General features: G+C 29.8%; 1 protein-coding gene across 3 annotated transcripts; it reads right to left on the bottom strand.

Moving 5' to 3' along the window:
- Positions 1-480: 480 nt before the first annotated feature.
- On the bottom strand, positions 481-66220 carry twz (BTB/POZ domain-containing protein twz). 3 transcript variants are annotated; one of them, XM_065512088.1, is made up of 5 exons: positions 66200-66220; positions 60504-60566; positions 1803-1910; positions 1234-1736; positions 481-1169 (listed from the first exon to the last, which is right to left on the bottom strand). In XM_065512088.1, the coding sequence occupies exons 1-5, from the start codon at positions 66208-66210 to the stop codon at positions 727-729; spliced, it is 1128 nt and encodes a 375-aa protein (XP_065368160.1). In that variant the 5' UTR covers positions 66211-66220; the 3' UTR covers positions 481-726. The 3 variants fall into 3 exon arrangements, with proteins under 3 accessions (XP_065368160.1, XP_065368159.1, XP_065368161.1); XM_065512087.1 differs by having other exon boundaries at positions 1234-1751; XM_065512089.1 differs by lacking the exon at positions 66200-66220 and adding an exon at positions 65495-65621 and having other exon boundaries at positions 1234-1751.
- Positions 66221-144179: the final 77959 nt, after the last annotated feature.

Genomic DNA, 144179 nt, shown 5'->3' on the forward strand with positions numbered 1-144179 from the left:
GGTTATTTGTTTGTTTATGAGTGTATTAAAATTGTTTAATTTTTGTTATGAAAATGGGTGTAATTTTAAAATTAATTTATAAATTATTAATACAAATTGAATTTTAGCAACTTAAACTTAGAACTAAATAAATACATATTCGTAAATACATTTTCTGGGGGAATATTTTACAAAAGGAAGAGAAAATAAACTAAAAATTATTTAATTTTTTAAGTAACAATTTAACTAAGAAATCAGTTCTTTTTTTGAAATAGAAAAATAAACTAAAATTTAAAAATACTAAGGAAGTTTGCAAGTAAAGATTTATAAAACATTTAAGGGTTTTTATTTCAGTTTAACAAATCCCATTATATTTTCACTTTTTTTTATTAAATTATTTTAAAAAACTTGTTTTAGTTTATATTATTCTAAAATGACTTCTTTTGCAGAGTCTATGTACTAACACAATAACTCTTTTCTAAACTTAATTAAATCTTTTGTTTTTTTGTTTCAATTGTATCATTTTAAACTTGTCTATTGTTGTAGTTAGTAGAGTATAGTATAATAATATTTGATTATTGCTTTTAGCATTTTATTTAGCAAACCATACAATTAGTTTAAAGTTATCCTTAAAAAACGTTGCTGTTCTTAAACACATTTAAATATTAATTAGTTTTATTTTATTTTAACATAAATTACAATACATTAAACTGCTTCAACTGCCTCACTATCATCTATTCCAGTTTATCACATTGGTATACGTCTTACAAGTAAATACTCCGAAAACTGTTGACCCTCTACGCCACCGCCAGTGCTGGCCTCGATGGTGAAGCCGGCATTTAAGAGCCGCGTTAGCACCTGTACAGAATTGAGTTTACAATAACCATTGAGCGGGAAACGTATGATTTGACGCCAATCGCCTTGATTCCAGGACACCCCACTGCGACTGGTTTGTGTGGCTTGGTTGACTTCGGGAAATACTTCGTCTAAAAGCGAACGTTCGGCAGACAGCATAATGCGTTCACCCAAGTCGGGTGATATATGTAAAGCCACCACTTCATAGTTGTATTCTGTGCTGGTGGCAGCACGGGGACTGGTTTTAATGCGTGCTGGTGGTGTAGGTGGCGCCACCAAATAATTGCCATTGCGCACACGATCCTTGCGCATGCTCTCCAATTGTTTGATCATAGCTAAAATAATTCCAAATATATAAATAAAAAATTAAAATTTTAAAACCCAAACTAAACAACTCACGTTCTACTTCAAAGTAGCGCGCCTCCTCCAACAACAATTCCAAATCGGGAAAATCATCCGCTATTAACAGTCTCGAATTTCTCATAAAATTCAAAATATGCCTAAACATGCCACCATCACGGTCTATAAAATAATGTTGCTTCAGCGAGTCCAAAACAATGGGTATGGAACCATTAAATAATTTGGCCAATTTTGAGTCGGGATATTTGGTCAATGTTTCCAAAGAACTGGTGTATATAGTGCCACCCACATCGATGTGCACGGGAGCGGTGTAACGTGAGGCGGCTGCCACACAGGGTATACCCGTTATTGGCTTATGATTCGCATGTAAATAAGAAGCCGCACTGCCGGCCGAACCCGCTGTACTGGCCGAACCCGAAGTGCCACTAACCGAACCCACCGTGCCTGGTGGCAAACCCAAAGGTGTTACCGCTGAACTGGCTGGGGGTGTGGGTGTGGGAGAGCTGGAGTTGGAAATCGTGGGTGAGACTGTGGGAGAGGCGCTGTAAGAGAAATGACTAATGTTTATTGGTATACACATAAACAATTGTTTGAATGTATATATTTACCTTATTTTTATGTCATTCCGGGCATATATTCTACCGGTGGCAGACAAATCCCTAGGTTCCAATGATTTGTTTTCTCTTTCTCGCTCTCGATCCATATCGCATTTTTTTCTGTAAAGAAAAATTTAAATTATTGTCATAATTACACATATTGAAACGGATTAAACAAATAATGTGTTAAATATTTCATGTTATTTAAAGATTTTATTTCTGATAATTTCTATAGAATACATTCCTTCTTCGAGGGCAAATATTCTTTAGAAAAGATGCCTTCTTCGAGGGCAAATATTCTATAGAAAAGATGCCTTCTTCGAGGGCAAATACTCTATAGAAAAGATGCCTTCTTCGAGGGCAAATATTCTATAGAAAAGATGCCTTCTTCGAGGGCAAATTTTCTATAGAAAAGATGCCAACTTCGAGGGCAAATTTTCTATAGAAAAGATGCCAACTTCGAGGGCAAATTTTCTATAGAAAAGATGCCAACTTCGAGGGCAAATTTTCTATAGAAAAGATGCCAACTTCGAGGGCAAATTTTCTATAGAAAAGATGCCAACTTCGAGGGCAAATTTTCTATAGAAAAGATGCCAACTTCGAGGGCAAATTTTCTATAGAAAAGATGCCAACTTCGAGGGCAAATTTTCTATAGAAAAGATGCCAACTTCGAGGGCAAATTTTCTATAGAAAAGATGCCAACTTCGAGGGCAAATTTTCTATAGAATAGATGCCAACTTCGAGGGCAAATTTTCTATAGAAAAGATGCCAACTTCGAGGGCAAATTTTCTATAGAAAAGATGCCAACTTCAAGGGCAAATTTTCTATAGAAAAGATGCCAACTTCGAGGGCAAATTTTCTATAGAAAAGATGCCATCTTCGATTGCAAATTTTCTATAGAAAAGATGCCATCTTCGATTGCAAATTTTCTATAGAAAAGATGGCATCTTCGAGTGCAAATTTTCTATAGAAAAGATGGCATCTTCGAGTGCAAATTTTCTATAGAAAAGATGGCATCTTCGAGTGCAAATTTTCTATAGAAAAGATGGCATCTTCGAGTGCAAATTTTCTATAGAAAAGATGGCATCTTCGAGTGCAAATTTTCTATAGAAAAGATGGCATCTTCGAGTGCAAATTTTCTATAGAAAAGATGGCATCTTCGAGTGCAAATTTTCTATAGAAAAGATGGCATCTTCGAGTGCAAATTTTCTATAGAAAAGATGGCATCTTCGAGTGCAAATTTTCTATAGAAAAGATGGCATCTTCGAGTGCAAATTTTCTATAGAAAAGATGGCATCTTCGAGTGCAAATTTTCTATAGAAAAGATGGCATCTTCGAGTGCAAATTTTCTATAGAAAAGATGGCATCTTCGAGTGCAAATTTTCTATAGAAAAGATGGCATCTTCGAGTGCAAATTTTCTATAGAAAAGATGGCATCTTCGAGTGCAAATTTTCTATAGAAAAGATGGCATCTTCGAGTGCAAATTTTCTATAGAAAAGATGGCATCTTCGAGTGCAAATTTTCTATAGAAAAGATGCCATCTTCGAGTGCAAATTTTCTATAGAAAAGATGCCATCTTCGAGTGCAAATTTTCTATAGAAAAGATGCCATCTTCGAGTGCAAATTTTCTATAGAAAAGATGCCATCTTCGAGTGCAAATTTTCTATAGAAAAGATGGCATCTTCGAGTGCAAATTTTCTATAGAAAAGATGCCATCTTCGAGTGCAAATTTTCTATAGAAAACATGCCATCTTCGAGTGCAAATTTTCTATAGAAAACATGCCATCTTCGAGTGCAAATTTTCTATAGAAAACATGCCATCTTCGAGTGCAAATTTTCTATAGAAAACATGCCATCTTCGAGTGCAAATTTTCTATAGAAAACATGCCATCTTCGAGTGCAAATTTTCTATAGAAAACATGCCATCTTCGAGTGCAAATTTTCTATAGAAAACATGCCATCTTCGAGTGCAAATTTTCTATAGAAAACATGCCATCTTCGAGTGCAAATTTTCTATAGAAAACATGCCATCTTCGAGTGCAAATTTTCTATAGAAAATATGCTAGAAAAAGGGCCACAAAATAAGAGAAATTATCATATTAACGACAGTAATGTATTTTTCTTATTTTTAATTTCTATAATAGGACTTTTTAACCCAAATAACCGATTACACATGTATTCATTTATTTTACAATTTCTAAAATAATTTTTTTAAAAAATCGCCCAAATAGCTTTTACACACACACAAACAAACTTTTCTTTATATTTACGCAAAGATGAGCTTTGTGGCCTCAAAACTTGAGAAACTTATTGGTCTGACATTCACATGCGATTTATTTTTGGTTATTGTATGCATTGTGACCACCTTAAGGCATATTTTCAGTTTAAATTAAACCTTTTTTTTTCCATTCCTTCATAAGGTTGTATGACGAAAACTAAAGTAATATAAAACAGCATGAAAAAATATTGTAATGGTAGGGCAATTGATTGGTGTGAGATGACGAAGGAGAGGAGTGGGAGGAAAAGAGTGTGTATACATGTTAAGAAGAATTTTATAAAATTTACAAAAGATAAATATTTATTTTAACTCTCATTAATGATTTAATACATAAAGTAAAAGTTTACAAACATACAACTTGGAATCATGGCATGTGGTTATGTGAAAATATTTTATTTTAGTGTGTGAGGCATGTAAGTATGTGAGTGTAAGTGGATGTTTCAAAAACTAATTTTTATTACTGCAACACACACACACCAACTCACTTGCTATACATATACAAATTTATGCTGTGATCCTTTATCAAACAAAAATTTTTCCAAAATACAAATTAGAAGAGTTTTATTCGAAAAACATTAGAAACCAAAAATAAAAAATAAAATAATAATAAGTATAAAGTCCCTTAGGTAATCAGGATGTAGATAATATAACATAGAATGGAATAGTAAAATAAAATAAAAACGTATCGAGCTGTGTAGTAAGTAGTACGAGTTGTAGTGGAGAAGCAGAAAAAAAAACATGACATTTTAAGCTTTAAAGCCTTGAAGGCTGTAAAAACAAAACGAGGGAAAATGTTGTTGCTGCTGCTGTTATGTTTCTATGTCGCAGTAACGAGATTGAGTTTCAAACAAAAGGCAGGCAAGCAAACAAAACTAAGTAAGAAGAGGCAAATACAGTGAACTAAAACAAAAGCTTTAGAAAAGCGTAACATATTAGCGCAGTATTAAACAAATATTTAGCACAAAGTTCAGCATAGACAAAAACCTTACGGTTGAAAGCCTTAGGGAAAGAAATACACAAAAAAATAAAGGAAAACAACAACGACAACATAGACTATGTATTTATCAAAAGGAAGAAAAACAAAAAACTAAATATACATACAACCCAAAACGCCTACTGGCAAAGAAAACACCCTCTGCTCTCATACTCATTTACTATGATGTTGTACATGCAACCAACATACACACTCTTACTCTGGCAACATTTGTGTGGGTATAAAGTTACTGCTGCTGCTGATATTGCAACAACGAAGATGATGATGATGAGTATGATGATTATGTTAAAAAAGTCTTCTACTATTGATGCTAAGCAGGATGATGATTATGATGAGATACGAGTAGACGAAGAAATATTGCTGTTGGCATTTAGTTGGAATAACTAAGAGTTACAACAACTACAGTAACAATAATACAACTAATACTATTGCAACTAAAACAACAAACAGCATCAGCAGCAACATTTTCCAAACTAACTCTATTCTATTTAGCCCAAGTCAAGTCAACCAAGTCAATGTGAATCGAAGCTAAAAAAAATCATATTTGTTTCTTTTACTTTTTTCTTCACATTCACACATTTATTTCGTAGCAATACGTAGGTTAATTTATAATTTATTGGAATGGAAAACAAGCCTTCTAATAAGGCAAATTTTCTATAGAAAACAAGCGTTTGAACAAGGGAAATTTTCTATAGAAAACAAGCCTTCCACCAAGACAAATTTACTATAGAAAACATGACTTCCCAGAAGGCAAATTTTCTATAGAAAACATTACCTCCCAGAAGGCAAATTTTCTATAGAAAACATTACCTCCCAGAAGGCAAATTTTCTATAGAAAACATTACCTCCCAGAAGGCAAATTTTCTATTGAAAACATTACCTCCCAGAAGGCAAATTTTCTATAGAAAACATTACCTCCCAGAAGGCAAATTTTCTATAGAAAACATTCCTTCCCAGAAGGCAAATTTTCTATAGAAAACATTCCTTCCCAGAACGCAAATTTTCTATAGAAAACATTCCTTCCCAGAACGCAAATTTTCTATAGAAAACATTCCTTCCCAGAACGCAAATTTTCTATAGAAAACATGACTTCCCAGAACGCAAATTTTCTATAGAAATCATGACTTCCCAGAAAGCTAATTTTCTATAGAAAACTTGCCTTATACAAGACACATTTATGTAGAATATGTGGAATTGTGTCTAATTATCAATTCTACTACTTTAAAGTTTTTAAATCGTATATTATCATAAACACATAAACCTTCTAATCTATTGGGTGGTTGAGTCTTTGATATTGTTTCCTATTTTCCTCAATTTTTTTTTCATTTTGCAATTGTTTTTTCTTTTTTGGTTTGTTACTCCATAGGCAAAACCACTACATACTTCTACAACAGTTCATTTTGTTATCTTGCTTATACATATACTCTTATATATTTTTCTTTTAAAACACAACAACTACAAACCCCCACCAGAGGAAAAAAGCATAACAAACCCTTAAGCAATTAACTACGACTAAATATCTATAGCCATATAACAAACCATGCAGCCAAACCAGCTTGCCTGGCAGTTAGTCAGTCAGTCTCAGTCTCAGCTATTGAGAGGCCAACAAAACCAAGACCAGAGCAACCAAACAGAAATCGTTCGTTTCATTACGTTTCGATTTACAATGCATGTTTGGGGAATACAAATTGAAATACATATATACACCTACAACAGACCTCCTTTAAACACAAATACATACAAGGATATTATTGCATGCTTCCATAAATACAAACTCATAGGAAAATGGGAAAAGTTTCCTTTGGTTTCTTAGGGATAGTAAGTTTTGTAGATTGTATTTGTTGGCTGTTATCATATGTTGTTGGAAGCGTACCATCCTACAGACATTCGTTTACATGTAAGCATACATGTATTTTGCTACTCCGTTTATTCATTCAAGTGTATTTGTTTCTCAATACATACAACTGCAGGTTTTGAAAAACTTTACTGTTTGCGTATGTGTTGGTAGTAACAACCCAGCAGTTCTAGGAGACTGTCCCGATTCTAGTGATTTTACCTATAATTTGGGGTGACAACTAGTTGCTAACTACCTACATGACTAGTTATTCTAATATGTACGTGCATGTCCTAAGAAGGGAGTCAATTGACCCTTTCGGATTACAATTAGACTGTCTGATAACTAAAGTAGTCAACGCATTGGATTCTGACACCAATTACATAGAGTCAGTTACCTAACTAGCTGCCCTACTGGTTACTAGCTAAATTGTGAGTTTAAAACACATCTCATAGACAAACCAATAACCGATTACTTGTAAACAAAACTTCGTCCGACAACTCTACCAAACATTAATTCTGGTGGGTAAAATAAATATCGACTATTTAAAGAGCAGTGCAAAATAAACGTTTAAAGTGACTACACTCCAGATTACTTAGAGAAAGACACTAAAGAGACAATTGACTTCACGCTATGTTACATGGTAATGATATCCCATGTAACATAGCGTGAAGTCAATTGTTAAGCAAAACTAAAATAAACTGTATGAGAATTATATCAACAGAATTTGTATAAGACCAGTTTGTACAAATTACACACTAAAAAGTGACTACACTTTAGATTACTTAGAGACACTTAAGTGACAATTGTCTTCACTTTAGATTACATGGGTTGTATAAGGTAACCTATTGACTTCTCTCTGTACTACAAAGAGCACAAATTACCTAAAATATATAAATTGGTGTCAGCCAAGTGGTCAGACATTAGTGACATTTACTATCTATAAAGGATACATTGACTACTTCCGTAACTGCTGGGAAATATTAAACACACATTCACATGTACATTCGTTTGAACACTAGAAAAATGTGAAAAAGTTTTGCAGGCAAAAGACCTTATCTCAATTTTAAAGTGCCTTAAGAAATTTTTGTTTCTGCAAAACGAAAGCAAAATTATTACACATACACTAGCACACACACATCGAGATGATAACCCTCAACCTTAGAGTAACCTCATGTTGTGTGTATGTTCGTTTGTTTTGTCTTCTTACTTTACCAAAGTACCATTTTTTATTCCCCGAAATTCCATTTGGGTTATAAGGATGCACATTAGGATGGCCCGTCTTTGCATGGAGCCGGAAAATCTACTGGATGATCCCAACCAAAGTTTGCTTTATTTTAAAATTACATTTCTCAAAATTCTTGTCCTAGCACCAGTTGTGGACAAGCTGGTTCACAGGATAAAAACATCCTTTTTGTAGATTTTTCTTATATTTTTCAGAGGAATCATAAAAAATGTTCTTATCATATGGAAGGTCCTTGAAAGTCGCATCGAATTAAATGAAAATAATTTCAGTCGAATTTTTATAGGATTCATTGTTTGTTCCACCCTAGTGCAAATATTTGTACAGTATGAGAACAAAAACTCAAAAAACAAACCAACGATAAGATAATTTATTAAAATATTTAAGCATGTATCTTTTGTTTTTTTTTTATTATTGACTCTTACACATATACTCTTATATACATATGAAATCTCTATATATTTGTTTTAAATAAAATAAAAAATGGGAATTAATGAAAAAGTTTTATAGAAAACTAATCAAATCAAATATGAAAATCTCAGAAAAAATTTGCATGTTTGTCAATGGTGTAGTTTTAAGGCAATTTCTGGAATTATTAATTTAAAACTATTGTTCATCATGTTTATAAACATTTCCATCAGTAGAAATTTCTAACTTCATTGAAGCTGCTAAAAGCTCTAGAAGTTGAACATTTGTCCGTTAAGATAATTCATGAATCTACTGGAAGATGGCGCTGTATATAAATATAGGCAGCGCTAGCAGTCTGTTAAGTTGATCATAGGAGCTGTTAGAATTATAATCAACTGCATTGCCAGTGTATTCTTGAACATAAACTGTGTAATAAAATTGTGTGTATTAATACATAGTGTCTATTTGAACTGTTGTTGTATAGAGTTGTTAAAATTTTAAAAAAGAATTAGGTCAATTTAAAGTAAAAACGTAACACTATTACCAAAACTCTCACACACTGCTTCAATGCTGATATTGGAATGGATGTTTAAGGTCAGCAATTAATCCAATCAAAATTGTTCAATTCCTCTCTTCTCAGTTAAATCAATATGCCGACCCTACTCTGTAAGAAAATTTTGAACTGTGGCAGTAGAACTTTTATTATTTTTGGAATATTGTTCATCTCGTATATGGAGAATTACACCATTTTACTAACACTAAACTATCAGATGTCACAAATATTTTCCTTGGATGTAGACTGGGAATTTTATGAACAAGTGTTTGGGAATAGCTCATTGAACATGGTTAGCTTGAAGTGGAATCCTCTAACGAATTTTTGGTCCACATGCCATAGCAGATTAAACAATGATAATCAATAACTAATCGTAATAATCAACTAACGATCCTCATGAACATCATCGTACTCAAAGAAGAGGTATTACTAACAAAATTCTTTATCGCTGAAATAAAGGACAACACCGCTTCTGTCAACAGGCATCTGTTAGTTGACTCCTGTCAAAATTTTAATAAGCTGCATCATGTAGTCTGTGTTTGACAAAAGTGAATTTCGTATATTCATTAAGCATTATTTTTTGAGCAAAAAAACATCCATCGATCGCATGAAGGCTAATCTTGATAAATACTATGCTAACTCTGCACCATCAATTTCAATGGTAAAAAAGAGGTTTACTAAATTTCGTTGTGGCCGTACAAGCACGGAAGACGCGTAACGCTCTGGATGCTCAGTTGAGATGCCCAGAAACAATTGAAACAAATCACGATATGGTGTTGGTCGATCGCACATTGAAAGTGGAAATCATAGGCATCTCACATGGTCCTATGGTTTTAATTTTGAATGATCACATTGGTATGAGAAAGCATTCCGCAAGTTGGCTGCCGCGTTTGCTCACAATCAGGTGTACAAATATGCAGTTGCCATGGCCAAAATCCATGAATTAGGCTACGAAATGCTCCATCTTCTGCACTATTCTCCGAATTTAGCACCGACTATTTCTAGATTTCAAACCTTATAAAATGTCTGGGCAGAAAGAAATTTGACTCATCTCACTTTTATTTTCTCTTATATTTTGGAAGTGATACAAAAAATTGGAGAAACGTTGGCAAAAGGGCATAGATCGATAGAATGTGTCATTGTGAACTTTAATCAAAACTTATTGCTTTTGGTGTTGGTACTAACTTTTCTCGATTTATATCGACATTAGATGGGATCTCATCAGACGAGTTCAAGATAAATTCAGGGGTACCGCAAGGCTCCGTTCTTTCTCCTACTCTATTCCTTTTTTTTAACAAACTTCTAGGTCAAACTTCCAATCCTATCTATTCTTTTGCAGATGACGGCAACATTTGGCATTCATATTCATTGAATTACAGACCAAGTCTGTCGGAGATTGGGGCAATGGGGCAAAACATGAATGATTCCCTTAATCGGGACTTTCTAACAATCTCTGAATGGGATCCAATAGGGAAGCTTTCAACACTCGCAAGATTTTAGTGTTTCATGTTAACACAAAAACGAACGACAGAACATGTAGCTTCATTTGTATTTATGGGTGGTGTAAATATTGTTGAATCAGTCGCTCTTGATGTTCTGGGCATGAGAATAAAATGCGATGTCCGCTGGTCTAAACACACTTTTCAAGTGTCGCAGCAGTGTCTCGGGTTTCTGAAACGGTGTAAGAATTATTTCACTCCATCTGATCTCCTCACTATTTACACCAACTATATTCGACCGAAAATGGAATACAACTTCCATGTATGGACCGGTGCTTCAAAGTCTATGTTGGAGCTTTTCGACCGCGTATAGGATAGGGGGAAGTTATTATTGGTGACAGTAGGGTATCCAACTCCAATGGAATGTGTTCTAATGAAATTATTGAACTTGTTCCTGATTCCCTCAGATTTTTCGTCCTTTAGCCGTACTGTACATATGTGGAACAAACTTCCCGCTGAAGTGTTTTCTGTCATTTTCAAGGTAGGAAAGTTCAAATCGAATGTCCACAAACACTACTGCCTATTTCCTCCCTCCCATAACCTATTTTCCTAGTTGCAACACAATGCTTTGCATGAGTAGGGGTCATTCCATGAGTGCTGGTCCAAGAAGAAAAAAAAATATGCCTTACGTTCGTGATCGTTACGTTTCATATTCATGTGTTTGAGTTACCACATTCGTAATGGAAATCATGTCACTGATTTTTTTTAAATATAATGATATTGCTGATCTCTATAATACTGAATATGTGGCTATTTAGAACTTTAGATTAGAAAATGAATTTCTTCTCCACAAAGTAAAATGTAATATATTGTTTTTAGCTGGGTCCAGATACCGAAACTTCTACCTAATAGTATTCATTGAGAGTTGAGTTTGCAGTTTAGTTTCTGGTTGCAATCATACAATATTCATTCAAAACTATCAATGTATGCTGCATTTTCCTCTTTTTAGTGGAAGAAGGAACAAAACCTGAACGAGTACAACTGATATTACCCACATTTGTACATATTGCTGGCACAAGGACTCGTTTGAAAACTCATACAAAGACATGAACAGACAAAGGCTGCAATACTTGTTGTTTCCCAACTTCTTCAAAATCGTCATCTTGTGTTAATACTGCTCATATCCTAACCACCGAGAACACACATATTCAACAGGAGATAAAACAAGAGAAACCAAAAAAAAAAAAAAGAACAACGTAACACAACATGAAAATACAACAACAACTTTGTATGTAATGTAGAATGTGAAGAAAGACAAAACAAACAAAATTGTAAAGTAAAAGAAATGAACTAAACACAAATCACAAAATGTCCTTAGGAAAAGTTAAGAAGAATTTATAGCTGGCGGCAAATTGGATGGGTTCTCATTTCATTTTGTTTGGTTTAGTTCAACAACGTCATCATCATCATCATCATTGCCATCCTCCAAATCATTGTTATGCTCTACATCAGGGTTTCGATATTCAGCTCTAGCAACATATTTCTTACATTTGACTATGCAATAAATATGAAATTATCTCATTTCATCACAATCAGCTAATATAAATATTCATACTGTTCGTTCGTATTACTATTAAAATTGCAATGCTAGTCTGCAATTTTTAGTAGCAAACACAATCCATTGCATATCCACCAAAATATATGTTCGTGCTTTAGTACCACACACAGTTTTTCTGTCGTGCTAATATTGCACTCCATTCGTTTTATTTTGTTGTGCTGGCAAACTTTTCTAGCAAAAATACACACTTCTGTAGTTGTGCTATAGCACAATTGACATTTCTGCAATTGATGCTATCAGTTGCTGTTCTTGATAAGTGCATAACAACATATCAGTAAACACACCCAATGTACAGTTGGGCAGAATCAAAATTTTTTTGAAATATATCTGGCATTTCTAAACGGCTGATCTGATCAGGATAAAATTTGACGCGGGCATAGCCAAGGAGTATTCGAGTTTAAATTATTGAAATGGGACCTACAAATGCCTCAGGGGCGGCGCTATGGGGGCTCAGAATAGGGTACCTTCGTCATGCAAAATTTTTAAACACGTGCCATTTTTTTGTTTCCCATTCGATTTCAAAGAGTTTTATATGTTTAGAAAGCGCTCGCCTATGTCTTGAAAAAATATGCTTGTGTGTGCTATTTATCTCTTATACTTTTCGAGTTATAGGCATTTCAAAATTGAAATTTTAAAATTTTGCCATACCTTGGTCCGCTTTTTTAAAAATATAGGTTGTACTTTTGTACCGAACGGGCTCGATTTTTTTTTGTTAGTTAGACAACTAAATTATCAGTAATATACAAAATATTTCAGAGTAATATCGATTATAGATCCAAAAATAAACGATTTTCAATTTAAGAATTCAAAAAATAGTAGATTTTTGCTGTTTTTTGGATGAAAAGGTGACTTAAATCTTTTTTATTAAAAAAAAACTTTCTTTAAGAACATATAACAATTTTATGTTTTTCTGTAAGGTAGCTTTACAGAGAACATTTTGATATAAAAAACATGTCCTATTTTTTGAACATGTTGCCCTTTCGTCCTTCGGAATTTGACCTATTTTTTGATAAAAATTTCAACTTTGGGCCACATGTTCTAAAATCCCAAAGTTGGGATCAAAAAACGGAAAGCAGCTTTAGAAACCTTGATTTGTTCCCTATTTATCCCCAAAGTATTTTCCCAGCCCCGAAGGAAATGTAGACCATATGGTTAAAATTGTAAAAAATACCATTTTCGGGATTTTCGCTTAAATTTTTAGGAATTGTGGGATTCCTTTTAACCTTTTGAAAAGTTTTTTTACACTTTGTAATTTGGAATGACAAATTTAAAGAACGTTGAAAATTTCATTGAGTTTTGCTAATAAATAAAGATTTTATTACAGATTACATATTTATTGAGTTTCTAAAACTAAAATTTTTATCAAAATTTTAATAGGATTGCAAATACATATTAGGAACAATTTGATCCACATTTATTCCGAACATTTTTTTTTCTTGTTTAGATATTTTAATTTTTGGTCTTACAAAAAAATGCAAGTCAATATCTCAGTTAGATTCAAAAATATTTACACTAATGAATAATCGTTATTTCGTATTACATACTTGACAATAAAATAACTAGCAGCATCCAAATAGCCAAAAAACAAGAAATATCAATGCAACCATAGCAAAGCAACCAAAGAAATGTAAATTGCTGCCAGAGAAAATTGATAGCACAACAAAACAAAAACGAATGCTGACGCGCAATATTAGTTCGGCAAAAAAGTGTGTATGCTGCTATAGCACGAACATATATTTTGGTTGTTGTGCTACAATAACGAGTTGACAACTGGTTGTATCTGCTACTAGAAATTGCAAACTAACTTTGCAATTTGTATAGTAATATATGAATAGTAACAGCAATTTATATTAGCAGAGTTATACAAAATTATAATAGTAACTATATTTTTAGTATGCAGATTGATAAAAATGTATATTTACTGCAATTGACGGCTAATATAGTAGCAATTGTAAACCCTGCTCTACATCATCATCTTCATCGTCATCATTGTCAGTGTCGTTGTTGTTATTGTTGCCTTAGTTCTGGTCGTTCTTGCTGCAGAGTATTGTTTTGTTTTTATAACAGCCTTTTAGCTCTTTAATCTCCTCCTCCCACGAACACATTCACTCCATGGTTTGTCTTGCCAGCACCCAAAGGAAAAGTAACCAATGTGTCGTCTCATACTCGTACGAATTAAATCATTTTGTTGATGAGACAGACGATATAGCTGGCAAATGAAGAACAATAAATATGTACAACTCTTTCTTTCTTTTTTTGTTTGTTTCGTTTTAAAGAAAACCAATTTTTTTTTGTTGCTTGTAATATTGGTTTTAGGCTGAAAGGTGAATTAAGGTATTGTATTTACTTGTACTTTGTGAAATAATATAAAGGACTAATATTCATGAAATGTGTATTTTTTGGATTCTATAGCTGTAGGATGACATGCATAAGATTTCGTTAAGTTTAATTTATAGAGTCTTATTCATGAATTGTTTTTTTTATTTTTTTTTTGAATTTTTCAAAGGAATTTAAAATTTTTGTTAGCTGACTAAAGAATTATTTCCCATGTAGAAATAATTTGCAAGCGTTTTTGTATCCAAAAATTCAGGGAAATAATTATAGTTTACAGGGTTTGAAAACTCCCAGCTGTAACCAAAGGAAATAAATGGATGAGAAATAATTAGTGTTCTTCAATATGGTCTGCTTGAAGATTAATGCAATTATTACAATTCAGTAAAAAACGTTAAAAATACTCTAAAATTTCCAATGAAGAATTTTGAAACATTCCAAAATATACTTAAGGAACACAATGAATTTTATTCAATTGTAAACTACCAAATCACATGCTACTCATTTTTTTTCGGTGCCAGAATCTCCATGACTTATAAAGACAGATCTGTGAGCGTAGAAATATAACTTGTTAAGGAGTAGAATAGCATTGAGCAACATAGATCTAAATGGGTTCAACAGAGTGAATGACCGCTAGGAAAATACTTAAATCGTTCGATAATGGAAAACTGGAGATCGAGAACATTTAGACATGAAGGGATTTTGACCTTGCCCTTTCCGAACCCAATATGAACTTCTATAGGATATGCAAGGTGTGGACGCTCTTCAAGTGGTTTAACGATATAGGTTGTAAACACAATTGTTGTCATAAACATTATTTGCAAGGCTGTCACAACATGGATAAAAATAAGTCCTGCTTTGTGAATCACAATTATATTACTTCAAACGTTCTTCGCTACGCTTTGAAGTTGTATTTATATTTAAAAAGAAATCCATCTGAGACATATTCAGTAGATTGTATTAGATTAAACCTTCCTCTAAACAATCCATTCAAGAAGCCAACTACCTTCCCTCACCCTGGAAAAGAGGATAACAACATAGCAAAGGTCAGGCAGCCATTCCATGAGAAAAAATGTAGGCAATGTTCCCCACCACTACACAAAATAGGCAACGAAAGATTTCATCCCACCTGCAGACCAATAATTTACTTAGCTAGAACATCAACAGATTAACGAAACTGATACAAGGCTAAAATAACAATAGACCGGATCTTATGAATCCTCTACTTAGCTGGAACAGCTAACGTTTAATAAAACTAGTACAAAATAACAATAGACTGGATCTAATGATATGCATGATACTCGAATAACAAGGACAGTACAAACATACGTGGGAAATACGGGAAATCAACTGCAACAACTCGTATTAGATGGAGTCAAATGCTCCCAAGAAAAAAATTAAATTAAAGAGAGCAGCACGACCCTGAGGATATTTTGAGAAAGTTTGAGTTCAAGCTCAATGTTTTCTCAAGTGACAGATTGAAAATATGCAGATACCAGCATTACCCAGACCATAATGATTGTATCTAGGACCACAATAGTAAGTATCCTACAGTCGACTTATCGAGCGATAGTAGTTGCTGGAATTCAATACAAGACAGTAAAATAAATTGTGTTGATAGTCTGAGCCCAAACTTCGACTCAACCCAGGATCGATATTTTCTCTACAATATATGTGGTTCCAACATTCTTGGTTGGGATAATTGTCCGCCCATTTTCCTCGCACCATTTGAAGGTTATATTAAGAGCCTGCTGTATCCTTTCCGATATCGTTATGTGTTCAAATGCGGACATCATCGGCATTACCATTTCAATTTCAGTTATTCCATATAGAACAAATTTAATGACGGTGGATTTCAGCATTCCCAGCATCCTAAAAGTAGCTGGAACATAGTTCAATAATAATTTCATTAACAAAAGCTCTCCGTATGTCAGTAAAAGCATATAGGGCTATTTGATTCGAGCCTTTTCAAGTACAGTCGTAACTTGATGAATAACAGTAACCGTGGATGTTTTAGACTGGTATGCAAATTGAAAGTGGGATGATAAGATAAGTTTATCGAATGTAACTGTCCAATAGTTCTTTCATTGTCTTCAAGAACCACGATTCACTGATCGTGTGGTAAGATTTTGACAATTACTCAGAATTTCCTTCGGCTTTTGGTATAAAACACTTTGACCAAGTATTTGGCTCATATGCTTTCACAAGACTTGATTGGAAGGAACAGATCGGACAGTTGGGATATGAAAGTATCTCCTCTCTGTTTCAGAAGACATTGATAAATGCCAACTGATCCTGAATATTTATAGGCGATACATTTGTATTGGATCCATAAAACTATTCAGAGGGCAAATTCTCGCACTCGTAATCGACATAAATTTCGAACGCTTAGTAAAAAATCGTTCGTTACCGAGCACAATCATTATAATTTTCCATATATTTTATTCGATATCGAATAAGAGAATCCCAAAAATAAAAAAAAATCCCATGTTCGAATAAGTATTCGATCGTGTTCGACTCCCCCCTGTAAAAAGGGTGGAAACGTGTTTACTGGCAGTGATACGAGGAAATGATTAACCAAGAGAAGTTTACAAGTCTCTCATGGCGACTCAGTGCAACTTTCATGCAGATTTTCTAACTTATGGAGAGCATTAGTATGATCTTGTTAAAAAGCTTTCAGCAGCATTATCATCTTCGATATATTGTCAATATTGTATATTGTTCACTACCTAAGTATTGAAAATTCCACATCTTTTTCTCTTCTTTGGAAGGTCGGATTGCTACGGAATATTTCTATTAAATCTACAAAAAAAATTAATGTATAGGTATAACTCGTAATAGTCCCCCAACTTCTACGTTTACATACACACAGTGACATTAACTTTTCTTTCAATTAAACATTGTTTAACCTTTCATTTTACCTCAGGTATATTAAAAATATTTCTACATTCTTGTGTTTAAAAAAAACCACACAAAACAAAAAAAATTAAATGTAATAAATGAAATTCAGGCTTTTTTTTTATATATAAAATGAATGCAAACATATACATACGTACATGTGTTTGTAGATGAATATATATAAATATATATAGCTCTCCTTTGATTCACTTCCTTGCCTTAGGCTTTAGTTACCATCAGCACTAGCAGCTTCAGCAACATTACCACCCAATACCCATATTTACCAATAGCAGCACCCCTAAACCCAAAAAAAGTATAAAATATATGGCCAACTAAATACGATCGTATGTGAATGTATGTACGAGTATAAGCCATATTGTACCCACACCTGACCCCCAAAGGCAGCAGGAGCAGCAAAACAAAAAAAAAAAAAAAACACTCGCATAAAAAAAGCACATCAAATGCATTTTTATAATATGTATAAGTATATATTCCATATACATATGTATATAACAATTGTGTGTATGTATGTAAACAATGTATGAGAACATATATTAAATTAAACAGTGATTGCTCTAGGGATTTTATATTGTTTTATGTCCTTAAAAACAATGTTTAGTAGAGAAAATGTTTTTTAAATAGGTGCCATAGAAAAATATTGTGGTGCCACAAATTAGAAGAATCGCTAGCCTCTACAATATCATATAAGGTCCAACTTACCCCTAGAGGCAATTAAAGTAAGATACTCGATATCTCAAGAAAATTTTAGAATTCAGAAACTTTAATTTGGATTTATGCCTGTGATCGCTTCTCATGGCCACCAGGGGCATGTACCGGTACACAATACGAATTTCAGCAAAGTTCATAGAAATGATCGAATAAGATACAAAAATCACAATCAGATTAAAACAGACAAAGAAAGAACATAACATGTTATTATAATTTATAGTTCATGATCTCTCGGTGTCGATCAATTATGTAAGCCAACAATACCTTGAACATTAAACGATCTTCTTAGAAAATAGATTTGGAAATGAGCTCGCATTGTGTTCGTTAGTTTTTTTACTTGGATCCGCATTGACCTTAGAATCACAAAATTATGCTTACATTGTTGTGATATTTATGATCTTAAATTTATTTTTTTTGTTTATTTTATTTTTTTAATAAAACTAAGTTTCTTTTGCAAAATCTTTGCAATCTCTTGGTATTTTATTTATACACTTTTTTGGGGGATTCACTTCTTTTTAGTTCTTTTTTTTTGTCCTTAACCAATTGAATTTTGGTTATGCACTGATTTTAGGGCATTCAACAAAATTACTTCTTTTTAGCCCAAAACCATAAATAAGAAAAGATGGCAAAGCATCAACTCATGCTCAAAGGAATCAAATGCATACATACTCCTGCATATAAACAATATACCCAGCAGTTCTACAACTAGTCAATGTATCCCTTATGGACAGTAACTTTGCATTAATGTCTGATCTCTGCTATTTATACTTTTTTGGGACATTTCATTTGCTACTTTTTACATTCCAGGTAATCTACATTTACTTTAGTACAGTCTAATTTTGTAATTTCGCTGCAATTTTAAAACGTTGACTAGCTGCAGGATTCATCCAAAAACAGGGAAATAGGATACCATACGAATTGACGCTGCGAGACCTTGATTTTGCATGTCCGAAATTATGCTTGAACGCTATAAAAAAAACATTTTTGAACCGAATTATTACTTGCGATTAAAGGGATCCATTACAATAATCGGAAGCGTAAGGGATCGTATGTGAAGCCAACCTGCCGAATCGTCACCAAAGTCAAATATTCATGGCGCTAATTCTCTGTATTTGGTTTGAGTAAAAGGATCCTATCTATTATAAGCTGCTGATTCTTTTGAAGGGGGCATTGCCCGAATATGCGGACATACATGAAACCGTAATATTCCGTCATGACAATGTTCGGCCATATGTTGCAATACCTATTAAAAAGTATTTAAAATTAAGTGGTTGGGAAGTTTTGCCTTAACAGCTTTAAAGTCCAGAACGTGTTTCGTCCCACTACTATTTGTTTCGATCCATGCAGAACTCTTTCTATGGGATAGGCTTCAATTTGGAACAGAGTATTCGATATTGGATTGATTCGTTCTTGGCCTCAAGATATGAGAGCAGTTCTTTTGGCTAGGAATCCATATGTTGCCAGAAAGATGGGAAAATGTCATAGCTAACAATGGCCAATTCTTTGTAAAAATTTATATGGTACAAATGTTTCAAAATAATCCAATAGGTAAAATCAATAGTTCCGGCAGTCACCCAGAAATACAGGGTAACTACATATAAACAACTATGGAGAGTTAAACAGAGAGAGAGGAAACTGTTTGTAACATTGTACACAGTGGAGCCGCAGTAAAATAAATATAAAACATCGAACTGTTTGAAACTTTGCTTAATAAAAAACCTATCATCGTTATACCACATTTACACCTGCACTCGAAATCTTGTTAGAATTGGATTTCGAGTAAAACAAAATCTAAACGAAAAAAAAAATCGAGCAAAATAAAAAATAAATAAAACTAAATATCTCTTGAACTAAAAGAGATAACTTACATATGTATGCATAGATCTTCTCAAGAGCTATTTATATTTGAAATTTCAGCTCATTCGGAATATAAATAGATTTTTGGTGATTTTTTAAAAAAATGGGAAACTCAAGGTGACCCCCACTGAAATTTTCCGGCATAAATATTTTAATCCTTATATGTCCTTTTTGAAAGGACTTTTTTGATTTTCTCAAAAAAGGGACCCCTAAAGAGAGGAGCTAGAGAGTTAAGATCTTCCACAAAAATGATCAGCATAAAATTCCACAATATAACTCTGACAATAAGAATTCTCTCAGACATTAACTTCCAAAATTTTTTTCATTTAGTATAATGCTCCCTTCGTTCAAAAAAAATAAAACTTTGACCCATTGTAAAAAAAACTCAGACCAGCAGGACTATTATAGGTTTATTCTACAAAAAGATCTACTCAACCTGCCCTTTCAGAATTATAGGGTCGCTATTCTGTTCCAAAAATGCTGTTGGCCAAATAACACTTGTGTTTCTAACATTTTAATTAAAAACTTAACTTTTGTTTTAATATAAAAAAGGCTGTCAAATTAAAATCTGATATACAGAATATTAAATATTTTTGGAATTATTAATTACACGGAATCTGAAGACCCTAAAAGGAAATCGATTGGAATACAAACAAAATGTGTGACAGGCCTGAATTTAGTGTTTTTAAATCCCATAACTTTTAAGTAGATTTTGGCAACTATTTTTTTTTCTAAATTTTTCATTTGCGACTCCATTAAGTTAAGTTTATATATTCTGGATCACTATAGATAGATGAGTAGATCTGTCTGTTTGTATGTATGTTTAAATCAACTTTCCAAAGGCCACAAATAACTTACAACTTCAAAGACCTTTCCAGCGATGTATATAACGAAATAAAATTGGTCAAAATCGGGAAAAATATTTTTTAACTCGAGTTTTTTTTTCACCCATATTTTGTATCAGGAAAAAAAATTTTCACGGAAAAATTGAAGTTGTAGATTTTGTTTTGTATGGGAAATCTTATTAAAATCTAGTAAAATAAACTAGATTTCGGTTGAAATTACATTTAAACTAGATTTCGGGTAGATGCAAAAAGGGCTATCAGCAATTTTGGAGACAAAATATTAAATTTTTATAAACAATGCATTCCAATTTGACTTTTATGAAGTTATTTGAGAAGTGATATGTTAAGACTTTGGAGTTTAGTAGATCTTTGTATATATTACTTCTTCTAATTATTTAGCTTGGCGTACCACTGTGCCATATGACAAATACAAGACAAATAAGTTTCTGATTCATTCATTCGTTCATCCATTTTAACTTGACTTACAACTCTTGCCTAGGATATCTCTACCTCTGCCTCTACCTAAATATAAAGCGTTTTTATGCTGTTGTTGTTGTTGCTGCTCTTGTTACTGTTGTTGTAAAGTTTAGTTTATGTTCACATCAGATCACCCTAGGGACCTTATTGGAAGTTTTCTTTTATTTATTTTTTTTCTATGAGTGTAAGTAGACATGTGTGAGATTGTCTGCGAGTGTATGTGTATGTGTGTCTGTATGTTTGTAGTGCTGGTAGTATGAATACCAACTGCCTAAAGTTATAAAATTCTACAATATATGAAAGAAGAACTTTAAGAATTTTTAGTCAAAGTTTGCACAATATTAGTTGTGTTGGAGAAGGTTTTGTTTTGATATCGACAATTTTATTACATACGAGTACATTGATTTTTTAATTTGAGAATTGAACAAAAAAATGAAGAAAATATTGTAATTGTTATAAAAAATGTAAATTTTAAAAATATACATAAAAATATATCGTATAATTTGCAGTTTGTTTTTATAGAAACAGTAGAAATTAAATACAATATGATGTGCTTGTCTAAGTATATGTATGAATAAGGGTTACGGTTCCATTATCAAATAATAGCTTTACTAATGACCATTCCCAAAACATTACCTTATAGAAACTTTAATTGGCTGTTATGAAATTTTCTTTCTTTTGTTATCAAATATTCAATTATAGTAGGTGAATGTATGTACTAACTCATATACATAACTAAATTCAAAAATGTCTGTATAAATCAGTTGATTAACTATGTGTATTGAAATTTAGAGAATTTCTGATGTACCAAAAACTGTTATAAATTCGGCTTAAAATTGCAATTGAAGGAGTAAAGCAAATATCTAAACAATAGCATTATGTTACTGGAATAGAGCATTTACATGTTTTGTGTGTAATATACGTACATCTAAAATTGCGTACTTCATAAAAACAATACATTAATTGGTTGCTCAACGAAAAGAGCATTTTCATTGTAATGACTAAATGTAGGATATACACAGCAACTTTTGAAAATAGTTAGACTTTAACGAATAGTTTCCCATCAATATACTTGCAACGCTTCTGACTGGCGACTTTGAAAAGGACGTGTTATTGAAAGGGGATCAGATCAATTTGACTCTACCTCAAATTCATGCTCTCATACTTTAAATGTTGTATAAAAACGCCCCAATGACGAAGATTATACTGGTAAGCTCGACGTAAAGACCTGTCCAAGTACTCGTAGAGAAAAAATATGGTTGTACATGTTTACCATAACCATTTAAACATTTTTAAAATTTTTTTTTAACCATATTATGGTCACTGTAATTATATATATGATTGCGGTAACAATAATATTTTTACCACAATCATATATATGATTTTACCACAATCATATATATGATTGTGGTAAAAATATTATTGTTACCGCAATCATATATATGATTGTAGCAATCATATATATGATTGTAGCAATCATAATATGATTGTAGCAATCATAATATGGTTGTAGCAATCATAATATGATTGTGGGAAATAAGTATATGTTGGTGGCGACCATTTTTAAGTTGTTATTCTCGGATTATGGTTAACATACTCTGAGAACAACATATTATAATGATATAAGATTCATCATGAACATGAGTGCCCTAAACATATATTTATTTACTAAAATCATACCATTTAGGTTACCATAAACATAGACATATAATTACGACAATCATATAAATAACTAAAAGTGACCATAATATTGTTAAAAAACTTGTAAAAAGATTGAAATAGTTATGGTTGACATTTGCAACTATATTTTTTCTCTGGATGCGGTGATATAAGTACGAGTAGTTAGAGCAAAATTCAAGAGGTTCTTATTTATTTAGTTTATTAGCGAACTGTGAATTTGCAGTTCTATTTAAATTTTGGAGAAAATGTTTCCGAAATTTCGAATGTGATCGATCGATACAAAACTTAGTTTCTGGACAAAAAAGTTTACAAATGAACTATATTTTTATTATTTTCTTAAATATATTATTGTGAAGATTATTTCAATATAAAACATATAAGAAAGTATAATCGGTCAAACCCGACCATAAAATACTGTACACTGAGTATTAGAGTGACAATCAGTTGTATGGAAAAAATTTTTTGTTAAAATTTTGAAGAGTGCCGGGTGGAATATTGTGACACTAGGCCTAAATGTTAAGTGCTGAAAATTTGAGCCAAATCGGGCAACGATTTCTGGACGCGCATCGAGGTCAAAGTTCAGATATATGCAAAATTGTACTGTTAATATGGAATAAATAGGTGAAACTCGTTAGCTTTCTGCATTGTTTTCTAGAAATATGTAGATTTATTTATATTAATGAATATTACATTAAAAAAAAAGTTTTGGAAATTAACCCTGTATCTCCTTTGGTTCAAAATGACCCAAAAACTGTATTATCGCCAAAATTAGAGAAAAATGCAAATTTTTCAGTTTTTGAAAAAAATTTGCTACTAAATAAATACTTTTGCAATTGAATGCAAAAGAATCGAAATATGTACGTAATTATCGTTGTAATGAGATATAAATGACAAAATTTGATTAAAAAATGTTAAAGTTATTACAAATTCGCCAGACCATTATCGTGTTTCAGACCACTTGAACAAAAAATTTAGAATCAAAATTTAGATATTTCGAGAAAAATTAAAATAAAAGCTCATTTTTACTTAAAATATGTCCATATTTACTTGTATATGAGTTTTTGTCTTCGTAGGATACCGTTAACCTATTCGCAGGTATGGCCAAAAAAAATAATTTTTTTAACGGCTGTTTCAAAACTCCATTTTCAAATTTTTAAAAATTTTGTTAAACAAATTTCAGTTTTTTTCGATCATCACATTGGGGTTTATTGAGATCAAAATAGGGAATAAAAATATGAAAAAATTATGTCAATACCTCTTACAGTTTTTCCGTACCTGTGATTGAAATTTTGCGTTTTTCAAGAAAAACTAATTTTTTGTCCATATTTAGGCGAATGAGTCCAATTTCCTTACTGTTATAAATTTTAAGTAAAACTTATTCACAGTATTAAAATCCTGGTAATTTTAAATATGGTCTGAAAGTTTTACTAAAATCGGAAAACGTTAACCTTAAAATCGTGAAGGTCAAAAGTCAAATTTTTCAATATTTGGAATTTCTAATGAAAAGATAGCGAAATGTTATATATTTTTGGGCCGATTTTAATGCAACTTAAGGAAAATATAACATAAAGTCCAGAATTTAAAATAACAGCACTAAAATGGAAATTAACCCTTAGCAGCACTTGGGGTCCAAATTATTCTCAACTTTTAAAATCAAGAAAAACACAACCGTTTTGACCCCAAGTCCTCTTAAAGGTTAAAATTCATTTTTGCACTGTTGTTGTAAATGCTAGACCCCAATATATATTTTCCTCAAGTTTCATGAAAATCGGCCCAAAAATATGTAACATTTCGCTATCTTTTCATTTGAAATTCCAAATATTGAAAAATTTGGCATTTGACCTTCACGATTCAAAGGTTATCGTTTTCCGATTTTAGTAAAACTTTCAGAACATATTTAAAATTACAAGGACTATAATATTATGAATAGGTTTTACTTAAAATTTATAACAGTAAGGAAATTGGACTCATTCGCCTAAATATGGACAAAAAATTAGTTTTTCTTGAAAAACGCAAAATTTCAATCGCAGGTACGGAAAAACTGTAAGAGGTATTGACATAATTTTTTCATATTTTTATTCCCTATTTTGATCTCAATAAACCCCAATGTGATGATCGAAAAAAACTGAAATTTGTTTAACAAAATTTTTAAAAATTTGAAAATGGAGTTTTGAAACAGCCGTTAAAAAAATTATTTTTTTTGGCCATACCTGCGAATAGGTTAACGGTATCCTACGAAGACAAAAACTCATATACAAGTAAATATGGACATATTTTAAGTAAAAATGAGCTTTTATTTTAATTTTTCTCGAAATATCTAAATTTTTTTTCTAAATTTTTTGTTCAAGTGGTCTGAAACACGGTAATGGTCTGGCGAATTTGTAATAACTTTAACATTTTTTAATCAAATTTTGTCATTTATATCTCATTACAACGATAATTACGTACATATTTCGATTCTTTTGCATTCAATTGCAAAAGTATTTATTTAGTAGCAAATTTTTTTCAAAAACTGAAAAATTTGCATTTTTCTCTAATTTTAGCGATAATACAGTTTTTGGGTCATTTTGAACCAAAGGAGATACAGGGTTAATTTCCAAAACTTTTTTTTTAATGTAATATTCATTAATATAAATAAATCTACATATTTCTAGAAAATAATGCAGAAAGCTAACGAGTTTCACCTATTTATTCCATATTAACAGTACAATTTTGCATATATCTGAACTTTGACCTCGATGCGCGTCCAGAAATCGTTGCCCGATTTGGCTCAAATTTTCAGCACTTAACATTTAGGCCTAGTGTCACAATATTCCACCCGGCACTCTTTGAAATCTAAAAAAAAAAAATCGGCTGTCACTCTACTGAGTATATATAAATTATTTTCGAGGTTTGGACTTGTTAATAAAAAGATGGAAAACACATGAATATTTGTAGACATTTTAAATTTAATATATGTATGTTATGCATAAATATTTACAGTAAGTGTGTATTGACAAATATACAAACATATAAAATAGGGTGGCCCTTATTTTGGTCTTTATCGATTTAAGATTTAAAGTCTAAAATTGTTTTCCGTAATATAAAAACTACATGGTAAAAATTTTAACCAAGTAGAATTTTCATATTTTATTTGAAGTTTCTGGTATTGGGTCAAACTAGCAATATTTTCCAAAAAAAAATTTTAAAAATTAAATAAAAAAAAATCCAGAAAATAGTTTTTGTGCGAAATTTAAGCCAAAGAATTTTTTAAATGCTAAATGAGGATTAAATCGTTACATATTAACAATTGTACCTAGTACCTTAGGGGATGGATTTAAAATTGGCATATTTTGAAAATTTATGTGTTTGGTTACTAATTAGTTAATATTATTTCTTAAAAAACATATTGTTACTTTTTTACCTTTTAAAAACGGTGATTTATTTCCTTTAAACCAACTGGATACTTTTGATTGCAAATAAAAGCAGTTTGGTACTTTAAAAATTGTAGCAACTCTTTATTTATTAAAATTTACATAACAACAGTATAAAGTCACTATGTGTTTTTAATAAACACACACACACACTTTATAATGTACAAGAATACAGTTGATGTTAACTCTAACTCAATAACTATTGCTACCGCAGCGACTATTTATACACAGTGCCATCTTCCTTCGAGTTGTATCGTGATAGTTCTTAACGGACCAAACTTGAATATTCTAGAGCTTATAGAGCTAATGTTAGCAGCTTAAACATTTAGTGTTGCCATTACAAACTATGCCAACAACTGCGTACTATAAACATTGTTGATAAGTAGAAGCTTCTACTGATGAACATGTTTATAAACATAATGAATGCTGCAGGCCGTCGTTACAATCAAATCGCTAATGAAAATTCGTAACAATATAGTAATCTGTTTTTTAATACTTAATTTCAACCTATATCATTGGATAGCTTATTTTCGATTTTGTATTGTAATTTAAAATTTCGAGGACGTTGTTAACTATTTCATATCTGGGATCAAAATTGTACCAGGTATCAAAGTTAGATCTCCCAGATATAAAAAATAAAAGTCGTAAATTAGCAACCCAAATTTATAATCTGAAATTAAGCATTAGAATCTAAGCTGCGAAGTACATTTTTAAGAATTAATTTTATAAAATTTATGACCAAAATTTAAATTTCATCGAATTACTTAATTTTAAAATCTGTACCCACTAGGGTGGTTTTTTTGAAAGGGCAAAATTGTTTTCTTAAAATGTTTAAGTGCTCACATCTAGAATTGTTGCTTTTAGTGTACAAATTCGATTGTAAAAGTTTTAGCTCAATCGGACTTTGCCTTCCCGTGCCGAAAGAGTCCTGAAGTTTTCAAAAAGGCTATCGCTAACAGCTTCTACCTGTTCTATTCTTTAAAGCGGAAATTCCCAGAAGTTGTTCATCATCTCCTTTGCTTACCAATATTGCAACAACAAACTTTAAATTAGTATTTCTCTGTACCTTTACAAGAGACAAGTCAAAACCAAAATTGGGATTCCCAGATTTTTACTTTCTGCTGTAATACATGATTAGTAATGAAAAATTAACTAGTAGATGTCAGATGTTGCAAAATGGCGTAAAGTTCAAGAGATGCCAGAATAGTTGAGAAAATAAGTGAGGTCAAAATGAGAAAAGGTAATAGCAAAATCCGATTGAGCTAAAACAACTTCTAGACGTGAGCATCTATTAAAATCGAAATCGATTTTATAAAACCACCCTAGTACCCAAGCTAACCCTTAATAGTTACAAACGTTAAGATTTCCGTTGTTAATCCTCATTTTACGTTTGATAAGCTTGAAGATTTATGATTTGCTTTGGTATCAAATCATCCCTCATCTCAAAAAGACTTACGTTGTTTATCCTCGTGTGTTGTTTTCCACACATAAGGTATGTCTATGTATGTCACCAAATATTCAACAAGTTTTAAACAAACATTTAGGTTACGGAACACTTACATAATACCCATTTTTTGCAGAAACAGCTCATTTGACGACCATAAATGCAGTTTTTGAGCAAAATATATAGATATTCCACATGTGTGAAAAACCACACAAGAGGGTAAGCAAAGTAACTTTTTAAATAGCTCGACATCAAAAAATATTTTTGATTAAATTAAAGCATTTTCTGTACTAAAAATGAGGCGAAGCAAATGTTAAAAAAATTGTTTTTAAAATGTATAAAACAAATTCATGTTGTGTGTCTCTCCACACAAACCTGAGATGAGTGTAAAAAATTTGTATTGAATTTGTTTTTCAACAAAACTCGAATTTTCAAACAAAATGTGCAACCTCTAAACGTTATCTTATTTTTCTCTGTGTTTGGTTTTTAGAAGACGGGAAAACAATTTTACACTTTAGGAGCATTGAAAATTGAAATTGAAGTTCAAAATAAGGACCATCCTAATATAAAATTTACATATTTACATGCATGTAAATGAGTTTACATATTCATTGTATAATGTGGTGTGTTTGTAAATGTCCATTTAATATTTCTATAGAGTTTAATTTGTCATATCAGGCAATTTTAAAATACATATAACACACATACACTCACTTACTCACTCACATTAACACACAGACTTATGCTCTCACACAAATAAAACTGAAAATACTCTAGCACGCAGCCAGACATTAAATAAAGTTAAATTGTTCATTTGTATATTCAAATCCTGCACCAGGATGTATGTATGCAAATCTATTTGTATGTGTGTGTGTGAATATTTGTATGTGTCTGGATATACTCATACATACATATATGTTTGCATTTCTGTTTGTATGTAGTTGTAGGTAAGTGTGTGTGTGTGTGCTTAATTTTATATGTTTGTATGCATTTAAGCTTAAATATGTGTATTTAAGTTTACATTTGTATAAGTTTGTTTGTGTGTGTGCATTTATGCATGTGGTATCTGTGTATGTGTTTATATCATAAAGTGTTTGGCTTGTTTAACTGACTTCAACACCTTACGTGCGAAAATGGTTGGAAAATGTGTTAATTATCTTTTAATTACTTTAATGAATCTTTGGTTTTTTTCTCTGCACAAACACACAAACATATACACACACACACTCGCCCATATGTAAATGTATGCATGTGAATTTAACACATCCATTGAAAAAATAAATTTACTTATAATCGTGATGACATTTAAAATACTGTTGTTTTTCCTCAACCAAATTAAATGCTTAAAATTAAATAAACTGCAAAATCAAATTTTTCTTTTTATTGTCTGGGAATTAATAAATTATAAAGAGTTAAAATATATATGTTGAATGGAAGCTTTTAAATTACACACTTCTACTACTTATTCTAGTAGTATTTGTCAACAATTTAGGTAATTAAATTGTTAGTAATCGTTTTAGTTTAAATTCCTTTTTCAAAGTTATTACCTTGTTGTTGTATGAGGCTTTTGGGGCCGTCGAACAAAAGAGTTTACTAGTGCTTTGTTATATTTTGTTTGAAAAACTTCAATTGAACTAAAAACCTTTAGTAATTGGCCTGGAGAAACTAACAGCCATAAATATTGGTGCAATTTGTAAATTTTTAAATGTAACATAATAGTTGGATTTAAATAATATAAAAATTAGTTTAATACGAACAACGTTTAATATTAAATTGTTTAAAATGTAAAATAACCTGACATTTATTTTATCGAATTTTTGCATGAAAATTTTTCATGAATAAGGCAGAATTTCGAGGATGCAGCTTTTTATATCCAGCTTCAAATTAAGGTTGATTGTGGGCTTGTTGGTATAGACTTCAAATAATGCCATAAAAGGAAATCAAATGCTGTTTAATTGTACGATCACCGATCGAAAGAGTACATGCACAGAAAATATTTGTTACAGTAATTGAATAACTTCACCGCAGTATGACATTTTACTAACCAAATCATGCTGCAAAATATCCACTTACGTTAGAGCATTCTTGTGTTTAAAATCATTTCGGAAAATCTTTTAAACTATATTTTGAGTACCAAGACAATAACACATCGACATTATGTATATCAAATGAAAACAATTTTCATAACTTTGAGATCTTAGCTATTATTCACATTAATAACAATCTTATTACCTTTATCAGTTAAAATTTTATGATGCATTTTCTCAATTAACCTCCAAATTAATATTAAGCATACGCCACATATCTATTTAAATAGAATATGAACAAATACATACTAGATTTCTTTTAAAAAATTGTAGAATTTTGCGCAGAAAACCATTTAGTAATAAAATATTATTTAATATCAAGTTCAATATCAAATAAACTAAAATTGCAAAATTACTGAAAATTATAAATTTTCAAAATTTTGAATTTTTATGAAAATTATAAAACAATTAGCATTGAACCAAATGTAAACTAAGTTCCCACATCAAAAGAGGATTAGCTTTTGTCTGCGTTACTAGTTTCATTCATTCAAAAGTTATGATCAATTTGCTCAAGTAACCTCTAAATTAATATTAATCATACGTCATTGAGTATCACAATAAAATCTATTCAAATCTCAGAAAAATATTAAGGGTACTCATTTAAACGCTTAAGTTTCCCATTTGTGCAAATGGGCAAATTTGCGCGACATGTTTCATGAACCCACCTTTTCAATTTTGTGCAAGTTTATACAGAAAATTTATATTTGTCAAATAAAAATACATAAATTCAACAAAAGCTTTAATAATTTTTTTTCAAATTGTATAAATTTTAATTTTAAAATGTTGAATGAAAGTTAAATCTTTGGAACAAACGGTGGTATACATAGTTTGGAGGACTTTGTTTATGTTCTAGCTGTTGGTTAATATTCATACACAATGTCATTTAATACAATCATTCTGTTCCAAAGTTACACAATTTTCACATGCACAAAATTTTTATATTTTATTTGATTTATATTTCTTATAAATAAAAGTAAACAAAAGCAGCTGATTCATCAAATGCACAATAAATTCAAGTTTGCGAGTCTAAATTGTCGCGCAAACTTATCGGAGTTGTGCAAACGAATTTCCATACATTTTTTGACATTTCATTTGCGAGAGTGTAAAAATGCACAGATTGCACAGTTTGCGAGGCTTTTAAGCGTTTACATGAGGACCTATTTGTTATTATTGTTCAATATCAAATGTATTAAAAATACTAAATTATTAAAAAATATTATCGGCAGAATATGATGCAGAAAATGCCTAAATATATATAGGCTTCCAAATTATGATCGAGTTTTTCAAGAAAACTCTACATTAATATTAATCATACGCTTCACTGCTCAAAACTGAAACCAAATTTTTTTAAACAAAATTGCTGAATTTAATGTAGTAAACCAGAACTTAGTATAATAGTTAAGTTCAATATAAAATAAACTAAAATTGTTAAATTATTTAAAAATATACATCCTAACTATGAAAGAAATTTTGAAGTTAATTTTTGTTAATGTCGACTTTATTTTAAAACAGAACTTTTGTTTTCATTTGAAAAAAGCTTCAAAACTTTTTTTAATATATACATTCAAATAATTGAAAATATTTTTCAATGAATGTAAATAAAAAAAAGAAATTTAAAAAATTTAAAAAAACAAAATGTACATAAAAGTTCAAAACAAAAAGTTTTTTTTGAAATAATAAAACAATATTTTAAATTATATTTGAAATTTGTTTTATTGTACGACATTTAAAATAATAGTCAACTTTATGGACTTAAAATGGACTTTAAGGCTTTTGTAGTTAGGCTGATAAATTTAAAAAATTTTAATTTTGTGAATACTTAAAAAACTTCCATATGAACTTAGAATACAAAACTAATAAAACTAAAATGCCTTAGCCATAGAGAATAGACATAGATCGGAAACTCTCCTGTCAAAGACCTAACTCAGTTGTCAGAAACCTAAGTGATGAGAATGGATTAGTAGAAAAAACTATGTGAAAACAAAAACAATGTGATTATTTTGAGTAACCTTTTTATTTATTTTTTCTAGTTTCTGCTCTATTTTTCTCTATGGCCTTAGCTTTTATTTTTATTAAGAAGCACCTTACTACACTATTTTTCATACACTATACACTATAATTTCATACGAAATTGAGAATTAAAAATTTAAATTGAGAAAATTCCAAATGAATTTTAAATTCCAATTAAGAATTTCGATATTATATTGAGAAAATTTCAAATAGAATTAAGAATTTCAATTCGAATTTTCCTAATTTCGAATTGAAATTCTTAATTTTTTTTATATTTTTCTCAATTTCATGTTGAAATTCTCAAAATTAATTGGAAAAACATTTTAAAAATAATTTTTTTTTAATTTGTTATAAATTTTTGTTTCATTTTTTTTTTGTTTTTCTGGAATTTTTTTTTATTATTAATAATTGAAAAAAAAAAAATTATTCAAAACAAATTTTTTTTGGAGGAAAAAAAAATATTTTAAATTTATATTTTAAATTTTCGGCGCAGCCGAATATAGCTCTTTTACTTGTTTCATATACAATTGTTACACATTTTCTTGAAAATGATATATGTACGACCGAAATCTAAATATCGAAAATAAACATGATTTAATAAAAATTTTATTAAAAACCTCAACAAGAATTATTTTATTTTATTAAAATCAGAGTGAAATTTTGATAAACTTACACTGTCCAACAAATTAAGACTTTTTGATTGGAACAGAATAGCGATCTTATAATTCTGAAGGGCATGTTGAGTAGATCATTTTTGTAAAATAAACTTATAGTCCAGCTGGTCTGAGTTTTGTTTTACAGTGGGTCAAAGTTTTAAATTTTTGATCAAAGGGAGCATTATACTAAATGAAAAAAATGTTGTAAGTTAAGTTCTGGGAGAATTCTTATTGACAGAGTTATGTTGTTGAATTTTATGGGGATCATTTTTGTGAAAGATCTTAAGCCTCTTACTCTTCTCTTTAGAGGTCAATTTGACGCTTTTTCGTGAAAATCAAAAAAGTCCTTTCAAAAACGTCATTTAACGTGACAAAGATTAACGGTAGTTTTAAACATAGAAACAGATATCACTGATAAATATTGATATTATTTATATACAGACAAGATCCTGTTTTATATCTGATTTTATTTTGCTAGATATTCAGGCTAACAATGTGAGCAAGTATTTTTAGAAAATTATTTTTTTTCTGCGCAGTGTCACCTATAGGTATATAGGACCACGCTATAAAATCGCAACTAGCTATGTTTTTTTTTATTTTAAACTTATTTATAGTGTAAACTATAAATAAGTACTATTGCCGGGAATTGCCGGGTTAAGGATTCAAATATTTTACGAAAGTTTTTGCCTTGGGTCTCACATTTTTTTTAAAAAAATCTACTAAAATCCATTTATGATTCAAATGAACAAAATTTAAAATATAATTAGTCCTTGAGAAGGTCTACAAAAAATATACATATGTATGTAAGTTATCTCTTTTAGTTCCTGAGATATTTAACCTTTATTATTAGATATTTAACCTTTATTATTAGATAACATGCATATTTTTTGCCAGCATATAAATTTATGACCGTATGGTCTTTTAAATTCCTAATTATAAATCATCTTCAACATGCCTCCATTATATTGATCATTGAAATAGAGTTTTGGCAAACATGTCATTCAATCATTGAATTTCTTCAATGTTGACCATGTTGCTGATGCTACCATCCAAAGGAACCTAAACTCTTTATTAAAGAATATTAAGGCTTTTGTTGTGCAAATGAAAGGAAAACGTCAATAATAATGGTCATATGTACCGGGTAAACGTACACCCAACAGTAGTCATTTGAACTCACAGAAAAAAAAGCAAACAAACAAATCCCTGGCAAAAAAAAAGAACTTGAAACTAAAGAAACTGACACTAAGTTTTCAATACCAAAAAAAACAAACAAAAGAAAAACAGATCAGGCTGGTTGCAACAAAAAAAAACACAACAATAACAGACAATTGTTTTAATTTTTTTGCATTTCTTCCTATTGTTTTGAGATCCATCTACAAAATGCAGTAGCTAAGTGAAAGAGAAACAAAAAATAATATCTTAACATAGACAACTCAACTTCAACCAGAAGAATGAAAGATAAAAAAATCCCAACAACTCCATCATCATCATTCATGTCTCTTGGTGCAGCAGAAACGAAAAGAAAGACTTCATCAGCCAGCATAGGCCCACCACATCACAATGGTTTTTTCTTCTTTTTGTTTTTTCATAACACACTAAACTGTATGAGTTGCATGAATGCTTACTGACATGTATGTTTATATGCAACATACGAGAGTATCTTCATTAAAATTAGTTTTTTTTCTTTCATCCATCCATCCATCTATTCTAATTCTACTACTGTTTTTTTCCACTTCTATTCTGCTCACTTTTTTCTTGGCATGTTTAATTTTGTGGCTAAAAAACAACAACAACAATACCAAGAATAAGAACAACATGTGGAAAAATTGTTCTTCAATCTTGTATGTGCCACATGCATTCATACACATACGCCAGCCAGCTCTATGCAATCTCTGGTAGGAATACAATCATTATATACAGGGTGCTGTTTCAGCAAATATTTTATTAAGGTATATTATCTTTGATTGAATAGTTTGGTAAGTATCTATTTACTGTGACATCTTGTATATCAGTATCTGGTCTACACATTTTGGTAGTCCATGAACATTTCTTCCAAAGTACAGTGAAGTAAGTGTCTGCTAATAGTTTTCTGAAACACCCTGTCCAAATCAGCCATATGTGAAAATTTCAAATTGTTTATAAGAATGTGTAATTTGTATGGTTGACTAGTCTTTACTGCCTTTCAAAACCCACACAATTCCATACACCTACCAACTTATATGGGCAAAACCACTTATTTTTAATTCTATGAAACCTGCATTTATTGTTCAGAATTTCAGAATTCAAAGTCTATAACTTTATTAGTTATACATTAGTTTCCTAAATTTGAAAAACAGTGTTAAGTTTTTACCTTTTAAAAACGGTGGTTTATATTAAATAAACTGTATTCTTTTAAGTGCATATAAGTAGTTTAAAATTTGTAACGACCTTTTATTTATTTAAATTTTCATATCAATTTAAATAGTCTCTCTTACATATATTACTCACTTTAAAAACACAATGGTAATACAGTTGATATTAAGTCTAACAGCGCTTACAATAGACTACACTCTGCAACTAGATGTTCTTCATCTTCTAAGTAGTAGTTTCATGAAGTATCTAACGGACAACACTAGAATGTTCTACTGCAAACAGCCGCAACAGATCGTTAAATTCAAATTGATAATATAATTTCGTAACATTTTGAAATTAAGAGTTGTATGAATGAAGTGCTCAGCGGATATGGAGGAGCTCAATAACCATTGGGTAAACATCAAGTAAGGGAGCTATATTCACCAAATTATACATAAAAATATTTTTTTTTTAATATTTTTATTTCAACCAAATTAATTTTTTTAAAAAAATTTTTTTTTTTTAAAAATTAAAAAAAAAATTGGAAAAATAATTTATGACAAAAACAATTTTTTGATGAAAAAAAAATTCGGGTTAAAAAATATTTTGCAAATGAAAAATGTAGAAATTACAAACGGAATGACAAACTTATATATACCCTTGCCACTCATGGCGAAGGGTGCTAGATTTTGAAGAAAACATTTTGGTGATTTTAATTTTTGACTTTAGTTTTTTGACAAGTGTAGAGGGCCCCCTAGAAAAATAAGACGCAAAGCCAACTGTTAGCAACAGTATTTATTATGCTTGATTTAATACATATGGGCAATTTCACGAGAATGACAACCACGACTGTAAAAACAAAAACCCTTGAAACTTTTCAAGATGATTTGAATAAAATGTTACTATGTGAAAGTATTTAGAGGTTATTACAACATTTTAAGGGCAAAAATTGGGTTAGGCTAAGATTGCGGCGAAAGCTAAGCTCCCAATTAGCATGTATTATGAAATGAATTTCACTCTGATTGTTTTTTTGCTATTATCAACTTGTTTATTGAAACCGAATATGTATATATTTTCTATTTATATATTACGGTATGTCACGTACGATATAAAATTTTATTTGTTATAAAATCATCCCGAGATAATTTTTTTTTAAAATATTTGATTTAGTGTAAGAAATTAAAAGATTCGCAAATTTTCGCATATTTCTACATGTATCTTAAAATTACTCCCGTTTTATGTCACGTTCGATATTTTGGAACGTAAAGACCAAATTATTTTTCAGATACTCTCATTTTTGCAAAATCTATTCCACTCTATAGGCGTACAAATGCCACGTACGATGACATGGAATTGCCCATATGCAACTGATATGTCCTAATTAACAACGGAGTTTGATCGCTTTAAAAACTGAAAGAATTATTATGATTTTTTCTTGAGTCACTTTCACATGAAGATAAAGAATAAAATAGTATGGACAGAGAGGCCCATGGTAATATTGAAAAGCCAATCGAAATTTTCAGATTTAATGGACAAACAAAAATCGGTAAACAAGTAAAGTATTATATTCGGCTGCTCCGAACCTTTGTATTGTTACGTTTTAACCTTTTTAAAACGTTTGTTGTGTTTTCTATACACGTTTCTAAATTCGCAGAAATAAAGACACGCTTTATAATGTACACGAATTCAATTGAAAAACACAACACACTTTAAGGCACTCAGTTGATGTTTATTCGAAAAGCGTCTCTGATAAACTGACTCACGACTGCAACCTCTGCCACTATTTATAACACTGCCATCTGCACTCTAGATTGCTCTTTAACTGTCAAAATTCGAATATTCTAGATCTTACTAATACATACGCCATCTGTGGTGTACTTTCTACAATGTTCTTTAACTCAATATTCGAATACAGCGTTGCCAACTTACGATCAAATCAACTGAAAGCTTTTATTTAATAATGCCCACAGATATGTTACAGTTTGCTATTACAGCACTGTTATTTGAAAGCATTATGCTACTTTTAAATCAGCCCTTAAAATCGTTATATTTGAATTCAAGTACAATTTCGTAACAGTATATTATAATATTTGTCTGATATTGATGATAAAGGGGGGGTAGGATCAATTAGTTGGTAGAAAGGTTTAGGTTCATATAGAAATCTTGTTTATGTCCAATTTAATCACGCTATTTTATTATAAGACAATTGTTGCTTGATTTTCGCAAACTTTAGAGTATAATTTCAGAGAACTTGGAACAAATTTGTGAAAAATTTTATATGGATTGCCGCATAATCAACATATTTATGACTGCTCAAACCGTATTCCGGGGGGACATTTATGTATATGAGGGCTATGTGAAATCTTGAACCGATATTGTCCATTTTCAATAATAAACAAACCTTAGGAACGGAGAGTATTTGTTCAAAATGTTAGTCAGCTAGTTCACTTCGTTTGAGCCCTATCGTGTTTTCATGTCAAGTAAATTCATATCAAGGGGGATTTCATGTCAAGTGAACCAACTCCGATTGGGATGAAATTCGAACCAAGATTAGTTCTATTGGATAGTAATTCAGACACAACAGGATCGACCGAGAACTCTCTGAGTTAGAGGGGGTAATAATTTTACATTTTGGCCAAACAGGTATTTTTTCTCATCCGTGTAATTTATTACCTATTGTTCTTAGCAAAATGTGTCCAAAATAGTTTAGATAGCTAATTCTAATTTTTATTCCAAAATCAAAAAATTGTTTGACTTTTTTGGATATCTATCAAAATAAATGTTTAGCAAATCAAAACATAAAATGTTTTACTTTTTTTTGCAAAATTAAAAACTTTGTTGACTTTTTTTCAAAATGGACCCTTTTTTAATATTTTTTTGGGCGCCTTTTCCAAATTAATTCCCAATTTTTTCCAAATTTTAAAAAAAAAATTTTGTTTTTGGCCATATGCTTAAATATATATATTTCCATACACATGCATATTATTACTACTATTATGTTCTCCCTGGGCATTTATAGTCATTTGTAAGGTTTGTCAGTTGTATTAAAGTGTGAGTGTATGTATGTATGTATGTGTTAGTTATTTTTTTTCTTTATTTCTGTCTATTCTGGTTGTTTTTTTGACCGCGGGCGGTATCTTTTCTATGCCAGTTAAAAGTTGTTCGCATTGCCCGCAGTTAAACTTTTGGAGATGAATTTTTTGAAGATGATTCTTTTTTTGGGGGGGTTTATTTGTCTTTCTGTCGTCTATTTTTGTTGTTGTTGCATATGGCAATACAAGCAGTAGTAACAGTGGTTTTATAAAACGCCAGAAATCTCACGGTATTAGATATTTGGAATAATTTGGCAGAAAATCTTTTTAGATATCAATTATTTCTATTCATTAAAAGAAAAACATGTTAATGCAAAATTTCTTGTATAAGAATTATTTTGCAGCAACATTTTTCGTATCAACATGTGCTCAACATTCTTGTTGTCAACATGTAGCTGCAACATTTTTTTCTGTAAACATATTGATGTGAAATTTTTTTTCTATAAACATATTGTTGCAACAATAAAACCTAGCGGAAATATTTTTTCCAATCACCATGTTGGGGACAACATTTTTTCTATAAACATGTTGCTGCAGCATTTTGTAATTCTATAAACATGTTGAAAAAATGGGAAAATGTTGCCTTAACATGTTTATAGACATATTTTGAAGAAAAACAATTTTCAAAATGTTTATTGGGAAAAAATGTTTCTGCAACATGTTTATAGAAAAAATGTTGCAAACAATTTGATCTCAATAAACATTTTTTTAAATTTTTTCTATAAACATGTTAAGGCAAAATTTTTCCATTTTGTTCTATAAACATTTTGTGACTGCATTTATTTCAATAAATATGTTTTGGCAATATTATTTAAAAAATGGGTAATTTTTATTTATTTCTTTATTATCAAAATTGTCTTTCGTACCACTGTTTGGGTTACTAAATATTAGAATTCATACGGCATGTTTTGCTGTCTTATTTCTACAGACGATATGTGGGCGCTTTAAACAAAAAACTTTCTATATTTTCCACCTTAACTCACAGTCATGACAAATGACTTAATTAAATTGAAGGAAATAAACTGAACACTTTTTCCCACAATCATAAGTAAAAAATAAATGTTTCTTATTCTTAACTCTCAACCCCTTGAGTTTCTTTAATGGCCAAGTAAATCATCATCATCATCAAATGAATCTTGTGATTGCTATAGAAACCTGTAATTGAATGTGATTAAAAAAGATGGTGATTATTATGAGCAGACTATTAAGGGCCTCCTGTCGTTCTGCTCAACTGTTTTTTTTTCATGTTGCCTTTATTACATTAATATTAAAATAATTACAGTACAATGTTTCAACTTGCATACATACAAGCATCATGCATGCATGTTCTTGCACACACATGCATAGACAGACAAACAAAGAAAATTAAACAAAAAGTTTATTTTATATAGAAAAAGAATTTATTAATACCTTAGGAGTAAAATCTCAATGAAAGATGATTGTACACAACAAAGTATGTAGAATTTTTAGAATTTAAAAAAAAAAAATCCTAATTTTCCAAAATGTTGTTATTTACTTTTTATAAAACAACATTCAGAGCAATTTACACACGCATACCTAGTTAAATTTCGGATTTCTTATATTAAACCCCTTTTTAAAGGAAACGTAACATGTGTGAGTGTAAGTACAGACATAACCCAGCAGTTAAGCAAGTAGTCAATGTATCCCTTTTAGACAGTAATTGTCACTAATGTCTGATCACTTGGCTGACTCAATTTTATATATTTTGGTTCATTTGACACATATGTGCCCTTTGTAGAGCAGAGAAAAGTCAATTGGTTATTTTATATATCCCATGGAATCTAGTGTGAAGACAATTGTCACTTAAGTGTCTCTATGTAATCTAGAGTGTAGCCACTTTAAAAGTTTATTTTATACAGCAGTTTTTTCTGAGTAATTCGTACAAACTGATTTTATACAAGTTGTCAGCTTGACATCCCATGTAACAGCGTGAAGTCAATTGTCACTTTAGTGTCTCTAAGTAGTCTAGAGTGTAGCCACTTTAAACATTTATTTTTTACACTTTAGAAAGTAGTTATTTTAGCCATCAGGAGAGTTTTAGCAAGGTTTGTTTACAAGCAATTGGTCAATGGACTGTCTATTAGATGTCTTTTTACCTGACTATTTTATGGTAAATTAGTACCAGTAAATGATCAAGTAACCAGTTACTAGTAAGGTAACTGACGCTATTTAACTGGTATGGAAATGCAAAACGTTGCCTTGGACCAGCTATCGGACAGTCTCATTGTAATCTTGCTTAGGACATGCACGAGTTAAAATAACTAGTAACGTAGCTAAATGATAAGTAAAATCACTAGTGCAGGACAGTCTCCTAGAACTGCTGGGATATGTGTGCACATGTAAGTTTGTATCTGTAATATACGAGTAATATATAAAATTCCATGAGAAATAACTTGAGGCGATTTTTACATTTAACATATTTGTATTTGTATGTAAGAGTGAGTATATTGTTTGTATGTCTGTATAATTATTTGTGTTTTAAATGTTTGTTCCTAAAATTTCATTCATTCATTCATCTATCCATCCATCTCTGCCTGCTTAGTTTAGTTTTGTTTTCTTGTTGTATTTTATAAATACATTTGCACACATTTCTTATTTACACTTCCCAGAAAATGTTAGTATGAATTTTGAAAGAAACATTATATTAATTAAGTATGTTTTTGAACTTTTAAAAAAATGTTGCCCAACAATAATTGAAACGAATTTGTCTGAGAAATACATTTGCACATAATTATACAGGATTTTGAAGGTCTTTGTGGTTTTTTGTGCACCCAAACAATTTATTGCTACATTTGGTTTAAATAACTATTCTGAAGGCTTAGGCGAGTCGTGGTAACATTTTCTCAAATTGGAAATATTTCTTATTAATTACTTTCTACTAACCAAATTTCTGCCGGTGTTATTTGAATTATAAATAACATTCTACATATATAAATACATATAATAATATTGCTTAAATTCTTTTTGTTATTTTTGTTTGTTTTATTGTTGTTATAACTCTTTCCACTCTCTTATGCACACAATCACACACATGCAAACATTTAGACTTAAATACTAGGGAGGCCCTTAATTTACAATTTTTGAATTTTCGATGTGCTTAAGGTTTAAAATTATTCCCCGTCATCTAAAACGCAAATGCTGAAAAGCAAAATCGGATAACTTTTAGAGGTTTCATATGGGCATTTCTGTGGTGACGAACGTGACATTTGCACACCTTTGAAGTGCAGAAATAATTTGAAATGTTTTTTTCTTATTTACATTTTTCGATGGCTTATTGGTAGCACTCACTATGTTTGGTGCAAAGGATTTTAGCAATAAGCATCGTAAAATAGCGAACGTGACAACAAAATAGAACTGCTTTTCTACTGCCTCTAGTAAAATTATCGAATTGGAACATTATTTATTAAAGAATTTTGAGTTGTCTTGTTGAAATGTTTGCATTGGTTTTTTTGTCAACTAAATTGAACTAAAATGTTCATAAATTGCAAAAAACTTTGTTTTTATTATATTATTTTATATAAACGAGTAAGTACATATATTTTGCACAAATCTAAAAAAAGTTACACCTATGATCGCGAACGAGACACAGGTTGAATATCAAAATAAAATATTTACTGTGATTATATGATGCAGTAACTTGGTTTTTAATTAAAGCCACTAAATTTTGATATGAATTAAAATTGCCAGCCACTTTAGTAGAACGATCGCGGACTACTGATAACAAATGATGAGGTACCGGAACGCGACATTTTATTGAGTGTATGACTTTAAAATGCGGGACTTACAATATATGGCGTATGTTTTAAATACGGTTTTTGTTTTTAATAACTTCAAATTTACTGCGCATGGTTACTGTAACCATTTAAATAGTGTTACAAGATTTTTAACTATATTATAGTCACAGTAACTATTTACATGATTGTGGTAACCATAATATGGTTAATTTATGATTCACATGATTGTATCAACCATATATATGGTTACAGTAAACAAATATATGTTTGTGGCAACCATATTTATGATGAATAATTTTATCATAATATGTTGTTCTCAGATTATGATAAGCTTTAAGCCGAGAGCAACATAATATGATAAGTCCTTCATCATATGAATGGTTGTCACAAACATATATTTGTTTACTGTAACCATATATATGGTTGACACAATCATTTGAATCGTAAATTAACCATATTATGGTTACCACAATCATGTAAATGGTTACTCTGACTATAATATAGTTAAAAAACTTGTAACAATATTGAAATGGTTAAAGTAACCATGCCCAACTATATTTTTTCTCTGCGTGCGACCAAAAATTGTATGCCTTGACTAACAAAACATTTATTTTGATAGATATCGCACTCAGCGACAAAAAAACTATTAAAGGAAAAGACCTAAGATTTCGCAAAAAAAGTATTGCGAAATTACAAAACAAGTATTTTGATATATATTCCACTCGTATCCCGCTAAGCGACCAAAAAGCACTTTTTTCTTTTAAGAAAATAGGGCTATTTAAAAAAAAATAGTCAAAAAAATTTTTAAAAAAGTCATAAAAGTTTTTGATTTTGCAAAACAAAAAAATCTAAAATTTTATGTCTTGAGTTACAAAAAATTTTATTTTGATAGATATCCGACTGAGCGACAAAAAAGCTGTTCTTTCTTTTGAAAAAAATGGCCAATTTTGAAAAAAAAATCGAAAAAGTTTTTTATTTTGGAAAAAAATGTCTAAAATTTTTTTTTATTTTTTGAAAGATTGATTCGATAGCTATTTAAACTAATTGGTAAACATTTTGTTAAGATCCTGTTTGTCCACAATGTCAAATTTTTACCCCATCTAACTCAGAGAGTTCTTTACCAATCTTGTTGAAAAATTGTTTCTTAATTACCATCCAATAGGACCACCTTTTGGTTCATCCAGATCGGAAGAAATCGATTTCAAAATTTGGTTCACTTGGCATGAAATCCGCCAAATATGTTCTGTCATCATAAATCCATTATAATTTGATACAAAAAGAAATCATCCATTCTTATTTTTTTTTTTTTAAGAAAGTCTTAAAAAATTAAACAGAAATTGTTTTCGATTCTAATAAATGCCAAGTGTTTATTTTCATTATATGAAAAAACGTACAAACTTGTCAAATGGGGCAAGGTTTGTGGAACTTCTGAGGAGTAAATAAATGCTTTTAATATAAGTACTTGATATTGTTGAAAACATTATGACTTGAGGATTGATATTCTATGAAAATTAAATAATTTTATAACATTTTGGGACTTCATTTACCTTAAAAACTAAAAAAAAAATTCATATGGTTATTTTCCACGAATAAAAATATAAAATTTTAACAGTTAAAGGTATCATAACAGAATTTGGAACCAATATAGAGTCAAATGTCCTTAAATAAATGGCATTAGAATTTTTGAATTTTTTTATTTTCAAATACTGAAATTCCTAAAACGGGGAAAATGTGTTCCAAAAACTGAGTTCTTTTAGAAAAGTGCCTACTGTGACGTTATTTATCATGTGATAGTAAAAATACTTAGTACATATTTAAAAACCATATGGGGTTATACAAATATAAAGCTTTTTCGTGGATCGGTGCTTTGCCTTTTTAGAATTTTTTACTCAAACCGTTTTTTTTTTATATGTCCGTTTAAGTGAGCCAAGTTTTTCTGTACACGCTTTTGCATTAAGTTATCTTTCCGGATCATATAAAAATTATATAGAGTCCCGAAGAATTTTTTTTCTACAAAAGAAAAAATATATGGGCTTTTTTGGGGAAAAACGTAAAAAATGCGGTCCTTTTTACAAGTTCCAACTTTGGATGCGTATAACTTTTTATAGGGAAGAGATAACTGTTAGCAAGTTGTTTTTATTTTATTTAGAATTTTATCGCCAAAATTAATTTCGACCCTCCGTAGGCCCGCTATATCTAAAGAACCATAAAAAGATCGAGCAAAATTAAAAAAAATAAATCAATAAACCTCAATATCTCTTCAAGTAATAGAATAACCTACAATTGTAAACGTTTTTTTTGTAGATCTTCTCAAGGACTATTTATATTCAAAATTTCCGCTCATTCAGATCATAAATGGATTTTTGGCGATTTTTTAAAAAAAATTGAGACCCGAGGTGACCAACTTTGAGGGGCTACGTACTTGCCCCCATTAAGACTAGGAAGCTGAACAAATGTAAATCAACTGGAAAACACCTCAGCTCAAACCATGTGAAATTTCGTAACAATATCTCCAATAGTTCCCAAGATACCGAATTATTTCCAAAAAAAAAAAATTTTAAACCACTGTGAATCGGTCCATGTGCTATTCCATAAGAGGTACAACAATTACAATTATAATTCTAATTTACAATTTGTTATATTCGAAGAAAAAATTAAAATTTTTTGAAAATTTGGTTAAAAAAATTTTTTGAAAAAATAAAATTTGCGTGTAATTTTATGATTTTCTTTGATGTCAAATTATAATGAGTTAGCGAAGTTAGAGATTTTGTATATTTATTAAATGAAATATGATATACAAAAACTATTTTTAATTGGATTTAGATATTTTCATAATTAATTTTTAAAATTTTTGGAAAATATTGCTACTAATAAAATGTGTTATTCGATTTTGCCCAATAAGCATTTTTACTGGAATTCTAGTTGAAAGCAAATGTAATTCAAGCCTTGAAATATAGTGAAGCAATTGAATTACAGTTGTATTACACTTTATTTCAATGGCATTCTCCAGTAAAAATAAATCATAAATTGAAGCCTTATGTTTTTTGTTTGGAAAATATTTTATTTTTTCAAACATTTTTCAAGCTTAAAACATAATTACATTTGCATTCACCTCAAGTTCCAACAAAATGTTCAAGTGCTTGAATTTTTGGGGATTTGGTGCTTATTGGGTGGGAGCATTGAAAAAGTGAAAAATAGATGCCACCCTAATACACAAACATACACATCCAAACATTTACACTCATACAATTTTCTGAGTGAGTTCATGTAGTTAAAGTTAATCAAATCGTAATTACCAGAAATATGGCCCCAGGCTTTAAACATTTTAAAAGCAAACTTGTTTTTTTCTTTGCCTTGTTTGCTATTGCTATTCATTCATTCATTCATTCCCCCCCTTAATTTTTGTTTTTATTTCAATGTAAATAAAATTGTTTATAAAATATGTTTTTAAGCAAGTTTGTGTGTCTGTGTTTGTACATATTTATATTATTTAAATGCAAGCCAAATATCATTGCAAATGCTGTATGTCTGTGTCTCTACAAATAAAAGTCTCAAAATCATAGTTATTTATTTATTTATTTAAAATGACAAACGTAATAAACAGGTTAATTTGTGTCATAAAATATTTACGTGTCTCTTTTATTTTTTAAATGCATTTTCTTTTGTTTACTTTTATATTGTATTTTATTAAAATTGCATTTTAACAGAATTTTAGTATTCTACAGTTTATTAAAGTAATTTTGTTTTGTTTTCTATATTTTACCTCGTTTTAGTTGAAGTTTGCCTGCAGCTGCTACAAGGCGTTTAATACGAAGGTAATAATTTTCATGTTCATTATTTTACTAAAATAAGACAAGCATAGGAATTTGCTAGGAAATTAAAGTAGAACTCCTTATGGTCTTATGTGATCGACATTAACAGGAACAGTGGTGGTCAGGGGTTAAATAAGATCATATTGGATTTTCTCAACATTTTATCTTTTGATGCTAAAGAGGTTTTTACAAACAATTTATGAAAAACTTTAATAAAACTATTTTTAAAACGAAATTATTGTGAAAAAAATATTTTTAAAATTATTTTTGTAAGAAAGCTATGGAAAAGCTTTTAAAAGTTTTCTAAAAGATTTGTAAAAGTTTCTTTGAAAATTATGCACAAATTATTTTTTGATAAACTTTTCTTACAAAGAAGAAATGGAATAAAGCTTTAGAATTTTGGAGTCCTTTTTTAAGAAATGAATCCAACAAAATGTGGCAGATCGTAATGCAGAACTACTATTTCGCATTTAAGTTACTTTTGGCTATGCTTTATATGTGAAACCAGTATTGAAGATATGTTTGATTTTAAATCATAAATGTTAATTATTTTCTTTTAAATTCTTTTAACCACTGTACACCTTGCCTCAAAACGCCTATTAGTCTTGGTGTGTTTCTTGTTGTTATTTCTATTATTAGTTTTGTTGTTGTTGTTGCTCTTGTTATTCATACCTTCAACTCTGACTTTTACACAACAATTCTATATGAATTTTAGTTTATATTTTTAAGGCCTTCTTCTTGTTTTTTTTTTTGTTTTTGTTTTACGTTTTACCATAGTGTCTCTATTTTGTTGTGAATTCTATGCTCAATTCCATACAAGTTGCAGCAGGCATACATGGATGTGTAAACATTCTATGTGAGAATTATGCCTAAAGTCATACGATGTCCAAGTCAAGACACTCTGGTCTATTGTATAAAACTAACCACTACTTGTTGTTTTCTACCCAACGACTCTACCGATGACTACTGCACTAAACTTGTAGTATGTAAGTAACTACAAGCAGACATACATATTTACTAGTACTGGTATATTTACTATGTCTCTATACAAATTATACCTATAAACATATACATATAAATATGTAGACATATACTAAATAAATAATGCACAGTATATACATACAGTATCGGTCATAATGTTTTGGACAAAATTCCCTATTCCAAACAAAGTAAAGATTTTAGAAACAAAAAATGTACTCGAAAATAGGAAAACCTCCTCAGTATTATTAACAACGAAATTTTGATTTCAGCATTTGTTGATGATGAATTCTTCCAAACTGCAATACATCTTTTAGGCATAAAACTAATAAGGTTGTAAGCTTTCACCTGAAAGGCTTTACAACACCATAACATGTTCGCCTAAATATTTAACTATTCCAGTACATTATTTGGGATTCAGTCTGTTATTGATAGGTCGTCCAAATCTCACATTCATTCAGAATCCATAAAATTATATTTAAATTCGTCTTTCTCAGTTTTTCATTCTACTTTTTAAAATAACTAACTAAAAATAAAGTTTTAAGGTTATGCAAATTTCTAATGTATGACTTAAAAATGCGGGATTTTTTAAAATTTTTTATTTTATTTTTGAAACATTTGAACAATATAAATTTATTCAAAGCCCAATTGCATCCAAAAAAGTTTGAAGACCACGAATTGGAGGCATTACTCCATGAAGATTGTTGTAGAACTCAACAAAAGCTTGCAAAATCATTGGAAGCTACTCAAGCAGCAATTTCAAAACGTTTGCAAGCTGCAGAATTCATCCAAAAGCGAGGAAATGGGGTACCTTGAAAGACGATTTTGCATGACTGAAATTTTTGCATCGAATCATTACTTCCGATGAAAAATAGATCCATTATTATAACTCCAATCATAATATATCGTATGTGAATCCCGGACAACCAGTCCAATCGACACCAAAGCCAAATATTCAAGGATATTCATTCTAAATAGTTTTTAATAGGTATTGCAACATGCGGCCGAGTGTTGTCATGATGGAATATTACGGTTCCATGTCTGGCAGCATATTCTGTCCATTTTTCGGACAATCCTCGCTTCAACTCATAATAGATAGGATCCTTTAGCTGCCACCAAATACAGAGCATTACCTTACCACCATGGATATTTGGATTTGGTGTCGATTCGGCACATACGATCTCTTAAGCTTCAGATTATTGTAATAAATCCATTATCATCGCAAGTAAGCATTGGGTGCAAAACTGATTTTCTTTTATAGCGTTCAAGCATTATTTCGGTCATGCAAAATCCTTTTTCAAGGTCTCTCGGCTTCAGTTCGTGTGGTACCTAATTTCCCTGCTTTTGCACGAATCCTGCTGCTCTACCAATGACTTTGCAAGCTCTTGTTGACTTTCATAGCAATCTTTTGGAGTAATGCCTTCAATTCTTGGTCTTCCATCTTTTTTGCATGATCTGGGCATCATTGTCTTCCGCGTCAAAATTAACACTTCTGAACTGAACAAACCATCTCTAGCCCATTGAAACCGATGGAGCACATTCACCATAAGCTTTGATGAGCAATCAGTGTGCTTCAGCGGCACTTTTTTTTCAAATTAAAGAAGTAAAGCAAAACTTCCCGCATATAACGCTTTGTTGTCACAAAATTCGACATTTCCGAAGAAAAAAAAACTTTGTTGAAAAATTTTGTATAATGTCCTTTGTTAATTGTATTCTTTCATATCCCTGAGAAATTGCAATATATTTTTGAAGGGATTCCTGCTACTTTTGCCAGACTCAGCCGACTATTATAAGGCTGAAGAATCAAGATAGACAAAAAATAAGTTAGAAAGTATAATTGGTCAATGATAAGCCATATGATAAGCTATTCCGAGTAATTATTAACTGTTTTCTTTTGAAATTTATATGGGAGCTATGACTAATTATGAAACCATAGCTATCAAATTAGGTTGTATATCTTCGGTATATATGAAACTTTTATTTGAATACCAAAATTTTTAAAAGATTTTTTGCTATTAAGTAAATTTTCGAGTGTTGTCCTTAATGGGAGCTATGTTAAATTATGGAACGATCGTTACTAAATTTTATAGTGCGAGTTTAGCTGGTTTGGATATCTATATAATTAAGATATTTATGACAGCTTAACTAGTTTCAGATAGGGCAGTTATATTGGGTCTAGTAGAAATAATGCACCGATTCTAACCAAATTCAATAGACTTTTTCCTTCAGTAAATAGAATAGTTTATGCAAAATTTTAGATGGACGGACATCGCTTAATTGACTCAGAAAGTGATCCTGAGGTTATAATAAAATGCAAAATTGTCTCACTGTGTAATTTGACTATGTATTTCATATTTTTTTCAAATATTGAAAGATAATCACTGCAGTTGTTCTTGATAATGGTTTAACGTAATGTTAAAAACAAGAGAGCTATATTCGGCTGTGCCGAATCTTATATACCCTCCACCAAATTGTACTTCAAAATATAAATTTCAAATATTTTTAGGTAAACAAATTTTTTTTTTTCGAAAGTCGTTTTTTTCATTTTTTGTAAATTTTTTTTAAATTTTTTTTCCGATTTTGACCCATTGTAGGTCCAACTTACTATGGTCTTATATACGTCGTTGCAGAGGTCTTTGAAATATCTATCATTAGATATCCATATTGTCTACATTAATTACTTAGTAATCTAGATATAGGTCAAAAATAGTTCATGAAAGCATGTCTGACAGAACTATTGAAGATTTAGATCTCGAATATGGATCCAGAAATACGGAATATGGATCCAGAATATATATACTTTATAGGGTCGGAAAATTATATTGTGGAAATTACCAACGGAATGACAAACTTATATATACCCTTCTCACGAAGGTGAAATGTTCAATTGAAAATTTTATTGAAAAATTTGAACGGTAATTTTTTATTTTCTTTTTCATACATAGCCAGTTTTGCTATTTATAAGTTGTTTGTCCTATAGAAATAGTATAGAAGTAATTTTTCCCATGTGTTTTGAACGACACTGTACATATATGTATGTATTTATATATAGGTACATATCTAGATATCTACAGAGTATAGTAGACAAGTAACACATATAAATATTTTAAGTGCAAGAGTATTTAGCAGGCGTTCATGTGCAATTTATGGATGTTGCTCTTGCTGTTATTGTTGCTGTTGTTGTTATTGTTTTTGTTGTTGCTGTTGTTATTGTTTTAGCTACTACATTTCAAGTGTTGGTTGATTGTAAAATTCTCAACACATTAAAAGCTGCCACAGTCAAAAGCTACATACAGTAACATCAACAGTAGCAACAGCTGCCAGTCTTGTAATAATAACAACAAACATAACAGCAGCTACAATATAACAAAAACGTCATCATATTAAACATTATAGCAAATGAAAATACAGTAGCTTGAAATGAATTTTTGCTAAATTGTTATTAATTTGCACAATTTGAGCATAATTTATTATAATTTATGAGATTTATGTAACTGACGACATAAGAAAACAAAGGAAACGGAAATAAAATGTTAGGATCTGTTACTTTTTATTTTAAAGATATTTGAATTAAAACATAGAATATATGGCTCAATGAATTGGGTGTTTTTATATTTATTAATAATAATGAAGCCAGTTAAAATAGAATTAATGATTTTTTGCAAATTTGTAGATCAATATGACATACACATGTTTATTATAATAAACAAGATCAGAAAAATAATTTTAAAACAAAATAATGGTCCTGGATCAGACAGTTTTGACGTTTTGAAATGGATAGTGCCAAAATTTTTGTTAGACACAGTCCCAAAAGTGAGTAAACACTTGTGAATTATTTGATTTTTTTAAGATAATGAAAATCATACAATTCATCTATCGATTAAAAATTAAAAGTTTCGGTTTGTTGCAGATTATCCTGAATGTCATATGACATTTAGATATCAAGGTTATGCTCATATAAAAGGTTGGAACAATTCAACACCACAGGTGGTTCTACGTACCGGAATGACCCTAGTCCACTCGACCAAGGGCTGTCAAATCAGCAAACACTTCTTTCTCAACAACAATTATAGACCGATTATTCTATCTGTCTCTTTTAATACTCTAGGGAGAATACTTGATGATCGCAAAAAGAAACTAATGCAACAACTTAATTTCTCACCTACCAAAGGTAAGTCGGGCAGACATCACTGCATTATATATCGACAAAGCGATTCATGGAAAATATGCACTGGCATGTTTCCTGGATGATCAAAAAGTGAACGCATGAGCTGAGCTATCATTAACTCCATTGCAACTGACAGGGGGTGGATTCTGGTTAAACGAAATCTTCCTCAACACACTTACAGTGCGCGTAGTATATAGTGATGATGTTAATTGTAACATATTTGGATACTGACACTGGAGTTGAGCTCTCAAACAATTAAGTCGCTATTATGGAGAATATATACCAGCTGTTTTCAGGATATAAAAGGTGTTTTTAACAACATAAAACCTGAAGCAATTGAAATAACTCTCCGCATATGTGAAGCCCGACCAACCACCGAATCGACATCAAAGCCAAATATCCATGACGCTATGGTAATTCTCTGAATTTCGATCTTGTATTCAAAAGATGAGCAGTTTTTTTTGGCTGGGAATCCATATGTTTTCAGAAAGATGGGAAAAGGTCATAGCTAACAAAATTAATAAACTTTGAATAAATTGATATTGTAAAAATGTTTCAAAATAAAAGCAAAAAAATGGAAAACATTGCTCAATTTTAAGTCATTCACCCAAAATTTGTTCTACACTTATCTTTTTTTTTAATTTTTATATGAAAACTTTTTCGGTTTTGGGGGGAAATTCCTATTTCACGCCCTCTGGATCCGCGCCTGTACATAGGTATACAGACGGAAAACAGGGCATTGATAAGGCTTGAGTAAACCAAAACAGGACTTACAAATCTTAGATATTTCCTAATAAAGATTTGACTGTAATCAGATAATATTTACAGATGGTATAGTGAGGAAGAGCAGAATACCCATCACATATTCTATTACTGGCTTATGGCTCTATTTATTTTGGCTTCACTATCTAGATTACTTGAAGAGTATGGAGGCAATATTAACCAAACTTTTCTGAATTCATCAAAGACAACTGAACTTCAATTTCATTAGAACTACCCAATTTTGTTTATTTAATTTCATAATTATATTTACAAGAGGCAAAAAAAAACCGATTTATATCTAGTTAACTTTAAATTCTTATAAAATTTCTTAAGGCTGCAACTCATCAGAATTATGTTGAACTCTATATAGAAATTAAATGTAAAATAAATTTTGTTTCCCATACACACATTAAATGATGGCTGGCAATTGCCTCAATTCATCTTAATTTTATACCCATTTGATACTGTCATCTTAAAGTATCATGCAACATTTACCACAACAACAATAATAGCAAAAACAACAATAAGTATACATTCATATAAAATTTATATTGCCCAAGTGCCCAATGTGATTTTCGTGTGAAAATCTCGCGATTTAGCTGCAGGCTTAAATATTAAATACAAGCAAAAGACAATAAACAAACAGATGGACAGACTTACAGACAGACAGACGTACGAACGGACAGATTAACGAATGAATGTATTGAAGGACGGACAGACAAACACCTAGACAGCCACACAAACATACATTTTACACCGAAACAGTCAAACATCCATACATGAGTAAATAAAAAAAAACAACAAAACCACCTCTATCTTTTAGCCAATAAACTGACAACAACAAAACCAAAGACAGCAAAACAAGAAATTTAACTGACTGATTCAACTGATGACTGAATGGTTTAATGCGGTAATAAATACACCACCACCACCACCAACACATTCACACCAGTCATGTTGCATGTATACATGTGTATTTGTCTCATGTATATGTATGAGTTTTTCGACTCAATTCGTCTTGACCATTTTGTCAGTTTTTGTTATTTTTTTGATGTTGCCTGGTGTTTGTTTGTATTTTTCGCGTTTTCACTAACTCTCACATAAATGTGGATTTCCGCCGCTAAAACTTTAGACTCTTTTTTTTTAAATAAATTGTTTTCATGTATGTGTACAAGTGAATACAAGTGTGTGTGTGTTATGAAAAAATATCCCACCGAAAAAAAAAAATCACAACCACAAAAATACGCGAAAAAAAAGAAATCTAAAAGAGGCAACAATACTATCGCCCTTTGGGCCAAATGCACGCGGCTTATATCGTCACATCATGCCCCTTTGCAACGGTCACGTTTCCTAAACAATTGTCTTGCAATAGTTTAAGCTGCTCTCTGTGTGTTGTTGTTGTTGCATTTGTTGCTCTACTTGTTGCTATTGTAAATGTTATGTGGCCATTAGGCATTAAATGTGAATGCGAATATGTATGTTCTTGTGTATGTGAAAATAAATTCGTAAATACTCATACCCCCGATTTGTCCAATGGATGGTTTATCCAAAAGAAAAAAACATGCAAAAAATTAAAACTGAAATATAAAAAATGCCCTTAAACGTGGGAGACATATTATTGAGTTCATTTCGGCGGCCATGGCTTTTCAAATAAGTATTTACGTATAGGTTGGGTGAAAGAATTTTTAGCATAAATGAGAACTTCCTCTAAAGTCATTGCTGTTAATCTTAAGGGTAAACGTTTTTAAATACAAAATAAAAATTATTTTGTTTTATAAAAGAATTACAAATTAACTCATCTGTAGCTATTCAACATACACAAATCTTATTTATCTTCAGCATTCAAATTAGGAAAATCACAATAGAAAAATTTATATAAGAAAACAAATGTTTTTTAAAAAGCATCCTTCCTCACCCGATCCAAATTTGTTAAAACTTGGTACACAGGCTCAAAAATTTTAATTAACTTTGGTTTTTCTTTTATCGAGGTTTAAATTTTATATAAGAATAATGTAAAATCTCTAAATTTTAATTGTATGTTACAATATTCGCCCCATAGTAATTCTTATGTACCTTAAATTCAATATACATATGTACTTATTTTCCTAAAAATCCTTTTATTTTGAACGCGGGATAATGAACCAAAAAATCTTCCTTGAACAAAGTATATCTCTAAAAAGATATCTTACATTATCTAAAGATTTTCCTCAATTATAAAGCATTGTAGGGTTAACAAGTAAAAGAGCTATAGTCGGCTGTGACCAATCTTATATACCCATCACCAAATTATATTTAAAAATATTTTTTTAAATATTATTTAAATAAAATTATTTTTTTTTTAATTGTTTTTAAATTTAAAAAAAAAAATTTTCCAAATTGTTTTTTAAAAAAGTTTTTTCCAATTTTTTTTTTTTTAATTTTTAAAAATATTTTTTTGTGGAAAAATAATTTATGTCAAAAAAAACATTTTTTGATGAAAAAAATATTTGGGTTAAACAATACTTTTCCCCATTTTGACCCATTGTAGGTCCAAATTACTATAGCCTTATACACGCAGAGAAAAAATATAGTTGGGAATGGTTACTGTAACCATTTCAATATTGTTGCAAGTTTTTTAACTATATTATAGTCACAGTAACCATTTACATGATTGTGGTAACCATAATATGGTTAATTTACGATTCACATGATTGTATCAACCATATATATGGTTACAGTAAACAAATATATGTTTGTGACAACCATTCATATGATGAAGGACTTATCATATTATTTTGCTCTCGGCTTAAAACTTATCATAATCTGAGAACAACATATTATGATAAAATTATTCATCATAAATATGTTTGCCACAAACATATATTTGTTTACTGTAACAATATATATGGTTGATACAATCATGTGAATCATAAATTAACCGTATTATGGTTACCACAATCATGTAAATAGTTACTGTGACTATAATATTGTTAAAATCTTTTAACACTATTTAAATGGTTACAGTAACCATGTCCAATTATATTTTTTCTCTGCATGTAAATATATTGCAATGGACTTTGAATTATCTATCATTAGATATCCATATTGTCTATATTAATGACTTAGTAATCCAGATATAGATCAAAAATAGGGCAAAAATCGAGGTTGTCTCGGTTGTTTCCTTATATCTCAGACATATGTGGGCCGATTTTGCTGATTTTACAGACGGACATGGCTATATCGATTTCGCTATCTATAACGATCCAGAATATATATACTTTGTGGGGTCGTAAATGAAAAATGTAGAAATTACAAACGGAATGAGAAACTTATATATACCCTTGCCACTCATGGCGAAGGGTATAACAATACGTACAAAATTCGGAGTAGGAGTAGGATCCCAGATAATAAACACTTAGTAAAATTTGCCTAATATTTCGAAGACTAATCAACAAACTTCAAATATATTTGTTAGCAAACCTTTGTAATAAGTCGTTTTATAAACTTAGTCTTATGTAAATCGTAGGGTCTACAGTTTTCAAAGTACTGCGTGTATGACTTATAAATGCGGGATTTACAATAGATGGCATCTCTTTTGAACGCGGTTTTTGTTTTTAAAAACTGATATGCTTTTTGAAGGGTACATATCTGTAATTCATTTTCACTTAATTATTGAATATTACACTGTAAGCAACAAAGTTTTTCTTTGCCTCGAATATGTCGAACTTTGTGCAACAAAGCGTCATATGCGGGAGGTTTTGCTTTAATTTGAAAAACAGTGCTGCTGAAGTTCTCCAATTGCTCAACGATGCTTATGGAGAAGGTGTTTTATCGGCTTCATGGTTTATGCTGTTCAGAAGTGGTGACCAGCCAAAAAAATTTGAAGACCAAGAATTGGACTCCATTAAGATTATTGTCATACTCAACAACAGCTTGCAAAATCATTGGGAGCTACTCAATCAGCAATTCTAAAATGTTCGCAAGCAGCAGGATTCATACAAAAGTAGGGCCATTAAGTACCATACAAATTGAAGCCGAGAGTCCTTGAAAGACCATTTTTTATGTATGAAGTGCTGCTTCAACGCTATAAAAAAATCATTTTTGCACCGAATCATTACTTGCAATGAAAAATGGATCAATTACTACATTACTATAACCAGAACTATAGGAGATCATATGTGAAGCAGAATATGCGGCCTGTTAAAAAGTATTTACAATGAAGTGGTTGAGAAGTTTTGGCTCACTCTCCTTATAGTCCAGACATTGCCCCGTCCGACTTCTATTTGTTTCTATGGGATATGCTTTACTTCAGAACAGATTACTTTTTGGCCTCAAAGCTGAGCAGTTCTTTTGGTAGTGAATCCATATGTTGCCAGAAAGATGGGAAAGGGTCACAGCGAACAGTGGCCAATACTTTGAATAAATTTATATTGTAGAAATGATTCAAAATAAAAGCTAAACATTTTTAAAAATCCCGCATTTTTTAATAAATATTTTTAATCGTACAAGGGCTCATATCTTTGGAAAATAGAAGATGGCACTTTTAAGAACATTTTAATGTGTATTTATGATTCATTAGCCTTAAAATGGTATTAAAAATAATTCATTTATAAGGTATCTTGAACTCATTTATTAAGAAATATGAATTAAATTTTATATGCCATGGAAAACATATATGGGGGATTTCATGTCAAGTGAAACAATTTTTGAAACCGATAGTAAATAATTCAGATGAAATTCAATTTTCCAATAAGATCGGTCAAGAACTCTCTAAGTTGGAGAGGGTAAAAATTTGACATTTTGGCCAAACAGGTGTTTTTTCTCATCCATTATTACCTACTGATCTTAGCAAATTTTTCCCAAATAGTTTAGAAAGCTATTTCTTCAATCTTTTGAAAAATAAAAAATTTTTGCCCGTTTTTGCAAAATCAAAAACTTTTTTGACTTTTCATCAAATTTTATCCCGATCGAAAGACATCAGTTTTAAAAATTTTTTCGAGTTAACTTTTTTGTTATAGAAATTTTTCGTTTCGTCCCATAAATAAATGTATTCAACGAATTATCATACATGTAGGCGTTGTTATTCCAAATTTATTACAGCAAGACTAAAATGTGTTACTCATCCAAAACGATTATAAATCCACCCATATAATTGAAAACCCATTAAGTTAATAAATTCTTTAAATTGTGGTGGAATTTAGTGTTAAATTGACCTTCGTACATTAATCAAGTTTTAATCAACTCTCACATACATTCTAATGATTGATAATTTACCATAAAGCATCAATGTTTATCCAATCCTACTCATAGCTTTTGTCCTATTATGACATCAATGGCTACTTTTAAATGTTAAACAAATATTTATCCTTTTAATCATACACTTGTATTACAATGCAAATCTAACCACTAATTAACAATGTAATTATGTCACCTTCTTTAACTCTTTCTCTCTTTATCCCTGGCACTGAGCTCTTTAACAACAAAAACATAAATTTTTACCAAAATCGCCACTGCATCATTGTTTAGAATGACGCGTAATCACATTATTTTTTTGCCCGGTTTTATGTCAAAGCTAGACTTTAGACGGAATAAATGTAGATTTTTGTAAAGTATCTCATATAAAGGGAAATTTAGTGAGGGGGAGAATGTAGGGGACCAGTAAATTTAGCAACTGTTTAGATGTATAGTTGGAAAACAGCATGCTACGGTAGCCAAATAACAACAGACTTGTTGGTCTAACACATTTTGTTTATGGGAAGGAAAGGAATTAATTCATGGTTTTTTTTACCCAAAATTATAAGCTATAATCCATATAAATAAAATTTTTAGTGGCTTATCAATTCAAAAGTTATGATATATTTCTCAATTAACCTATTAATTAATATTAATCATACGTCACCGTGATTTAACATAAAATTTAGACTAATACGAGATTTCTTAAAACATAATGACAGAATGTTGTGCAGAAAAACATGTGTTAATAATATATAGTTTAATTCAATATAAATTTTATAAGAATTGATAAAATAAAAAAATATATAATTTTTCACGTATGATTAATATTTATTAGGAGATTAGTTAGAAAAAACACACATAACTTTGCACAAAAAAATAATCTACAGCTGTAAATTAATACAAAAAGCTAAGACAATAGGCAGTTAGTACTAAAACAAATTAGTAAACTGGTGTTATCAGTTCAAAAGTTATGATAAATTTTCTCAAGAAACCTCCAAATTAATATTAATCATACGCCACAGTGTTATTTAAATAATATGAAAATAAATATCAGGTTTCGTTACTCAAAATGGCAAAAACTTTGTGCAGAAAAGTAGTAGTTGGTAAAATATGGTTAAGTTCATAATAAAATTGATAAATTGTTTAATATACAAATTTTAAATTTGAAAAACAAACATTTTAAATTCTTATGAAATTTAAAAAAAATGTTATGACTTTCAGAACTTTAAAATATTTTTAATAAGAAAATCATTGTTTTTAAAAAAAATCATAAATTTTGTTTACAAAACTAAACAATAAATTAATTTTAATTTTGGTACTATTGACGTATGATTAATATTTATTGAGTGATGAGTTGGAAAATCTACACATAACTTTGCAACTCAATAATCTACTAATTTAAATAAAATTGCATAGGAAATCAAAGGCATTAAACATATACAGTGGTGGCCACCAATTTAAGACAAATACTTGATTTTTTTTCGTCAACTGAATTTTAAGTGCGATAGACCCAAAATAAAAGGACCTCTAAGGGTATGAAATTTATTATTAATGTTTCTAGTTTCTGAAAAATGTTTGGAAAAATCGGTAAAACATATATGAATTGACACAGTCGAATAAAACACACTTGTTTGTTAAAACAGTCCTCATGCATACATATTTGTGGAAATATTTGAAAAAATAATTGACAATCACGTGGAATTTAGCAAACAATTTTTGTCTTTTTGTTCTGAATCAATCCTCACAAATGCGGATTGAGATTCAGTTTTTAATGTTCCCTTGTCCCAATAATAGTTTCTCTAACAATCAAGTGGTTTTATCTGATAAAACCAGATTTTTCTTCCAAATATATCTTTAAGGTTGTTATTGTATGGATTTTGTAATCAAAATAAATAATAAAATTGCTATTTGTTCATTTCTTTAGAAACAAGGAAATTCGATTATTTCATTTTTCTAGTAACCTGCCAATTAATATTAATCATACGTCACTAAGTTTCTAAATAAAATCTTAAGAAATTATAAATTTCTTTAAATATAACAGCAGAATTTAATGCAGAAATCAAATATTTCGAGGGGCCTATATTCAAATTAGTAAGAAAAAATGAATTGCAAGAAGAAATTATACCAAAAAAATATATGAAAATTAATTATTTGAAAAGGTTTTTGCATACGGAAAAAATTAATTGTATAAGAAATAACAAAAACGCAAATAAATGAGCAAAAAAAAAATATGTTTGTTATGAAACTCGCACCATAGATGAAAAAAAATCATTACTTTTAAAAAAATATTCCATTTTGTTTAAAAAAATAAATCTTTCATCAATTTTATTTTTGAATCCCTGTGACGTATGATTAATATTTATTAGGTGATGAGTTGAACAAAAATCACATAACTTTGTAACCAAACAAGCTACTGCTTTAAATGAATACGCATAAGAAAGACAAGGTTTTAAAGATTTTAGTAGTAAAATAAAATAGATTTTTATTTGCTTACTATTAATAACAATTTTGTATTCCTTAAAAAACTCAAAACAATTTTGTATATCATTTTTTCAAATAACTTCGATTAATTAAGGACATTTGTGTTATTCTGAAACAACCTCACTGGTTCAGATTGAAATTCAGTCCATAATATCCTCAAGTCTTTTTTTAGAACTTAGAATCAAATTTGTGTTACAAAAAACAAAATATTTTATTTAAAAATAAAAATGTATTCCTTCAAAACTCTGTACAAAATGCATGTATTGTTTGTTGCAAGCACTAGCTATCTGTACATCTAACTGAACGGTACACATTCATACATATATGTATTTGAAAATTTACTTACACATGTATTAGACACATATACATACATGCAGCTAAATACAGAGACAAATACATATGAGCTTATCAGCGTTTATGTGATACAAAACATTTCATTTCTATTGCTGCTGATGCTGATGCTGCCTGTTGTTAGTTTGCTGTTGAGTTGAATTTTGTATAAATGTTTATGCTCAAAGCGTATATTTTGTATTTTCGCGACGTGACTTTGCCGTAAGATGATATTTACTGTCAACGTGTTTTGTGGACATTTCCGTTGGCCAATAACGACCGAACACACAAATAAACAAACAAACAACAAGCGGCCATCCAACCAAACAATTCATGTCGTTTGCATAGAAGATTTGAGAAATTTTAGACTTTGGCTACTCAACAATTAAACAAATACATACATATAGGCAAATGTGTACGTACATACATATGAAAGTATGAGTATATTTGTATGTGTGTTTATTCACACATCCTTATGCAAATACTCATACTGCTAAGTCTGATAGTACTGCAAATTGCTGTTTGTACAAATAATGTATGTTGCTGCTGCTGTTGCATTTATCCCATCTTCTTGATGAATGTTTTTTTAAATGTTTAACGGTTTCATTAACCAACAACGACATCGTCATCCTCATTGTCGTTGTCATCATCATTGTGTCATTATGACCGAAAAACAATCACTTTTGTAATTCAGTTTGTGATTTATGCAAAAAAATTTTAATGATCAGTTATTAATACTGATACTGATGACTGGTATGGCGGGAATGCTTAAACATTTGTTAGGCCGGTTCGACTGGCTTGATTGGCCGGTAGTTGTTTGGTAATTATAAACTTCTGCCATTGGCAGTTAGCTTGATGTTTAGTTACTTACAGTTATTTAAAGTTACATACATATTTCTATAAAACTAGATACTTGTTTGTGTGTTTATAATTGCTGTTAACAGCAGTAATTAGAGTTCAGTTAAGGAATATAGAAAAAATTGGTTAACACTTACCTTTTTGGACAAGAGGACTCCACCGTCAAAGGCGATCTTTGATCCAATGCCACAAACGATGTTCTGTAAGATAAGAAAATTTATAAAACAATTATTTTTGTAAATATAAAGCATGAAAATACAATAAAATAATTTAATTTGTATTAAAAAATATTTTATTTTTAATATTTTGTTTCTTATTCAAGAGTATTTAAAAATATTATTATATTTGCTAACTTCATAGATAATTTCTACAATATTCAGTGGCGTTGCTATTAAGATTCCTAATTTCCAGGACTTTTACCATTTTCGGGAAATATTAAACATCTGTTTATTCCCGAAAATTTGAACACCCAACACCACCACAAGGGGGAAAGTATATTGGATTAGTGCTAATGTTTGTAATGTGCAAAAATATTATTCCAACGTCAACCAAAAAGTATACCTCAAAGACGCTTTATGAGTCGATTAAGCGATGTCCGTCCGTCTGTCCGTCCGTCTGTAATCAATTTGAAAATAGTTAAGCTCTCTGGGTGCTTTGAAATGGTGAACTGCCATATTTAAAAAAAGTTAAGCTCTTTAAATATCTCAATTATACAAAAAGTTTTATATATGCTGAACACGCATTACCAAAATTAGTGCCCATCGGTCAACAATTTTCCATAGCTCCCATACAAAGACCACTTTCAAAAATCCCTTTTTCGTGAAGATCAAAAAAAGGACATTTAAGGCTTAAAATATTCCAAAAACGTTTTTGCCGGAATATTTCAGTGGGGGTCACCAAAGATGCTAAAGTTCTAAATAAAGCTCTTTACGCTTAATTTGCAAAATTACACGCCACCATGGACTCACATTTTTTTTAAAAAATTCGCCAAAAATCCGAATGACCTGAAATTTCAAATACAAATAGTCCTTAGATATGGCGGAGTCGAACTTTTTTTTAAAATATCAGCTATAATTGGGATAAAATTTTGAATGAATTAAAAAAAATTACACGCATCCAAAGTAGGAACATGTAGGACTCTAGGACTATTTGTATTTTAAATTAAACACGAATTGTGGTTATGTTTTAACTAATAGTTATACTGACAGTTTTCATACAAAAATAATTTTAACCGACAGTATAACTATTAGTTAACGCTTAACCAAACTTCGTGTTAATGGTTAAGCGTTAATATCATTAAATATTTTAAAGTTAAGCATTTCAATAATTTCTTTAAAAATTCAATTTGTATTGAGTCGAGCTACTAGAAATGTTAATTTTCCTATTTTCAATAAACATTTTACTGTTTTTATAGCACAAAGAAAATAGTTTTGATTGTGATAAGGCAATTTATTGCTTAACAAATGATTAAGTAAGAATTTTTCTATTTTGGCTGAAAAATTTATGTTGGGGTGACAAAGATTTGGTTACTTACACAGAAAAAATTATATTTCAATTCAAACATTTATCCCATATTGAACTAGTTTCAATTATTTCATAATTAAATCAAGTATTCATTTGCTCAAAAACTAAATTTCTTGATATTTTCTATTGAATTTTGAGTTTTGAATTTGATTATTTTGACAATTGAATATACAATTTTCGTTATTGGTTGAATTTCAAATACAAAAATTATTGAATAGATGATTTTGTAATTGAAACACAAAAACTAACAAAAATGTGTTTTCAATTATGAAAATTATCTATTCAATAATTTTTGTATTTGAAATTCAAACAATAACTAAAATTGTATATTCAATTGTCAAAATAATCAAATTCAATAGAAAATATCAAGAAATTTAGTTTTTGAGCAAATGAATACTTGATTTAACTATGAAATAATTGAAACCAGTTCAATATGTGACAAATATTTGAATTGAAACGGTTTAAGAAATAGTTTTTTCTGTGTATTGTAATTATTCTGTGTTCACTGTTTTTCTCCAAAAATAAGCGAATCATTCGGTTGCTAAAAAATTTCAACGAATATGTTTTATCTGGCGATTATTTTTGGCGATAAGTAACCCTAGTTGCTATGAATAAATCGTCTTAGAATTTTTACTTTGTGGATTTTTAGACAAATACCTGTTTCTGGACCATATAAGATCTATAATAAACTTATAAATGTATATCTTAAGTCAACACATTTAAACAGATATTGAAAGCAAATTCATAATTTGTTAACGTTTTTCATCTCTCCTTTATAGAGGGCATGCTATTTGTACTATAGGTTGGTCGTTTCCCAATATGATGGGATTTTGTTTATGGGGTATAAACGGTAAATTTGGTAAACTTGTAACTTATAAACAGTTTAAAACCATCTTTATTAATTGTATTGTTTATTTCAAAAACCAATCAAGCAACAAAAAATCCAAAATTGAGTATTTGGGCGCTTAGTGTTTGGAAACTTAAGTGAATCGTTTAATGCAAACAAAATAAAATACTGGCCACCTATTATGGTTAAGCAAAGCCGAGAAATCCCTCTTTAGTGTAAAAAGAAGCCAAGTAACAAGGTTTCAAAAGAAGTCAAGTGAAGTGGTTTATCCTATTTAATACTAGGTAATGTATTTTTATATAAATGGTGAATGTCTCAATAATTGTAAAGATTTACAAGCTCTACTTGGTTGGATATGAAGAGTTTTATGGGAATATTTTTCAATATCCTACAACGGAAGCAGAATGCATTGTAGAACGAATATATGATGATGAATAGTTATATCAGAACAAATATGTATATATTAATATGATGTTAAACTCTTTAAAAAGTTTATTTGTCATTTTACTTTTCAAGTTCCTAATAAAATTAGAATATTTTATATGAAATTTACAATAGTGATTGTTTGTTTGTTTGTTTGTTTCAGAAACCAGCCAAGTGCAAACTTTATATTATTTTTTAAATATATGTAAACAATGTTTTATGTTTGTCAAATAGTTACACAATCGGATAACTTTCATAGGAAAAACATTAACTTTGTAAAAGTATTTTTTAAGTAGCTAGGAAGTTTTCTTTGATTTACTCAAAATCAATAAGTTGTTGCTTGACTTGTTTTTGAAATAAACGATTCAATTTAAAAACAGAACAAGCAGGAATTCTAATTTGTAAATGTAGAGAATAAAACGGGAAAAACCTGTATTATGGTACATTTGTGTCACCAAATATGTATTTGGTACTTAATGAAAGATCGAATACCAAATCATTATTTTAGCCAGCTATCTCCTTTCGATTGTGCCCTACCGTGTTTTCAATAGCCGCACAGACGGACTGACACAGCCTGGTCATCTTAGGATTTCATAAGGACCCAGAATGTATATAGATTTGTGAGTTTGCGATGAATATTTCGCAGTGTTACAAACGGAATGACAAACTAATAAAACCCAAACTAAAGTGAATTAAAATTTTGAATGGCAGCATGTATACTAGGGTGGCCCTTAATAAACAAAAGTTGAATTTTGGCCAGTCTCACCCCTCGGATTGGTGAACATTGAATATCTGAAGTTTTGAGATGCATTTACAACTGGATAAAATTAAATTTTTTCAGTTTTTGTAAAAATTTTGCCATTAAAAAATTACTTTTGCAACTTTATTTAAAAGAATAGAATGTGTACGTAATTGTCGTTCTATTGAGATATAAAAAACAGAAATTAGTTATAAAATGTTAAAGTTATTAAAAATTCCCCAGGCCATTAAAGTGTCTCAGGCCACTAGAACAAGAAATGTAGGAACAAATTAACTTATTTTGAGAAATATTAAAATAAAAGCTCATTCTTAATTAAAATATATCCATATTTACTTGTATATGAAATTTTGGCTTAGTAGGATACCGTTAACATATTCAAAAGTATGACCAAACAAAATTATTTTTTAAAAGACAGTTTCAAAACTTCTTTTTCAAATTTTTAAAAATTTTGTTAAACAAATTTCAGAATTTTCTGATCATCTCATTTGGGATTTATTGAGAATATAATAGGGGATAAAAATATGAAAAAATTATGAAAACATCTCCTATAGTTTTTCCGTACCTGCGATTTAAATTTTGCAATTTTCGAGAAAAAAAATTATTTGGCCATATTTTGGCGAAGGAGCTCAAAATCCTTACAGTTCAGAATTTTGAGTAAAACCTAATCACAATATTATAGTCCAGATAATTCTAAATATACTCTGAAAGTTTTACTAAAATTGGAAAAAGATGAACCTTAAATCTTGAAGAGCAAAGGTTAATGAAATAAATCAGATGCATATACAAATTTTCGAATTTTTAAGCAATATATCAATGTTGTCCATGATCAATCATCAATTATGGGGGAGCTGTGGCCAGTTATATGACATTTTTTCTATATACAATTTGTTGTCTTATTGCAACTGGTTTATTTTTGCTATCAAAATAATTATAAGAAAATAGATTGCAAAAATCTTGATAATTAAAGAGTTCAAACTTGATTTTATAGTATCAAAACTTAAACTTATTTTCTCTCTCGAACTTTCTACTATGTTTGATTTTTTTTTTTATTTTTACTTCAAAGTAATTTTGATTCCACAAGGGTTAATAGAAAACAGTTATTGACTCTACTTAGTAAATATATGAATAGTGAACTGTACTGTAAATCCAAGTTCGTTTGATGACTAAAACAACAAAACAACAATGAGAAAAAAAAGGAAAATAAAAATATATTATGACCTAAAGTTGTTTAAAACAAAATTTTAATTTAGAATGCCTACAGGTGGTATAACATTTTTTCCCCGGAGTATGGCCTCAAGTCTTATTGAAATGTGTTTTTTATGTGAGTATGCATATAAGTTGTAGTATGGCCAAGGTTTTTGGGGAGTTGGTTGTATTTTATTTAGTTTTTTTTTTGGAATAAATGCTTTAGGTGCTTAATTTAAAATAACAAAATTTTTTGTTTAAAAAAAATTTAAATTAATTTTTGGAAGTATGCAGTTAACAATTAATACGTGGTAAATATGTTTTAGAACAGTTTATTTTAAATATATTTAATTTAGTGATATTGTTTTTGATTTTTTAGTTTAACTCACAAAAGATTTATTAAATGCACTTTAGATGATTTTTCTATAACGCGGCCAATGTTAAGGGTTTCAAGAATTTTGGTATCAATTTTTGAAATTGTTTTAGATCTTTTATTGTAATAACTTAAGTTGCTTTTATTTTATTTTATTATTTTTTTTTTTTTAATATAGAATATTAATTATTTATAAATTATTTATGGTTGTCAAGTTTTAGTGATCTGTTCAAGTGACGTTTATCAACTAACAGGTTCAATACTGTAGACACTTGTTTTTATATTGAGTATAAAATGAATGGGTTGTATGTATTATATAGATTTTATATGGCAAACAAACATTCAAATTGTTTAAAATCGGTTACAAAGTATGACGTTTTCTGTTTTTTTTTTGCTGTTTTGCTACTTTTTATTTCTTATAAATGCAACACTTTTGGTTTGAAAAACACAAACAAAATAAATAAAATAGTACACAATAACGAATTGTTCACTTCCGTTTCCGTTTTATGGCAACCAGCCAGCCAGTCAGTCGTCTGTTGTTGTTAACAGTGTAACAATGTTTTTATTATTATTATCAAGTATTTCGGTTTTTGCCAGCCAGCCACCAATCAAGCAACAACATCAACAAAAATATGTTATTGTATCAGGCAGGAGAAGATGAGCAAGAGTTGTATTGTATTGAATTGAGTTGTTTTAAAAAAGTACCGTTAAAGCAAATTACCTGACTTGCATTCGCGTTGAATGTCCGTTTCGAACTGAATGTTAACGAACGAACCAAGTTTCGTGTTAGTGCTGAGTGCTTCGTTTTCATACAACACCAGCAAACGATTTCAAACTTGTTTTGTTGTGTTGTGTGAGTAGAAGAGAGCTTGTTGTTGTATAAATGAGAGTATGCGCTTTTAGATTTGTTGAAGTTGTTTGGCAACTTGTCTATGTTTGAGTCTGTCTGTCCTTTAGCCAGCTTTTCTTATTGTTTTTGTTGTTGTTGCTGCTGTGTGTTCCTCCTGTTACTCTCACCACAACGACCTTGGCACATTATAATCTCCTCCAAGTGTTTGTTTGTATGTGCTGAAGTGTGTGTGAATTTGTTGCTGTATTTTTGTTGTTTTGGTATTTTTTGGCGCGCGTATTTTTGGGGTTTGTTTTTGTCTTGTTATTTTTGTTTTGTTTTTTTTGTTGTCTCTCCCATTCCTTTAGCTTATTGGAGTATGTGGGTTTGTGGTTTTCTTTTGTTTCAACTTTTTCGGTTTGTTGTTGTTGTTGGCTTGTTATACGAGTAGTAATAATCTATTTCCGGTTTAAGTGTTGCCACTAATTGAGCCACAATATAAAATAGCCAACCAATTGACTTGTTGTTCTTTCTGTTGTTGTTGTTTGCCACCACTACTACTAAACTTTTATAAATGTCTGTGTGTGTGTGTATTTAAGTGTTAAGTGTCTGGGCGTTTGATTACCCTTTATTTTTTATTATTATTGTGTTGTATTTCTTTTGGTGTTTATTTTTTCTTGCTCTATCGTTTAATGGCCGTTTAATGTAGCCCTTGTATTTGGCTGTAGTTTAAATAGTTTTTGTTTAGCTTTGCTCGTTTATAGCCTGAAATTAAAGTGGTAGAAAAAGTAAAGTTTTTTTTTATTTTTTGTATATAATTTTAATATCTTTTTAATTTATTTAAACTAACTGCCCTTAAGCTAAGAATGTATGTATTTTATAGTTTTTATTTTTCTTTTAAGCAATTTCACTAATTCCTAAAGCTATTTTGATAAATCAATGTATTGGGGGTAAGGAAATGTAGTTGGCAGTTTCTCAATACTATTAAAATAAATCATATTTTCTCATAATTTTATTTAGTAGTGTAAAAAAGTATCAAATTATGTTCAATTCAAATTGTGGGTTTTATTTTTCTTTTAAGTAATTTCACTAATTCCTAACTCTATTTTGATATAAACTAATTAACCTCATAAGAACTCAACATGATAACTTTCAATGTAAAGTCTTGAACAGCAACCGGCTCTCAGAACCATTTCTTCCGAAATCGATTGTAAGACAGGGATGCCTACTGTCTCCACTACTCTTTCTGATTGTTATAAGTAGACAATGTCCTTGAAAATACGGTTGCAACTAATCGACGCGGTATCCAATATAACTTAACCAGTCATCTCGAGGATATGTCGACGACATCTGTTTTCTGTCCACTAAACATTCGGATATGCAGTCGAAACATGATGACTTGGTTGTCCATTCAGAAAATTTTGATCTTAAAATTAACACAGATATTAACAAAGGCGATGACAAAGTATGGAAAGTATGGGAAGTATGGTTTCATCAGAAGATAGCGCAAATTAGACATCGAATATAGGATTGCTAATAAAAACAGAGCGTTCTTCCAACTGCGAAATATATGGAAATCAACCATTATATCAGTCAAAATGCTTGCGTTACATTTTGAAAATCTGGTGGCCAAACGTCATAACCAATGACGAACTAGAAAATGCAACATTGAGCCTATCCAAATTATTATTAAAAGAAGAAAATGGAAATGGATCGGGCACACTCTTAGGAATGATCCAGATGAAATAAGCTGCCAAGCTCTAGATTGGAATCCACAAGGCAATAGAAGAAGAGGTCTGCCAAAGACCACTTGGAAAATAAGTTTGCTTAAAGACATCGAAAACAGCGGAAGAAGCTGGAATGAAATAAAAGTACTTGCGAATGATCGACTAATCTGAGGGTTGCGTGTTCGATACCAGTCAGAGAATCTGGGTGTATCTGGAGACAAGCAAAACGCTTCTCAGCTTGTGTTTGGTTAAAAATAAAAAAACCTTGGAGACATTTTTTAGAGATCCTACACGCAGAGAAAAAGTATAGTTGGGCATGGTTACTGTAACCATTTCAATATTGTTACAAGTTTTTTAACTATATTATAGTCACAGTAACCATTTACATGATTGTGGTAACCATAATATGGTTAACTTACGATTCACATGATTGTCTCAACCATATATATGGTTACAGTAAACATATATATGTTTGTGACAACCATTTATATGATGAAGGACTTATCATATTATGGTGCTCTCCTTAAGGCTTATCATAATCTGAGAACAACATATTATGATAAAATTATTCATCATAAATATGGTTGTCACAAACATATATTTGTTTACTGTAACCATATATATGGTTGATACAACCATGTGAATCGTAAATTAACCATATTATGGTTACCACAATCATGTAAATGGTTACTGTGATTATAATATTGTTAAAAATCTTGTAACACTATATAAATGGTTACAGTAACCATGTCCAATTATATTTTTTCTCTGCGTGTATGCTCCACAGGGAGTTAAGCGAACAGAAGAAGAAGATTTTGATAATAATATTGATATAAAGCATAATTTATCATTGTACGGTAATAAATTTTTTAACGGTTGGAAAAATTCATTAAATCAAATTTCATTCAAGCCAAAAATTTTAATTTAATTTTATATTAATTATAAATTTATATCACAATACTGCAAAAATACATAACAATTTGTTAGTGGATGTTATTATGGAGAGAAAATTGTAAAAAAAAATTATTTTTAACAATTTTTACCGGTTAAGGAACAACGAAAATATCTTATCGAATAATGAGCAATATTAGGTATTATCCTGGACTCTAAATTAATATGGAAACGGAATACTGAATACAAAGTCAAAAGGCCTACGATAGGTTCGATATATAGTTAATTGGATGTTTAGTACGTCCAAATCGTAAATGTGGATACTTGGTAGGGTGGAATGCGATTGGGAAAAAAAAATGTCGTGGACCAGCTATATAGCACCCTAGGAACTAGTTTCTTAGAAACACTGATCACTACTACATCCCGTTTCAATTGGTATTCATTTAAAGGCCACCATGCAGATAGACTTATTCCATCTGCATGTTCGAGATCGAGAACATATGACTAAGAGCGAAGTTTATGCCAAATGTCCACAATCTTGAATTAACCATCTGACTATATTTCTCCACATACAGATTTTTATATATTGGTAAAAGTTTTAGCCTCCTCCAGAAGTGAGTTATGAAGGGGTAATCTCGTGGATGGCTATGTCAGCAGGACATACTCTAAACAGTGTATTTCAGGCTGAAATATTTGCCATCATGGAATCATGCAAGTTGCTATATGACAGCAATATTTGTGGGAAATGCAGCTATTTTCGAAGACAGTCAGGAGGCACTTCCATAACTATTAGTCAGTCAATGTAAGAAAGGACTGTTAATGCTGGGTCGATTATCTAATATTACTTTAGTTTAGATCCCAGCATGAATAGGCGGAATGGCCGAAATCTATCGCAGTATCAGTTGCAATTTCGCTCTGGATCATTAAATGTAGTTTCCTCAGAAATAAATGGAGTACTTTGGAAAAGTTGCAATGGGAAACGCATTATAGAACGTATATATTGCAACCGGTTGCAAAGTTTGGTTGCTTCAACCGAAATTCTTCTTTATCAACTGACTTTCTGTTGATAGAACCGAAAAATTCTATGTGTGCAACCGAATCATTCGATTGGCAACAAATTCGGCTGCTATCACTGTGTATATTCTGAATCGTTATAGATATCGGAGTCGACATATCCATGTCCGTCTGCAAGTTGATGTCAATATCTGGTGAATATTTTTGAACCCAAACTATTTTTTTTACATAAAATTAAAACAAAAAAATTTAAAACAAAATTTTATTTTTTTTTTTACCAAAAATATTTTAAATTATTATTTTAATGTATAATTTGGTCCAGGGTGTATAAGATTCGCATATAGCTATCTTACTTGTTTTTGGTCAAATTATGTTTTAATAATTTTATTTTTACCAAAAAGTATTTTTGTTATTATTTGGAATATGAATCTTAAAGTACTGTGGCGAAGCGTATTTAAGATTCTGCATAGCCGAATATAGCGTTCATAATTGATATTTTTTTAAACTTCGCAAAATTATAACAGATTATTGTTCAAAAAATTTAAATCAGTTAGAAAACGAATATTTTTAATTGTTCATAAAAACTATTTATACATATTACCCATTAAGAAGTATTAGGCGGATTTTGATGTTGTGCTAGCCATAAACTAATGAAGACAACCAATATTTTTTTGTAAAGAAAGAATAAAAAACCATATCATTGCAGTTTACGTGTTCCTCTTGCCACATATAAAAACATTGATAACAAATGCACACATTTTGCCCTTACGATTTTAGTTTAGATTCCCCTACATTGTTGCTACTCGGCAATAACATACATCACACATTAACGCATTTGTCATACTCATAGTTGGAATGTGAATTGAATCCAACTGCAAATAGCAACATGAGCAGACATCCATCATTTAGAGCGACAAACTCTGCATAACTGACGATATCATTCCCTACCAATCATAAGCATTTTGTTAATACAAAAAACAACTAAATAAAAGCAAATATATATTTGAAATCGATGATATTTCTAGAGCAAATACTCACTCACTCGTTGTTTTTAAATACTCGTGTTCAAATACATTTTGTACTTCATATTTAGTTAGTTGTATTGCCTGCTAACAAATTTATTTAAAATAAGCTTCGCTGGCACAGCTAGCAAGATAGTTTTAAATGTGAATGAAATTATAGCCTGGGGGTTTAAACATTTTTGTTTTGTTCATCAGTTTCGTTGGCAGAGACATTGTCAGCAACAGCAGCCGACGCGCTTAGCTACAATAATGTAGCTGTTATTATTGTTGTATGTTTAAAATTTATATACTTTTCTATATAGAAAAATAAACCCTCTCCACCCTGCCACCCATGGGCAAATAAATATTATATCGCATATCGAGTGTTACTGTATCTTTTTTTGTTGTTGCATGTAGTTAAAGGCGAAAGGTGGAGGTATTGAAGTATCTACAGCTACGTATGTATGTATATGTTTGTGTGTAGCATTTCATTTAGACGCTTGAATGGTATGAAATGTCTATATAAATATATCTTTATACATATATACATATGTATATAACTATAGTTGTCGTACATACATACTACATATTAATGTATATTCATTCATTCTATGTTATATAATTACATCTGTTTGCCTCAAGACACATTTGTTTGAAATTTAGCCGGCGGCCAAGTTATCACAAGTTCGTTTTTGTTTAGCTGCCGGCTAAAATATGTTGCTGTTTTCAAAGCGGAAAAAAAACGAAGAGACACAAAATGTAGTGAGGGAGAAAAGAGTGTAAGAGCATTAATAGGGTTGGGGAAGAGAGCATTAGTTTTGTGATGGTTTTACCTACCGTCACATAGACAATTGGAATTTAGCTTGCACCCATAATAACAATATAGTTTCATAAAGCAGCTTCAACAATTAATTACCCTACTCTACATATTAACAAATTTTACCAAACCTCCTTCTAGGTCTCAGTTATAATGAACTTTGAGACCACACGGTCAGTACAGTATAAGTTCGATTCCACCTACACGCAGAGAAAAAATATAGTTGGGCATGGTTACTGTAACCATTTCAATATTGTTACAAGTTTTTTAACTATATTATAGTCACAGTAACCATTTACATGATTGTGGTAACCATAATATGGTTAATTTACGATTCACATGATTGTCTCAACCATATATATGGTTACAGTAAACATATATATGTTTGTGACAACCATTTATATGATGAAGGACTTATCATATTATGGTGCTCTCGGCTTAAGGCTTATCATAATCTGAGAACAACATATTATGATAAAATTATTCATCATAAATATGGTTACCACAAACATATATATGTTTACTGTACTACACTAAGTAAGGTCGGGCTTGACCGACCATACTTTCTTACTTGTTTTTCACTGTCAATATTTGTCAGAGTTGAAGCTACGGTAAAGTTGAACCACTCTTGTGACCATATCAATGCATTCTGAATGTGTCTAGGCACTCTTAATAGCACATAAAGATCACTTTGTACCTTATCGTTTTTACTATTTGTTGATATAGAACAAAGATTTTTTGTTAAAATAGTATACACTTCTTTCTTGTGCTGTGTTATTTACTCGTGTGCGGCGTTTCTGAGTTCATTTACAGTTGTTCAGCTTCGTAGGCGGTCCCACAAAGTCCCACACATTTTCCCCGTTTTAGGAATTTCTGTATTTTTGAAGGACTGAGATTTAAAGTGGTATATTTTTCAATCTAATTAAGATATTGACTTGAAATTTTTTTGGTAAAACCAAAAATTAACATATCTAACAAAAAAAATAGTTCGGAATAAATGTGGATCAAATAGTTCCTAATATTGGAAATCCTATTAAAATGTTGATACAAATTTTAGTTTTAGAGATTCAATAAATATGTAATAAAATCTTTATTTATTAACAGAACTCCATGAAATTTTCAACGTTTTTTAAATTTGTCATTCTAAATAACAAAATGTAAAACAAAACTTGTCAATATAATTGTTATATATTTTTAAAGAAACTTTTTTTTATTTAATAAAAAAGGGTTAAGTCACCTTTCCTCCCAAAAGCAGATAAAATCTAAAAAATTTTTTATTTTTAAATTGAAAATCGTTTATTTTTGGATACATACTTGTTATTGCTTGAAATGTTTTGTATATTATTGGTAATTTAGTTGTCTAACTAAGAAAATAATTCGGTTCAAAACTATGCCTTATTTTTTTAAAAAAGCGGACCAAAGTAGGACAAAATTCTAAAATTTAAATTTTGAAATTTCATGACCTAGCCGAGCGCTTTCCAAAAATATAAAAATCTTTGAAATCGGATGGCACGTGTTAAACAAATTTACATGTCGAAGGGACCCTACTTTGAGCCCCTATAGTGCCGCCCCTGGAGCATTTGTAGGGCCCGTTTTAGTAACTAAAAATCCTTCGCTACACTCACGTCAAATTTTAGAAATGCCAGATTTATTTCCAAAAATTTTTGATTCTGCCCTACTGTGCACTGTATGTCGCTTGCGATAAAATTCCTTTACTGTAAAATGTAAACAAATATTGACTTACGATAAAGTCTAACACCCTATATTTTTAAAGTTATTAACAATTTTGATATTCTGAAAACTCCAAAATATCTGTTGGCCCATAAAATTTTATTTTCAGAATAAAAAAAAAAAATAGAAAATATCGCTTACGATAATTTGGAGCTAAGGGCTCTATATGCTTCATTTCTTAGGATGATTTTGCTCGAATTGTGGCCTCCCTGAACTATCAGCTTTCAAACTGTACTTTACTGCACAAAAGGCGGTGAATTTTGGAACAACCTGTATAATGAAAGCCAACTCATAAGCATAAAGCCCTCCATTACTCTAAAAAATTAAAACCACATCACCAAAGGTGGCGGCTATAAAGAAACTGAACGAACTGAACGAAAATAAAAGAAGAAATTTGTTTTATATATTTCTATATTTATTATTTTATTTCTATTTTGTATGATGATGGCTGATGGGCATTTTATTATTTTCTTCTTCATAATCATTGTCATTACGAACAACAGTAGCTGCTGGTTGACTGGCAGTGCGAGTAGAGATTGTTGGCTGGTTGGTTGGTTGGTATGTTGACTGGCTTGGCTGGTGTGTGTGTGTTGCACGCTGGCAAAGTAAAGTCTGGCTGGCTGGTTACTAACAGTACAACAAGAGCAATGCTATTATTGTTATTGCTGATGATGATGATGAGGATGACAACAGCAATTATAGCAGCAACAACACCACCAGCAAACAACGAACCAACAACATCGTCATCGTCATTATCATCAACCTCATCTCTACTACTACTTGTGCTGCTGCCACTAATACTCATACAACTTTAGCACACAAACCAAGTTTGAGGCAAATAAAAATTGCTTGTGGTTACCAGCAAAACAGAATTTAGTATTACAGAAGCAAGCAACATTATCGTCAGCAATAGCAGCAGCGCCAGCAACAACATGTCCAACAACAGCTCTACAACGAGCATAAGCAGTAATATTAATGCCCCAGGTGTTATAACAGCATTTCTGTGACGTGCTGAGACACTGTGCATGTGTTGGCTGGAGTCTGTGACTGTGACTGGGCCTGTGTGTATCTGTGTTTTTGCATGATGAGAACATGTGATGTACTCGTAGCATTTAAAATTGTTTTATATAAATTACTTACAATTACTAATATTAACGTTTAATAATTAAATGTAGATTTCTTATTCTCCGTTCTTAGTTGGCGTTCTGTGTGTTTTTTTTTATATTTTATTTTATGGAGCGGATGTTGTTTGTAATGAAAGAACGGCAACACCTGAAAGATTTTTTTTGTGTTGTGAAAGAAAATTTGTGGCCTCAGGTGTAGAAGTGGTACCACAAGAGTTTTTGTTCATTTTTTTATGACATTATTGCTTATACACATGACATGAGTTTTGTGGTTTTATATATCAAAAAAAATGTTTCAGTTACAAAAGGTATTGGGTCTCGTATTAAGGCAAGACCTGGTTCACTTCCGTCCAAATTATTTGTAATTACGATTGAATGCCTAAAGCTTATAATATCCTAAAATGTGCAGTAGCCAAAGGTTTTCATGACTAGTTTAATTCCAACCGAAATTCTTTTCATTATAATCTTTTACAATGTCAGGCTGCCCTTAGGCTTCAAAGACCATACAAGTGAACGCAAATAAGTTTTAATATATTATTTATTTATATGTACATTTCAAAGTATATATGTATGTATGTAAGTATTGTACATATAATTTATAATTCAGAATTTGTTTTGACATGTTAAAATTTTTCAAAATTTTAACAGGGCAATTAATATCAATCACTTAGCATGTGCAAATATTCAGTTCACTTTGTAATATTCGAATGGAACTAGGTAATTAATTATTTCATGACATTGAGAACAGAATCTTAATTCCTTTTCATAATTGCAATGTATATACATTTAATGTACTCGTATATACCCTATAGTTAATGAATGTTAATTTTTTAATGTTGTTTCAAATGAAACATGATGAAAATAATTAAAAAAAATGATAACTTAATGCCACGCCTACCTTAAATAGCCCTTTTACATATGCTTCATTTAATGTTAAAAGGGAAGTTAGCTAAACTTGAGATAAATAATCTTTATTAAAAAACTATTCATATTAACATTTCTTCTTGTTCTAAAGCGATATAAAAAACTTCAAGCTACTAGTGTCTACTATAGAGTTTATGAACGAACAAGTTCAATTAAACAATTCATTCAAATGAAAATTGCGAAGTTTTTCTGTCGTCTCAATCTTTACTGTTCTTTTTATTCACTTTATACGTTTTGTTCGTTTGACATTACTGTAGATGTTTGGAACTTATATTTTGAAAAAAGTTTTTTAAATGGAATTAATATGTTTGAATTTTATATAGAATTGCACCCCTAACCACAAAAACAATTTTGAGATTAATTTTTGTTAAAGTCGACTTTATTTTTAAAATAGAACTTTTGTTTTTTTTTCGTAAGATAAGAAATATTTTAAAAAAGATTCCAAAATTTTTTCCAACACATACATTCAAATAAAAAAAATAAATTTCAAAAACTTAAAAAAAATACTAAATTTAAATAAACGTTCAAAACATAGAGAATAGGCATAGAGCGGAAACTCTCCTGTCAAAGACCTAACTCAGTTGTCAGAAACCTAAGTGGTGAGAATGTATTAGTAGAAAAAACTATGTGAAAACAAAAACAATACTCGTATGTGTGATTATTTTGAGTAATTTTTTTTGTTTGAGTTTTTTTCTAGTTTCCGCTCTATGTTTCTCTATGGTTCAAAACTAAAAGCTTATTTTAAAATAATAAAACAACGTTTTAAATAATATTTGAAATTTGTTTTATGGTACGATATTTAAAATATTAGTCAACTTTAGGACTCAAAATCGACTTAAGGCTTTTGTGGTTAGGCTGATATTTTTTCATTATTAAAAATCATGCTATACTTATAGAAATTTGCGAAATTTGTTTAAAAATGCAGTAGTCACCTTTTTGTTTTGTTCACTGTCTGCAAAAACATTCACAGAGAAATCGTTCAATCATTTTGTTTAGTCAAACACTTTAGAATAAATATGAACAACTGAACAAAAACTCAAACTTGGTAATTTATTTGTTATGAACAAAAAATTACCAACAATAGATTTCCCTCTTATAGCAGAAAGTAAAACGAATGATTTGGCTAAATTCTAAAGACTTATTAGTCTATATTTCTTCGGATGACTATGGAGTTACTGGATCTGTAAAGCAGAACTATTTCGAAGAGTTTCCTTTGTATTTAAATAAAAGATCAGATTTTATAAAAATAGTCTATTTTTATACCCTTCACCTTCGTGAGAAGGGTATATACATTAGAGTGACAATCAGTTGTATGGAAAAAAATGTTTGTTAAAATTTTGAAGAGTGCCGGGTGGAATATTGTGACACTAGGCCTAAATGTTAAGTGCTGAAAATTTGAGCCAAATCGGGCAACGATTTCTGGACGCGCATCGAGGTCAAAGTTCAGATATATGCAAAATTTTACTGTTAATATGGAATAAATAGGTGAAACTCGTTAACTTTCTGCATTGTTTTCTAGGAATATGTAGATTTATTTATATTAATGAATATTACATTAAAAAAAAATTTTTTGAAATTAACCCTGTATCTCCTTTGGTTCAAAATGACCCAAAAACTGTATTATCGCCAAAATTAGAGAAAAATGGAAATTTTTCAGTTTTTGAAAAAATTTTGCTACTAAATAAATACTTTTGCAATTGAATGCAAAAGAATCGAAATATGTACGTAATTATCGTTGTAATGAGATATAAATGACAAAATTTGATTAAAAAATTTTAAAGTTATTACAAATTCGCCAGACCATTAACGTGTTTCAGGCCACTTGAACAAAAAATTTAGGAAAAAATTCAGATATTTCGAGAAAAATTTAAATAAAAGCTCATTTTTACTTAAAATGTGTCCATATTTACTTGTATATGAGTTTTGGTCTTCGTAGGATACCGTTAACCTATTCACAGGTATGGCCAAAAAGAATAATTTTTTTTAACGGCTGTTTCAAAACTCCATTTTCAAATTTTTAAAAATTTTGTTAAACAAATTTCAGATTTTTTCGATCATCACATTGGGGTTTATTGAGATCGAAATAGGGAATAAAAATATGAAAAAATTATGTCAATACCTCTTACAGTTTTTCCGTACCTGCGATTTAAATTTTACGATTTTCAAGAAAATCTAATTATTTGTCCATATTTAGGCGAATGAGCCCAATTTCCTTACTGTTATAAATTTTAAGTAAAACCTATACATAATATTATAGTCCTTGTAATTTAAAATATGTCTTTGCTATTTAAAATCGAGAAAATCGGTCCACAAAAGGCTGAGATATGAGGAAAAAACCAGAACAACCTCGATTTTTTTTTACCTATTTTTGACCTATATCTGGATTACTAAGTCATTAATATAGACAATATGGAATGTTAGATATTTCAAAGACCTTTGCAATGACGTATGTAAGACCATAGTAAGTTGGACCTACAATGGGTCAAAATCGGAAAAATATTTTTAACCCGATTTTTTTTTCACCAAAAGTTTTTTTTGCTAAATATTAAAAAAAAATTTGAAAAAACAAAAAAAAAAAATTTTAAATTTAAAAAAAATTAAAAAAGCAATTCGAAAATTTCGAAAAAATTTTGTTTACCTAAAAATATTTAAAATTTTTATTTTGAAGTACAATTTGGTGAAGGGTATATAAGATTCGGCTCAGCCGAATATAGGTCTCTTACTTGTTCAGTAGCATTTTGTTTTAATAGCATAAATTATACTAAAATTTATAAGATTTCATATCCAAAAAAAAAAAAAAAATATTTATTGAGTTTATGACTTAAAATGAGGAATTTTTTCAAATTTGTAGCTTTTATTTTGAACAATTTGTATTTGTATTTGGCAGAATATTGTGGGGCTTGGTCAGGCTTCACATACGATCTATTACGCTTCGTGATTATCATAATTGATGCATTCAAAGGTCTCTCGGCTTCAATTCGTATGGCATCCAACATCCTAGTTTTTGGATGAATCATGCTGCTTGAGTAGCTCCCAATGATTTTGCAAGCTTTAGTTGAGTTTGGCAACAATCTTTCCTTTTTTGGCGATCTTTATCTTCCGTGTCAAAATAACCACTTCTGAACAGAACTAGCCAGCTCTCGCATATTAAAACCGACAAAACGTATTCACCATAATCTTCGATGAGCAAGTGGTATGCTTTTTTTATTTAAATTAAAGTAGTAAGGTTCCCTCATATGACGCTTTGTTGGCGAGCTCTCTCAGATATCGCATTATAAGAGTTGTTGTAAATGGGTTCTCATCATACGAGTTCAAAATTAATTCCGGGATTCTTTTTGTCTCCTCCTCCTAAACTTATCTATTATTTTGCGAATAAGTATATCATTTGTTAATCATATATAGTCAATGTCTTTTAACAGGAACTAATACATTTGAAGTCGAAAATTAGCCATTTAAAGAAATATTACTAGTATTAGATTAATTTTTGCTCATACTCTTTTTTAAATAGTATTTTATTTACAAAACTTTTTGATTTCTATTATTTTGTGCCATAATTTTGGGAAAAGCCCCAGGTGTTTTAGATATTGTAAAAAACCAACAACTTTCATTCCAAGAATTTGTTTTTATTTTACAAAATTTTATGTTTTGGCAAAGATTTTCATTGCTAGTTGTTGTCGTTGTGGCGAATAAATATGTATGAAAAATGCAACAACAAAAGAATCTTAACTACTTTGTATGGACATGTCTGTATAAATAAGAAATACAATATTATTAAATGTATCATGCACCATACATACAACCATAAAACACTTACAACAATATAAAAAATATAAAAAATATCTATAAACAAAAACCAAAAAAAAAAATAATTTTAAAATAAAAAAAACTGGTCTTACTTAGGGCAACATTTGCTAAAATAAAATGAAAAAAAAATATCAACTGTCAGTTTTTCAAAAATAAAATACAAAACCAAAACAAAAAAAAAAACTCTAAAGCCGGGGGCATTCGACAAAAAACCCCATTAAAAATTAATTCTCACAAAAAATGTAAAAAACTAAAATGAAAGAAACTTGCATATGAAATTATGAAGTAAATGTAAAATGTCATGCATTGACAGGTTTCTGGAATGTATTTAAAAATATGTTTGACCCCAAACAAACTACAACAAACAGAGAAAAGGAAAACAGCAACGGCAAATAATAAAAACAACAACAACAAAAATAACAAAACTTTAAAAGACAACAACTATATACTAAAAACGACATCAAGAACTACGTGCAACAGCAACAATGATGATGATGACAACAACAATAAATATTCACACAAACAAATATGATTTTACCTTCAATATAGCAGAACATCCACACCTATACATACTTAGTTATACGAGGGCAATTTATAAAAGTTGTTTGTTTTGTCATGTCTTCTGTGAGGTGTATGGTTGGTTTTTGTTTATCCTCTTTGGAATTTGGAATAAAATCAAAATGTTTTCATCGATTTTAAAAAATACATGGATCATTTTATTCTTAAAATATCCTGCTATGAATGGAATAGCATAATATTTTTCGAAATTTTCTTTATAAAACTCGCGATTAGTATTGAAATTTTGCTTATAAAAGACCCACGATTAGTATCGAAATTTTCTTTATAAAAGACTCACGATTAGTATCGAAATTTTCTTTATAAAAGACTGACGATTAGTATCGAAATTTTCATTATAAAAGACTCACGATTAGTATCGAAATATTCTTTATAAAATCCACGATTAGTATTGAAATTTTGCTTATAAAAGACCCACGATTAGTATCGAAATTTTCTTTATAAAACCCACGATTAGTATTGAAATTTTGCTTATAAAAGACCCACGATTAGTATCGAAATTTTCTTTATAAAAGACTCACGATTAGTATCGAAATTTTCTTTATAAAAGACTGACGATCTTTAAAAAAGACCCACGATTAGTATCGAAATTTTCTTTATAAAACCCACGATTAGAATCGAAATTTTCATTATAAAAGACTCACGATTAGTATCGAAATTTTCTTTATAAAAGACTGACGATCTTTAAAAAAGACCCACGATTAGTATCGAAATTTTCTTTATAAAACCCACGATTAGTATCGAAATTTTCTTCATAAAAGACTGACGATCTTTAAAAAAGACCCACGATTAGTATCGAAATTTTCTTTATAAAACCCACGATTAGTATCGAAATTTTCATTATAAAAGACTCACGATTAGTATCGAAATTTTCTTTATAAAAGACTGACGATCTTTAAAAAAGACCCACGATTAGTATCGAAATTTTCTTTATAAAACCCACGATTAGTATCGAAATTTTCATTATAAAACCCACGATTAGTATCGAAATTTTCTTTATAAAAGACTGACGATCTTTAAAAAAGACCCACGATTAGTATCGAAATTTTCTTTATAAAACCCACGATTAGTATCGAAATTTTCATTATAAAACCCACGATTAGTATCGAAATTTTCTTTATAAAAGAATGACGATCTTTAAAAAAGACCCACGATTAGTATCGAAATTTTCTTTATAAAACCCACGATTAGTATCGAAATTTTCTTTATAAAACCCACGATTAGTATCGAAATTTTCTTTATAAAACCCACGATTAGTATCGAAATTTTCTTTAAAAAACCCACGATTAGTATCGAAATTTTCTTTATAAAACCCACGATTAGTATTGAAATTTTGCTTATAACAGACCCACGATTAGTATCGAAATTTTCTTTATAAAACCCACGATTAGTATTGAAATTTTGCTTATAAAAGACCCACGATTAGTATCGAAATTTTCTTTATAAAAGACTGACGATTAGTATCAAAATTTTCTTTATAAAAGACTGACGATTAGTATCGAAATTTTCTTTAAAAAACCCACGATTAGTATCGAAATTTTCTTTATAAAACCCACGATTAGTATTGAAATTTTGCTTATAAAAGACCCACGATTAGTATCGAAATTTTCTTTATAAAAGACTGACAATTAGTATCGAAATTTTCTTTATAAAACCCACGATTAGTATCGAAATTTTCTTTAAAAAACCCACGATTAGTATCGAAATTTTCTTTATAAAACCCACGATTAGTATTGAAATTTTGCTTATAACAGACCCACGATTAGTATCGAAATTTTCTTTATAAAACCCACGATTAGTATTGAAATTTTGCTTATAAAAGACCCACGATTAGTATCGAAATTTTCTTTATAAAACCCACGATTAGTATTGAAATTTTGCTTATAACAGACCCACGATTAGTATCGAAATTTTCTTTATAAAAGACTGATGATTAGTATCAAAATTTTCTTTAAAAGAGACCCATGATTAGTATCGAAATTTTCTTTATAAAAAACCCACGATTATTATCGAAATTTTCTTTATAAAAGACTGACGATTAGTATCGAAATTTTCTTTATAAATAAAAGACCCAGGATTAATTAGTGTCTATTATATCGATTATGACTTAAATTAACACCGAATATAGTATAAATTTGCTTTATAAATGACCTTTCGATTGTGGAATAAATAAACTTCGAATACTGTCTAAATTTTCTTAATAAAAGACTCTTCGATTGTGGAATAAATAAACCTCGATTAATGTCTTAAATTTTCATTATAAAAGACCCACGATTTGTGTTTAAAATAACCACGATTTTGGACTTTAATGTTAGTCATAAATGTTTAAAAAGATCACGATTTTAGGCTTAGATATTCTCTATAAAAACACGCAATTGCTATTATCGCCTACTATTCTGGTCTCTTCATTTATTTACTTCGTATTGGAGAATTCATACCAACAATTCCAATCCTCTTCATTTTTAGCGGGCAATAATACATATTTTCGATGTGTTTAAGGAGCCATGCCCACTATTCTCAAACGTTGAAGACTCCCACAGTTATGGTTCTGCAGACATTCGAATATTCGAATGGCCACGCCCATTGTTCTGATTTCAGTTATTTTTAGCTCAACTATGTACACAGATTACACAAAGTTTGAATATGTTTGCTTTGTATAAGAGACATGGTCTCATTTTGACCAATTTTTAATTAAACTGCATACAATTTGAAGAAATTTATTCATGGAAAATTTTATGATTCTGAAAAATTCACTAGATATTAGAAAATAACAATTTACTTTGAATGGGAAGTACCACGCCTATGCAATATTTGCAAAATCTCAAGTATATAAAAAAACCTTTGACCTCCACAGTAAAAGGCTTAACAGTACACGATTTTTATTAGATTTTCTTGGTGATGCACTATAACGTAGATCTATATTCCTTGAAGGACTTTTCATGCAGTCCTAGTACTTTGCTATACGTATGTATATACGTTTGTGTGTTCAAGTATTTATTGTGTATGTAGAAAACGTCAAAGCAACAAAATGTAAACCTTCGTGACTTAAACAAAATATGATTATCAATTTTTCTCGAGGCAGTATTTTCTGATGTTGTTGTTATTTAATTTTTGTTTTGTTTGGTTTCTCTTACTTTTTCTCTCTTTCTCTGTATGACTTTGTCTCTGTTGTTATTGTTTTTTTATATTTCTGCATATGAATTGCAGGCTGATTCTTTGCTTATTTTTACACATACACACACACACATATTTAAACAGAAAAACACTCATGCAAACACATGGACATGTAACAATACAAAATTTCCTGCTGCTTCCTTAACTTGGTCGTATGATTATTAGGATGACCTTACAAATAAAATAATTGAATGCTATTCGTTAAAAATTTCAAGGATATTATCCATATGATAACAAAAGGACCAAAAATTATTGCTCCTTTTAAACAGCTTAGATTTTAATTTTAAGCTGAAAACATAGAGAGTAATATTTGTTTGACTCCCTATAAAAAGGGCCACTCTAATATGTATTTATTATTGTTATTTGTGTTCTTGTATTGAAAGTAAGAAACTAAAAGTTTTCTTTATCACAGAAATACTCACATGCATAAATATGGTGTGTGTGTGTATACATTTCTTTGCACAGTCAATAAAACTCTTCAAAAAATAAAGAATTACAACAAAATGTAAATAAACTTTTGTATTTTTGTTTCTCTTCTTGGTTTTATTTTCCTTAACACATCCCAGCAGTTCTTGAGGACTGTGTCGAAATAGTGATTTTACCAATAAGTTAAGGTGGCAACTAGATACTGAAGTAGTTAATGGACTAGTTATTTTAACACGTGCACATGCTAAACAGGTGGTCAATTGACCATTTTGGATTACAATGAGAGTGTCTAATAGCTGGTCCAAAGTAGTCAACTCAGTGGATTCATATACTGATTACATAGAGGTGATTACCTTACTAGCTGCGTAACTGCTTACTTGATCAGCTTCATAACTAGTTATTGTAATATGTACGGGTTCTAACTGACTTCAAATAGTAATTACTTGGAAACAAGTAATCGAAAACTCCATCGAAAACTCTCAAATAGATTAGTTATGGTGGGTGGAACCCTACTTTTTAAAGTGCAGTACAAAATAAAACTTTAAAGTGACTACTTTGTAGGTTACTTGGAGACTCTAAAGAGACAATTGACTCCACGCTAGGTTATGAGATGCCAGTATACTTAAGCAAAAAGAAAATAATCTTTATTAGAATTGTATCAACACAATTTGTATACAACCAGTTGTATACAACGAATTACTCACAATAAAGAGCAGTACAAAAAAAGTGACTACACTCTAGATTACTTAGAGACACTTAAGTGACAATTGTCTTCACGGTAGATTACCTGGAATGTATAATGTAACCTATGCACTACATAGTGTACATTCATATGTGTCAAATGACCCAAAGTATATCAATGGAAGTTAGTGACAATTTCTGTCTGTAGATAGAGATACATTGACTACTTGCTGGGAACTGCTGGGATACAACACACTCCCTTACATGTACGTATGTAAGTATGCTTTTGGTATAAAAACCAGGGCCAAAGGGTATAATTTAAATCTTTAAATAAAATAAATAATACAACAAAAACAAAAGTTGTATTGTAAGAACAACATTTTTAAATACCAAAAAATACAACAGAACTAAAAAAAAACAAGATTTATAAACACAAACAATCAACCCTGCCACAACACATACCACTCTTCGTTTTTGTAAGACCCAACAAAATTACAAAGAAAATTTTAAATTATAACAAAATAGTTAAATTAACAATTGTTTTTATAGATTTATGCAAAATTTGATTCCATGTTGTGTGTGTAAATCTTGGGTGCAAATCAAGAGCACCTTAAGCCTCTTATTTAGATTTGTATTAAAATGAATATAAATATTTGTTAGCCAAAAGAAAACGAATATTTGCTATTTAACTTTAGAGGTATTTTGTCTGAAATTTTATTTGATAATCTTTAGTCATATAATGCATAATTATTAAATTTATTAGGATATTTAAAAAACATTTTAATCATTTTAAATTTACTCACCTATAAGAAGTAAAAAAAACAAACAAAACTAAAAGTTTACCTAAGTTTTCTTATGAAAAAAAAACTGTCCAAACTTTTGTAATAATTCATAAATGTCAAAATTGTTCTTAAATACTTTTATATCTCTAAACGATTAAGGACCAAGTTTCTTTGATTTTAGATCCCTAAATGATCTTTGTTTATACATAAATTGGAAAATAAAAGTTTACAGGACATACACATACATACGAGAAAGACAATCACACTAACATACGTTTTCACTTATACATACGTACATATTAAAATAAACAAATGTGTGTTCTGTACTATTTCAAAGGGTACAATTTAGTTATTATGAAAGTGGTCTAAGTCGGAAATTATTAGGTTTGCAACATTTTTACTCTAAACATGTTGCTGCAACATTTATAATTTAAACATGTTGCTTTTTTTATAATAATGTTGCAGCAACATTTTTTGCATAAATTTATTGCATGTTGCTCTACATATATTTTTAATTTTTGGACAAATGTTAGTTTTTAGCAATAACTATTTGTGCCAAATTTTACACGTCACAGTGGTTTAGGAACTTTTTATTTTGAAAATAATTCGCTAGCTCATGAACGATAAAAAATTTGCTCACCTCGGGCATTAAAAATAAAAAAAAATTAAATAAGAGAGCTATATTTGGCTGTGTCGAATCATATATACCCTTCACCAAATTATGCTTTAAAATACAAATTTTTAATATTTTTAGGTAAACAAACTTTAATTTTTTTTTGCAAGATTTGTAAAAATAAAAAAAAAATTTTAATTTTTTTTCGTATATTTTTAAATTTATTAGTGGAAAAAAATGTATGACAAAGTGGAAAAAAATGTATGACAAACAATTTTAAAGAATATTTTTCCCGATTTTAACCAATTGTAGGTCCAACTTACTTAGCCTTATATACATCGTTGCAATGGACTTTGAAATATCTATCATTAGATATCCTTATTGGCTATATTAATGACTTAGTAATCCAAATATAGATAAAAAATAGGCCAAAAATCGATGTGATCCCGGTTTTTTCCTTATAATTGCAAATATCAAACATATCTAATCAACAGAGAATATATAGACACTATCGTGCCTTAAAGACAGACTGACGGATATAGCTCGTCTACTTTCGTGGCTCTGAGATTAATATATCGATGTGTTACAAACGGAATGACAAAATCAAGTATTGGTGGGTACAAGAAACAAGTGTTTTAAAAACATTGTTATTATGCTTCAAGTATTTTCAAGTATTCAGATTTAAAAATTCGGGACTTAAACCAGTTTTATAATCCTGGGCACATGTAAAAAATAGTCATACACATTGTGTTAGAATTTAGGTATCCTTACTTAGTTACAAACATACGCATGCTTCTATTTTCAAATAGTGTATGTGAGCTATTTTATCTAGTATTTTGATGTAACCGCAACAAGTGTCAAAGTTGTATTCTAAATATTAAATTAAACTAATAAATATAAGTACTCATATGGAGGGAAAAGCTAAAACTTAATTCACAAAAAGGAACATGTCAAACCGAATGCCATAAAATATATTAAAAAAAAACATACTCGCTCTTTACTCTTGCAAATGGAACATTAAGAAGACCCATATTTAGATAGATAGATTTGAAGGGGTGTGTTCTATAGAACTATATCTCCACTCGGATACCCATAGGATCCATTGTGATACCCTTTAGAAATATAACGATGTATGAACTAGATGTGAAGAGAAGAAATGAAATTGGAGAGAAAAAGAAATAAGTCAGGTGACATAAAGATAAATAAAGTGAAAAACCCAGTCCAAAGTAAAATAAAAAAGGCCATAATATAAGTATAGACTGGGATTCACAGAGCCCTGTTACCTAAAATAGTCAGCCTATTTCACTGAGAAAGTCCAATAGATATCCGAGATCATATCTAGCTATAGCCCCCAGTACATTCTGGAATCTTTCCCCTATCTTTCCCTTATTCCTGCCTGATACCCTGTAGTCTAGGAGAGTTACACATAATATGTTTCACAGTTTCTAGTTCCTCAATATCCTCAATTGCACAACCTACAAAAGTCATGTGCCCATTATCCCATTTACCAATGAAGGCTCCATTTGAACATTGCCATTTATATGGTCGCAAATTAATATTGTACAAATGACAAACTTTCCACTAATGATGAAAGATATAAAAACACCTTAGTATGAGAAGATTAGAAGGGCTGTTAAATTTTAAGAAATCAAATTAATATGGAATTAGCATACCTCAATTAAGTGCTGAAAAATGATTTCACATCCTTCTCTATCATTGATACTTTACTCTTCAGACACTGGTAAACACTATAAAATACACATACACACGCTCTCCTTTAACACAAGAAAGTTTATCATCAACTAAATGGCAGCAGGACAATGCTAAACAACACAACCCCATTTGTGTTGTAAGCTTTGAATGAGTTGTAAATATATGGGTTATTTGATGTTAATACAGCATGACTGAAACAAACAGGTTCGATTGAAAGGTTCGACTACAGAGCCAGCTGAAAAGAGAATGTTGTTTGTTGGCCATTGTTGGCTGTGGTGGTTGCATGCAAATTACTGTTTGGTTTCGGGTTTGTTTTCTGGTTGGTTGGGGTTTGCTTGCGTGTTGTACAATTCTTATCAAGAAGCCAACATCTAAATTATCACCAATTCTAACATTACCACCAACAACAGCAACAACAATACCAATATAACCGCCAATAGCTGCAGGCTACTGGAATTTGTTGAGAGGGTACAATACCAACAAAAGATGAATAAAATAAAATAAAACAAAAGAGAAATAGCAGCAAACACAACAACAACAACAACAGCAGCAATAAAACAAAAAATCTCAAATAAAAGTCAAGCTAAATGAAAAGAATGAAAATAAAACAAAATAATATGAATTGTATAACAACAAGAACAACAACAACAGCAAATATAAAACATTAGAAAAATCCATAGACAAACCTGCAAAACCAGGTGAAACAATTGTAACGCAAACGAACTTATTCTTTGTTCAATTCATTCACACACACACAAACACACACTCACACGCATGCAAACAAATACAATAACAACAAGGTGAGTTAATCTAGAGATTGTGAATGAATTGGTTAAATACAAGTGTATGTATGTGTATGAGCTTTGAAAGCGTGTGGGGATTTACAGTTATCCCTACTGCTTTATACAAAATTTATCTAAACTGATCCTTTTCTAAATGATCTCTACAATCACGATCGTTTTATGAAATCTTTTTCTATGTACTTTTTTTCCTTTAGTTTCAGTAACTGGAAGAGTTCGCCAGGGGCTGAATGTAGACCTATGATGGCTGAGGGAATAATTCATATAATTATGCCATGTGTTTAGATACTGTTTCCTGATCTCTGGCGAATTTCGGTATTTGTTTCTACTAATAGATTACAAATGTTTTATAACATAAGCCATTTAATCAATATTAAGTGGTTTATAAAACAATGGAAACTTTTGTAAATCCAAAAAAATTTCGAATTTTTTACCAACGAATAGTAATATCCGGGACATTTAGCTATACTTCTTTTATTTAAAGGTTAAAGATTAAAATGGCTGTTAAAGTACCGCTGAAGCACACAAATTGCTCACCAAAGTTTATGTTGAATGAGTTCCATCGGTTTCAACTTCCGCGAGATGACTTGTGCGGTTCAGAAGTGGTGATTTCTACACGGAGCACAAATATAAACCAAGCCAGCCAAAAAAGCTTGTAGACCACGAATTGGAGGCATTACTCCATGAAGATGGTTGTAAAACTCAACAATGGCTTTCAAAATCATTGAGAGTTCTTCAAGCAGCGAGAGCAGGATTCATCCAAAAGTAGGGAAATTGGGTATCATACGAATTGAAGTCGAGAGACCTTGAAAGAGGATTGTGCATGTCTGAAATGATGCTTGAACGCTATAAGAGAAAATCGTTTTTGCACCGAATCATTACATGCGATGAATATTTGATCCATTACAATCACCCGAAGCGTGAGAGATCGTATGTGAAGCCCGGCCAACCAGCCGAATCGACACCAAACCAAAAGGGTACCATCTATAACGAGCTGCTGAAATCTGGTTAGAACATCACAGGAAACGCAATTGATTCGTTTGAAGCGAGTATTGGCCGAAAATGCCAGCAATATGCAGCCAGACGTGAAACTGTAATATTCTATCATGACAACGCTCGTTCACATGTTGCAATACCTGTTAAAAAGAATTTGTATTGAAGTGGTTGGGAAGTTTTGCCTCAGTCGCTTTATTGCTAGACCGTGGCACCTACGATTACTATTTGTTACGATCGATGCAGAACGCTCTCTTTGGGATACGCTTCACTTTGGAACAGAGTATCCGATATTGACTTGAATCGTTCTTAGCATCAAAGACGAGCAGTTCTCTTGGCGCGGAATTCGTATGTTGCCAGAAAAATGAGAAAAGGTCATAGCTAACAATGACCAGTACTTTGAATAAATTTATATTGTACAAATGTTTCAAAATAAAAGCTAAACAATTGAAAAAATCCAGCATCGTCTATAATTCTAAGATGATGTTGCTATGAAAACAAGATAGGGCCCAAACGAAAGTTGCTAGCTCGCTGAAATACCTACAAGAATACTGTTTGAGCAGTTTATTGTGCGGCAATCTTGATAAAATGTTCCACAAATTATTTTTAAGTACTCTAAAATGATACTGTAAAGTATGCCGAAAATCGGACAACATTTGCCCTAAGTCTCCATACAAGGTTCCCCTCAGAAAGTTACTTCAACATAATCGTCTTATATTAATTAATATCGCAATGAAATTGGTCATAAACAAGTTTTATTTTAAAATCTTTCTACCAACTTTTGTGAGGATAGGTTTCACAAAAAGTTTCCATTGTCATTCAATGTATCTGAAAATAGTTTACTAAAATTGAAACAAAGATAAACTTATTGGAATACTAAATGAATGCTTTAGGAAATGAAGGGAATTTTTGAAAAATTCCGTTACAAGACAACTTGAATAACAGTCTTGACTAGGCAGTTGTCTAATAAAATAAAGGAGTCTAATTCATTTAGGCTTTAGCAGGGACATCTGTATAAGGTGTAGTTTTTAGTTGCAGTAATTTATACTAGAAATATATATTTACTTTTTTTTGGATTTTACTGGCGATATTGTGTAGATTATTCAAAACATGCCAACATTACCACCATTACTACTATCACTACCTCAACTCCGCAACTATTGCCACCAACAACAACAATTCATAAACCAACTATATTTTGCTTAGAGTTAAACTTAGTTTTTTTTTTTGTATTTATTGTAATGCTAACAAAAATACAAAAAAAGCACACAAAACGTAATATAACAAAAAAGCAGCAAAAGTAGGAAAAAACACATCTTCTACAATATAACTATCGCTTGGTTGGTCCATGCTATAAATGACCTAGGGGTCTCATCGCTCATAATTATAATATTTCATACAAAACACAGCTGGAGGCACTGCACCAGTGATGGATTTCAACTTTTGAAAATAATATACTGAATACACACACATACTTACACATACCTACACACTCACTCACTTATATCCGCAACACACTTCACTCCTCAATGTATGAATACATTTCCATACGATACACCCAACCAAAATCAACCAGTTAGTCTTTCAGACAGACAGACGGACTCACAGACATTCAACCATACATTCAGTCAGTCACAAAAGAAACTAGGGTCTGTTCTACAAAAACCCCTCTGGTTAGTTTTTGCCAAAAATGTCTTTGGGCTAATTATAAATATAAAACAAAATTCAAAATAAAATGGAAATGAAATGAAATGTAGGAACAAAACAGCAACAACAACAACAACATCATCACTCGCAGCAGCAGCAGCAGTAACAACAACTACAATAAGTTATTATTTATTTTATACTTCTCTACACAAATAAATGTACGATTGTATTTTTAACCCATTTGCAATTGGCCCACACAAAGCGGAGTGTAATGCATGAAAAGGGTTAATAAAAGGATTGGGGAGTTTCGTATAATTAATGAGAATAAAATAAATAATTTATACGGTTTGTAGTGTTTGATAACATATTTACATAGCTATGGAGATATTTGTAATAATGCTTCTCTATTTTGATTGTTCTAATCTAAAACCTTTACGGAAATTTCATTTGAAATTAAAAATAGATATCCAAGTTCTTTAATAAATCAAATAAACTATAATTATAGGAAGGCAAAAAATATTTTTTTCATTTGCTTCGAAGAAAGCGCTTCTTAGGCGCAGAAGTGTATTGGAATAAATGTTCAATTGTAAGCAAGGGTGCTCACCATAAAAATCATGAAAGTTAGAGACTTTTTGTATAGTATATTGTCAACATCCTTCTAATACATCGCGCTTTGGGGTCTATCGAAAAAAGTAGTAATAAATCAGCATATTTTAAAATGAATAAATTTAAGTATATTTTATATGAAAACCTGCTCAAATGTTTAATTTTTTTAAGATATTTTTAAATATATTCACTATTTGCAACCCTTTACTGAACTAGGGTTTTTTGTAACCACTATCAGTTTGCATTACATCGAAACATTCATCGCAGACCCACAAAAGTATATACATATATTCTGGGTCCTTATGAAATTCTAAGACGATCTAACTTTGTCCGTCCTTCTGTCTGTCTGTCTATTGAAAATACGAGAGGGCCCAAACGAAAGAAGCTAACTGGCTGAAATTTTCAACAAATATTTTCTGTTGATTTCACCTAGCCCCCCATACAAATGTCTGTACAACAACTTTTTCATAGAATTTTTTCAATAGAGAATTGTCTGTATAACTAATCCATATATGGAAAATTGCCTGTATAAAAATTTGTCCATATAATTTTTTCAATATAAAATTTTCTGTATAACTAATTTTTTGTATTGAAAATTATCTACTATATAGCAATTTTTCCTTAGAAAAATTTTTATATAAACAAATTTTCCATAGAAAATTATCTGTATAACAGTTTTCTCTATAGAAATTTATCTGTATAACAGTTTTCTCCATGGAAAATTTTGTGTTTTCTATAGAAAATTATCTGTATAACAGTTTTCTTTATAGAAAATTACATGTATAACAGTTTTTTCTATTGAAAATTACATTATAACAGTTTTTTCTATTGAAAATTACCTGTATAGCACTATTCTCTATAGGAAATTTTTATTTTATAGAAATTTCTCTGTATAACAGTTTTTGATAGAAAATTGTCTGTAAGAGGTTTTTTTTACCCTACACCACCATAGTGGGGAGGGTATTATGCGTTCGTGCAGATGTTTGTAACGATCAAAAGTACTAGTCTAACACCCACCTTAAAGTATACCGATCGACTTAGAATCACTCTCTGAGTCGATTAAACGATGTCCGTCCGTCCGTCTGGCTAGCTGTCCATGTAAACCTTGTGCACAGAGTACAGGTCGCAATTTTGAAGAAATTTCGATGAAATTTGGTACATATTATTTTTTCGGCCCAAGGACCAAGCCTATTGAAACTGGCTGAAAGCGGTCTATTATTTCACCTAGCCCCCATACAAATGTCCTTCCGAAATTGGACTTTATAGGTCATAAATGTTTTATTTATACATGTATCTCCACAAAGTCCGCTTCAAATAAGTTTTATATATACAAAATTCGTGTCACCAAATTTTGATACAATCGGTCCATAATTAGTCATAGCTCAAATATATATTAAAAATGTTGGTATACACACAAAATTCAACATAGTTAACTTTAATATAGACATAAAACACACGGCCTAATTTCATGGTGATCGGTCCATAATTGGACATAGCTCCCATATAAGGCCCACTTCCGAAAATCACTCAAAAATATAAATTATTGAAATTTTAAAAGAAAAATGTTTTTACTCTTTTACTTAGTGTAGGGTATTATATGGTCGGGCTTGACTGACCAGTTTTTCTTACTTGTTCTGTATAAATTCGTCTGCATAACAGTTTTTCTATAGAAAATTGTATGTAAAAGAGTTTTTCTATAAAAAATTGTTTATATAACAGTTATTTCTACAGACAGAATAATACTTCAAGACTAATGAAAGTTTGGCGGCCACAGATTCTAGCAAAATAATCCTAAGCGATGATGCTTGCCTTAATTGCATGTTTAATAATCAAATTCTCCGCATTTGGATTTCCCAGATTCAAGTGATTATCGAAAAGTAAATGCATACACCATACTTCTTCTGGTCAAATATAGACTGTTACTGCTGTTAGATATCTCGGCATGATACCAGAGTTCTTTTTGCATACATTGATGAAAGTTGTCATTGATACGGACGGATACGTGGTTTTAACAAAACAGTGTCACATGCCATAGAACCTGCGAAATAACTCAATTACTGCGTGAAATATTTCCTGGCCGTTAACTCTCTAATTTCCTTGATTAGAATTGGCTCCCTAGATTGTGTTATCTAACACAATTGGATTTCTTTTGAAGGGCTTATTTGAAGTCAAAGGTCTATGTCAAAAGGCTCACAAACATCCGTGTATTAAAGGATGAATTAAAATTGTACTTAAATTTTTCTCAATTTCTTTCACTTATGTCAACGCTAAATTTCGCTAAATACAAAAGCATACATTCGTAGTTACTAGTACAAACATAATTTATTTGCTATGTATAATAAATACCATTTTCATTATAGATTTTTTTTTGTAATGAAATATTGTCGTAGGTTTCCATAATTGATGAATCAGCAGTATTCTACCCCTAGTTGTGGCACATAACACACACATACATGATTTTACTTAACTTAAGCGAAAATGGCTTTTTAATAGCTTTTTTCCACCTATTTTCACATTTATTATTAGTATTTATTTTTACAGTTTATTTTAATTTTTTTTTCGATATTTCAACCTGATTGCACATTCGATTAGAATGTGGTAGAGGAGAAAATTTTGAAAATTAATATTTTATTTCTAAATACTGACATTATTTGTAAGTAAGTATGTTTATTTACAAAATATATATAGGAGCCTGCATTTATATATGTACATTAGGAGTATAACCAAAATCAATACGTGGCAGCCAATAGTGTACTGATAACAAACGAAATTAATTTTATGAAATTAATTAATTTTAAAAATAGCAATCATTTTTAAACAAAAACCTGCTGTATAAGAAACCATTAGATACATCTGGGCCTATTTCACTAAGCTACAAGTTCACAATTACAAGTGTTTTTGCCTGTAAAATTGTGAACTTGTGAATAATTGCGTTTCATCAAAATACAATTACAAGTTTGTAGCTACAAGTGAATTTTACAAGTCACAAGTCTACAAGTCATACTTCTACAAGTGGTTTTGTTTCACTAAACTAAATATGCACTTGTAAACATGTAGAATTGTAGACAAAAAGCTTAGGGTCGACGGAGACCCTCAGAAAATTTTTTACAATTTACAAGTGAATGATAAATTGAAATAAAATTTGATTTTTAACTATTTTTTAATAAAAATTAGTTAAAATAAACACAAAGTCCAAATTTTAGCATTTGGTTATCTTAATATAGAAAGGCCCTAACTCTAAATATGATATATGATTGGACCATTTATCGAAATAATCAAAAATCTGGGCTTATAAAAAACAGGGGCTTTCTATATTAAAGTAACTATTTATTTATTTTGTTTACTATTAAATAGGTTTCATTTATACAGAAGTTATGCCACCTAATTTTAAGGCGATTGATGTGGGTATCATATGGTCGTTCTTCACAGACTATACTTTCTTACTTGTTTTTTTTTTTTGCCTTTGGGAATTGCCACTTTGGAAATCTAAACATATATAGACAATTCTAAATTAGTACCCAAAATTGCAAAAGTATTTATTTTTATCAGTCCCCGCAAATTTTCCGATAGATTGGGTATAAACAAGTAAGAGAGCTATATTCGGCTATGCCGAAATTATACTTCAAAATACAAATTTTAAATTTTTTTAGGTAAACAAAATATTTTTTTTTTCCAAAGTTGTTTTTTTCATTTTTTGGAAAAAAATATTTTTCGAATTGTTATTTAATTTTTTTTAAAAAAAAAAATTTTTGGTTTTTTAATTTTTTTTTTTTTGATGAAAAAAAATTCAGGTTAAAAAATAATTTTTATATAAGAAATATTATTGAAATATGTTTTTATAGGATATTTTAGCATTTTGAGTAATAATAAATAAGAATTGTAAAATTAATATCAAATTACAAGAACTTGTAATTGTAGAAATTGTAGTTTACAAGTGCAAAAAGCTACAAGTGTTGTGAAAATTTTAATGAAACACAATTCATCAGCACTTGTAAGAATTAGACTTGTGATTGTAACTTGTAAACTTGTAGAATTGTAGTTTAGTGAAATAGGCCCCTGATATATATTTGGGAAATCTTCCTCAATTATTTTCAATAATTTACATAGTAATATTCAAGAATATGTACCATATATTAAAGATATTTATGCTTAATAGTCCAGCATACTATCGAGTCGATTGTATCGACTAGTGGAAAATGCGTGCCAGTGAAATATTAGGAACCACATTCCATCATAGGTTTTCATGCATTCTTTTAAAAGGATAGGAGACCAATTATATATTTAAAGAAATTCTTTAAAAAAAATTATATCCCTAATGTGTATTTGAGCAATGTGTAGTAGTGTATGCTCCAGTATTTAAAGAGCTGCGGGAAACTAAATATAATTATTTTTTGCTAAATTATTTGTCACAGCTAAATAAAATGCTAAACCCAACCAAACAACAACAGCAAAATTAAAAAAAAGAGAAAGCAATTAGGCTAAAATTGTGCTATTTATATAAGCCGAGTATTAATATGCAAATAGTGTTTTATACTAGAACCGCCAGTATAGTCAAATATTTGACGTTTAGTGGAAAATTTATTATATACATATATGAGGAAAATCAAAAATTTTTGTAAAATTGTTGAAACTGAATTTAGATGGCTTGTTTTTGTTTTGGGTTACGAAATGAAAAAATTTATTGACACAGATCGGTATATAATAGAAAAAACCTGTGAATCAAAAAACTTTGGTTACTAATCTGTCACCTCTTAAAATTATTAAATAAAAATCTTAAATTTGAAAATTGAAAACAAGTAGGGAAGTATAGACGGTCAAGTCCTACCATATAATACTTTACACCAAGTCTATGAGACTAATTATGGACTGATTGGTAGCGAATTTATGATGGGATAAAATCCTATTTCGGAGGAATTTGTATGGGGCTAGATGTAATAATGAACCGATTTAAACCAATTTTAATGTATGCTTCGTTATTGCGACCTGTACTTTTTTATACCCTTCGCTATGAGTGTGTCAAAATCTGGAAATATATTTTTTGATCTGAATTTTTTTTCCACCAACATTTTTTTTTAAAAATTTTTTGGTATATAATTTTTTTCACTAAAAAATGTTAAAATGAAAATTAAAAAAAAATGATTTTTTAATTTTTGTTTACCTATGTAAATATAAAATTTGTATTTTGAAGTATAATGTGGTGAAGCACACGTATTGCGTAAAAACCGCGGTTTTGGGAGCAAGTTCCCTAATTTTAGCAGAGCACATTCCATTGTTGGATCGGTAGAACAATGAAACACAACCATAGAGCTGGATCCCAGTTGAAAAAATGAGTTTTGTCCATCGCAACATACAACTGACCGTGTGAAAAAAGGCATTTTCTAAGTTCAAACCAGCAACATTTAGCAATTGAACTTGAGCCTTATTGATGGGTATGGCAAAAGCCAGACGCACTGGGAAATATAACCGCTTGAAATCAACATGCATATCAGTTATAATCATTGGAATTCCTTCACATCTTATCCTTTGTATTTGCCGCTGATGATTGTGACTTCGATTAAATTCAGCGATAGTTTTATTTTAACAAAAAGTCTAGTTCCGTACCACAAGTTAGAAGGACCTAACTTGTGGTACGGAACATAAATTTAGATTAAGGTGGAATTTTGGTGCTGGCTTTATTAGTTCCGGATATGTAGACATACAGATTTTACATATTTTTACCCCCTTTAAATTTGAATTTCCAACTCCCTTCTTAGTGAATCTACAGATTGGGAGAGGTGCCAACATACAATTTTTCAAAATTAGAAAATCGACATCAGGAATAGACCTAATGCAGAGTTTTAGGTGTTAATCATTTTCACAAAATTACTTTTCTAATGAAACCGGTTTGGAGCTCTTCGGCAGGATGATTTCAGAGTCTATAATAGACATAGATAGGTTGCAACATTGTTTGTGTTTTATTATTCATGCAACAAAAAAATAATGATAAATAAATTATTTTCTGAGTATTTAACTAGTTATTTACCCCTTTATTCCTAAACAGTTTTGAAATTTATAAAAACAAAAATTACATACAAAATTTGTTTTACAAACCTTTGATAAATTTAAAAACTGTTTATGAATATGGATTCACTGCCTTATTTTGAAGAATTTTTATAAAATTTCAACTTTAAAACAATTAACGCGAACAATTTCAGCATGACAAAGTATGGGCGGCCGCGACGTATAGAAAAAAAATTTGACAGTTTGTTAGTCAAATTCTCCAAAAAAATTTCAGTTTCCTCATATACACATACATACATACATATGTATACATATTTTTCACAACATTTTTAAGGTAAAAATTGTCATACATTATAGAGGCAGTCAAGAAAATAGCAGTGTTGAAAAAATTATAATTGAAAAACATTTTTGAAAAATCAATTTTGGATCACAGATTTTCTTTGTTTTTTCTAACATGTTTTTTCCTATGGATCCATGCGTAAGGTATTTATCCGTTTCAGAATATTTGAAAAATTTTGACATCGATTTGTTAGTGCATATTTTGCCCTTAAGACCGTATTTTTGCATTTATTGGTTTTCTCAGCATATTTATGGCATATTTATTGTTTTTAGAGCATATTTAGACTTTTTAGAGCATATTTGAAATGTTTGTATACATTTATTGCAGTTCTCTAATTTTTTTCTATTATACCACTATTTAAGGATCTACAGCCAATTTTAGATTTTTAGTACTAAAATTGATTTTTGAAGAAAAATATAATTGATCACAGTTTTTGGTTAATTTTTTTACCATTAATTATCTACAGCCGATTTTAAGTTTTTAATATTAAAATTGATTTTTTATGTGATTGCAGAATATCATCCGTTTATAGATTGGTTCCGTATTTAAGCATCTACAGCCAATTTTTAGGTTTTCAATATAAAAATTGAATCATGATGAAAAATTGATAGGTCCGCTATATATGATGGCAACCTAAATTAATATATCATGCTTTTTCATTACGCAGCACTGTATTTTTTTTTTGTGAATATGTATTGTTTAATAAATATCAAAAGCTTTAGGGTAATTTACCTATATGTACAAACATGTAGATGTATGAGTATAGGCATAAATAAAGTTTAATTAACGTAAATGTATAGTATATATTTAGGCTCTCATTATTATATCATATTCTACACATACAGTTAGGATGAGGACACGTGTGTAAATGTATATATGGGCGGTATATTAAAATATGTGTTGAAATAAAATTAGTTTATATTTTTGTTAGTATCAAAACTATTATAATTTTAGCCTACATAGCCAAACAATACATTTTTTCCCTAAATTATATTTTCAGTTGATAATAAATAAATAATATTTTTTTGTAAATATTCTAAACACAAAAAATAAGAAGAAAAAAATAAACAGTAGCGGAAACTTCCCAGCGGGAAAAAGATAAAGGAAAGGGGCCCTCCTAAAGGGCTTATTTTGCAAACACGAGGATACCTAGTCGTATTGTAAAATTGGGAGCCAAGACCTTGCCAAATTAAGAAGGCGTGCCGCGTACACGCAGATAAAAAACATGGTTCGATATGGTTACGACAATTATACTATGTTCTTTGTAACAATATATTGTTGTTGTAAACATATAATTGTTGTTTTAATTTAATTTTAACCATATTTTGGTTACTGTAAACTTTTATATATTCATCGCAATTATAAATATGAATATGGTAAATAGGTAAACATATTATTATTATGTACAACTATTAAATTCTATACGCGTAGTCATAATATGTTTAAGATGCGCACAAAATATGTATGTTTACTTTTAATAGTCTTTTTCCCAACCATTTGTGAGTGTTGGTGTTTGTCTAAGCTATGTTATTTTTACAAGTAAATTTTGAGTGTCTATAATTCCCATTCGCTCTATAGTTTTATTTGTATATTATCTTTAGCTTTCCTAGAGCGAATAACAATAAATTTCAGTGAATTTTTCAATAATATTTTAATTGGGAATTTAGTACCTTAAAACTAAAACCTATTAAAATAAAATTTTGTATTTCTAAAAATAAATTTTAATAATAATATGATTACTTTGGATCATAATATGATTTAATTGGGTCATAAATATGATTACATTGGGTCATATCATAATATGATTATTTCGTAACATGTTATAATTGATTTGTATCATAATTTGATTATTTCAGAACATATTATGATATTTAATGATCATAATATGTTTTGGACTACAAGCATAAATCTGATCATAATATGTTGCTCTATGTTTATGGTTACCACAACCATGTTTTTTCTCTGCGTGTAATGCCTTATTGAAGGTCTGCTGAAGCTGGTGTTTAAAGAGGGTTATTTATTAGGGAAACTATTTTTAATGAGTTCAGCAGAAAACCTTAAGAATGGCCTTTAAAGAACCAGGTGTTTATTTATATATATAAAACAACTACTTCAAGAGAACTTAAAAACATAAAATACTATTTTTTTAAAGTTTGTCTAATAGAAGGCCTAAAAAGTAAATCCCTATATTCCACCCCGCTGGATATGTTATATATTTCTATATTATTTATGAGAGAGAGTATTGTAATATTCAAACGCCTAAAACTATGCTAGAATATGTAATGTGTACATATAAATTTTTAATAACTGCTGGAATATTCACAATGAAATTGTTTTAAATATTCTTAATAAAATATTATTTTTCAAAAAACTATTTCATTTTCAACAATGCATTCGCAATATTATTTATCCACGTGTATGTATGTGTATTGTGAAATGTATGCGAATATTTACTTATTTACATTTATTTATTTCGATTTTTTTTTATTTTTTTAGTTGTATTTTTTTAACACCTTTGTGTGTCTATTGTTTTATTGGTGGCACAAACCGTTTATTTCGATTTAAATTTTTAGTTTCAACCGTTACACAAACACGTCTCTTTTAAATTGTTTGTTACACAGCACTACAGATACAAAGTCGTGCAATTGTGGTGCATATTGTTTTGTAAATAAAATAAATATTTTTTTTTAATTTTTTTTATATTTTGCAATTTCCATATTATATGCATTTTATTCCAATTGTTTTTATGCTATTCTAAGCAAAATGTTAGTTTTAGTTTTATTATTTTAGTAACAAAAAATAAATACTCGTACGTTTTTAAACATGTGTCTGTGCAACGTGTATGTATGTGCAGATGTGGTTGGTTTTAAATAAATAAATATTGTTTAATTTGGTGGTGTTGTTGTGGCATTTTTTTTTGTTCTTATTTCTATTATTTTACAAATTTTGGTGTTAGAAAAAAACAATTTTTTTTTCTAACACCTTTTTCGTGTAAAATGGTTTATTTCTAAATTGAATGTAAATTGTTTTCGTAGCGGATTTTTAGGTTAAATTTATGAAATTTATTAAATTTAAACCATGCATTAAGGAAGATGGTTAATTTTCTTGTGTTTCCTTCAATTTTATATGAACAAAATTATATTCAAGACATTTATAGTTATTACGGGAGGATATTTTTATGCAGACTAGGAGTGAATTTCAAATTCACTGGTACGAAAACGGCTCATATAGCAAACTATATAGTTATCTATTCTAAATAGCAATTGGAAGTAGTAATATCCAAATTATGTACAATTCATCTAAATTTCAATGGAAAATAAATTATGCTTTAATATAACCACAACAAATCCTGTGTTAAAATTGAAATTGTAACAAACAAAAATTGCTTTGATTACACAAAGGTAGACAATTTTCCAAACTTTATAGACTAATTTACAAATACACAGGTATGTATGTGGAAAAAAAAAGCAAATAATGTTCCTGATTATCTGTAAAACGATAATATATAATGAAGAGCTTGCTTAGTTTTGTCGGTCAGGTGTTTGTGACCATTTGATAAACATTAGTTGTGTAATTTAAACAGCCTGGAGATTTGACGTCATTTGTCACCGAAAGTTTTTCTCCTTTTTGGCGCATAATGAAGAGTTTGATAAAAAGACTACTTGATTACCCTTCATGATGCAAATACACAGGTCATATATAGAGAGTTAATGAAAGATGAGTGGAAAAATAAAATAATTTTAAAAAGTTCTTGATCACTACACAATTTCAAGTTAAAATTGAAAAAATATTGATGTTATGGAAATCAAATTAATATTAAGAAAAATTAAGAAATCTAAATTAATATTGTTGAAAAACAAATTGAAATTAAGAAATCCAATTTAATATTGAGAAAATACCAATTGAAATTCAGAAATCGAAATTGATTTAAACGAGTAAACAAGTATGTTCGGTGAAACCCGACCATATGATATCGCAAACCAATCTAATTATGGACCACTCGCAATAAAATTAGGTGGCATGACTTCTGCATATATGAAACCTATTTGTGTTGAATTATATTTGAATACCAACATTTTTAAGAAATCTACACTCATTAAAGTGATTTTCGGAAGTGGGCCTATATGGTAGCTATGACTAATTGTGAACCGATCATCACAAAATTTGGAGAGGCGAGTATGACTTATATAAAACTCATTTCTGCAGAATTTTGTTTGGATATCTATATAACTAAGGTATTTATGAGAGCTTAAATTTTCAGATAGGGCAATTGTATGGGGACTAGGAGAAATAATGGACCGATTCTAATCAAATTCAATAGGCTTGAGGCATTAAAGAAGATTGTACCACATTTTTTCGAATTATCTTTGAAATTGCGACCTGTAGTTTGATTACAAGGTTTACATGGACGGACGGACGTACGGACATCGCTAAATCGAATCAGAAAGTGGTCCTGAGCAGATTGATAGTATACTTCAAGGCGGGTGTTGGGTCAATATATTGGTATATTACCAACATCAGCACTAACCCAATATACCCTCCCCACTATGGTGGTGTAGGGTATAAAAATCCAAAATTTAAATTGATAAAATACAATTTGATGTTGGGAAATAATAAATTCATAAATAATATCATAGAGAAATACACATAGAGTGGAAATTAGTCGGTGTATGACTTAAAAATGCTATATTTTTTATAATTTTTAAAATAACTGAATAAAGAAGTGGTTCCACCAGAACCGTTCAAATAATGTATTCTTGGCCTAAAACGCTTCTATAAAATCAGTTCTATAGGGGAGAATTACAAACATAACTTTGGTTGTACAAGTTCTGTTATATGCATTCATTCTACAACTAAGAAGTTATAGAACAAATACAGATTTCTTTTCTTTATAATGCTTCACACACAGTCTTTGTACATTTATACAAACACATGCTTAGCCTTTACCAGCGAAATTATCTTAAATGCAAATAATCACTAAAATTTGCCTTTTTGCTCTTTTTGCCTAAAGACGACACTTTTTTCAAAAAACAGAAAAGTAAACTCAAATATTTAAAGATAGTTATAATTAAAATAATAATATTTATAAATATAATTTCTTACAAATGCTTTGGCCATAAAACTAAAAAATAATACTCTAAGCATATGAATGTCCACGTCCATAGAAGAATAAGAAAAATTAAACAACACCCTAAGAAATATAAAATATTCATAAAATATCATGAATACTAAAATTTGAGTTAAAACTTACAAAAAAAAACACTTGAAGCTTTGAGGGTTTTTTGGTCTTAAGCTTATAAATAAAACCATACAGTCTTTTATTCCTCATTTATTTTTCTTTTTTTTGTTGAGCAGCAGAAAAGAAATAAAATTTAACGCTAAATCGTTGGAAGGCTAATGCCTGGAAACATTCCAAATAATCATCTGTATTAAAAAGCTTCCAGCATCTTTGTTACTTAAAATTTAGTGTTTTGTTTTGTTGCGATTTTTGCCGATTTAAATGTTTGTAAATTTTATACAAATATTTTTGTTTTTTTATTTTGTTTAAAATGAAAAGACTAACCAAATGAAAGAAAGCCTTTATGGTTTAGAGTGGAGATGTTTTATAGTTTGATTTTGTTTTTTATTGTTGGGGGGCACGATCATAATATGGGGCACTTATGAATTCAAACTTACTTACATCTGCATACTCTTTTAGCACATGCCACAATAAGGGTTTAGTTTTAAAGTTGTAGTTTTATGAAATTTATAACTAAAACTAGTTACAAGTAATCAGCCTACCTATAAAATCCTTAAAATCGATTTTAAGTCTATAAAGTTGAATATTATTTTAAATTTCGTACCATAAAAGAAATTTCAAATATAATTTAAAATGTTGTTTTTTTATTCCAAAAAAGATTTTTATTCCGAACTTTTATGTACATTTTGCTTTTTTAATTTTTTGAAATTTCCTTTTTTTTATTTACATTCATTGAAAAATATTTTCAATTATTTGAATGTACATATACATAGGGTAACATAGAGACAAGACGGAATTGTCAAAAACATAAGTCTGTTGTCAAAAACGTATCTCTTGCAACAACAAAATACATGCTAGTCAATGTATTTTGTTGTTGTATCAGAAATATTATTTGTTGTATTTTTGTTTGACAAATCGGAGTGTCTCGTCTCTATGTATAATTCTCTATGTATGTTGGAAAAAGTTTTGAAGCTTTTTTCAAATAAAAACAAAAGTTCTATTTTAAAATAAAGTCGACTGTAACAAAAGTTAACTTTAAAATTTCTTTCATAGTTAGAGTCAATGATTTTAATAACTCATTGAACGTTTCCATACAAATGTTTTATAAATAAGTTCTTATATATCAGATATTAAATAATTCATTATTCGACTACTTGAAAGTAATGCAGAGGATATGTAGTAGTCATTGCAAAACGTGTTATTATGTAATTGCAAGTCGTTAACAAGTTTTTTTTTTATTAAATTCATATACAGCTAATTTTAATATTAAAGCTCTTGATATTGAGTAATAAATACTTTTAACTAAAGGCATTAGGAATCAATATCATCTCATTTATACAGAAAGAACTCTGTCATGTTCGACAATCATGTACATTCTATGTACAACAAAGCGATCAATGTGTAAAAGTGGTTTCTCACTTAGTATAATTTGGTTGAAAAATCAGCATCCACCATCCAAGGCCTTTTGGAAGGCCTTATTTATCAGACACAAGGCCTTTTTGCCCCATTCCATACTCATACATTTTTTACACACGATGTCCTAGCCAGCCAACAGACCTGGTAATAGGCCTTCTTCACAGACCTGTTATATTTTTGTAAATAAATTTTGTTAAATACATTTTATCTTTGATTAAGCTTAAATTATCGGCCTAAGTGATCTTTTATTTATTTTAATTTTTTTATAATAAACACTTCAACAATAACCACGTAAAAATTCACACAACCGCTTTGTCATAGAATTTAAGCAAAACTATTTTAAGTTTACTTCTATTTTCATTTCGCTTTTTGCATTTTTTTTTGTTTTGTCTTTGGAATGTGATTTTTTTTTGTTTGTAGCAACAAAAAGAAGGGAGCAGGTAGGCCTTCCATAAGGTCTTCCTGAGAAGGCAAGCGAGCATGGGTACTAGATCTAAAAAAGGTCTAGGAAGGTCTTACAGAAGGCCTTATAGTTGAAGGCCTCAAAAATTTCGCCTGGGCACTTGTTTATGTTCAATAATCCATTTAACGAACTCCCTTCGATGTACATGATCATTAGGCTTCAGATATTGTGTCAGTTGAACTTTCTAAGCACGGAGGAGCAGATCTTTACTGAGTTTACTCTGTAAAATGCCAACTGAAATTTTTAATTCTTGTCAAGGAAGCTGATTTGATGTTTGCTGCTTTGGCATGCTTTGAACGGCTTGGTTTGGATTTTATCATCATTGACTGATTCAATTAATCTAAATATTTCAATTCCCTTTACAGCTGTAAAACTTAGCCGTACAACCATGAAAAAAAATCTGAAATAAAACTGGATCGCCGTCTGATTAAACTATGCGTATTTTTGGTTCACAACACATTACTGTACAAAGGGCGGCAAATTCAAAACATTTCGGATATTTTGTTTGATATAAATATTGTCTGTATACAGAGATTATTATACGTGATTGAGGCAAATCGCCTATTTCAAAACTATAGATTTTTAAGTAGGTAATATTTTGAATGCGATATGAAAATTTTCACTAGAACCGAAAAAAAGGTTATTGTTCAAATCTCGATTTGGATGATTATTTAAACAAAGATATATACATGGGGGATTTCATGTCAAGTGAAACAACTTTTTAAATCGATGTATTCCGATCGGCATGAAATTGGCACCAATTTAAAAAAGTCAAAAAAGTTTTTGATTTTGGAAAAAAAAAATTTATTTTTATAAATTTTTTCTTCGAAAGATTGCAAAAATAGCTATGTATCAATACTATTTGAGAGAGTGAATATAACTTCTAATTTATAGCGAAATTACATTGAGAACGGATTCCTAGTGTTGAATCACAAATTTTGAACAATTTCCTGCAAATGCTTACAATTAAAACCAATTCCACTCCCTTAACTCCTCTGAGAAACCGTTACCTTACTTAAATATACAACACAGCAACAACAAATACTAAAATAAAAGTACAATTATAATTCTGCTCTGCTGTTACAAGTTTTCTATACGATTTGCATACAGTACGAAGCAGTAGTATGAGTATATTTGTGCAACTGCTTAAAGGTAAATGCAGGTTTTTAGCATGCGATAAGCTGGTATTTTAGCACAACAAATAACTTTGCTATTGCAGCTACTTTGCCGGTGTGTTAAACTGCTAATGCTAATGTTTCCACTCCTAGTTCCCCACATACGCCTGCCTCTATGCTCCAGTTGCACAATAATGGTCATCCCAGAGTATATGGAAGGAATTGGGGGGGATGGCGGATTGATTGTATGTGCTATAAGTATAAATATATATGTTGCCATACTTACTTATCGCTGCTAAGAGATCCCAATACTATTGCAATCGTTTGTTGGTTGTTTTGTCCAGTTCTCTATCCAACTGGCCATTAGTCAGTCGTAGTGTTTTGGGTTTTTATTGGTGTTGTTATGATATGTTTAGTGCATTCATATTCGTATTATTACTGCTTCCATGATTTTTTTCTTTTTTTCTTTTGGTTGGTTTTCAGTTGTTTTGTGGCAAAGTGTGCATTTGTAGCTGTTGCTGCTGCAGCACTTGTGTACCAGCAAATAAGTAATTTGCCATGTTATTTATTTGTTTCATATTTTGTGCTCATTTTTAAACTGTTTTGATTTATTGTTTTCATTCATATGCGGGTGGGTTACTTTATTTACAAAATACATACTTACATCCTCTATTTAGCTGTTTGGTGGTAGGAGATGTGTGTGTGTTGCCTGTTTTATATTTAGGGTATTTTGCTTGCCACATCCATACATGTAGTTTATGTAGTTTGCTTGATTTTTAGTAAGCCCATGTTGTTGCTATTTAAGGAGGCGGTAGAATATTTATTTATTTCTAAATATTGTTTCTTTATTTCTGGGTTTAAGCTTTATTTTCTTTTTCTCTTTTTTTTTTAAATTATGATGTTACATTTTGTGGCAAGAGCAAGAGATTGGGAAAAAAGTGTTTTATATTTCTTTGGGGTTTGGGGTCATTTACTACAGTATTAAAGTTAGTGAAAAAAAAATAACTTTATAACCAGCAGACTTTTTGTTTACATTTAAACAGCATAAATCAGTTGAATTAATCACTGCTTTTATTTAGGAAACATTGATTAATTTTGTGGTTGTTTTGGGGTTTAAATACAATTTATAATTTTCTCATGCTGTAATCAACAAATGTTTTGCAATGAATTGCTAAACTAATTCATTGTTTATTGAAATATTAAGTCGAATCTGGTTGTTTTGAAATTAAATGCATATTTTGATGTCTTTGGAATAATATGTGACTAACTGTTTTAAACAGCCATTCGTTTTCTATATGATTTCCTCATTCATGTTAAATATTTCTCGCTGAAATTGTTTCTAATTAATTTGACACGTAAAACACATATGGATAGGGGTTTTTGTCTATTTAGACAATCAAAAAATTCATCGAATAATTTTTATGAAAAATACGAAAAAAAAGGATTTTATGGAATTTTTGCGAAGATAGAAATTTTTTAAATTGAAATAAAATTTTTAGTTACAATTATGGATTTTTCTATTGAAAATGGAAAAATAAAAAGTAATTTTAAAATTTCTTATCAGTAATCCCGATATTCCCAAAAAAGTTTTGAAAAATCCCAAAACAGTTTTTTTTAGATTTTTGACTATAATATTCATACCAGGGTCGGGGTTATGGGAATTCTCTACAAAATAATTAAAAACATATTGTTCCGTCTAAGATGGGTTACTATGTTTTGATATCGACTATGCGATTTGAGAATTTGTGGCCTAAATTTGAATTTTATATAAAAAAATATTCGTAATTTGTATGGATCTGATCCCCTCGGCATCAACAGTTTTCAATTTTTTTTTCATTTGAAATATTTTGTGCAATGTTGGCTTTTTAAAAACTATAATTTCTTTATACATCTTCTTAGACATTATTTAGATAACTTAAAAAGAAAAATGTACCTTTTTCCCAAAAAACTATCGAAAAATCTATGAATTTATTAAATTCAAATGTATATACCTTTGGACTCAGCCCTTAATTTTAAACAACTCTTATTTTATTAGACACATACATTTGTTGTTAGTTCAATAATAATATGGAGAAAATCGAGAAACATTTGGATCCGCTTTTATCAAAAACTTGGAGTAGGTTGGTAAAAATATTGAAAATTAAATTTTCAAATGCTAATATCTCTTAAGCTATAAGAGATAATTGAAAGCGAGATAATAGATGTTTTTTATAGTGTTCAACGAGGAGATTCTATATATGTAATTTAAAATCAGAACACAAACGAAGAAATAGGATCGTTTTAAAAAAAATCAAATTCAAAACTTAAACTCGACAACACTTCCTCTTTGCGCATGTGAAATTTCATTCAAACCGGACTAACCGTTTAGATGTTACAGATTTATTTCCCCCTTTTTCTTCTATACCACTGTACAGCGTTCTCTTACAGAAGATCTTTTTTCTAAATGTACACAAAGTTCAGATGACACAGGAACTGAAGAGCAGAGAGAGTCCGATGAATGGATTATTGAACATCAGCAAATAAATACTAAGTTTTAGAACAAAACAAACCTAAGCGGGAAACCACTTTTTCATCTTGAAAGCATTGTTAATTGACAATTGGGGGTTCACACAACTGGCTAGTCAAGCAGTGACTGTAACTGGTGATCTCGACAGCCTAACAGAGTTATTTCTGCCTAAATTTAATGATATTGATGGGGAAAACATGTGGGTTCAACAACACAGTACTTCATGAGGCATTTCCTGGTCGCATATTCTTTCGTTTCGGTGATCAGACCGCTGGTGGCTATGAGCGTCGATCACTGATTTAGTTACTTCATATTGCAGTCAATTGCAAATCGAGTATACTCGTGCAGATGTCTTATGGACAAGCATTTGAATCTAAGGTAAAATGTTTAGCAAAAACTGTATGAACATAATATTTAAGATTTTCCGCCAACAGTGTTTTTAATTAATAAGGTTTTTCTTTCAGACACATAAACACCAACTCAACATTAATTTTTGGCAAACATTTCAAACTACATACTTGTCTCAGCGGCCAACCTCTAAGGTTTGGCGTATACAAAATATGGCCTAAGGATTTTAATCTTACAATAAAAAATTTATATATGGAATTTTTTTAATATACATCCTTAAAGTACAATAACAATTGTTTATTTGTATGTAGGCAAACATCAACTTAAACATACACAGATGAATATTAACTCATGTGTGCTTATTTCTATAAATGTCTGCAGGAGTATGAGAGAGAGCGACACACATACGATTGTAACAAATACAATGTAAAAAAATATAAATTTTAAGCCTGAAACCATATTATTTTTAATATCTTAACAATGATGACATTGGCAGAATGATGCTAAAACGCGACGTTTAATTTTATAGCAGCAACAGCGACAATAATTTGAAATAAAACAAAATAAAAAAAAGCAGAAAGAAAAAAAAAATGCCAAAGAATAATAATAATGCCCAATATGAACGCATTTTATGTTCGTTTTTTTTCATCAACCAGAGCAACATCATCATCATCACCAGCAGCAGCATCATCATCGTCGTCGTCATGATTTTCATTGTTATTAAACATGTAGACAACCAAATCTATCTGTTGTTGGCCTTAAACAGAATCCTACTCGCTCATCGCATTCGCGTACGAGTTCACATGTGAATATATAGTGGCGGTAAAAACACATTAAACAAACATGGCTTCTATACTATTTCCAAAGGTAAACAAATTTTAATAGCATTGATATATCAGTGGGGGGTAGGGTCAATTATGGACCGATCCTCGCAAAATTCGCGGGTGTTTACTCACTTTCGATATGTTTCAAACGGAATGACAAAATCAATCAAAATTTCAGAGTCAGACGGGACATTTACACATAACTTACGGTATTATGGACAAACAAGTAAGAGTGCTATATATTTATAGATACAAATTTTAACAATTTTTTTTTATTTTTTCAGCGAAAAAATTTTATGGAACATTTTTTTTAATTTAAAAAAAAAATGTTAATTTATTTCTGAAAAATTTTTTTTTAACAAAACAATTTTTTTGGTGAAAATAAATTCGGGTTAAAAAATATTTTTCCCGATTTAGACCAATTGGCCTGAACTGAACAAACGATAAAAATTTTTAAACTGCTTCTTGGAAATATTTAAAAGCGTTACAATTTCAAATCAAAATCACTTTTGAAAGAACTAGTTCATTCAATCGAAAGAAAAACATTATCTACTCAATTTTATGTATATCACACAAAAAACTAAAATTTTCTGAAAATGAGCGAATTCACTTAATTGTGAATAAGTTCGAAAATAATCAATCGCTATTTATGATCAATAGCTTATTTTGTTTCTATTGCATATGGCTTTGCGATAAAGCAATAAACGTGAAAAATTGTTGCCGGTTTCGATTTTTTATGACTTCTTTAAAACAAAAAAAAATTGCTATTTTCACGTCAAAAATATATTTTTATACCCTTCACCTTCGTGAGAAGGGTATATATAAGTTTGTCATTCCGTTTGTAATTTCTACATTTTTCATTTCCGACCCTATAAAGTATATATATTCTTACAGATAGCGGAGCCGATTAAGCCATGTCCGTCTGTTTGTCTGTTGAAATCAATTTTCTGAAGACCCCAGATATCTTCGGGATCCAAATCTTCAATAATTCTGTCAGACATGCTTTCGAGAAGTTTGCTATTTAAAATCAGCAAAAGCGGTCCATAAATAACGGAGATATGAGCAAAAAACCGGGACAAACTCGATTTTTGACCTATTTTTGATCTATATCTTGATTACTAAGTCATTAATATAGACAATATGGATATCTAATGATAGATATTTCAAAGTCCATTGCAACGATGTAGATAAGGCTATAGTAAGTTGGACCTACAATGGGTCAAAATCGGGAAAAATATTTTTTAACCCGAATTTTTTTTTTCATCAAAAATTTTTTTTTGTCATACATTTTTTTCCAAAAAAAAAAAAAAATTTTAAAAAAAGATTTGGAAAAAACTTTTTTTAAAAAAAATTAAAAAACAATTTAAAAAAAAAAATTTTGAAAAACAATTAAAAAAATTAAATTTTGTTTACCTAAAAATATTTATTTTAAAGTATAATTTGGTGAAGGGTATAAAAAATTCGGCACAGCCTCCGAAACTACTGAACCGATTAAAACACAATATATATATGAAAATTTGTACAAAGCATGGGAAAAATATTTTCAAAATTCAATCAATCGAAAGATGAACATTAACTACTCAATTTGATGTTTATCAAACAAAAAGCTAAAATTTTGTGAAAATGAGATAATGCACTTAATTGTGAATAAGTTCGAAAATAATCAATCGATATTTTGTTTCCATTACATGTGGCTTGGCGATATAGTAATAAACCTGAAAATTTTTTGCCGTTTTCGATTTTTCATGATTTTTTTAATACCAAAAATTTGATATTTTCACGTAAAATATATATTTGATGCTTCAATTTGTTATTATAACTCCTAAACTACTAAGCTGATTGAAACGATATTTATAAACAGATTAAAGCTTATGTAAATCTCAACTTGTCTAAGTTTACTTTAATAATATCGGACTAACCCTTTTTGTGTTATCATTAATTATGCGGAGAAACGTCATTAATTTTTGTGATAAATATTTGTCAAGTATAGTAATAAATATTAACAATTCCTGACATTTGAAGAATCAAATTTTGAATATTAGTTAAAAAACTACGAAAACTATTTTTCAAATTTCTCTAGCTGATTTTTATTATTTTTCTTTTTAAATCTATTACTTTTTCCTAATTAAGTTTTGGCAACACGGATCATAGGAAACACTTAAAGTATTTATATTTTAGAGTGCATTTGTTGTTACTAAAACCTTTACTTTCTTTGGAATTGGATAAAAAATTTGAATATAACTCGAATTTTGTCCAATCTGTTTTGATCGATACTGTATCTATTCATGTTTTTGGGGTATTTAAGTGTAATTGTAGTCGTATATCAGTATGAGTGTGTATGTGTGTTTGAGTGTGCGTTTGTGTAATTGTGTGTGTTTATATGTATTTTTTTTATATTATTGTGAATCCTGGGGGAATTTGGAGCAAATTGGCTTGTAATATACTTGTAATTGTATTGTTGTTAATGGTCGCAGTTACATAAATACCAATACACACAGTTACAGTTACAAATACATTTATGTTTTTATATACATACTTGTGTGTATTTGTGCTTGAATATTGCGATTTTTCTTTATTTTTCATTTTAACTGTTATTCAAATTGTTGTTTTACTATTGTCATGTTCTGCACTGATGCACTGTCAGTTGAACATTTAACGCACACAGCTCTCCTAAATCCCTATGTCTCATGAGGTCCCATCAAGTACAGTGGTGGCTAAAAGCAGTTCCTAAATATATAGAAATTAAAATCTTTAATTTCTTTATCGATTCAAAAATACATTTTTGTTAAATCATAACATTTCAGTTCCACCAATTAGTTTTGTAACAATTGTTAACTCTAGTTCTTAACTTTTATCCTCCACTGTTTATAAAATTGTTGCTGTCGTTTTTCGTTTGTTTCAAACTGTAAAATGTTATTTTTTTTTTATATGAAAAATAGACAGACAATCCCATGCACTACAAGTGTACATTTGTTCGTTCATTTAAACATCCATTATTGTTATTATTCGTTATTCGTCTATATGACTAAGTCATCACCGTTAATTGTGTCATTTTACTAATCTATAACTGTGTGTGAGTTTGTAGAAGTATATGTGTGAGTAGCTGCCCAGCAGTTCTAGGAGACAGTCCCGAACTAGTGATTTTACACATCATTTAGGGTGGGATGTCCTAAGCAGTGCATGTTCTAAGCAGGGGGATTGACCCTTTTTGATTTCAATTAGACTGTCCGATAGCTGGTCCAAAGCATTGGATTCTCATACTGGTTACATAGCGTCAGTTTCTTTACTAGCTACCTAACTGTTTACTTGATCAGCTACATAACTAGTTATTTTAACATATACGACAGCTAATTGATCACAAATAGTCATCTAAAAAGACATGTCACAGACATTCCAATAAACGATTGCTTGTAAACAAAAGGTTTCTCCGACAACTCTCCATTATATTGCTTCTGGTGACTATAATAACTACATTCTAAAGTGCAGTATAAAATAAACGTTTAAAGTGACTTCAATATAGGTTACTAAGAGACACTAAAGTGACTATTGACTTCACGACAGTGCTTTAAGAAAGGTAGAAGCCATTTTTGTAGAGACTCCGTAATACATACTTCTCTGTTTATCGTGCCTGATGTCACAAATAATTGGCTTCTTTTACCACAACTGCAAATAGCTTGACACACAAGAAACTTCTTGGGGAATTTTGTTTGTTTTTTTGTCCGGTATTGTTTTTGAATTTTACCTCGTCCATTAGCCACATAATAATCCTGACTCGGAAGTTGTGAAAAATCTGCCAGTACTATGTTTCATATACAATCACACAGCAATTGTATTTTTTTTTATAAAATTTGACTTAAATTTTTTGGCTTGTTCTTTTGCTTCTTTTACAGCATTGCAATCTGGAACTTTCGGAACTTTATACGACTTCAACCCATCAATAACCTTCGTTTTACCAAAGGTTTTTTATGTACATGGTTTACCAATACCCACCCGGGTGGTACAGCACTTCTATAAATATATGCGACAAACGAAATTTTAAAGAATCTAAAAAACCTTATAAAAATTTTAAAATGTTTCTATTAAATTCTATAGAACTCTAAAATTTGTTCAGTGAGTATAAATTTAATTTAAATCGAAACAAAATTAAAAAAAATATTAAACCAATAAAAAGTAAGTTGTCACCCGGGTGGGTATTGGTAAAGCGAAGGTTAACTTTGGCTCTGAGCACAAAAGAATCACAGCATTTAACATTACGATCTACTTTTCTGATAGAAGTGTTCGGTGCTCTTCGAAAGAGTTGTTCGATTTCTTTTGCCTTACCAATATCTGTTAGACCTTTTTTCTTCCTGATCCAGGTTTTATTTCAATGTTCGCGTCTTCCTTATTTAATTAGTGGCTTTTGAAACAGTGTGATGATGAATCTTCAGATTGGCTATTTTTTGAAAGTCTATATTGGATTTTTTTGAAAACTTTTAATTATTTGTCCACTTCGAACCAAATAACAGTTGAAAATTAATTATTTAGAAAAGATAATATCTGACATATTTTTAAAAGGTAATGTGATTAAAAAAATATTAATTAGTTGGACCAAAATAAGTTTATGCTGGAATAGTGTGTATAAGGTTTTTCTGACTCACACCTTATGATACTAATAATGATCATAATATGTTTGGACTGCAATTATAAATCTTATCAATCTTAATTGTCCTGTTTGAGGACAGTCGCCAGAACTGCTGGGTATATTTATAAATGTCAGATAACTAATTCCAAATACATACTTCACAGTTTTGATGAGAATGCCAGAGGCTTAAATGAATATAACAAACCAAATATTTATTATTAGTAATACCAATGAAAAGGGTTTGTTTGTGAGTAACTAAAGTAAAATTATCTAAAGTAAAAATCAATAATTATAACACCGAAATACTACAAAGAGTAATATTTTGTATGAAAAACTAAATCATTAAACATAAGTGTAAGTGAGGAAACAATCTTAATCAGTAACTAGTGAAGGCTTATATATTTTACCAAAAATCAATATTTTATATGAAAATTTTATATCATACTCCCGAGCACATCGACCAGCTGTCAAACTGTTGATATTTTAGTTTACTGCACAAATGGTATCAAATTCAAATCTTGAGAGAATTTTGGAACTTATGGAAAACTAAATCATTAAACATAAGTGTAAGTGAGGAAACAATCTTAATCAGTAACTAGTGAAGGCTTATATATTTTACCAAAAATCAATATTTTATATGAAAATTTTATATCATACTCCCGAACACATCGACCAGCTGTCAAACTGTTGATATTTTAGTTTACTGCACAAATGGTATCAAATTCAAATCTTGAGAGAATTTTGGAACAGAAGAAGTAATCACCACTTGCAGCTAAATTGCCACCGATAACTTGTTCAGAAGATGATGAACTCGAAATCGCACACCTAATATCACAGCCACACAAGATAACCCAAACTGAATTAAATGGTTAAGTCGGAGACTTATCATTAGAAACAACAAAATACCAAGAACTGTCCCTGAAAATCCACATTTTATTATACTCTCATTTGAACATAATTTCGGACAACTCTGTGACTTTTAGCGATTATCAGGGAGAGTGTTTCAACCAGGTAAAAAACAAGTAAAAAAATATGGTCAGTCAAGCCCGACCATATAATACCCTACACTAAGTAAAAGACAAAAATATTTTTCTTTTAAAATTTCAATATTTTAATGTTTGAGTGATTTTCGGAAGTGGGCCTTATATGGGAGCAATGATCAATTATGGATCGATCACCATGAAATTAGGTCGTGTGATTTATGTCTATATGAAAGTTTACTATGTTGAATTTTGTGAGTATACCAACATTTTTAAGAGATTTAAGCATGTTAAAGTGATTTGCGGAAACGGGTCTATATGGGAGCTATGACTAATTATGGACCGATCATAACAAAATTTGGTGACATGAATTTCGTATATATAAAATATATTTGGAGCGAAATTTGTGTAGATACTTATATAAATTAAACATTTATGACCGATAAAGTTCAATTTCGGGAGAACATTTGTATGGGGGCTAGGTGAAATAATGGACCGATTTACTATTAGACCAAATTTTATCAAAATATCTTCAAAATTACTTTGAGGTGGGTGTTAGATTAATATTTTTGGACGTTACAAACATCTGTACAAACGCATAATACCCTACCCACTATGGTGGTGTAGGGTATAAGGATATCGAGCCAAGTGAGACATTTATTTGCTGAACTGTTTGTGGAAATTTTCCAGAAACAGAATACCAATGTCACAAATATAAGATAGTTATTGTATTGTTACGAAATTGTTTTGTTGGTTAAGACCTTTCACGAAGCTACTGGAAGGAAGATGTAGTAATTTTTTCATTGGCGCTGTTAGAGTTAACATCAACTGCATTCTTGCCCATGTTTAATTTAAGTGTGTGTATTAATGTGAATTATAAACGTGTACTATTTAGGGACTATTTAAACTGTTGTAGTGTAAATTTTAATAAATAAAGAGTTGTTACAATTTTAAACTATTAAACTGCTTTTATTTGCAATCAAAAGTATCCGGTTTGGGTCAAATAAAATGTAACAGTATTTTATTTGACCCAAGCTTTTTTCTTTTGATTAGATGACTAGGAATAGGTTATGGGAGGGAGGAAAGTGACTGGAAGGACTTCAGCAGGAAGCGTATTCCACATACGGACAGTACGGCAAATGAACGAAAAGTGCTTTCAACAATATTTAAAGGATAATTTTAAACATTTTGTAACTATAAATTAGACCTATGGATGCACGCAAACAAATTATATGCCTTTCCTAACTGTTAATATTTACTTTGTAGTCAAGAACTTTTTTACTTGCCATAAGAATAAACCAAACTCCTAAACATTAACAAATATTTATTAGCTGCATACAACACTTTTCATATTTATGATTATCTAACAAAAATTGAGGAAAAACAAATTATAGTTAATTTGAAAGTTTTTCTCACACACACCTTGAGCCAAATAAATCATAATTACTTTTCAAATGCTGCCAGTGGCTGGCATCCATAAAAGTATAATTTTTGTTTGAGTAGAAATGACTAAAATTGTGATATTAAATCTTTGTTTTTTTTTCAGAAACATGTTGTTCTAGTTTAAGCAGCTACTAACAAAATGCACTTGCAGCTAAATTGCTACGGCAAGCAGTAGTTGTAACATGAGCAGCAGCAGCTATACCGATGCTACAAGAAACAGTAGGGGAAAATTTAGCTAAAATGAAAAACAATCAAAAAAAAAGTATAAAACTCTTCTACAATATAAAGCTGATGATAATGATAGTGATGTTGGCCATAATAATGATGATGTTAGCGTGAATGTTAAGCGTGATAATGACGTTGATGAGGTATTCTAAACCAGTAATGCAAGCATATTACTTGTGCTCTTAAAAGTTTAATGTTAGCAGTATGTAATTTATATTTTTAGGCGCCCATAATTTCATCGATTATTTGGCGCCTATGAAAATTGTTTAAAAATTATTAAATATGGATCTTGCTTGTTTTGAAAAATACAAAGTAATATTTAATAATATTTTTAAATACATATTGAAAAGCTATTTAAATGTGTATGTTTTGTGCTGTGCTAAAAATTTGTAGTATTTTTCTTATAAGTTCCTGAAATTTGTATTTATTTTATTATTATTATTCTTAAATCAATACAGCAGAGAAGAAAGAACATACAGTTTCTTTCTTTCAATCTCCAAATTTTACAAATATTTAGTTGTTAACTTTGTATTGGCAAAATATGCTTTATTTTGATTGGAGGTTCGATTTCAATTGAAAATAAATGAATGGTAATGAAAACAAGTAATTTCATAGTTCAAGAAATTGAAATATTTTTAACAAATATACTTATACACTCCACGCCACTTAAATAGCACACGAGGTATTTAACAATTTTAATTGTAAATTAATGTGCTTAAAATAGTTATCATATTTGAAACAATTGTTTTAATATAATTTTTTGGGTAAATAAACTAAAACACTCTCCAAAAAAAATGCGATTATTGAGATGTTTGTGACTAAAATTATTTTATCGAGGACGGTTCAATAAGTCCGTGACTTTTTAAATTTCCTGAATCTTAACTGAAAGGGCAACACTGCTCCTGTCAATAGGAACCTGTCAATTGACTCCTCTTAAAATTAGAAGAAGTTTCCTCATTTAGTTTGTATTTGACAGCCATTGATAGCGACTACCTCGTGACTTGAGGAGAAAATGGAAAAAAATTGAATTCCGTGTACTCATTAAGCACTATTTGAGGAAAAAAAACTGTCACTCAAACCAAAGCTAAGATTTGATGGGTACTTTGCACCATCAATTTCAATGGTAAAAAAGTGGATTACTGAATTTCGTTATGGACGGACAAGCATCATCCTTGTCATACGTTCTGGACGCACAGTTGAGGTCTCTCTAACCAAAACAATTGAACACATTCACGATATTGTGTTGGCCGGTCGGAGACTGAAAGTGCGAAAGATTGTGGAATGCTTCAATCCAAGTCACTTCAATTTTGAATGATCACTTGGGTATGTGAAAGATTGCACCAGGTGGCTGCCGCTTTTGCTCACAATCGACCACAAAACCAATCGTGTGACAAATTCGCAGGAGTGTTTGGCTTTATTCAACCGCAATATGGACGAAACGGGAAAAAATTTATTTTTTTATTTAAAATACAGTGGTTGACAAAACAATGGAAACTTTTCCAAATATTTCATTAGTGGCCTAAAATCTGAAATAATTTTTTAAAATATTTTAACATTTTTGTAGTATTTTATTTGTATACTTTTATTAACTTAATTTAACAAAAAACAAAGGACATAATTAATTAAATTCTAAAAATGAGAAAACAAAATTAAAATATTTCTTTATTACGGCATTGACAAAACAATGGAAACTTAGGTATTATTTTAATAAATATAATAACTCAATATTTTGTTGGGTATCCCTTATTTTTTATAACTGCTACACATCGACGATGCATTGAACCAATTAAAGAGCCAATGGTCTCCATTGAAATATTTTGACATTCCCTTATAACCGCCTCCGATAAATCTTCCTTCCTGGTGTAATTTTGGGTCCTTATTTTACGATCTACAATTTCCCATAGATTTGGGATTGAGATATGGCGATTGGGTAGGGCACTTCAAAACACGTACCTCGTTGGATTATAACCACTCGGTTACAACCCTAGAGGTGTGTTTCGGGTCGTTGTCGTGTTGGAAACTCCAAGCTTGGGGCATATTTTCCTCAACGTATGGATACATAACATCGTTTAATATGGTTCTGTATCCTATACCTATCTTTGTATCTTTTATAATATGAATTGGGCCCATACCTTGCCCTGAAAAACATCCCCAACCATAATATTGCCGCCGCCAAACTTTACAGTCTTATTTGTGTACTTTGGATCTAATCTTTTTCCCTTTGGTCATCTTACAAATGTTCTCCCATCACTGCCTCTTAAATTGTATTTGGATTCGTCGGAAAAGAGGACAGTATTCCATTTCTGTATCGACCAGTTTAAATGATCCCTGGCAAATTGTAGACGAGCAGAACGGTTCTTTTTAGAAACAAGTGGTTTTTTCACAGGACGATAGCAACCAAGACCAGCCTCATTTGCCCTGCGACTAACTGTTCGGTAAATTATCTTGTCTAGGAGTAGTCTTACGAGGTCTTCCACCTAAATGTTGATTTTTTACAGAACCGGTCACACGAAATTTCTTTATAATTTTTGAAACTGTTGATTTATTTATTGAATATTTGTCACAGATACTTTTTTGTTTTAAACCAGCTTTAAAATCGTTAATTATTTTATTTTTTAAGTCTTCACAAATCTTAACTTTAGTCACATTCATTAACTTTGAAAAAAAACAATTATGCGAAAAACTTAGAAAAAGAAATTGTGAAAAATTACCAGAATTTAAAAATAAAATAACTGTAAACAGGATGCTTTTTACATCATTCATTAAAATATTATTTTCGTTTTGCACTTCTTTCTTGCAGAAGTTTAAAAGTTTCCATTGTTTTGTCAGTAGCGAAATAGTGAATATTTTTAATGTTGTTTGTTTTTCAGTTAATTTATATAAATAAAACTATACAAGTAAAATACTAAAAAAAAATTTTATTTTAAAAAAATATTTTAAATTTTGGGCTACATCTTTATATAAAATTTTTTTAACGGCAGTTTCAAAACTCCCTTTTAAAATTTTTAAAAATTTTGTTAAACTAAGTTCAGGGATTTATTGAGAATATAATAGGGGATAAAAATGTGAAAAAATTATGAAAATATCTCTTGTTTCCAAACCTGAAGAAATATCGTGAAAATAATAAAGATAACCTTCAACATTTTTGACAACTAAGAAGACCACGCGATGCCATTCAGTAGTCTACGTCATTTGTAATTTTTTTTTCTTTCTAGCCTCTTTATGTGGTCTTGGTTGATGGTTTTGTTTTATCTTATCTATGGAGTCGTGTGAATTATAATCGACACAGTTATGACTGCTCAAACAGTATTCCTGGGGACATTTGTATGTGGGCTAAGTGAAATCATGGACCGATATTGCCCTTTTCCAATACCAAACAAACAGAGAGTATTTGTGGATAAGGGACCTATCATGTTTTCAACACACAGACAGACAGACGGATAAACGAACGGGCATAGCTAGATCTTCTTAGAATCTTATGAAGACCCAGAATATATTTACTTTTTGGTTCTACGACGAATATTTCAATATGTTACAATTTGTAACTTACAAACATATCTGTCTTTTCTGGTGGTGATATAAATATCTCATATTACGTCATTTCCAATATTGAATTATTTTTATGGAGAAGAGATAAAATATCAATACAAATCTTACAAAGATCAAAACATTACCAGATTTGTAAATTTTGAGATATGGAAACAAATATTGAAACCATATAGAATGTGCTGTTCATGTGGCGAGGAGTGTACATTCCAACACAGAGGTATTATATTGACACAATACTCACACTCATATCCAGGAAACTAGAGGGTCGTCTTAATATTAAAGAGCCACCTTAGAAGTAGGCTTTCATCTCTATTTAATATTCAAATAATTAAAATTACAATCTGTAAACTAGTCGAAATAAACATATTTATATACTAGTTATTTGTACATCTATATATCTATTAAAAACCCTTAACTATATTTCTCCTATTTTTTTATAAAACACTTTACCTTTTGCCTTAACACTCCAGCCTCCTTATTTAAACTGTACCCCCATATATATTTATATTCATTCAATGGATATTTTGTTTAAACAAAAAGTCAAAAGATATGTACATTTATATGTATAAATATGTACTATACATATATAGTAATAAAAAGAAAAGAGTACCTTAAAATTGTATTTAACTTGCAATTGTAATTTTCGATACTTACTGCCTCTAGGTCTGAGAAATAGTGAAGGATGTGGAAATATTAAACAGAAAAAACTGTTACAGAAATATTAACAACATACCTCAACTTAATACTCCATTTCATATTTTTCTCCCAAAAAAAAAAAAAAAAATAAAGAATATTTTATATAAAAATGAATTCGGCCTGTGCAATTACCATTTGTAGTCGTACTCGTATGTATTTATGAAGGATATAAATGCTTTTATAATATTTAATATTTAAAATACAGACCAAAAGAAATGAAAGAAGACAGAAAAAACACATAATAATACTTTGTAGTTGGAATTTGTTGAAATATTTATACAGCGAGTCAGATACAAAAAGGCAATTAATATATCATGAATTCCACCAAAGAGTACAGAAAAAACACAAGTTTTTGATCTTAGGTCTTCTGATTTTTAGCGTATTCCGTAAACACATAGCCTTTCGAATCATTTGGACATTTCGATTTTTTTAAATTTCTAAAAACTCGCAGTTGTAGGTGATAATGGTGGAAATAAAATATTCGAATGTTTCTGGAAGTCACTAGAAGATGGCGCTGGTGTGTACAAATGCTTGTAGCTCGAGCAACAACAGAGGAGTGTATATAGTAGGGTGATCGATTCTTCGACATTTTTTAGAAACCGATTTTCGGTTTCTTCGAAAAATTGCAATTTAATATAAACCGGTTTCGGTTTTTTTTGGAAAAATATTAAATCATGTAGAAATAAGAAGAAAAAAAGTTTTATTTATTAAAATATTAGTGATTAAAACAATTTTGATTACTTCTTTTATCCTTCACAAGGTCTTCGGTTCAAATTTGACCCATTTTGAATATTTTATCAGTGGTTGATATTTTTGATATTTTATGAATTTTATTTCATTTCAAATGTCAACAACTACCTGTTTGGACTTAAGGTCTTTTGTTATGTACAATTAAGATACATGTTTTCAGAGATTTGGTAGCACTACAATATATCTTTGGTAGCTCTAATCATAGAGAAACATAGAGCGGAAACTAGAAAAAAACCCAAACAAAAAAATTACTCAAAATAATCACACATACGAGTGTTGTTTTTGTTTTCGCATAGTTTTTTCTACTAATACATTCTCACCACTTAGCTTTCTGACAACTGAGATAGGTCTTTGACAGGAGAGTTTCCGCTCTATTTCTACTCTATGGCTCTAATATATATCTGTCTCTTTTCATCATACATGATGAACTACTGTTTTTCTTATCCTTCATAAGGTCTTCGGGTAAAATGTTACCCATTTCGAAATTAAAATTGCATTTTTTCTAAAAATGAGTGGTTGATATTTTTGATATTTTATGACTTTAATTGAATTTCAAATGTCAACAACTACATTAGGTTTTTTTTTTTAAAAATCTATTTTCTATTTGGGTCAAATTTGACCCGAAGATCGTTAACGTCAGTAAATTTGAAGACCTTGTGAAGGTAAAATAATCTCTTAGGAATAAGTAAAACACAGTTTAAATGCTTTGGAGTATATCGATTTTTTTTTATAAAACTAGACAATGAAAATTGTCTTTTACTTGGCGTATTTGTAGGCCATATAGAAAACAAAGCATTGAGTAAGTTTTCATTTCATTGACATTTTCTAAATATAAAAAGTCTTCTAAAATAGTTGATTTTGAATATTTTTAAAGTTTTTAATACACTAAAACTCATAAAAACTCACTTTTAGAAAAAACCGGCTATTCGAGGAGAAAAACCCGGTCTCTTCGATACTCCAAATTTGAGCATTTCAAAAAAAACGAAACCGACCTTAGCAAAAAAACCGGTTATAACCGGTTATTAAAAACCGGGCCGATCACCCTAGTATATAGAGTGTCCAAAAAAACCGGCAAATTTAAAAAAACCGGTTTCCGGTTTAACCGATAAAGTGTGTTTTTGAAAAAACCGGTTTTGATTATTGTCTTTTATGAAAACCGGTTAAACGATTTCGGTTTTTGTCTTTAAAATTTTTATTTAATATGAAAATGGTCTCCTTAAATTTATTTTTATTTGTGGACCCTAAAAGGAAATGTGTTAAGAATTATGTACTAAATTTTCGGAAATTTATCATTTTTTAATTCTTAGCCCTTAAATGCATATTGTTGTCTACATTCCAGTTCTACTTAATTTTAGACCAACATAAGCTTGATACTAAAGCTATAGGAAATATCAAATAAATATTTTATAGCAAAATTAATGTAAAAATCATGCATTTTAGGGTTAAGGCTCTATATTTATGCAATTATTTTATATCTTTTACAAAATATTGTCAAATGCTATAATTTTCTATAAAATAAATCAATATTTTTGAAAACTGTATCAAAGTTTTTCATAAATATGTTTGCATGAGCTTTAGAAAATATATTTAATTAAAACCGGTTAACCGATTTACAAAAACCGGTTTTTCAAAAAACCGAAAAGTTAAAAAAACCGAAACCGGTGGTGTTTACATAGATGAAAAAACCGGTTGACCGGTTTTCGTTTTTCGGTTTTGGATACTCTAAAGTATTAAAGGAGAGAGACTATTTTAATGGTTGTGTAAACTAGAATAAATTAAGAGTTGTTACAATTTAAAAACTACTGATTGCCTTTACTAGCAATTGAAACTAATCTGTTTAATTTAAGTAAATATACCGCCGTTTTAAAAGGTAAAAAATGTTTAGAACACGCTGTTATAAATATTGTTTATAAGTATGACAACAATAACTGTTAAAGCAATAACATTAAAGCTGTTAAAAGCTCTAGATGATCATAGCGGATATAGATTATACTAGTTTTATCCATTAGATTATTCATGAAACTACTAGAAGTTGTCACTGTGTATATAAATAGTAACAGCGAGTTGCAGAACAGTATGTACAGTGGCCCAATAAAGTATACATACAGGAATTTAAATTAAATTTCTTTCGTTGAAAGCTGTATTTGTAAGTTGAAAGTAATGAAATATATATGTTAAAAAAATAAATTTACACTTAAAAAAATTAAAACAACATCACTTAAGTCGGATTGAGCAACATTTCCTATCACGTCCAAAATTTCACCGTTATTAGAATTTTTGATTCTGAGTCAAATAACGAAAATTTTTTTTGGTTTTTTGGGCTTTAAGGTTTAAGGCGTGACCGAGAATAAATTTTTCGTAATTTTACTCATAATCAATAACTCTAATAACGGTGAACTTTTGGGCGTTATTTGAATTTTTTTTTTGCTAAAATCGACAAGACATTTATTATTATATATCTCATAAAAAAAAAATAAAAAAAAAAAAACTGCTTTAAATTAAAGTAACATAATAATTTTTCCTGTTTACTTTTTTTTTCTTGGGCTACTGTATATCGTAGGGCTACTGTAACATCAACAGTATTACCAGTGTATTTTTGTAAAATATTAAGTGTGTTTTTAAAGTGTTGTGCAAATTTAAGTAAATAAAAACGCTTTTATTTGCAAGTAAAAGAATCCGGTTTATTTAAGGGAAATATACCACCGATTTTAAAAGGTAAATATGTCAAAATATTATTAAAATTTATCGTTTTTAATAATTAATTCAGAATAATGTTTTTGTTTGATACATACATTCTCTATTTTTAAAAAGTAAACCAAAAAGACCAACATTATATTAGTTTATACTAGTAAAAATAATCATAAATTAATGGGTTATACTGATCATTTTAACTGGAAACCTTCTGCCACCTCTACGACTTAAGATATTTCTGCAGATCGATGATGAAATTTTCTTTGCCACCAACTGTATATAGCAAATATGCAATCATATTTCAACAAACAGAAAATAAATTAACTTTTACTATAAGTAAAAACTTTTTTCTGTTAAGTAAAAATGAATAATATTATAAACTCATGTGTGTGAGTGGTACCAGTTTGTTTATTTTTTCTTTTGGGGAAAGTATTGTTAAAAATGAAGCAAAAATTATTCCTGTAACTGACTGATTTTATACAAATTACAAAAAAAAGTAAAATAAAAACAAACACTCAAGTACATATCTATAAAAACATACATACTGATTAATATTTTTAAAGTTTTTCAATATGCAGGTTCAAGTAAATTTTTACTGTTGCATCTAATTGATATATTTCTTAAGGTTTTCTGACACATCTTTACTTGTAACATTTCGTAAAAGCTTTTCTTATAAGAGCTTTTAATATATGAACTGTAAATCGCGAGTAACAGAAAGATAGCTCAATTTTAAGTCCGGTTTGCTTCCACAATATGCATTTCCTTTAACGTGTTTTCCACAGAATTCATCAGTAAAATTGTTTCTCAATCATAAAACATCAAAAGTTTCTTTTTTTGGTTCAATAGTGTGTACACACTCCAATGCATGTTAAAATAAGTAAAAGTGTTATATTGGGCAGTGCCGAATATTGTATACCAGTATGTAGCTTTGGGCTTCAATGGGGACTTGAATCAGTTATGGTCCGGGACTTGAATCAGGATTGCCGCATAATCAACATATTTATGACTACTCGAACAGTATTCCGGGGGCACTTGACTGGGGGCTTATCAACACAGAGTATTTGTGGAAATTTTCAGCCAGCTGCTCCTTTTATTTGGGTCTTATCGTGTTTTCAACAGACAGACGGGCGGACGGACATAGCTAGATCGTCTTAAAATTCCATACGGACCCTGGCTATATATTTCGATGAGTTACAAACGGAATGGCCAAATCAATATACCCCCATCTATTTTGATGTTGGGTATAAAATCATCTGTATACATTTCTTTGTAAATAGGTATTGGTATATCATATATAAATATAAATGATTTCGTTTATATATTTGGAGTTTAAAATAAATCCTTGTACAAAATTCTTTGCTCATGTTATGAGCAAAGAATTTTGTACAAGGATTTATTTTAAACTCCAAATATATAAACGAAATCATTTATATTTATATATGATATACCAATACCCATTTAAAATTGCATTTTATTTTAACTCTTCATTGAATTTTAGTGAAAATATCAATGAATTCATGCTTAAAAATACAAATATTTCAACTAAAATTTATGTTCGTCCATATGTTTGGAGAATTTGTTGTAAAGTGTGAGTGTTTTTCATTATTATTATAAATTTCCTGTAGTTTTGTTGTCATTTGTCAACTTTGCGGTTGCTATATCGTTTTAAGAATTTTTAATTTTTGTTACTAAAAACTAATTTTTGGTATGAAATATGAGTGATCACAGATTAAACTTATTTTCGCAGTATTTACTGATTTATCAACGATTTAACAATTTTTGATTTATTTGAATACTACGTTTTTCAAATAAACTGAATCTGATCACTTTTATTTCATACCAAAAATTAATTTTTAGTAACAACAATTAATAATTCTTAAAACGAATATTTCAAAACAAAAATCATTAGTAACTCAAATCAGCTCATTTTGCCGATAAACGCAGTATTTACTGAATTATTAACGATTTAAGAATTTTTGATTTTTCAATGTAAAAATCTATTTTTGGTATGAAATATGAGTGATCACGGATTGAGCTTATTTTGCCGATAAACGCAGTATTTACTGACTTATTACCGATTTAGGAATTTTTGATTTTTCAATGTAAAAATCTATTTTTGGTATAAAACATGAGTGATCACAGATTGAGCTTATTTTGCCGATAAACGCAGTATTTACTGACTTATTAACGATTTAAGAATTTTTGATTTTTCATAGTAAAAATCTATTTTTGGTATAAAACATGAGTGATCACAGATTGAGCTTATTTTGCCGATAAACGCAGTATTTACTGACTTATTAACGATTTAAGAATTTTTGATTTGTCAATGTAAAAATCAATTTTTGGTATAAAACATGAGTGATCACAGATTGAGCATATTTCGTCGATAAACGCAGTATTTACTAACTTATTAACGATTTAAGAATTTTAGATTTTTCAATGTAAAAATCTATTTTTAGTATGAAATATGAGTGATCACAGATTGAGTTTATTTTGCCGATAAACTCAGTATTTACTGACTTATTAACGATTTAAGAATTTTTGATTTTTCATAGTAAAAATCTATTTTTGGTATAAAACATGAGTGATCACAGATTGATCTTATTTCGTCGATAAACGCAGTATTTACTGACTTATTAACGATTTAAGAATTTTTGATTTGTCAATGTAAAAATCTATTTTTAGTATGAAATACGAGTGATCACAGATTGAGCTTATTTTGGCGATAAACGCAGTATTTACTAACTTATTAACGATTTAAGAATTTTAGATTTTTCAATGTAAAAATCTATTTTTAGTATGAAATATGAGTGATCACAGATTGAGTTTATTTTGTTGATAAACGCAGTATTTACTGACTTATTAACGATTTAAGAATTTTTGATTTTTCAATGTAAAAATCTATTTTTAGTATGAAATATGAGTGATCACAGATTGAGCTTATTTTGCCGATAAACGCAGTATTTACTGACTTATTACCGATTTAAGAATTTTTGATTTTTCAATGTAAAAATCTATTTTTGGTATAAAACATGAGTGATCACAGATTGAGCTTATTTTGCCGATAAACGCAGTATTTACTGACTTATTAACGATTTAAGAATTTTTGATTTTTCAATGTAAAAATCTATTTTTAGTATTTTTTTCATAGTAAAATCTATAAAATATGAGTGATCACAGATTGAGTTTATTTTGTTGATAAACGCAGTATTTACTGACTTATTAACGATTTAAGAATTTTTAATTTTTCAAAGTAAAAATCTATTTTTAGTACGAAATATGAGTGATCACAGATTGAGCTTATTTAGCCGATAAACGCAGTATTTACTGAGTTATTAACGATTTAAGAATTTTTGATTTTTCAATGTAAAAATTTGGTTTTAGTATGAAATATGAGTGATCACAGATTGAGCTAATTTTGGCTATAAACGCAGTATTTTCTGCATTATTAACTTATTAAATTTTTGGTATAAAATATGAGTGATCACAGATTGAGCTTATTTTGCCTATAAACGCGGTATTTACTGACTTATTAGCGATTTAAGAATTTTAGATTTTTCAATGTAAAAATTTATTTTTGGTGTAAAACATGAGTGATCACAGATTGAGCTTATGTTGCCCATAAACGCAGTATTTACTGACTTATTAACGATTTAAGAATTTTTGATTTTTCAAAGTTAAAATCTATTTTTAGTATAAAATATGAGTGATCACAGATTGAGTTTATTTTGCCGATAAACGCAGTATTTACTGACTTATTAACGATTTAAGAATTTTAGATTTTTCAGTGTAAAAATATATTTTTGGTATAAAGTATGAGTGAGCACAGACTGAGCTTGTTGTGCCGATAAACGCAGTATTTACTGACTTATTAACGATTTAAGAATTTTTGGTTTTTCAATGTAAAAATCTATTTTTAGTATCAAATATGAGTGATCACAGATTGAGCTTATTTTGCCGATAAACGCAGTATTTACTGACTTATTAACGATTTAAGAATTTTAGATTTTTCAATGTAAAAATTTATTTTTGGTGTAAAACATGAGTGATCACAGATTGAGCTTATGTTGCCCATAAACGCAGTATTTACTGACTTTTTAACGATTTAAGAATTTTTGGTTTTTCAATATAAAAATCTATTTTTAGTATCAAATATGAGTGATCACAGATTGAGCTTATTTTGCCGATAAACGCAGTATTTACTGACTTATTAACGATTTAAGAATTTTAGATTTTTCATAGTAAAAATCTATTTTTAGTATGAAATATGAGTGATCACAGATTGAGTTTATTTTGCCGATAAACGCAGTATTTACTGACTTATTAACGATTTAAGAATTTTTGATTTTTCAATGTAAAAATCTATTTTTGGCACAAAATATGAGTGATCACAGATAGAGCTTATTTTGCCGATAAACGCAGTATTTACTGAGTTATTAACGATTTAAGAATTTTTGATTTTTCATAGTAAAAATCTATTTTTAGTATGAAATATGAGTGATCACAGATTGAGCTTATTTTGCAGATAAACGCAGTATTTACTGACTTATTAACGATTTAAGAACTTTAGATTTTTCAATGTAAAAATCTATTTTTGGTACAAAATATGAGTGATCACAGATTGAGCTTATTTTGCCGATAATCGCAGTATTTACTGACTAATTAACGATTTAAGAATTTTTTATTTTTCATAGTAAAAATCTATTTTTAGTATGAAATATGAGTGATCACAGATTGAGCTTATTTTGCCGATAAACGCAGTATTTACTGACTTATTAACGATTTAAGAACTTTAGAATTTTCAATGTAAAAATCTATTTTTGGTACAAAATATGAGTGATCACAGATTGAGCTTATTTTGCCGATAAACGCAGTATTTACTGACTTATTAACGATTTAAGAATTTTTGATTTTTCATAGTAAAAATCTATTTTTAGTATGAAATATGAGTGATCACAGATTGAGCTTATTTTGCCGATAAACGCAGTATTTACTGACTTATTAACGATTTAAGAATTTCTGATTTTTCAATGTAAAAATCTATTTTTAATATGAAATATGAGTGATCACATATTGAGCTTATTTTGCCGATAAACGCAGTATTTACTGACTTAATAACGATTTAAGAATTGTTGATTTTTCAATGTAAAAATCTATTTTTAGTATGAAATATGAGTGATCACAGATTGAGCTTATTTTGCCGATAAACGCCGTATTTACTGACTTATTAACGATTTAAGAATTTTTGATTTTTCAATGTAAAAATCTATTTTTAGTATGAAATATGAGCTTATTTTACCGATAAACGCAGTATTTCCTGAATTATTAACGATTTAAGAATTTTTGATTTTTTACACTAAAAAGAAATTTTTGGTATAAAATATGAGTGATCACAGATTGAGCTTATTTTGCCGATAAACGCAGTATTTACTGACTTATTAACGATTTAAGAATTTTAGATTTTTCAATGTAAAAATCTATTTTTGGTGTAAAACATGAGTGATCACAGATTGAGCTTATGTTGTCGATAAACGCCGTATGTACTGACTTATTAACGATTTAAGAATTTTAGATTTTTCAATGTAAAAATCTACTTTTAGTGTGAAATATGAGTGATCACAGATTGAGCTTATTTTGCCGATAAACGCTGTATTTACTGACTTATTAACGATTTAAGAATTTTTGATTTTTCAAAGTAAAAATCTATTTTTGTTATAAAACATGGGTGATCACAGATTGAGCTTATTGCCGATAAAGGCAGTATTTACTGAGTTATAAACTAATTAAGAATTTTTTATTTTTCGTATTTAAAATATATTTTTATATGAAATATGAGAGATCACAGATTAAGCTTATTTTCAATATTTCATAATATTTCTTTAGTTTTATGTCAATCTTATCTGTGGTCTGTCGTCGAGAATTTTAAATTTCTAACATATTTTTGAAATGTTTGACAAAAAGCCAATTATTTTAATGTACATTTTAAAATAACTACAACAGCAATATGTATAAAACAAAGAAAAGCAGAGAAAAAATTAAACGAGAAATAGATGTGTGTCAAATACACACACATACATTTCTGAAAAAATATTAAAATTCATAAATTTACGCACAATTTACTTGCAAATCTAAATAGGAAATAATAGTTTATAAAAATGTACAGTATTGGTTAAATTGAATAGTATAAAAATAACATCATGAAGATAAATTTGGTACACTCAGTTTATGTTTTATACTCTTTACTTCCATTTGAAGTGAATGAGGGTATAATTACTTAGGTTTTCCATTTCGTAAAATTCCAATTCGATTGTATTCGATAATATCAAAATTAAGCTGTTTCTTTAAGTTATATACAGCCAAACAGCTTTAAAAAAACCTGTCCCTACATGTTTTGCATTTGAGTGTGTTTGCCGAAAAAAAGTTAAAGCTTTTCAAATTCAATTGCATTCATATTTATAAAATATTTTATTATTTGCTTGAATAAACAAATACTTAGTAATTGATAAAAAAAACCTACATACATACATATGAATGTGAAATTTTATTTATAAATAAAGCACAGTGATACAAAAGACGGAATGTTGGTTAAATATAAAAAGTTTGTAACTAAATTTATAACCACAACATGAAATTTTATAGAATTTCATTGTATGGCCTCTAAGTCGAGGGCATCACCTTTTCCTACTTGATTTACAGTCAGATATGACAGATTGCCTCGCTGATACTTGACAACTCAATAAGGTTTAACCACATTACCATTTTTACACCTAAACTAATTTTTTTAGCCGTCAATTAATCAATATAGACAAAATTGTTTAACTAAAGTAGAATAATATGGCTTTCTATTCATAGTTGTCAAGTTTAGAAATTAGCATTCGTTTTTTTCCAAGCTTCAAAATGTTTAAGAACGCTACACAGTTTCCAGTCACGTTTGTTATAAAGATTAGTTGTATTGTTGCTTGCTTTCTACTTTTAGCACTAAATATACATGTTAAAATAATACAAATATTTGTTTTTGAGAAAAAATATTCTTACGATAGCGAACGAGACACATTTTCAAAATCAAAAGAATTATTTAACATTTGTTTTAGTTAAAGTCACAAAATTTATATTTGAATAAAAATTGTCAGCCATATGATTAGAACAATCGCAGGTTAATGATTACAAATGATGATTTAGGTACAAGAACGCGACTCTGGAACATGAACACGAAGGAATCTGAAATATTGGGTAAATGATTCTATTTCTTGCTACCTATATAGCTAATTTTATATGTTATACAACTAAATATTATTGGGGGATTCAAACAGTCTGCTATTAGGTCGTATTGTCATAATGTCCTACAGTATTATTTTATAAAAAAGTTCGAAACTAATAAGACTTTTTGAACTATGTTTATAGTTTTGTCATAAAATAACACTTTTTTTGTTTCCAGCTCAACAACTACTTTTTTAAACTAAAATAATATTGTAGGACAATATGACAATACGACCTAATTGCAGACTGTTTAAATCCCCCATATGTTATTTTATGGATTATATTTGAGAACATTTTTAAACTATTACAACCATAAATCCCACTGTCCTTTAATATTCCATTTCATTTATTACATGCAGTTACATACTTAAATGTAAATAATTTCAATATACCATATTGCTAAAACAAAAAAAAAAAAAGAAATTGTAATAAAAAATTTGAAAAATATGTTGTAATTTAAAACTTTGTAATAAACAACTTATTGATGCGTACAATAGAATCTTTTATACAGTTGTTTATTTATTACAAAATAAATCTTAAATAAGAGATTTGCATTTAAATAAATATTACAACATTTCAAAGCTCATAAATATTTAAAAAAAAAATAAAAATATCGAACACACACACAAGCAAACCTATAGGAATACAAAATAAAAAGTTAATTATAAATTTATTATTATTAAAAAAAAAGAGAAATACAATTAAAACAACAAAAAAAATATATATAATTTAGCCTCCAGCTAAACTATTCATAAATTAAAAAACAAAAAAACAACAACTGAGTAATAAAACATCGTCATATGCATAGTTCTTTATAATACTCGCTCCCTCTCTTTCCTTCTAACACTTGAGTGTAGATTTTTAAATAGAGACAGACAGACAGGCATACATTTGTAAGCGACATTAATATTTACACATGTTTGTATGTACAAATGTAACACAATGTGTGTAAAAGAGGAAAATAATGGGGTGGGTGTTGTGAGTAAAACAGCATGTGTGTGAAAGAGAGCTCAGCGTTGCCATTTATTAGCCAAAGGACAAGTTGTATTTGTAATTAAAAATGACTTTGTTGTTTTAATTTGTTTATTGTATTTTTCTCTTGCATTCTCCTGCATGAACATTTCAACGAACATTGTTTTATACAATAATTAATCATTTTTGTTTTATTTTTTTTTCTCTGTTGCATGTAGTTGTTGTTTGTGTATATGTTATTGTTATTAATGATTAAAATGCATAAAATTAAAAAGCAACAAATAAACCATATAATTTATATTGCATTTTTTAATAGTTAATAATAACGTTGTAGTTGTTGTTTTTGTTGTTGTTGCTACTTTTATATACAAATACAAACCGCCAAAAGGCTAAATAAAATCAACAACGACTACAAAAAAACAACATTATTGGAAAAAGGTATTAAATAATAACAATGTCATTTAAAAAACTAACAGAAAATGTTTTATTATACATAATATTTTTTATTATTTACTATTATTTTTATTTTATTTTTTCATTATGTATAGTTAAATTGCTTGCTTTTGTTATGTAAATTTTAAATGCTTAATAATTTTTGCTTACATAAAATACATACATATATAAAAGTGATTACAGCTCATAAAATAATGTTAATAGTTAATCATTTTGTAGTTGTAAAGCGTTTTGCAATTACCCTTTTTCGCATTTCTATTAATAACTATCGTCTTTTTGAGTTTGTGTGCCACGATGCGTATGTGTAATATTTAAAACACTCATACGTTCATGATACAAGTACAAAGGTCGTTATTAAAAATAACAAAAATAAAATTTATTAATAGTTTGCCATATTGGAAATAAATTCAATCGAATATGAACATATGTTATTTTCTGCAACATATATTCTTTAATACAATCAGTGTATTGTTAATAAAATAGGTTTTTGTTAAAAAATATGATTGATTAATTTTAAATTAACTTAATTTTAATTTGTGACCAGTATTATGATATCCAAAACAAAACACGTGTCTCCTAGACCAACGTCATGTTAAAGTGACAAGTTCCTTTTATGGAAAATGTTACAATTAGAACCGGTTTCTACCCCCGAAAAACCAGTCACATAACTAGTTCTCTGTGAGTTTCCCCTACACGCAGAGAAAAAATATAATTGGGCATGGTTACTGTAACCATTTAAATAGTGTTACAAGATTTTTAACAATATTATTGTCACAGTAACCATTTACATGATTGTGGTAACCATAATATGGTTAATTTACGATTCACATGATTGTATCAACCATATATATGGTTACAGAAAACAAATATATGTTTGTGGCAACCACATTTATTAAATTAACCATATTATGGTTACCACAATCATGTAAATGGTTACTGTGACTATAATATAGTTGAAAAACTTGTAACAATATTGAAATGGTTACAGTAACCATGCCCAACTATATTTTTTCTCTGCGTGTATGTTTAATTAACTTAACAACTTATGAAATGTTAACATGTATGTTTCTGGGTGACTTAAGAATCCATCAAAAAATTCAATAGTAATAGCGAAACGAAAAATTTCAATAAAAAAAATTAATTTTTGAACCATTGATCTTCTGAATTCGTTAATATTTTATTAAGGGTTTCCAGAATTTCGAAATTCGGTTTAGTTTAATTTTTGTATAGTATTAAAGTTGATATTTTTTAATAGAGGCGTGCAAAATACCTAATGTAAAGATTGTGCAAAAAATACTGAAATTAAACTGAAACCGTTCAATATAAAAATTCGCAAAAAATACGTAAATTTATTTAAAATTTAAAACATTAAAATATTGGCATATTACTCGGTATTTATAAGTGTATCCATTTTTTCCGGAAATCTTCCCATTAATGGTTTTATGGCTGCTTCCGTTACCTTTTTGGACGAGGTGGTCCACTTACGCTTAATACCTTTCCTGTGTTCTTTAATTTTTTTACAAAAGCCTCCAATACCTTTCCACAGACCGAAGTTCTTGACGTTCCGAGATACAAGTGTTAATAATTTTTGAATACCATACAACGTCCTTTTTACCATAGTGACATGATGCCAAATCGGGACAGAAATATGAAGGACTTTTGAGTATTAAGAAAGTTAAAAAACGTGTTCGTAGTGCCAATTTTTTGGCTTCAAATTTGGCTTCGTCCATCAGCTACAGAAAAATCTTGACCCGGAAGTTGTGTTTCATCATCCATCACACAACTGTGTATTTTTTTATAAAATTTGAACAACATTTTTTCGCTCGTTCTTATGCTTCCAAGTTCTTTAACGTATTGTGATCTGGAACTTTCTAAATATTATACGAATTCAACCCGGCATTAGCTTTGGCTATGTGTACAAAAGGATCGGAGCATTTAATTTTACGACTGCTTTTCTGATATTCAGTGTTCTTCGAAAGAGTTGTTCGACTTCCTTTGCCTTACCATTATCTGTTAAACCTTTTTATCATCATGATCCAGATTTTCTTTCAATATATTAAGTATTCCATATACTGTTTAAATATTCAAATATTTTGCTATTTTTCGAGATCCCCCATGTCCGCTTATTATTAAGGAAAATCTTTACAAATCTTTTTTGCTTTTTTGAGATACAGTTTGTTCAAGCACAATTTTGAGAAAGGAATTTTTAAGAAAAATATATTGAAACTAATGTACAAAAGCATTACTATGATATCAATATCATAGTAATTATACACAATTGAAAATGAACGATTATCCACAATTCTTCTGAAAATTTCTCACGAAAAAATATTATTGAAATTTCGTCCATACTTTCTTGCTTGTTTTTATATATTATTTTTATCATTAATTTGATCTACTTACCTAATTATATGTATATCAGCATAATTGCTTTATTTATAAAATAGGAAAACAAATTCAACTAAAACCATACAAATTTAACACAAAATTTTCAAAAATTTATTGTATTTTTTATAAAGATTTATTTATGCATGTGAAACATAAATATTTATGCATTGTTTCAAATGCTCCAGAGGAATAAAATACAATACACCTACATATATTTTCTTTTAGTTTATTTCTCTAGTTTTAAGTACAAAATATTAAAAATGAAAAAGCCAGCCACAAAACAATATTTAATATTGTGCAATTTGTTCTTTTTTTTAAGCTGCTGCAATGCAGTTGTCATGTATACAATATTTAAAATATGGATAAAAAAACAACAACTACAGAAGCACAATATGCCACCTCTACCTAAAAGTATGCATCACAAACTATATGATTTAAGTCATAAAATTAAAAAGAAAAAAAATAAAGAGCATTTTTATAGAATAATATAAAATAGTCATGCAGTTCCCAGCAGTTTTAGAAGTAGTCAGGGAAACACCACTAATGTCTGATCAATTTGCTGAATTCAATTAATATATTTTGGGTCTTTTGTAGTGTAGAAGGAAGTCAACTGGTTACTTTATACATCTCAGGTAATCTAGCTTGAAGTCAACTGTCAATTAAGTGTCTCTAAGTAATCTAGAATGCGGTCTCTTTAAATGTTTATTTTGTACTGTTAATTTTGGTGAGTGACATTAAACTGGTTTTATACAAATTGTCTTTAATTCTCATACAGTTTTCTTTTTGGTTAAATATATATACTTACATCACAGGTAGTCTATGGTGAAGTCAATCTTCACTGTAGTTTCCCTAAGTAATATAATGTTTATTTTATACTAGACTTTAGAAAGTAGTTTTTAACAACTGGAAGTAATCGATTGGAGCATAGTCGGAGGAAGGTTTATTTAAATACAGGCAATCGGTTATTGAACTGTTTAGGAGATATATTTCAACTGAATATATATTAAAATAACTATGAAAACCCAATATGTAATCGGTATGAACACCCAATGCGTTGACTACTTCGGACCAGCTATCAGACAGTCTCCTCGTAATATATATTTGGTCAATTGACACCCACATGTTAAAATAAATAGTCATCTAAGTATTTATATAACTATTGGTCACTCTAAATCAATAGTAGGCAAATAGAGGCATTTAATTTGTGTGCATATATGGGTAAAAAAATAAAATATCTGCAACAACATTAAGCAACTGAATAGAAATATTTACATTTTTACGCTTTATTGTTTACATTCGGGTTGTGTACGTGTAAATTGACGAAAATCTTCGTAACCTGAACAATAGTCATCCAGAACTGCTGGATTGTATTTTTATGAATATGAGTGTGTGTGTGTGTGGATGTGTATTCCACATATACATATGCATATTTATATATGTGGAATTTAAACCATTTTTATTATATGTACATTAATATTGTTGTATTTATCTTTTTGCGTTTGTTCCATAAACTTTTTTAATATTCTTCGCTACGTTAAGCATAAATGTCTAATGATTCTGTCAATTTCATATTTTATTATATTTTATATTCATTTAATCTACTTATCAATTTCGTACGGCAAATCGCTGATATCAGTTGAAATAGTGCATGAATAAAAACTTATTTTTTTTAACTCAATCCAATGACCCACAGATAAATCGTCCACAGAACACCGGCTTCTTATACTTATGATTTCTCAGTAGATTGTGAATTGAGCTGTATATGTGGGACCAAAAAGCATTTATCCTGTAGCAATCAAATATATCCTGTATGTTTTCCTCGTATACTGAAAGCTCTGATTTGTCTCGAAGAAACTCCAACAATGTACTGTTGATGTTTGATTGTCTCATCGATGGCATCGATCACAGCGATATGAACTGTTGGTGCAGTATGATAAGAACCTCCATTTCCTCATGGAAATTTTAATTTACATGCAGTCTGTAGCATTGACTGGCAACTCAAGATTGATGACAGTACTGAAGCAGCATAATTTTCAACCGATCCAATTGCGAGGTTTTTTTATCAAACAGGTTTTTGAACCAATGATTTGAGTTTTCACTTGAGCTTTAATCCGTGGCCCATAACATCAACTATGATGCCACTACCGAGTTTTATCTTCTCCGTCCTGGTGGTACAGATAGTGTATCTATAGCGTACACTTCAGGTGTATGCCATCCCAACAACATGACAATATTAAATACTTGGTTATTTTTATGTTATTTCGAATTATTGCACAAATATCTTTTAGCCCCCTCAAAAAGATAACAAACACAGTCACTCACAATCATATGACAAACTTGATGTTGCAACATTTTTTAAATACCCTTACATTACTGTAGTTGAGGCAGTAAACCAGCCCCATTTATGTAAATGATTAGAGTGCTCCATGATTATATGGAAGAAGAAACGCATTAAGCTACTGATGCAACTTCTCCTAGAATCGTTTCGTGGATAGTTAAATAAAGTTTTACAAACTTTGGAATGATCGGATTTTTTGTATAATTTCAGATTTTTATTTATGATACATATCCCACTGTTTCCTCTAAAGAGAGTCAACTCAAAGTTTAAAAATTTTCATTAGAGGCAAAAAACTGTGTTTTTTTAATACATTACAATGAAAGTTAAAGACGGATACGACTGTTATCTTTGGCGAAAGGGTAGAGAAAATGTTATAAGATTTTTACAGTGGGTATGGGTTCCTCTCTTTAGAGGAACCAGTGCGATATATTGGGTGTATGATTTAAAATTGTGGTATATATAGTACAATATATTGTATATTTATTCAAAGTAATGGCCATTTTTAGCTATGACCTTTTCCCATTTTTCTGGCAACATATGTATTCCGGGGAAAAATAACTTCGCATCTTTTGAGGCCAAGAACGAATTAAGTCAATTTCGGATACTCTGTTCTGTAGTAAAGCGATATTCATCGATGGTAACAAATTGTAGTTGGACGGGGCAAGACTATAAGGCGGGAGACATCCCAACCACTTCTTTCTAAACAGTTTTTATCAGGCTTGAAACATATGATAGCCGACATGAACGATAGCCGTCATGATGAAATATTGAGGTTTCATGTCTGGCCGCATTTTTCGGCCAATGCTCGCCTCAAACGAATCAGTTGCTTATGGTGCAGATTCCCTGTGAAGGTCTGGTCAGATTTCAGCAGCTCATTATAGATAGGATAGAACCCATAGGTCCATGGATATTTGGCTTTGATGTTGATTCGGTTGGCCAGGCTTCACCTACTATTATTATTATTTTTATTGCAAGTAATGATTCGCTGCAAAAATTATTTTCTCTTATACTATAATTCAAGTCGAGTTTCGGACAAGAAAAATTTAAGATCGTATGGCACCCAATTTCCCTGCCTTTGGATGAATCTTGCAGCTCTTAAACATTTCGAAATTCCTATTGAGTAGCACCCAATGATTTTGCTTGAGTTGTGTTTGACAACAATCTTCATGGAGTAATGCCAACAATTCGTGGTCATCAAACTTTTTTGGCTGGCCTGATTGCTCTTTGTTTTTCGTGTCACAATCATATGATATGATTTATTATCTAACTAATTTATTTATTCATTTCCACGTATTCAAATAATACATAAAATTATTTTGGAAAATCTTTTAAACAAATTCTAAAAATTTAATGGTTGATCCATAGAGAGCGGAAACTCGAAAAAAATTCAAACAAAAAATTACTCAAAATAATCACACATACGTTGTTTTCTACAGGTACCCAGCGCGAAAAATATGCAGTAAAGAGGCCTTCCTATTTTGCAGACACAAGGACTTCAGCCGCATGGTAAAATCATTTAAATTTTTCACGGCGTGTCATTGCGAGCCAAGGCCTCGCATACTCGCTGCTGTTAGAGAATGCCTAGAGAGTTAATCAAAGAGATGTAGAGTATTTTAGTTTTTTTTACTAATACATTCTCACCAGTTCGGTTTTTGACTAAGTTATTTCATTGACAGAAGAGTTTACGATTTATGTGTATTTATCTGTGTTTTGATCTTAGAAGTATTGTAAAAGTCATATGGAAGAGATAGCTTCAAGTGTTACAGACCAATGTGGGTAAGGAGATTAAATTCTGAAGTACCCACACCGAATTTTGATGATTTAAGGCGAGTATTTCTTCAAGAGAATATTAGGATTATGCGACTTCAATTTAGAGTGACGTTTCAAAGATATAAACGGGCATTGATTCTAGAATTTTCTCTACTATTCGTGACCTTCAGGTATCTCTCAGATTGTCCTAAATCTACCCTGTATACACTATGTCGTTTTACTAGGTGGATTTGATGGTTCTTTGCAAATTAATTTTTCTTTGCAGCAGTCTAATGTGGATGCATTTGTATATAGGGGAACATTACAACAAACCTTTCATTCACTCACTCATCCATTTATATTGTCATTTATTTGCATGGTTTTTAAAATATCACTCTCCCGCTGGTTTGGTGCTGGTTTTTGGTGGCGGTGATGCTGTCTATGATCATTATGATGATGATGACGTCGTTTGTTAGGGATGTTTCATGCCATGAGTGACATTATATTTGTATTTATTGTGACATTTATGACTTTTGTTAAAAGAAAATAAAGATTTAAAAACATATACATATAAATATGTATGTTACATGTATGTTTGTATGCTGTATATTTATATTAAAAAACCAAAATATGTGTATGTAAATAATATTGGTAGCATGTAAGTATTTTATGTGTGTGTTTTAAAAATTTTATTGTATTTTAATAAAAAGTTCATTTGAATTTTTTTTCTTGGTAGTAGTCCTCCGCAGAAGTAGAAAAAGTCAGTAGTTTTTATGTGGTACATTTTATTTTTTTAGTTCGACAACTCTCTATCAATATCATACATACAAATATGTATGTAGGTATTTGAGGAGTTGAGAATAAAATAATTTAACAGTCGTACCTTAATATTGAGAAATTGACAAATTATACAAATTTCTATGGTTTCCCTCGGAACTATGCATTTATATCAGTGGTCGAGAATATGGAAGTTGTAAGGAGAATATGGAACAAGGAATGTAATAATATGTTATGCACTTGATTTCTCTATTGTAATCTGATCAGCTACTGCTAGCTGATCATATTTCATAATTTTTATGATCTGATTATGTTTGGCCCCTGGTGTCTAGTAACGCCTACATTATAAGGTATCAAACCTTATTTATCTCCAGACACTTATGATTTTTAAGTTATGTATTTCAATAATTGGCCTTTATGTGATTGTGAATTCGTTGTGGATATTTGTCTCTAATACTCGTTTTTAATCAAGTCTACATATATCCAGGTTGGTGCCACATTATCGAGGCTCTACTGTCTTTTGTCTTTATTTTAATGAAATATTTTATTATACATTCATTTGATATTTATTATTATGGCCTTTATGTTTTTTTTTTGATATATGCATGCATGTATTGTATATTTTTTTCCATATGCAAAAAAAGAGCGCAAAATACTTTTATAGAATATTTGTGTCGCATTGCCATTTTATTTTAACCATAAAAAATATTTGACATACAATAATTTGCAATTGCCTAAAGGGATTCATAAACAAAATTTAATATAAATCTGGTGTTTTGTTTAAAATCAATACAATTGATGAACAATTAATAAATAATGGTAATAATGGTTATATTTTGGCAATTTCTTTTTTTTTTTGTAATATAGTTATAATATAGAAAAGCTGTAATAAACCTAAAACGAGAATAAATAAAAATTATATTAAACGATTTAGTAAATTGATTTAAAAGTTAATGAAATTTATAAAACAATGACAAAAATATATACATACATTGATTTCAATAGAATTTTAAATATTTGGTTATAAAAAATGTTTAATGATATAATGAGAAGAAATTTCTACATTTTTCATTTGCGACTTCACAAAGCAAATATTGTTACGAAATTGTATTTGAATTCAAATATAACGATTGTTAATGGCTGGTTTCAAGTTGCATCATGTTTCTCAATATTTCTATTTCTGGAAACTTCTAATTGTGGGACATGGTGTTTACCGGCCGATTAACAGCAGTAAACATAACTGTAGACATTATTAACATATCTGTGAATGTGGAACATACAATATTGAAAACAAGTAAGAGTGCTATATTCGGCTGTGCCGAATCTTATATACCCTTCACCAAATTATACTTAAAAATTTTAAATATTTTTAAGTAAACAAAATTTTATTTTTTTCCAGTTGTTTTTTTTCATTTTTTGGAAAAAAAAAATTTTTCGATTGTTATTTTAAATTTTTAAAATTTTTTTTTTTTAATTTTAAATTTTTTTTTTAAATTTAAAATTTTTTTTTTTTTAAATTTAAATTTTTTTTTTGTTATTTAATTTTTTTTTTGTGAAAAAAAAATTTGGGTTAAAATTTTTTTTTTTTCGATTTTGACCCATTGTAGGTCCAACTTACTATGGTCTTATATACGTCGTTGTAAATGTCTTTGAAATATCTATCATCAGATATCCATATTGTCTATATTAATGTCTTAGTAATCCAGATATAGGTAAAAAATCGAGGTTGTCTTGGTTTTTTCCTCATATCTCAGCCATTTGTGGACCGATTTTGCTGATTTTAAATAGCAAACTTCTATCTGGGGTCTTCAGAAAATTGATTTCAACAGACATACAGACGGACATTAATCGACTCCGCTATCTATAAGGATCCAGAATATATATACTTTATAGGGTCGGAAATGAAAAATGTAGAAATTACAAACGGAATGACAAACTTATATGTATGTATGTATATACCCTTCTCACGAAGGTGAAGGGTATAAAAAGAAAAAAAAGTTGATCATTGTAGAAATAGAACTTTCGAGAAGCATCGATAGATGGAGCTGTAAACATATGGATGCTAATGCAGATGTGAGAACATCAATCTGTCATTCTTATTTGAAGCATCGTTAAGTAAAGATAAATTAACTGCCTTACAGTGTGCTTTATAAGTTGTGAATTATTAACTTGTGTGTGTATTAAGACACAAAATAACTATTTAAACTGTATATCCATTTGAATAAACAAAGAGTTGTTAAAAATTTTAGGGCCATTATTACAACTTGCCTTTATAGTTAAAGGTAACTTTAAGCAATAGAAAAAGGTACCCTTAAAGTTAACTTTAACTATAAAGGCAAGTTGTAATAATGGCCCTTAAACTACTAAACTGCTTTTATTTGCAATCAAAAGTATCCTGTTTATTTAAAGGAAATAAACCACCGTTTTTAATAGGTAAAAATGTAAAAATATATTCTGGGTCGTTATAGATAGGGAAGTCGATATAGTCCGTCTATCCGTCTGTATGTTGAAATCAATTTTTCGAAGCTCCCCGGATCAGTTGATATTTAAAACAGAGTAAATTGGCTTATTATTAGAAGACCATTTTAATTTTGAGGCCAAGACTGAATCGGCCAATATCGGATAGTCTGTTTTCTGTATTGCAGAGAGAGCTTTCTGCATTGATCGAAACAAATAGTAGTCGGATGGGGAAGGTCTGGTCTATAAGGCATCAGAGGAAAAACTTCACAACCACTTCTTTCTAAATAGTTTTTAACAAGTTTTGCAACATGCATTGTCATGTCACGGTTTTATGTCTGGCTGCATATTCCGCACGTTGGAACCGGTGGAACATATTCTCCATAAGTTTTGGTGAGCAAACTGTGTGCTTCAGCGGCACTTTTTTTGCAAATTATAGAAGGAAAACTTTCCGCACATGAAGGTTTGTTGGCACAAAATTCTACATTTTCGAAGCAAAAAAAAACCTTGTTGTTTACACTGAAAAAATAAAAATCGCGTTCTAAAGTTACGCTATCTATTGTAAATCAAGAGACTTCACTGGAAGCTAAAAGCCCCTAGATTCATTGTTTAATCAGTGATCAATCTAAATTAAGCATTCACTATAAAGTCATTCTGTGTAAGACAGTTTTAAACCCAATTCGGACATATGAATTCAGTTATGTTGAATGGACAGCACACCAAAATTGATCTTATACAGAGGGCCCGATCTAAAATTTTTACGAACATGAGCGCCATTGGACATAAGAAAAGAAAACATCTATATGGATTTAGAAGTGCCATTGGTAGATGAAGAGTTAAAGAAAATCCGTGAAAAATATATTGTAAAATTGCAAAACCCTCCCAAGCCGCTAGCAAGACTAATTGCACATAGATAAACCCGAACAAGGCTTTGTATAGCAGATCTACCACCCTGCTAAGATGTGGATCATTTGTTCATGAAGGTCTTCTTTTTTATTATACTAATTATTATTTTAATACTTATTGTTAGGCCTGTACAAAAATGCAAATTCAAGATTCAGTTTATTTTCTTCAAAACCTGGTTTCTTTATAATCCCTTATTTTGTTAACAAAAATGTCTACTTTAATGGTAGAAATTAAATCGTATGTCGTCTGCATTAATTTATGAATATTTATTTATTTATATATTTTTGCAATATTGTCATTTTAAACATAAATGGGTTACAGTTAC

This window comes from Calliphora vicina, chromosome 5 (genome assembly GCF_958450345.1).
Source record: "Calliphora vicina chromosome 5, idCalVici1.1, whole genome shotgun sequence".
In the NCBI taxonomy this organism is placed as follows: domain Eukaryota; kingdom Metazoa; phylum Arthropoda; class Insecta; order Diptera; family Calliphoridae; genus Calliphora; species Calliphora vicina.

Bases quoted from the DNA above. Each gene is read 5' to 3' on its own strand.
- twz (XM_065512087.1), bottom strand. The intron at 1,752-1,802 runs GTAAATATATAC...AATAAACATTAG, and splicing joins CGGAATGACATAAAAATAAG to TCATTTCTCTTACAGCGCCT. The intron at 1,170-1,233 runs GTGAGTTGTTTA...GAATTATTTTAG, and splicing joins GCGCTACTTTGAAGTAGAAC to CTATGATCAAACAATTGGAG.